Here is a 121556-nt window from a genome sequence, read left to right on the forward strand (position 1 = left end):
TTGGCAGGTGATGAGATGGAGCAGCTGCACGTCTCCTCCGATAATGAGGACCTTGAAGGGGATGATGGTGTTGAGGTTGTGGAAACTGAGGATGCAGGCGAAGAGGCCATTGCATGGGCTAGAAGAGGCAGTCATGCTTAAGAGGGCCTCATTGCCAGCAGATTTCAGGAGGAGGAAGACGAGATGCACTGAGGATCCTCTTGGACAACTCTCCTCCATCATGAGCCAGCATGACCACCAGCATAGCTACTCCTCTAATTTCACCCATGAGCTTCCAGATGACAGCGCATCGTTGCACAGCACACTCACATTGCCCTGATGCTGTGAAGGATGAACAAGTCTTGAGGGTATGTGTCCGTGCTGAGATGAAGTGCTATCTGAAGGAGGGCATTCTGGCATCAGACATCAGAAAGTGCTGCCTCTTCACGTGTCCATCCAGCCTCCCAGTCACTACAGCACATACAAGATGCAGGGGCACTTGCACGATCCTCAGTGGCCCAGAGCCTGCATGCCTTCAATCTGACAAGGCTCCTCTTGGAAATCCATCAGAACCAATGCAGCCACACACCACATGTTACATCGACGGTGATTCAGAAACATTACACTTGGGACAAGGCTGATGACTCAGCTGGCCGTGATACATTCCCCGAAATGACACTGACATCCAGCAGTTAAAGTTAGGAACATTGAGCTGCATTTCTCCTAACCCTACGATGGAGGCAGAGCACCTCAGTATGACAAGGTTAGATACTTGGCTGCTTGATATTGAAATGCCTCCTCCTACACACAGCTAGTGTGCCCTCATGGCCAGCCCTGGCCCTAGCAAAGTCCAACATGATCAGAGAGCATGAAGCCCTCAAGGGCACGTGCCATTGCTAATGAGGAGCACTGTTCTGCTTCACATACTCACTCCTATCCCTTTACACCCCTTCATCTTGTCTGGAGCAATGATGTGCATCTCCAGAGCATGCTCAATGACTGTTTTGGCCTCCAAAAATTACCATTTGGAAGTAGCATCAGTAACCTGTTTGAGTGTCAAGGTGATGGGGCACACACAGCACTGTCTACCAACTTTGTGACCAGACCCTTCTCCCCGCAATAGTCACAACTCCAGGGTGAGAGACCCCCCAGCATCTGCACACAAGTGTGCTATTGCTTTATCACCTTGAGGTGGCAAGATTATCCCAGTTTTTGCTAAGCTTAGCAGATTGACACTGGGAATGTTGGAAACCTGTCTGGCTGAGGGTGGCACATGTAGTTCCAAGTATAGGCTCAGGTCAGGTCATTATAACCCTGCTGAGAGACAGCGGGCACATGGAGTTGGATGGTACATGAGCCTTCTCCATGCATGAGCACATCTCTCCTTAAACACCACACCGTCACCTGTCAAGAATGCAGATGAGATAGGGGCACACCCCTGCCTCAATCGTTCAGAGCCAAGAATGCACATGAATGCACAAGGCATGGAAACAAGGTTCATTCCACAAGCACACAACATTAATGTGCAGACATTATTGACATGGAGCATTATATTGTAACGGGACACTCACTGTGGTGAGATGGTCGTGCATTGCACAGGAGAGAGGCCCAGGATAGAGACAGTTGCCATAAGTGGGTGCAGGAACCAAGTTATCACACATGTCTGACAGTAACACAGCTCATCATAGAAGGAGGCATAAACAAGAGGACATATGAAATGATTGTGAGTCTATTTACATTTATGAACATTATATGCTCGTGGTTAACACCAGTGCCAATGTTGTGCAACTACATCTTCTTCACTTTCCTTGCCCTGATGCTACATCTTGGCGTTCCCCCAACATCCACATGGAGCTGGAGGCAGCCTGCTGACTGCTGTCTGCGATGACCTTGGCAGGCATCCTCTGGAGGGCCGAGACCTGAAGGCCCACAGCTTGTTTTGGGTGTCCTGTTGTGGGGCACGTGTGCCCTCCTCGGCCTGTGGAGCTGGAGCTAATGGGGTCACAGGAACAGGGGACTTGGATCAGCCAGACACTCTCCAAGTCACCTGGGTACATGGCCCCAGGGTGTCAACCTGTTAATCCTCCTCCATATGGGTGGCTGAGGACCCCTGGCTGACTCCTTGAGGAGAAGGGACAGCTGGAGTGAGATCAAGGTGCCCTGCAGCCCTCTCGCATTGACACTGATGGAGGCCACCAATGGCTACAGCGATGGAGTGCAGCTCCTGCAGCAGTGCAGGACCGATGTTGTGGACCAAGGTCCCCAAGGCAGCTACCAACCTGCCAGTATTGACCTCGGGGCGTTGGCATGCCAGCGCTATCAGCTCAGTCTGAAGGCGGACAGACTCCTCCATCATGCATTGCAATCTGAGGAGTACAGCGAACATCCCTTCCTGATGTTCCCGTGCTTGTCTTTGCAGCTCCAGCAATTGATTTAGGACCAAGTCCAGAGGCTCATCACCATACTTGGACTCAGCAGAATCGTGGCCTCCAGCAGTCCTCTGAGTGGCGGCGACCTCTGATGTCCCTACTTCCCACTGCTGTGGAGCAGATTGTGCACTGTGCTCACCAGATTATAACCCCGAGGCTATTCTAGAACTAGCTCCCACCAAGGTGTATGTCTCTGATCTTGTGCAGGGTGTGGATGAGCGCTGTGATGGGTCTTCAAAAATAATATCCATAGGTTCCTCATCCTAGGTGTCATCGGGGCTGGCGTTGAGGACCTGGCTCGTGGATGCCTCGGCAGTTTCCCAGAGGTGCCTATGAAAGAAAGGAGAGACAATTAGTGCATGGCAGGGGACTCTGAAACAGGAGAAATCACTCACAGTATGGTTGTCTACTGCAGAATCCTCACTTGGGTGTGCGCGGCCAACCTCACCGTCAGTGCAGGTACAGTCTACATCCTCTGCAGGCAGCTCCATAGCTCTGTTCTTGAAGTCCGTGAGAACCTTGATCTCAGGAACTCCACCCCCAGCATGGGACCTCTCCTTATTGTGAGCCAGCTTGTCCCGCATAAAGACAGATGGAGACAGTGAGAGAAAGACCCATTTGAGGGCAGATGGTAAGGATATCTGGCATGTGTGGGTGGTGAGTGGAGGCCTGGACAGGATTAGGATGCAAACTCTAGAGGAGATGAGGCCAGATGGAAGTGTCAGGGTGAGAGTAAGTGGTGATTTCCCTTGAGGTGGCAACGAGTAAGATCCTTGAGAGTGTGCGAGTTGAGAGTGATGAGACAATTGACTTAACCTGGCAGAATGGATGAGGTCATTCATCCTCTTCCTGACCTCTTCTGCAGGGTGTTTGTACTGACCACCGCTGCGGCTGCATCCCAAGCCAGATTGGTCACCATAGTGGAAGGCCTGCAGCCAGAGTGGGGGTAAAGGACATCGCACAGGCCTCGACTGCACCCAACAGGCGCACCAGTAAGGTGTTGAATTTGGGCACAGCATGCTTTCTGCCTTTGGGAGCCATGTCTTCATTGGAGCTGCTGCAGAGAGAGCAAATGCTGTATAGGGGCGTCAGTTAAATATGGCGACTGGAGTTAGGGACCGCTAAGGTCACAGCAGGGTGGGTGTATCAGATGCCACCTGACAGCAGAACAGCGTGGTCCCCATGGGTGAATAATTAATCAGTTGCGATGCGTAAGATTCACTGGAAAAAGCCATCATTACTGCCAACAAACGGAATGCTGTTTTTCCCACCTGCTAACCAAATTTGCGCATTTCAGGGAAAATTCCAGCCTAGGTGACAACACTTAGTCCCTAATTTCTGTCGCGTGCAGCTGTCTGCCTGGATCACACCTACAAATTTATAATCGTTTTAAGTTTTATGGTCTTAATGTGAAAAAATAATAATGGGGCATTACCAAAGAAACTTGGAAATGTGATATTAAACAGGATAATGTAACATACAAATATAATAATGCTTGGAGAAAAGCGTTACTGAAATTGGCATTTGCTTTGGCACTTCATCAATAAACAGTTCTTGCAAAGGAGAGAATGTCCTTGGCCTTCACATTATGTTTTTACAAAGTTCTGGCACAGACACAAAGGCCAGAACATCTATTGCCCTGTCTGAGCCTAACCTTCGCCAGTAATTAAAACAATCAGTGTCTGATTAGTCTGGAGGAATTGTAGTCAATGGACTTTATCTTACACTTTACTAGTTTCCACAGCATGGGCTGGCACATGGAATCCTTCAGCGACGCAAAAGATGATTTTCATCAATTACCAGCTAATCCAAGTTTGGAAAATGTTTGGACATAAATTGCTATTTGGTGGGCAAGAATTTTGCATTAATAGAATAAACTTAATTTTCCACAGGTCAAACACCCAAAGAACAACTTACAATAGGCCAGAAGATGCCAGTGATAAGATTCTGGAAAAGGCTAATGATGGAGGGAAAGATAGGGGAAGTGGTGTTGGTCACAAAACATGCTTTTTGGTTGCCAAACGAGATTAATAACTTAATCTGAGTGGATTAGAAAGTGGAAACCTCCAGTACTGAATTCCCAATTAAAGTTGTGGAGTTAGATCATCCTATGAGAAGCTAGGTTTTTTCTTATTGCGTACCAGAACTCCGTACTTTCAATCCTGTGGAAGTAAGCTTTGTAGGTAAGGCCTCTCACATCTTTAGGTTGAGATCAAACAATTAAAGGGAATGATCACATCCAAGAAAAGATAGAAACTTAAAAACTGAAGACCAAAAGTAAATAATTTACATCTGGTGGACCTGATCAGTAACTGAGTTTTCAGTTATAATGAATATGAAAGAATATAGAGCAAGCTGCTGTAGGAACAAGACAGTTTTTCTTTCTAGCAAAAGAGCAATTAGAACTCAACAAGCTATCATTCTCATTCTGTAGACATGCTCCATTTTGCCGGTCTGAGAAAATAAATCTTTGTTTTACATTGGTTGTAATAATTTTCAAAGCGGAGGCCTTGTGGTGCAGTAGTGGCGTCCCTACCTCTGGGTGGTGTCTCTACCTCTGGGCCAGAAGCTCCAGGGGCTTGATGGCAATGGAAGGTGTGTTCATAATCTGGCCAAACAAGTTGATTATCAGGCTGTAAATCCTTCCAATATGGCAGATGGTAAAGAGCAGGAGAGTTTCCTGGTCAGCCATACTGCAGAATGCAATGACAAGCTATTGCAGTACTTTGCCAAGCATAATCATAGACCAATCCAATGGAAGTCCGTGGTCACCAATGGCCCCTTAGGGCATGGTACCTGGAGGAGGAGGAGGAAAGTGTTTCTTCACACAATTCATTATTTATGATCATGTGTGGGGGTGATAACTTCTGTGGCCTGCAAAACTATCAGAACTTAAATTTACACATCTTTTCATCTTAATTTGCACACAGTTATATCAAAGAATGAATTATAACATGGTTAAGTGATTTCTGATCATGGAGAAGATTCAGCAGTATTTTATTAGCGTGTGAATTACAACAAGGTTCACAAAATGCAAACAGAAAGACATGGCATGAACAGATATTATACTGTACAGAGTCTGCAGTTCCAGAAATGTAACAAACAATACTATCAATTAAATATAACACAGTATATCAATGTTCGCAGGCCACCCATGCTTCATTTTCAGAAGGTCAATTGACAAGGTAAAGGCTTATTTTAATACAGAATTACAAATAAGATCAAAAACATTAACACAATGAGTGCATTTTTCAAATCATGTTTTGTATGTATTTTTGTGTTTTTCCTCCATCTGAAAGCAAGAGGTTAAAACTGTCCAGTGTGTGTCTGGTGGTAAATCCTGATGTTAACACTGGACTGAAGTTTGATAACATGCAAAATGTATCACAAAAATCAGACACTATAAAGGGTGTTTCTCTTTTTATGATTACATTTTATTCATCATGGAGATGTATAAAGTGCTGCTTGCTGCACTTGCTCATCGCTTTAGTTTTTTCAACTTTTTTTCATTACACATTCCCAGTAACAATAACTTGTTAGCCATGGGTCCGGACTTAGAATATGTCCAACATTTTACTTCCTTATTATTTCCATATTGACAATGCATAAATGGATCATTAACTGGATATGGTCTTTGTCTGAAATGCCCACTTTGTGCTATGGAAATAGAAAGGCTAGTTTTTCCCTATAGTGCGAAAGATCTGTTTGGCCAGACCAGCTGACTCCTCTCAGTTAGCCAACTGCCTCAACAACATGTGTGGCTTTACCAATTCCTGATGTAGTTACGATTTGATATAAAATAAAAGCCAGGGGTATCAGACACTTTGCTGGTTACTGAGAAATTATTTCAGATTTATCAACACAATTCATATTTCAGAAACAATATAAAAATATATAAAATAAAGAACTACATATTTTGTTATGTATCTCATTGTAAACAGAATCCTTTATATTTTAACTTGTGCTTTTATCAGACATACTGCTAAAAAAGTGAGAAGTCCTGCAAACACTTGTAAACACCTTACTCAGGCTTGCATGTCATAAGAATGGCTATAACAATACTGACATAGGAATAACATTTGAAAGCTGAAGGCATAATTTCTAAGCTGCCTGGGACTTAGAGGCATCAACTTCTCAATGAAGTATTGGCTAAGCCCTTCATATCAATTATTAAAAACCTGCCAAAGATATGTATTATTAGGCCACTGATGTTATATCAACAAAAATGGCACTTGATTTGTTCCCTTTAGAACAATAGTTTGCCAATCTCTTAAATGTTGAATGTGCCTCTTTAAATATAGGTGCAGTCATTCCCATGACAAGCCATTTAAACCCGAGTTGTATGGTGAGTTTTATAGATACCATTCAAAATATTTTTTTCAAATGTAGAATTCAGATATATTATTTTGTCAGAACAATATTACTGATAGCTATCATTATAGTTTTAGTGACAACAACTACATAGCTATAAGCTGAATAAGAGCAAGGCTGGCAAGTGCTAGGAAACAGCTGTGTGCTAATAACCAAAAACGTTTTAGCACCAACAGGTTGACTTTATATTAACCCAAAAGATTATTTTCTTAATGTGCACCATGTTCATAATTTGGTCACTTCCCAGCAGTTGATAAATCAGCTGCTTAAATCATCACATTGTGTTAATACAATGCATTGGAGTGTCCAAATCTCTTCCTGAGAGCAGATTTGTTCAAATGAACGAGACCCAAGATAACTGGAGGCCATCAGTCAAAAGATTTGCATGGGACAAATTCAGCTCAGAAAATTCCACAGTTCACATTACTGGAAGTCTGTGAAATGGGAGCAAGGTGCACTTTGAACAACTACAACAAAATCGAGTTGCATTATTCACCTAATTTGTACCAGTTCATTTTTACAATATACAGGAATTACAAAAATGATGTTCAATCTAAATAATTATACATAATCCAGAGTATTTCACATAAACAATTGAACTTAAAATGAGGAACAATATGCAACTCAGTCATTGGGTCCTAGACCATTAATTTGCGTATACAGAGATTGTTTTATAACAAAAGAATTGCCACTTTGTTTCTTTTTTTATGTAATGCGCTCACCATCTGCAAGCTCAGCAGTTTGTAATTGGCAGATGTATGACATCAAAAGTGGTAAACTACTGTCTCAGGTCACTGTTGAACGTATTCTGACATAGAATGTGCAAAATGCAAGGGATTTCTCCTACATAAAATACAGTGGATGCAAAGTCCCTGCACACGGAGTATACCAAACAATCAATTAAAACTCACTTCACAAATAGTATTGATATCCTTTTCATGTTGAAGCATTCCCTTTTAAAGCATGGAAAAATCACATGCCGCGCATGGAAATACCAAAATGGACAGTTATTAGCCGAAACAATATTCATGCACTTTCCACTCATTAATGCACTCCAGAATAATAATTGGTAGAATATTTTCTGCCTGGCTAATCATGGTCCGGTTTGGACATTTAATGCCACATGGCACACTTCTTTCAAATGCAATGCTTCTCTATACTTCTTGTTTTATGTGGAACCAGGGGCTTGTTAAAAAAATGATTAAAGAAAACAACTATTTTTAATGAGTGTCTTTTTTAAAATTTACACTTTTCATCGTTAGGGTATAATATTGGAACAAAATCAATTTTGGGAGCAATTTTTGGTATGCACTAAGCTGTGGAGCATTTGTGATTTAAGCATTAGTTCCTCATATTTTGTCTTAGTCTTTCCATGCCTTCAGTAATCATTAATATCAGTTTTAAGAATCATTTACCCTTGCCACAGCAGCCTCCATCTACATCCATTATATCACCAAACAGAATAAAAGAGGAAAATCTTTGCTATTTCCTAGATTGTTCAAAGTAATCTCACTCTTGGTACTGTAGCTTCTTTAAAATATTGCATGGTAAAAGCACCCAGAGATAGAAACCACAATTATTTGTGGGTTACTGCAATAATATGACTGCACATCAGTCAACTGTAGCATCAACGGAAACAGGTGAAACAGATTCAAATCGGCAACTAGCAATCATAAAAGGAAGGAAACGTTTCAATGCAGAATACTCCCTCTATTTAGTTTACCCACATTTTGTAATGTTTTTCTTTCTAAACTTTGTAAGCTGTTAGGAGAAATTAGTTTCAATCTGGTATCCCTGAGGAACTTCAGCTGGTATCTTAAATATAGAATATTTAATAGCTCTTAAACAAAATCCAAGGAAAGGATGCCAGTGCCAGTCAGTGGTTAATGGGCAATTATTGACTGAATCCATGGTTGATAGTAGTTGAGCACATCTCAGGCCTGAAATGGCAAGCCCCTTCAGAGTTACAGCACTGATGCAATTAAAAAATGTTCGTAACATTTCAGGTGATTTTCTTTTAAAATATGAAGTACAGTTATAGGTCGCAAATATAAGAAGAGTGATAAAGTGTTTCCCAATGCAACCCCTTTCCCTTTAACAGTCTATCTTATTCATAATTACATAATAAATCTCAATGTTGCTATTTGTCCTGTAAGTTAACAGAAAAGCTGGCTATCAACTCAGCCGTACTGCAATTATTGCTTCTATTTTCTATTCAATATGCCTTATCTTTCTTCATAAGCACCATCCTCTAATTAGAAAGCTGTTAGTTAGGGCCTTAATCTTCTTCAATTTGTAATTCAAGGAGGATGGGTTGTCCACTTCCATCTTCCCTATTCAAGTTGGAATACATTACCATTATGGGTAACTTGCCACTGGAGCACCAGTTCAGCCACAAACTGAAAGCAAGCAGTGCCACTCAGAAAAACAGGCTTGAATAGGATGTACTTATTGAGCACAATTTGCAGCCTTCAGTTTTTCAAGAAGTCAAATATTTCAACTGTAAAAGTTTGCTGATGGGGCCGAAAAATTGGAAATAATTGGTACTTTAGTAATAGGAGTGTTTCACAACTATTAGGCAAGATATTTTAAGATATGAATCTGCAGAGGTGCCTTATGTCAAATATATGACACCACAATACCTTCCTGAATCCCCTGGCCCACTTTGCTCACTTAATATCCATTGGATGTTTTATTTTCCCTTAGGTATTTGATCACATAGATTGTGTACAGCAATGCCACACCAGCACATAACAACATAACTAGTAGTCATGGCCCAGAGTACATGGACCCTACATGACCTGGTCCCTTGTTGCTTTCTTCTAGAAAAGCAGCTCACTCTTGGTCAGCATTAACCTGTGTCTTACCTTCCTGCATGGTCACAAACTCTGAATTATCACTGATTTCTTTCAATAGATATTACCCTCAACATATAAGTTACTCAAGAAACTGCCATAGGTTTATACATGAATAAAAACAGAAAATGTTGGAAATACTCAGAAGGTCTGGCTGCATCTGTGGAGGGAGAAACAGTTCATGTCTTAGGTCAACAATGAAAGGCCATCGACCTCGAATGTTTCTCTCTTCACAAATGCTGCCAGGCTTGTTGAGGATTTCAAGCATTTTCTATTTTCCTTGCAGATTTTTGGACAGCACTGATCAATTGTAGAACATTTTATGAAATTTTAATGACTAGATTTGAACCAGATTTTTTCAGGGACCTAATGCGATTGAATTTTCCAGCAGAAGTCATTCTCTGTGCTTTTAAGTTGCACAAGGACCACGGACAGCAGCACTTATGTTTTATTAAATTGTGACATTTTGGTACTCAGTTTGTTACTTCCCCATAAATGATACCTGGCACCATAAAGCACACAATAAATTCAGAGTCTTGTTCATCATTTGTCTCTTTTAAAATGTAAATAACTTTTTTTTAAGCAAATAAATTAGGAAAATATTCACACTTTTAGAATCATATCTGCATTAATTTAAAATACTCAGTTTAACACTTCAAAGTCAAATATAGTTCAAATTCTACTTTCTCAGTTTTTTGATTATTTTCTGCAAACAGAATATCATTTGTTAGATCCAAAAATATTAGCTTCCATTGAAAGCACAGCACAATTTTTTAAATGTACAGTGGCCTAATCTGGGTGGGATCTGTTGCTTCATTGAATGTTCACTGTTTCAAGTGTACTTCAGCACACATTTTAATTCCATTAAGCGGTAGAGGCTCTGATCTGCCTTATGTCTAGCAAAGTTTTATTTAGCCTATAACCCATTTTCAAAAATCCGATCTGGTTGCACTGTAGATGAGCAGTAAGATTAATATATGCTAAGTTTAATGGCAATTCTGATTGGATATATTTTCCCTACATTTTAGACAGAAGACAATGTTAGAAAGAACACAACACTGTATTAGCAACTGTGAAAATAGACCATCATGTTACAAAAAAATCAATATCCTGATATTGCTAATCCTTTCGTCCACCGACATATCTGTCCCTTTAAAAGAGAAAGGGATGAACTTTTCAAATATTAAGAGCTGAAGTGAGAAGTACTTACTGGAGGAAGAGGGGGCAATCTATAACTAAAGTGCATAAAGGTTTTAAACATACTCAATATACACAGCAATGACTGATAACCATAGTGTCAGTCACGTCTGGAGAAAAGTTTCAAAAGGAACATTTGCTTAGCTATTTTGACCTTTGTTATCTACAATATCAAATAATTTTTCTAGTGATGTTTTATAGTTCCCTTTTCTCAGTCTGTAAGGCAGTTGCTTCATTTTCTGAGTACATTAAAATACAGAGCAGATCTTAATGTTTAAGAATCATTACCACCAATGGTTAAACAAAGGACTTTAGTTGACCAAAAACTCTGTTGAACCTCAAAATAAATGTAAGACGTTTTATTGCTTCCAAAAGACCATTTGATGGTGTGCATGCTTCTCTGGACAAACTAATAAATGAGAAAAATTCTAATAGCTACTAAGTCTATTGTATGATGCTATTAACTAGGTTTCTGATCTATGAGAATAAATAGATTTACAAGAAAACAACCCATGCTACCTTTTAAAAGGCACCCAATTAGTGTTGCTCATACTGGCCACTTGGTCCAGACATGAAAGTTGGTAATGTGCCCAGCATGGAGGGTAAAAAGCCAAATAGCTCATGAACGGCAGGACATACTGCTCAGAAAAATACTATAATAGTGGGTCATTTTGAGAAAGAAAATAAAAAAGCTTTGGAGATGTCAGGTGCCATTCAAGGGCAGCACATTCCAATGAAAATATTTGACTAGATTTTAAAATTATACTTCATAAAACCTCTATCACAGCAACATCAAAAGTGCAGCCTCGGTTTGTTTTAAATTTCATGCCTTCCAAATTGATATCAGACCAGAGATTTGAAGACGAGGAATTATATAAACTCCAACTGATCGCCAGGTATAAGGGAGAAACACAATGGAGAGCTTTCAATATGTAGCAACTATGGCCAGAATTTTCCCGTTGGCGATTTGGGGACGGGGCCCACTCACCGACGGGAAAATGATGTGGGATGACGTTGGGAGGAACCCCCAACGTCATCCCGGTCCCTTTAAATTTTCAGGAAGGTGGGCGGACAGCGAAATCAGCCGTCCGCCCGCTGACCTGTCAATAGCCAATTGAGGCCATTGACAGGGTAATTAAAGTAATTAAAGGCCCTGCCCGTCCAACCTTAAGGCTGGTGGGCAGACCAAGAGCCCCAGCGGGCTTCTGATAATACATGAAGCCTCATCCACTGGCGGGATGAGGTTTCATGTTCCTTTTTAAAAACTTTAATAAATGTAATGTGAGACTTATTAATATGTCCCATCTCATGTGACATCGTCACATGAGGGGGACATGTTAACAAATAGAAAAATAAAAATATTATTAAGTTTTGTGCACTGTCACTAATCTCCCTGAGACAGCACTTAGTCTCAGGAAGCAGTACGCTCTTTCGCGCACATGCACGAAAGAGCGCACTTTGACAGCTGGGGATTCCCCCCCCACCAACCGCACAGGAAGTGCATAGTGCATAGTGCTTCCTGTCGGGCAGGCCCGCCCACTCAAAATAGCGGCAGGCCCCATTTCGACGGCGGGGGTCGGCTGTCCGCCCGCCGCCAAGCCAGTGGGGCCCACACGCCCACCAAGGGCAAAAGTCTGCCCTATGAGTTAATACCATCAATTTTGCTAATAATTTTCTCCACTCAGTTATTATATCGTAAGAACTATAACCTTTACATTCTTGATTCAGTGCCAAAATCCACTGTAAAGACATACCCTTCTCATTTTCTGTTCTGCAATTAGATCATCAGTGACACACAAGGGATTAGTTATAACTTCAAGTAGCCAGGTATTGTTTTATCTATTTAAAAACAAACACCTTTATCCTTCCAAATGAGTTTACATGTTTTAGGATGCAATTGAACATTATTTCACCGAGCACCTTAAAATAATTTGAAATGGGCCTGGAAAAAAGCAATTGATTTTTCCAGAAAATTCGGATATTTGGTTTGATTTACTGGAAATCCCAGTCAGATGCCATTGGAACTATTTCCACAGTGTGAAAGGGGATTCATAAAATAAATGATTTAAGGCTGTTGAAAGGCAACATTTCAGTTCCCAAATAGGCAATTACTTATTTTCAAATCTTCTGTTTAAAAATGGTTACATCCTAAACATGCCCTACATCAATGCACTTGTTTAACTTTTAAGATCAGTAACATCAGCTACATTGATTTTTTGAAATTTGGCGTATAATATCCACTTTGGGTGCAATTGGCAATCCAAGTGATAATTGCACTCAAAATTGCACTAGTTTTTAAGGTTTTTTTTAGCTCAAATCTCCATGCATTTGCACATAACACAACATAGAATCTGACAGGAACCGCCACAATCAGGCAACATTTTGGAATGCACATTTTTTTGCATTAAAAGGTATTCCTTGATATATTTAAGAGTGGCAACTTGGTGCAGTTTAATTAATACAGTTGAAAATGAGTTTATTACAAAAGTTTTAACAAGACTGCCTAATAAACCACCTGTGAAAAGCCCAATTTTGAATAATTGAAACTGACATTAAAAAGCTCTAGAGAACCATTTACTGGTTTCATTGGAGCACAGTCAGTAGCTTCTTTGTGAATTGAAAGACAATTTAAAAGTTATTAAAAAGGTGCTTACTAGTGCCCTTGTGCCTAAACAAAATTAACCTCAAATTTAAGAGCTTCCTTGAAGGTCTGCAAATGGGCACAAACAACAGTAGTGATTAATTTGATCTGGGGCACAGCCAGTTTTGAGAACAGGGCCAGCTTCCAGTGTGATTTTTTTTAAACTAGTTGAAAAATTTCAGAAAGTTCATTTGCACTGGATGTAATTATAATTGAAATTCTTCAATCTTTTGTGCTGGTTTGGTCAATTTATAAGTCATAAATGGAATATTTTTAAAAAATAAATTAGGGAAGGAACATGATTTGAGGATTTTTTTTCTTTTTAATTAAAACTGCTGGTAGTTAATGGGGTTGAGGTGTAGTGGTAATGTCACTGGACTAATAATCCAGAGGATCAGGCTAATGCTCTGGGGACATGGGTTCAAATCCCACCATGGCAGCTGGTGGAATTTGAATTAAATTAATAACAAAATCTGGAATATAAAGCTAGTCTCAGTAAAATTAACTGTCACAACTATCATCAATTGTAAAAACCCATCTGGTTCACTAATGCCCTCTAGGGAAGGAAATCTGCCATCGTTACTCGGTCTGGCCTACATGTGACTCCAGATCCACAGTGATGTGGTTGACTCCTAACTGCCCCCTGAAATGGCCTCACGCGCCACTGAGTTCAAGGGCAATTAGGGATGAGCAAGAAATGCTGGTCTTGCCAGCAATGCCTGCATCCCAGAATTTTATGCAGCGAGTTGTTCTGATATGGAGCACACTACCCAAAAGGGCAGCAGAAGCAGATTCCATAGCAACTTCTCAAAACAGAATTTGAAAAGAAAAATATTGCAGCTCTATGGAGAAAGAGCCTCCTTTTCTGAGGTATAATTTTACCTTTTTTTTATTTGTTTTGCTAAGCGGGATGTAGAGTCAGCACTGTTGAGTTATACTCCCAGCTTCACATCACACTCTGGTCAGGCAAAGTGAAGCTCTAAATATGTAAACTGCCTCACTTACCAAGATCCAAATGGTGGTTATTTTTTAATTTAAAAATAAAGCTAATAATACAGGACATTCCCCTCTTTGGCAATGCTAAAAAGTTTAAAGATGAGCTTTTAAAAAATAAGTTGCCTTTATACGAGTCGCAGTCACACTGCATTGAGCATGAAGCCAACGTAATGTCAAAATAACTGTCAGATGTGATGTCCCACCACTTCCGTTAAACTAAATCCAGGCAAAAAATCTGGCAGTATACAAGCAATTCTCAGGTCTCATTGATATAAGAATGTGGAGGGTAACAGGATCAAACAGTGTAGGCAGTAAATAAAAGCATAAGTTTTAACAGAATCAGGAATGTAAGTAAAGAGGGCATTCTTTCAAAGAGGTCAGAGTTCAAAGATAATCTCTTGTACTGAATCAGTACTTAGCATAAACTAAAGTCCAGCATAGTAAATATCCCTCTGCTAAATCCAGAGGTAGGAATAACAAATTTTTGTTGCAGAATGGAAGATTAAGATTTGAGCAAGTCTGTGACGCATGGGACTAGTTCTAGAAATGGTTCATAGTATACTGTGGCTATTTATAACACATAAGCAAAAGACAGAACAGACTTTACAAGCTGAGTGACCTTTCCTTGTTCCATGGATTCTTAGGCGTCAGCAAGCCAATTAGGCAGCTGTTTTTCTAATCTACAGATACCAATACATTACTGGCATCTTTTCAATTGCAACAGCCAGCTGTTTCCTAATGTATAGTACCAGTGCATGACTGGCATCATTCCAATTGAACAAGGCAATGTAATGGCCCAAATATTTTAGTCAGCAGCAAAGGAATAGCGCTTGCCATTGACATCGAAGAAAGCAGCCTTCAAAGAATTACTGGGCTCTACAGGATTTATTTCCATGATTCTGATATGACTCCAAGCTGGTGCCATTTATAGCATCCAGGGACAGTGAAGGCATCAAGCTGGCTGAGCAGTTGATCAAACTAAAAAAATTGCACAAACCGCAGATCAGAAGTAAAAAGCAAGGGCTGTTATTTGCACCTAATCATTTTACAGAGAGCAAAATAAAGACAGGAACATACGCATAAGATTAAGGTAGAATCTGAAAATTCATATAAACTTTAAAAAAAAATTTAAATCTATGGAATTTTTAATCATGAAATGGAGGGAATGACACTCCACACTTACAAAATTAGATTCTCAGGGCCATAGGTGTTGTTCAGCACTAATCATAACTTAGTAAGCTGTTAAAATCTCAAGATTAACATTTTCAATGATTTTTACAGCGAGAATAGAGCATAAAAAGTTGAAGTCATGTCAAATCACTGATTGTGTGGTCTGCATCTGCGAAGTCTGCAACAGCGCATCCTGTGGGGGAACAGGACATAACTGACAGCAACTTCCGAACTTCCACATTTAGCTGAGAACATGCAGAAACCAGAAGTTGCGGTCAGTAATGATGGCGAGTGCTGACAGTTTCGCAACCATTACATTGACAAATTTCAGGCCAATCTGTTTTAGACAAAAGATTTGTTTTTGGGAAAAGTTTAATGCACAAATACTTTGTGCCCAGTTCTTTTTGGTTCATTTGCACATACACATAGTATATTCTCAAACATTAATTGAAGCTGGCTAGTTTGCCACATAAGTTCAAACATTAAACAAAAGGTTAAGTGGGGAATGCTCCCCCAACCCGTAGAGAGAGCCAAAATCTGCAAGTTCACAGGGACAGTCACAGTTTGCCAAACAACATCCAGCCACATTACCAACCTGTGAAAAGGAGAAAGCCCAAGTGCTTGCCCATATTGGAGCTTATGGGAGTCACTGTGGGGAGCACCAGGAGACAGTGTTCTAAATCAATCTCGATGGCTAGCTAAGCAATCCTTTTTTATCCCCAGTAGCAAATTTTGGCAGTTGGGCTGAAAGTGAGGGCACAACAATATTTAGTAACGATGCTCTCCTCGATGAGGTCCCTTAAGCACTTTCCTGGCAATACAGGGTTTCATCTTCTGACTCTTCCCATTCTTGCACATACAAAACACAAGAACCGCCAGATGCCAAACTATTCCCCAGATAATGCACACCAAGAATGCAAGTTGTATGCAATGTGTAATGTACCATGACAAGCTGTAACTGTCTAAAGAAATGTTGAACAAAAATCAAAAAGTTACCATAAAAACTTTGTGAAGACTAAATCGATTGTATTTACTAAGAAACTGTGAAATTTGCTTGTACATTAAATTAATCCAAATATAAAAAATGGCGGACAGTTTAATTCATTATCTATAGGATGTGTTGTAAGAGAGCACCAAATCTCATTCAATTGTTAACATGAAACAATTGAGCATTTCCTCAGTATAACACAAGTCCCCCTGACACTTATAGTCATTTTCTCTCCCCCACATTTTAGGAATGGTTATCTGTTGACTGACTTACAAATGAAAAGGGTACTCTAATAAATATTCCTTTAATCTAGTGGGTAAGGGAAGTTCTTGGATTGTCTTGGTACTTTTATTGATTATAATCCTACATAGATGTTGCAATGAAGGTGTTGCAACGTATAGAGGTTTGGTCAGTTTCAGGTGAATGACTGTATCTTTAGTCACTGGTGCAATTGACTGGTCATGTGTAGTTTGGGCACTTTTAGACAACAAGACATAATGCTGGATTAGATCAACCACATCTTCAAAATTCTTGAGCTTTGGTTTTGCCAAAACCACTGAATCGAAGCCGAACTTTCCCTCGTTGTACTCAATTCGAAGGTGTGCAGGTCCTGAGCTTGTTTTGACTGATAAAGTTAGAAGATATTCCGGGTTAGAGCTGTCCCGGATTAGAAATGTGCCTTCAGTGGTTTGATTCAGAATTTGTCGTGCTTGAATTGATGTGAGTGCTCCCCAATACCAGCCTGAATAGAGAAAGAACAATGGGGAGTAAATCAGATCTTTTATTTTATCACATTGTGTCTGAATCTAGAGAACAAATCAAAGCAGGAATCATTTGTTTATTCAATGTTTAATGCTCTCTAACTAAATATTAAGCAATACCTAATGCAGTGCAAGTAGTACAAAAACTATTCTAAAATCACTAAGAAGTAAGCCAAGTTCCACTCAGAAATTGAATTTATACAGTTCAATTTTTCTATTTTCTCCTTTATATTTCTTAATTATTTGGGAACTTTCTGCAATTGATTTTGAATCAATTGCATTCTATAGGAAAGTATACCAATTTCAATAAGTCTTTGGAGAAGAAAAAGTTTCTTCTAATCTCATTTTTGTATCTAGTACTTACTTTGAGGTCATGTACATTGTCTTCAATTTATTTCTAACAATGGAAATAACTATTTGTAAGCACTTTGTTGATTTCTGTTACCATTTAAACACCTCCATCAACCATATCCTACCCAATTTTCTAGTTAGGGAAAATTCAGCTCTAATCTTTTCTGAGACCCTCAGACCCCTTATACCAGGTATCATTATGGTAAATATCCTTTAATGCTTCTCCAAGGCTACTGCATCTCTCCTATAGTGAGCAGTACAAAATTGCATACAGCAGTTCAGATCTGGCCTATGATTTTGTACAAAGTCAATATGGCCTCTTTGTTCTTTTGGGCAGCATTTTCCACCCATCGAGGGGGTTGTGTGCAAGCGGGTGGGTTCCCGATCGGCGCCCTGGTCGGGGGGGCACATTGCCATTTTACGTGGGTGGGCCAATTAAGACCCGCCTGGTGTGACGTCTGCTCGGAAGCACTGACCACTCCCTGTGCGGGTGGGGGGGCGAGATTCCCTGAGCCGGGAATGCTCTCTTTCACACGCATAGCACACAGATCTCCCTGAGGCAAAGTGCCGCCTCAGGGAGATCGGTTGAAGTTATAAAAATTTTTCCTGACATGTGCCCTCATGTGACACTGTCACATGAGCTGGGACACGTCCGTTACTTTTATTTAAAAATATTCCGAAAATTTTAAATCCCTCATGAAACCTCATCCCGCCCATAGATGAGGTTTCATGCTTTTTCGGAAAGCCGCCTGGGCTCTTCGCCTGCCCGCCAACCTTAAGGTTGGATGAGCAGGTCCATTAATCATTTCAATTACTTGTTTAATGGCCTTAATAGGCCGTTGACAGGTCGGCAGGTGCACGCGCCTGCCGAACTGAAAATCTAAATGACGCGGAGAGATATCAGGACACACGCCCAACATCACCCCGCGTCATTTTACACGTCGGCAATCGGGCTCTGCCCCCGCTCACCGACCAGAAAAAGTTGCCCTTTGTTCAAATAAACTCCAAAATCCAATTTTCCTTCTTCCGGCTTTTTCTTTAACCTATCGACACACCATTAAGGATTTCTTTATCTAAACACTTAGGGCAGAATTTTGCTGTCGGCAAGCAGGGGGCGGGGCCCGCTCACCAACACGTAAAATGACGTGGGATGACGTTGAGCGGAACCCCCATCATCATCCCGCCCCATTTAAATTTTCAGGAAGGCGGGGGCACAGCAACATCAGCTGCGGGCCCACCGACCTGTCAATGGCCAATTGAGGCCATTGACAGGATCATTTAAACAATTAAAGGACCGGCCTGTCCAACCTTAAGGTTGGCGGGCAGGCCAGGAGCCCCAGTGGCAAATAAAGAAAACATGAAACCTCATCCACCGGCGGGATGAGGTTTCATGCAGGGTTTTAAAAATTTTAATAAAGTTATTCTGTAAATTATGAACATGTCCCATCTCATGTGACATTGTCACATGAGCGGGGACATGTTGGGGAATATGTTTTACCATTTTTAATATTTTCTAACGTGGAAGCGATCTCCCTGAGGCTGCACTTAGCCTCAGGGAGATGTGCGCTCTTTCATGCGCATGCGCGAAAGAGCACACTCTTACTTTTGAGGAATCCCCCCTGCCCGCACATGAAGCGCATAACGCTTCCCACCAGACATCACGCTGGGCGGGCCTTAATTGGCCTGCCCACGTAAAATGGCGGCGGGGCCCGCTTCTCCGGTGGGGATCGGCTCCCCGCCCACTGGAGATTGGGTCGGGCCTGCCCGCCCGGTAGGCAGAAAATTCTGCCCTTAGATTCTAAAGCACCTCTAGTGCACCGAAAACTTACTATTTACCTCTTAAATTTTTATTCATGTTCTCATAAAGTGTTTCCTCATATTTGTTCTGTATTAAACTTTACCTTCTATCTATTGGTCATTGTCTTGCCCTCCCTCTGTAATTTCCTGCATTCTCCCTTGCAGCTCAGATTTTCTTATTATACATGAAACATAAATGGTCACAATGCAACCCTTCTGGGCGTCCCGTTAACCAGCATCTGCCAGTCTTAGAAGAACCACATCTGGAAAAGATGATTTATAAACTTAAAGAGGTCAAAGTGATTAGAATCAAATTAAATGTTTGCAATTAAGTATTAATCTGTATAATTTACAAAATATAAATTATTTTTATGTCATTTTTATGTCATTAAAAAGAATCACAGAATGGTTACAACATAGAAGGAGGCCATTTGATCCATCATGTCCAAGCCAGCTCTCAGCAAGGGCAACTCAGCTCGTCTCATTCCCGGTCCTTTCCCTATGCTCCCACTAACTTTCTCACTTCAGGTGCACATCCATTTCCCTTTTGAAGGTAAAAATAAAAATACCTGGAAAAACTCAGCAGGTCTGGCAGCATCTGCGGAGAGGAACACAGTTAACGTTTCGAGTCCGTATGACTCTTCAACAGAACTAAGTAAAAATAGAAAAGAGGTGAAATATAAGCTGGTTTAAGGGGAGGGTGGGACAGGTAGAGCAGGATAGAGGGCCAGTGATAGGTGGAGATAACCAAAAGATGTCATAGTCAAAAGGACAAAGAGGTGTTGAAGGTGGTGATATTATCTAAGGAAAGTGCTAATAGGTGATATTAAGGGTAGAAACCAGGATGAGCAAGATACAGATAGCCCTAGTGGAGGTGGGGTGGGGGGGAAGGGATCGAAATAGGCTAAAAGGTAGTGATAAAACAATGGATGGAAATACATTTAAAAATAATGGAAATAGGTGGGAAAAGAAAAATCTATATAAATTATTGGAAAAAAGGGGGATCCGAAAGGGGGATCAGAAAGGGGGTGGGGTGGAGGAGAGAGTTCATGATCTAAAATTGTTGAACTCAATATTCAGTCCAGAAGGCTGTAAAGTGCCTAGTCGTAAGATGAGGTGCTGTTCCTCCAGTTTGCGTTGAGCTTCACTGGAACAATGCAACAGGCCAAGGACGGACATGTGGGCATGAGAGCAGGGTGGAGTGTTGAAATGGCAAGCGACAGGGAGGTCTGGGTCATGCTTGCGGACAGGCCGATGGTGTTCTGCAAAGCGGTCACCCAGTCTGCGTTTGGTCTCTCCAATGTAGAGGAAACCGCATTGGGAGCAACGAATGCAGTAGACTAAATTGAGGGAAGTGCAAGTGAAATGCTGCTTCACTTGAAAGGAGTGTTTGGGCTCTTGGACGATGAGGAGAGGGGAAGTAAAGGGGCAGGTGTTGCACCTTCTGCGGTTGCATGGGAAGGTGCCATGGGAGGGGGTTGAGGTGTAGGGGGTGATGGAGTGGACCAGGGTGTCCCGGAGGGAACGATCCCTGCGGAATGCCGCCACATTGTGACCATTCATGTATTATATATAATAGAAAAATCTGGACTGCCAGAGAGAATGTAAGAGATTACACATTACATGAGGAGTTAAAAATAGCAGCCTGAGCTCACCTGGCTATAAAGTATGAATGAACTTACTCCATGTTAAAATTTGTAGCTTTCTATTTCCTCCGTGTGGAGGGAGAATTTTACTGCAAATGTCTGTCTAAATAACCATCTGGTAAAAATGCCTGAAAATGAGCTGATGCAGACTATTACAGCATTCAGAAGTAGCAGAACCGCCAAGAAAAGCAGCCGTGCCTGGTTTGGGCTACAGATATGTTTCGTAGGCTATTAACTAAAATTAAAAGTTAACTAATTTAACGGATATTCTTCCCTTGCTTTTATTGGATTTCCACATTGGAAAATGAATCTTTGATGGAAAGTTCCTGGAAGGCTCTATGTGAAAACAGATGCTACATTGTAATTTACTGACATAGTACCAAAAAATTCAAACAAAAAACCCATAATTATTATTTCAAAGGTGTTATGAGTGACACACAAACAGCTAACAAATACATCCATTATATGTTTACATTCAATCACTGTTTCAACAACATGCTTTTAGGAGAAGGAAACAAAAACTGTGAACTTTCTATGGTTATTAAAACATGACTATGTGTGACCTCTTGCGTGAATCTGTGTTTCACAAACTTACAGGGACAGACTCTCAAAATAAAGACGACCAGATGCGTAATTAAGTTCCTAGACAAACAAGTATACATAATTACCAAATTAAGCGATGGCCTTTATTTGTAAAGGAAGAGACCGAACAGAGTGCAACTGTTTATGCGTCGGCTATCTGCCAATCTGTGGGTGGAAGTTGAGGGTGGAGGGACCGGGTGTGGAGGAAGGGAGAGAGAGAATGAGGAGGTAGACTGTTATGCAAATGCATCTGAGATGAAGAATGACGGTCCTGCAAGTCTTTGAAAATACATCCAATTATATCCAGGTGGATGGGAACATCAGGGGTATTTGCTTTAATGGTTAAAAGCAACAGCTCTACCTTCACTAGACATATTACCCAGGAACCCAACGCATTACAGAAGAACCCAGTGTCTCCACATCCCCCACACAGAAAAACCATGCGAAGTTCAAAACACAGGACAATTACCACACGACAGGAATGACATCATGCTAAAACATCTATGTTTAGCTAGACAACAACTCCATTCACAAATTACAGCAGCTGCCTGAAATGCTCCACAGCTGTTTATATATAAAAAATAAAAACACAAAATTGTCCACTAATTGAAGCCATCCATCCTGCAAAAGTATCTTTATTGTAAACCATAATGCAATCTCAATGAAGTTATTCCGTGGACAGGAAATTATGCAACTTTTAGGGTTCACTTCAATTTTTTCTATTTGATTTAATATTAATAAGGTAAGCTGGACAATACATACAACTTGAGCAACTGCACTGACTTGATGCATTTTAGGTGAATACTTTTAAATGGAGAGCATTCGAAAGCAAGTCTTACTTCACCTTTCAGTCCAAAGCCTAGGGCAGCTATGGCCATGCCAACCTCTAAATGGCTTGTCTCCATTAATAACACCAGGACCTTCTGGTCCAGGTACAGCCAGATACAGTAAAGCGTAGGGTGTTTTTTGCCCCTAAAACACACTTCAACTCCAACCTCATAAGACCAACCTTATCTCATGGGTGTTAACATTCACCTTCACCATACCAGACAGCCCAGTAACCAAACTGGTGCCAAATTATAAGTAGTATTTGTGCAATGGCCCATCTCCATAAGGAATAAAGTTAAGATTGCCCAAACCAGTTTCAAAGATAAAAATGAAATGTCATTGAATGGCAACATAAAACATACCAAAATAACAAATTGAGCAGTTCTGTGATGCCCTAAAGAATTGCTATTGGCAGCTGTTGGACGGTGTTGCTTCGGACATCCCTGCTTCAGCCATAGCCTACCAGATTAATATTAATACTGCAAAACCATAAAGCATCCAGATGATCAGCACCATCGTGCATTGTAATCCTTAGAGAGAGTCAAATCACAGTACATTTTACACTAAATATATAGTGACATAGCATGAACTTAGTTATTTAATTATTAGTGTGTCTAGTGCTAAATTAGGCTTTTTTTTAATAAAGAGCCAGGTGTAGTACAATATGCTCTTTCTGCTGTGTAACTGGGTTTATTGCATCCTAGAAAGATAGGCAGTTTGAGGATGTGATGTAATTTCTGTTGTATTATTGGCTTCCTATATTTTAGCATCAAACTTAGTTTGATGGTTTATGTTGTTTCCTCCTTGCCCTCTGGCTATTTTTCCTTTTCACTCAAAAGAGATGATTCAGTCTGTGAAACAGTTCCACAGCGACAGGCCATCTCCCAGTACCTCACCCACGTGGCCATTCTTTACATACGAACCTTGGCTGTAGGTCTCGAGAGGCTATTCAGCCACAGAGCGCGTTGCGGTGTACTTCCTAGCAGGAGTAACTGAACACTGGTTGGGGCAGGGAACACCAATTTTCTCCTCCCTAACCTAATGGCAGAGGCCAAATGTAGCACACAAACAAGAATGTGGTCACAAACCTACGTCGATAGATACTGTTTTTGTTGTTTGTTGGTCTATTGTGATGCTAAATGAACCACAAAAATCTGCTGTCTTTGAGTAATATGCAGAACACTAATATATTGCTTACAAGAGACGCTTGCATTTATTAGAAATTACTTCTAAATGAAGTATCATGAACCTTTGATTGAATGACTGTAAAAGCAATTTGCAAACCATCAACATGTTTTGGTCTCTGCCTGATTTTTTTTTTGGGAGGAGATATCTTTGTTTGCCTTTATTATATTATGAAGGGCAGAGGCAAGAGCTGGCTGATAGTAATCAGTGAGCTCAATGCAACATGTACACAGTTACTGCATATACACATGTGACTGCTAAGGTATCCAAGGCAAATAACTACTTTTGACAATTGTAACCACCTCTCAGCAATAGTTAAAAATACTGCCTTTGGAAAAAAGACAAATAATTCAATCAATTTAATTTATCATCATAGAATGACTCTAGGAAGAGTAATTGATCACATGATTAGCATGAGCCAATCACTTATAGAACACACAAAACAATAATTTTTGTTTTGTTTATTCTCTGCCCATGCTTCCCCATTATTGTTTTTAAAACACTAATTTGTGTTTTCCAAAAGTTCTATGATTTAGCTTTCTTTTTAAAACTATTTTAATTTGCCCCTGCACACACAAGTCCCAGTCTATTCAACATTTCCCCTTAGCTAAATGTAACCCATATATCATCCCTCCATTTTAAGCATAAAAAAAAAGATGAAAAGAGAGTGCAACAATCATACAGACTAAAAAAGAATAAGGAACATTTCAAGACACACACAAAGAAAGAAGAAAGTGGTGATGATAATCAGTAAAGACAGTATTGGGTCATTTATTGAATACACCCTAAGTATTATTGCTCAGTAAATTCAAAAAATACATTAAACAGGAACCTTGTGTAATGGGGTGCTTGCATAAGCATTAGAGTATTTTTGGCTCTGTATTGCTGATTACTTTCCCAGTAACTTTTTTTTGCCACTGTAAAAAAAAACAGCTTTATTATTTCATTCCTTTGCTGTAACTGAGCTGCTATGAACTTTGGACTGCTTTTCCTAGAAACAGCCTGAATTTGATGAAAAGGGAACGTACTTTTTAAATCAGGAATTAAAGGGCATTACAAACAGACCAACGGTCCTTTAGCACCAGAAAGTTATATCAGAGTTTGATTATTTGAAACGGTAATCGAACAAAAAAATCTCACACACCACTAGAGTTCATTTTTAAAGCAAAAAATCTGATTATTTTTCTCTCTCTAGTACTATAATGCATTTTGAAACACTGAAATTCCTAGACAAAAATGGACTATGTTCCTTCGAGTTTGCCTTCTGCTGTCATGGCTTCAACATGATAGAATGATATGGAGCTGCATTCACTAATCATAGCAATTCATTTTTATCAAATAGTCTATAATAGGCATAGATGAGATGTTAAAAACCTAACAACCAGTTGATGGAGGGTAAGGAGACCAGAAGCCAGTCTTTCCTCAATTATAGATTCATCCACAGAGCAAAATATTGCAAGTGTATAACTCAACTCCCACAACAGTGTCAGTGAGTGTCTCTTTATGTGTGTTTAAGTAATCATCCAATCAATGTCCTCCACCTGTATATACTCAACCTTAATTTATACAATTAACAGAGGTGATGAAAGCCCTATTGGTAGAAAGCTTTGGGAGCCATATTCCAAGGTTACCTGCTTCCCCCGTCATATGTCACATCTCAAATTATTCATCTATAATGTTAACAGGACCGAAGCCAGTTGGTGAAGCAGAAGCCAAGACACAGAGCTTTGCTTTGTTGGGAGAGTTTATTGACTTGCTCAGTCTCATAGCTCACCTCCCACACAACCCCATGTCCCAGCTATCCCCTATTTATATATGCGCTCAAAGACAATTAACACCCATCACCTGTTTCTCTTAACCTAACAATGTAATTGGCATTAACAAACCTTAACAATATAATTAATAAGACATTGACATATACTGTATCCAAAATGACTATTTTCTGAGAAATATCTAAGTTGCACTTGAGTGAATCAATACTTTCCACTTCCACTGTCTCCCTAGGGATCTTATTTCATAGATTTACTGAAATAATGCGCCATAATTGGCTGTCAAAATAATTATGAAGCTAATAGTACTTGCTGTTATTTATGCGCAAATGTGCAACAAATTCAAGTGAAAGGCAGGAGTGTGTTTAAACTCAAGTATCCAAAAGTTGCTGTCAGAATTGTGCCACTTATCATTGAATGGCGTGAAGCTGCTGTATTTTGCAGTAGATGCAAACTAAGCTCACCATAGAAAATCAAGTCTTGTCTATTTCAGTCTAAGTACACATTTAACAACATGATAAGTGTTAATATTACAACTGTACAGACTCATTATTTCAGGCTTTAATCATTGGAGACTTTTAATTAATGTAACATTTTTAAAAATGTTTTTAACTTTTACTTTCAGGCTTTTTTCCACTCTCAATTCAATCTTTCTTTCCCTCTCTTTATTTTTCTGTACCAGATTTGGCATTGTATTCACCCACTTTAAATTTACATTTCCCTCTCAGTCCTTGCACTGTTAATTTCACAGTCCTGCAACTGATTGGTTAAGGAGATACAGTTACTTGCCCCGTTTACTCAGATTCCCTTACTATGATGTTATCAGCTCGCACTTTCAGCAACTTGTTATGCAACAACTTTAGAAACCTAAGCACGCAAAGGCAAATCTGATGAACAGCAGACACCATTATTTTCACTCCTACAGAAAACTATGTTCCAATGTTTCTGCAGATTCATTTTAAACTTATACCCCTTCATGCACAGGCCTTATCATCTAGTTCTACTCCCTGGACAAGGTGAGACAGCTTGTCATGGTCTACATTATCTATTCCCTTTAGAATCCAAAACAAAGCAATCATCTTCTCTCTCAACCATCGCTTTTTCAGTGAGAACCTGCCCAATTCACATAATTGTTGCTCAAAATCCAATCCATCTATCCCCTCAACTTTTCAGATTGTGCTCGTCTGTATCCTTTCAATGGCGGCAATATTATTTTTGTACTACAGTGATCAGATCTGTAAACCAGTAATCCAAGTGCAGTCGCACCAAAGATTTATAAATTAGCAGGCTTACCTCACAATTTGACCCGTTAATACATCCCAGCCTCTTTTTTTGCTTTTCTCACAGCCACTAAGAATGTTGCGATAGCTTCAATTTATTGTCTTTAATTTTCTATGCACATTATTTTCTTCCCAGTTAAGTAATTGTCCCTCTCTGGATTCTTTGGCACCATCTAAAGCACTTTGCATTTCTCTACCACCTGTCTAATTTCCAAGTGTATCCAAAACCTCCTCTAGTTTATCCTGTTTGCCTTTGGAATCTACCACCCAAACTCACAAATGAGGAGCCAACAAGGTTACGGACAAAAAGCAGGTGTTTAGTACTAAGCATGACAGCTCTTCAATGAGCCAAATTGTTGCAATTCATGCTGCATGTTTCTATGATTCTGAGACATTAGCTTTGGATTATATACAAATATAACCATTGTGCTCTTAACTCCTAGCTGCAGATTGTTTATGAACATATTAAATAAAAGAGGACTAAAAAGATTCCCTGGACTTCATTAGTAATATTTTTCCAGGCCGATGACAACCCTGTACTACCATCATTTGGGTTTTATTAGTCAGCCAATTATGTAACAATTACAAAATATTTCCACTGATTCCTGCTTTATTTTCAGTGCTAGCCTTTCCAGAAAATCTGTATTAAAGGCCTTACTGAAATCAAAGTACACCACATCCATTGCCTCACCCCCATCAAGTTCCTTTGTCACAACAAAAGGAAACCAGTAAGTTTGATTGGCAAGATCTTCTCATATTGTCTATGTTTTATTTCTATCCATATGCACCATCTTTCATAAGTTTCCATAACTTTAACCACAATTGCTTTCAAACTCTCTGGTCTGTAGTTTCTTGGGTCAGTTTTGCTATTTAAAAAAATAGGAACAACATCTGCCTTTCTCCAGTCCCTAGGCATCTCTCCAGTATTCAGAGATTTTCGGGTGATATGTGCTAGAGTTCCTACAATGTCCTCCTTATTTAGTACTTTTGCGTTTTATGTAGCATCAGTTGTGTTGTGGTACCCCATTCCATTTCTTGTTTTATCTTTTCTTTTAACAAAACTAATAACATTTTCATTACTATACTACACTTCTCTTGACACATTCAATTCAAAATGTTTCTTTGTCATTTTCATTCCCTTTTCAAACTTCAGGTATTCAATCTATTTGGATGAACAATCAATATGGACATCATTGTCAGGCTGGGGGTCACAGTTTATGTGGAGTTACAAAGCCCAATTGTGTGAAGGAACTGAATTAAGTGCAGCCAAGATTTACATTTGTATGTCTACAGAAGGAGTGAGGACCAGTACTGTTCACAGAATACTTTTGAGAGTAGACCTACACAATTTCAGTTTATTTTCATTTACACAGGAATGGAAGGCGATTACGTACTTATAGAATTGTTAGTATCAAAGTGAGATGCTGTGGAACATTCTGATTGTTTGTCAAGAAATGTCCCCTTTATTCCCCATTTGCAAATCAAAGTTTGCTATTATAGCCAAGTCTTTTTTGTATATTTCTCATTAGAAAAAAAGAAATTCAACAATATTTCTGCTAGAGCTGGTAAATAAAACACTCAAAATACGATGGGCCTTTAACTCAAAGTAACACCAATTGTTTTCTGAGCCTCCTGTCATCCTGTTTGTACAGTTGTTTAAATTAATACTTTACACTTGATGTTTCATGTCCCCAATCAGAAATGTGCACTGACCTATTTAATAATTCCCTTCTAAACTATTTCAATATGTTTAGGTTTCTGTCATTTCTCACGATTTTAGGTTCTCAACTTGGGGAGGAAGTGGCATAGTGGTATTGTCACTTGACTGGTATTCCAGAGACCCAGGCTAATGCTCTGGGGAACCAGAGTTTGAATCCCACCATGGCAGATGGTGACATTTGAATTCAATAAAAATCTGGAATTAAAAGTCTGATGATGACCATGAAACCATTGTCGTTTCTAAAATTCCAACTGGCTCACTAGGGAAGGAAATCTGCCATCCTTACCTGGTCTGGCCTACATGTGACTCCAGACCCACAGCAATGTGGTTGCCCTCTGAAGGGCAATTAGGGATGGGCAATAAATGCTAGCCTAGCCAGCGACGCCCACATCCCGTGAACGAATAAAAAACTTATTGCCTTCTTCTTACAGTTTTTGCGACGTCCGGTCAAGTAAAAATGCACCTAAATAAATGCACCTCATTTTAAAAATATGTATCCTCTTTACATGTTCTTAAACAGTGACACGCAAAGCTCTCCTTTACTGACAAATTCATTTGAAGTCTGAATTAATCACTGTTCAAAATCAATAATGACATTTTGCATAATTTACAAAGCTAATGTGTTCTTTCTGAAATTATGAACCAGAATCCTTCCTAATTATTTCCCATTCTCTCACTACTCTAATAGAATGTATTAATGGAATATATATGAAAACTTTCAGATTTCTGTACATGCTGCCTACATTAATAGTTTCCAATACCAAACACTCAACGGGTAATACTACTCCTAAAAGAAGTTACAAGGATTTTAACCGAAATGGTATTTACAAGAAAATATTTACCGTTGGAATTAATCTGCTTTCCTGTATATCAAATTTTTTCACGAAGCTGTGAGTTGGAATTAAACTATTAAGCAAAACATTGTGACAAGACGTATCTGGGATAACACGTTGAATTTAGGAAGGGATTCTGGACATTTAAGAGGACTGAGAATTTACTTAAATACCAGGTATGTGGAGAAAGGAAAATAATCACTGGACACACTGCTACAATCACGTTTTACAGAGAGCGCCATTCACAAAGAGACATATATTCAAGATTAAAAATCCGTATATTCACGCACACTACCTGTGAGCTCCAAATGACTCATGGTGCAGGAAATACGGAACAAGTCAGAATGTCCTTCCCGGAGGTCAAGTGGGTCCTGAGGCGAGTTGCTGGTGGACGGCGGCGTTACTGCCTTCTCCTGACAGATCATAGGGGTGACGAATTGAGGTGACCGCTGATCGCTCTTCAATCTAAACGTCTACATCGGCCGGAAAGAGCTTTGCTTCCAGCGCCCTGGATCTGGACAAGGGGAAAGACGGTTCATGGTGAAACTGGCGCAAACTCTTCCCACGTTGAAGTTCTAATACAATGCGCTTCCTTCAAAATAAAATCTCCAGATACGAGCACCAACATCTTTGCCGGCCGTAAATCTGACTCTTGAAAACTCATTTACATTTTCTCCAGCATCTTTTCGGAATTCAGGTTAATTTTCTAACGACGATCAAAACAGCAGAGGCGTTTACTACAGCAGTCACATTAATCCATGCAGGCAGGAGCCGAAAAATGCTTTCGAGTAAAAATCAATCACTTCGATATAAAGAATCGCAACTGCCCAAAGACATGAACCAGTTACTGTACTCCCTGCTCGCTCAAAATGCTATTCCCACCACATTGCAACTAATTAATAAACAAATCATTTACATGAACTAATTGCTAGCTCTCCAACCTCCTTCCCCCCCACCCCCGCCGGCGTGTTACTGAGCACCGAACGAATAAATAACCCGTGTATGATGGTTGTAAAATATTAGCGCACACACCTTTCGTTAAACGGAGCGTTTCCCGTTTTGTGACCCGATTCACTGGCTTCCAAACATCGTGCCGAGCCTGGGAACAAGCTCAGTTACCCTCGTGTAACTCCACTATTACCAGCCAGCCACTAATTGAATAGACTCGGCCTAATTCAAACCTCTCGATCGCGACAGGCGAAGTCGAGGAACACGGGGCGCATACAAAAGGAAACGAAAATTGGTGGGGGGGGGGATGGGGGGAATCTTTCGTTCGTTTCCGATTCTGGGAATTAATTTAACCCTTTGAACAAAAGGGATTGTTCATCTCTAACTGCCCCAATGAACACCCTTAGCTCCAGTGATGCGCGGCACAGAATCAACTTGGAGCAACACACAGGCTGTTTAGCTTTCTTTCGGCTTCTCTCAATGAACATTTTCCAGCCAAAGGTAAGATTTACGAGGCGTATCTTCCAGTCATGGCGAACGAGGTTTCCCTTCAAAAACAACGAAAACAAAAGAGAGGAATTTAAAGCAAAAAAGGGGTCACGTGGCGATAGCACCGACTGGAAGCGGACTGAGTGTCTTGCACTCAAACAGCTCAAATGAAACCTCAGGTTTTCCCCCCTTCCAGAGCATCACCGAATATGTTAAAATCTGAGACACGCCTACGTGCTCCAACGCCTCCGGGTTCCCGATTAACTTTTTCTCTGCCCCACTTACAAATTCAAGCAGTGGTTTGGGGGTGTATTGAGAGAATGGTTGACAAACAAGGAGGGAGCATCATTGATAAGCACAAAGACTGGACTGTGCAGATCTGAATGCGTGTGTTTGCAGTGAGGGACGCTACTACTGTAAGTGTTTCCTTTATTTCTGTAGCCGGTTACTCAATGCAGCCACATTATTTTATACATATAAAGAAGGAAGTGCTGGTTCCCAACTTGCCAAGCTCCTTCTTCCCTAAGTTTTTTTTTAACCCACGGGTTTGAGGCGGCGGCGCACGCGCTGCTTTCCAGGAACTTTCCAAGAACTCGCGTCACCTACTGTTGTTGCCATTTCATCGCCGGCCAATCAGCGGCGGCGCTGCCTCCCCCACCCGCCTACCATCGTGACATCACAATAGTTTGCCCGCCCTCTAGGGGAGGGGGGCGGGAGAACGGGGTTCTGTGACGTCACTGGGCTGGGGTGAAATTGACGCGAGTGGCTTGGCGCTAACCCGGGATCAGGAATAAGCCTGTCCCTCTTTGACAATGCAAACGGGTGCAGAACTTCATTGACACTCCTTCCTGAGCGGCTTGTCATCAAGTGTTCTGAGGGCATTGTGGATGCTTCCTGCCAGCGCCGAACCCTTCACTGTTCCTGAGTGAACCTAGACGTAAATTGCAATCATTTGATTGGGCATCGCGAACCTCCACTCCGTCCAGTCATATTTTGTTTTTTGAACTCTCAGGTAATTTGTTTTTCTGTAAAGCGGCGCCGCTGAATTTTGTATCTGCTTTTTACTACAGACAATACTAAACTGCATCACGTGGCTGGAGATTTGTGCGTAAAGATGGGTCTGTAATTTGCATGTGAAAGTACAACAGACTTGCGATGCTGGCACTTGAGGGCGAGAACAATAAGCAAAGCGAATATTGCAGGGGCGATGGGGAGAGAGCCGAGGAATAAGACGAACTGAACTGCTCCTCGAAAGAGTGCGCGCTGACTCGATGGGCCGAATGATCTCCTTTGAATCATTTATTACACAAGTTTTGTTTACAAAACGAATTATTGGGCGGCACCACTGTGCACTGTGACTTCAGCCGTAGTTTCAAAGAATAACTCACTCCATGGTTGAATTTACTAATAAATCTGTACATCATAACTATTTATATTTCATGAATATACAGGTCACAGTTTATTTTATGTAATAAATACCGGTATTTGTAAAATTCAATTGTGTGACATCCGGCTTGATCACAAAGTAGTAACTCTAAACATTCAACATTTCCGACTGAGAAAACAAACCAGTAATACTATTAGACACATTGGTTGTTTTTCCATACATTTTGTATCTTGTTTAATCCGGATGTTGACTACGTTTAAGTATGTTAAATCTCGAATGTCAAAGAGCACAAAATAATAATTTGTTTCTGCAGGTATGTGTAATGGGAGAAGAGTTGCTAATGCTCCGACAGAATTCATAATTTTACATGACTGCTGGTGGCCCCTGGGAAAGTGCACGTTTTGTAGGATGTACTGGGGAAGGGGATTACCCTTTAATCATCGCAATGTACAGGGTATTATTTGCCCCCAAATGTTGATACTATTGAAATCGCGGTAACGGGCGGCGGGGGCAGATTTCCGGGATGTACTGACAGCGTTACATCTAAAAACAGCACGCTGACAGTGATAATATTGAAAACACCACCTTTTTTGATCAACGTAGGAAAGGGAAGGCAAATTTGATGTGTGGGAGAGAGAGAGTTAGTAACCGTGAGAAATGAGATGTGGACCAGCATGATAAAGAGGCAGTCAGGTCACAAATGGAGCTGCCAAAATCCTGATCGAGCAAAGCTAATAAGCAAACGTAAGCTAGCTGAACCACTGCAAAGATTTAATCAATGGGAAAGAGGTCGAGTCGACTCTCAGCAAGAGGGGAAAAAAGACAAGTGCAAAAGGAGACACTGGAAAACGTTTTGAGGAAGTTTGACAATGGCAACTACTTTTTAGGCATCAGCCAATTGGCAAGGATGCGGCATTGCCCGGCAATTCATAGAGAAGGGATTATTCAGTTTTGCGCAATGAATTCCGGTATAAATGTGTACTTCTTGTACAACACAACAGCCAGTTTAGTTCAAAGGTTGAAGAAGCATGACTGCTCTCCATTTCTCCAGTTCCGGTATTAGGCTACAGCGTCCTCCAGTGGAATTACACAGTATGTTAGGGTGAAATAAAGCTTTCATTTTTACAGTACACATTCACATCGTCACGGTTTTCCGAAGTACTTGGCGGCCCATGAATTACTTTAGAAGGGTAGTCACTGTGATAATGTAGACAAATGCCCAAATGCACACAGCTACTAAGACAAATTACCGTGTGATCGAAACAGAAAATGCTGGATAAACTCAGCAGGTCTGGCAGCATCTGTGGAGAGAGAAACAGGGTTAACGTTTCGAGTCCGTAAGACCATATAATCAGTTCAGTTAGAGATGTTATGCGGGACATTTCTCTTCAAGTAACGCACAAGGTACTTTTGCATTCAGCTGAACGAGACATAGGATCTCAGTTTTAATCCCTCCGCCAGCAACACAAAAATCCCCCAGTATAGCACAGGAACATCAACCTGCACCATGCAACTAAATCTTAAGAATGGGGAAAGCAAAATACTGCAGATTGCTGGAAATCTGAAATAAAATCCGAAAATGCTGGAAAAACTTAGCAAGTTTGGCAGCATCTGTGGGGAGGAACAGAGTTAACGTTTCACACTGATAACCCTTCATCAGAATGGCAAAGTTGTTACCATTGAGCTTGGTTGACATTTGCTTGGGTAGAAATTACCAACTCCTGGTGAAATATTTTAATGAATCTCAGCTCACCCAAATAGGAGAAACGTTTCTAATTGGATATAGAAATATTAAATAAAGGAAATACCAAGCTTACATGAAAATCTCCAGGCTGAAAAATTGTTCTGGTTGCTATCTTCTGAAATTCCAGTTAAGTTAGAGACTTGGTACATCAATCGTTCAAGCGAGTCCACCATCAGAAAAGTAGCGAATTAGGGAAGGTGAAGGTGGCTCTGGTATCTCCCCAAATTCCAAGCATAGAATTAGGGGTAGTCTTTGTGTGGCCCTGATGCTTTTCAGGATGCCTCTAAAATGAAGTGCCTGTCCTACCGCGGGCATAGACTAAAAGCAATGACATTAACGAGGAGCAAAGGAGTTAGCTTTATTTTACTCTTGCAGCATTAGTGGGTATCCATTTTGAAGGATGTCCATAACAACTGAGTCATCAGTCCTGTTCTCAGCCTCTCGGAGTGGAGAATCAGAGAGAGGAGGACATCCAAAAAAAAAACAATGGCAAGTCTCTCTCTTTGTACAGGGACGTGAATCAGTGCAGCAAGCTGTTAGAGGCTGACTTTTCTACTCTCCTTCCAGGAACTGAATTCCACCAGGAATTGCACCTGCATGGCAGCTGGCCTGGAAATAGAAGTATCTAAACCAATGCAGGCAGAGTGCAGTTTAAATGTCCTGCACCTGCCTGTCAATCAGGAAATCCACCAAATTCAAATCCACTCATTGTCTGAAATGGAGGGTTGATTTGGCAAAGAATGGTCCTTTTGGGACAGGAAGATTGCATGAAATGAGCATGAATACAGGAATTTCCAATTTCATGACATCATGGAATCTGCCAGATGATTGGTGAAAAGTAATTGGTATTACACACCAAATCCATTTGAAAGGGCACATGGTTCTGGAAGACGGAGTAACAAAGATGGCTAACAGTATCCATCCCAAGGCTGCTTTAGTGCCCCTGATTTTTTTTCTTCTTTATAAACTTGATGTTTGGGGAATTGAGCAATGACCCCAAACTTCACTAGAATGGAAGTCTGCACTATTGATATCTTAGTTAGCTGAATTACCAGAGTTTGTGCTGATAGCCCAGTCATTAATAACAAGCATATTTGCATGTATACATATCAAAGACATGGGTTATGGCAAAATGGGGAACAAATGTGCACACACATTGGTTTGGCGTTTACAAGTGAAAATACATTTTTAGTGGCATTCCCTGATAGGTGATATCTTTTACATAGATGGTTTTAAGGCCCTTCCATAAAAGATCTATATCATCTTGGTTAATGTGACTTTCGTTACTCTTTTGCTTTAATTTTCCCATCTTATGGGGGGGGGGGGGGGGGGAGAGACGTTTTTTTTGTGTTCTTTATGGTAGCACAGCTAAGATCAGCAACTCATCACACAGGATCAAATCTACACTGCAATAATTTCCTATATATATATACACACATAAGGTAGATGGTAACATGAATCAATTTTTAATGGTATGCCACATTAGGACTCACCCTTTAAGTTTCAAAGCTTTGTGTACTGCTAGGGTTTCTGACAAAGGTATCTGCTCATGAGGAGAAGCTACTGTATCCTATCTGTGGTATATGAACTAGAACTAAATTCAGTTCAACTAGACATTTAGGTACATCTACTAACTTTTATTGCTAACTGCTATTTAAGGTTCTCCACCTGCTGCAAAAGAAAGACAGCTAGCATGATTATTTCTGACTCTAATCATGCATTTTTAAAAATCACATCTTCACACTCTTCTTTTGAAGAATAATGTGAGATAATGGGAGGATTTGCAATGATTAATTGTCCGATAGCCCTGGTATTAATGCTCCTTCCATTGCTGTAATCATATTCACATCAGCTAATAGTGTGGTTCAACCTATATGGCAGCAAATTTTTATACATGCCCACAATCCATTTAATGACAGATGGTAGACACACCAAACACAAAATATTTCATTGGAGCCAACCCAGAACTTCAATCTCTTCATGGGGACTGTCCAAAACAGGATTTAAGCCCTGCACCTTCTGACTCAGAGACAGAAATACTCCACAAAAGCAACTCTCACTGGTGAGAGGTTGTAACTCTTTCGAGTTATCAACAGATCGCATGTAACTCTTTCGAGTACATTCACAGTTCTTGGTTTCCGGGAGTGGGTCATGAACCCACAACCTTCTGATTCAAAGGCGAGGGTGCTATGAACTGAGCCACAGCTGACACCTCGTGAGAGGTTGTATCAGAACAAAGTTAAGCAGGAATAAGATTGTAGCATTTACAAGAATGTAATTGATAATTGAGTTAATATGCAATATCAATTGTTTCTATAGCTGGTAGTACTGGTCCGGATTTTGCTTAAAATGTTATGAACAATCTAAGCTGTTATTAATGCATAAATTGGCCTGAAACTTGCAATATGATAGCTACCATATGAAATGCAAATTGCCACCAGTTGCTGATCAATTTATGCTGCTCCCTTATTAGCTTCACAAAACAGCATCTCTTTCTTAACTTCTCCAAGGTGGTAATGAAGTAGCTGTACCTGCACATTAATTGTCCATTATTAAACTTCGCAGAACTTAAGTATCTTCTGAACAATGTTAGAATTGTTAATGACTGTCAAGCTTTCTTGTGCAGAAAGCAAACAATTATAAAAGCATGGAGCCTCATTGCTGCAGGCTGTGAATTGTTTATTTTTAAAATGTCAATATTTAAATGTAAATTTATCTTACTTTTCCTTTTTCTTAATCCAACTTATATTTATTTCTGTACCCAATTTGATATTGGATTCACTCAAATTCACCCTCCTCCTCAGTCCTTCCTGTTCATTTCTGAATCCTTGTATCTTGTTGAATAAGGATGCACCTTTCATCCTGTTCACAAAGGGTCCTGTTGTTCACACCCCACCATTATCAGCTTGCATTTCCAGCAACTTTCTAAGCAAAATTGTTTAAAATTGAAATGTGTAATTGAGAGATTAACAAATGAGGAGGCATGCAAGCAGATGGCATGTTCAGGCGAAATCTGACCCAACATTTACATTTCATTTCATCAAACTATACCAAAACTGTTAATTTCTGCATGGATAGATACTAGTAAATGCACAATGAGCCAACTAGCCTCCTATACTATAAAAGATTTTATTGATATGTAAAAACAAATTAATTTTGTTGTAAAGTGCAGAAATGTGGGAGGATAAAATTCAATAGAGAAGTGTGATGGTTAATTTTGGTAGGAAGAATGAGAGGCAACATGAACTAAATGGTACAATTTTAATGGAAATGCAGGGACAGAAACCTGGGTGTGTATGTACATTAATCTTTGAAGGCATCAGGACGAGTTGAGAAACAGCTTTCGGAATCATTGTCTTTAATAGTAGAGGCATAAAATATGAAAGCAAGCAAGTTATGCTAAACACTAATAAAATGCTGCTTAGGCCCCCAGCTGAAGTATTAAGGCCAACTCTGGGCACCACACATTAGGAAGGATGCAAGGCCTTGGAGAGAATGATGAGATTTACTCAAATATTACCACGGCTGAGGGAACCTCTTATGGGCAGGGACAGGAGAAGCTGGGCATGTTCTCCATGGAACAGAGAAAGGCAAGAGGGGATTGGATAAAGGTATTCAAAAATCATGAATAGTTTTGGTAGAGTAAATAAGGTGAAATATTCCCAGTGACAGAGGGGGCACTAACCGGAGGTGCCTGATTTATGGTGACAGGCAAAAGAACCGGAACATAAGGAAACAGTAAAAAGTGAGCTATATCTGGGATGTACTGCCTGAAAAGGTGGTGGAAACAGATTCATTAGTAACATTCAAAATGAAATTGGATATTTGAAGGGGAAAAATATGGGGCTAGAGAGAGATAGAAGAGTGAGATCAACTGGAGAGCTCTACTAGAGAGCCACAATGGGCTGAATGGCCTCCTTCCATGCTGTATTATTCTAGAGTGGGCATTGAGAGGAAGAAAAATGGTCACCTAGAGCAGTTGGAAGTATTTCTTCCCCCTGGCACTTGATTGGGTGGTGCTGGTGCTAGTTCTTGATCAGTGGCAGCTTTTCTCATCCTTTTACAATAATGGTATGTTTGATGAACATGGTTAAGAGTAACAGGAATTTATTCAAATCACTGAGGCAAGACACATTTTCAAGTGTGGGAATTTGATAATACCCTATAGCAATGACATATGCAAGATCTTGTTTTAAATCATGAAATCTGACTATCTAAATTTCAGATGTCTGATTTTAATATGTAAAAAAAGGATAGTGAAAAAATTGAGACATTAATACACACCTTTTCTTCAGCGGCATAAATTAAATAAAACTGCACTTCATAAATAATGTGACAAAGAAAAAAAGTCAGCACTTGGTTTCTGAAATACTGGTGAGTTTTTATTTGTTGGCACAGGTTTATTACAATCTTCAATCTCTTGTCTCACATGTGCATCACACTCAAGTCAGGTAAAATAAGACTTCCTCCAGTGACTGAATCTCTTGAAATGATGTATAACAGTTGCGTTAAAATGTGAAGGGCAGGATAACATGCCTCATATTCTTACCAATACTGACCATTGTAAAAACTAGCACTTATCCCTTCCATCTAAGGCTTTACACAGGAAAGCACCAAAAATGACATGTATATACAGTGCATTAATTGCAGGTAAAAGCTGAAAGCATTAAGTGGTCATAATCAACTGATTCCATTTGTTTCACTTTTTACATATCAACAAGATTTTCATGTCTGCTGTCCAGAAATACAAAGCAGTCTTGCGATTCAGTACTCAATTTTACTTTGACTGAAACTTCATTAATTACATTAGCACATTTTCAGGTATGTACTTAAACATAGGTAAACAATTAATAATAGTTGTCATTTTTTAAACATCACTAGAGAATAGGGCAATGCTTTAGCGAGAACTGTTTTCTGATGCTGCTCCAGTTTGTTTTAAACCCTCACCACTGAGCCAGGGGATTAGAGAGTTATTTCTTCACCTGTGTAAAGCAATAGTTCTACACTTCCAAATCTTCCAACATCTTAAAAAATGTGATTGGGAAAAAATTGCAAAAAATAATTTGTACAATGATGTTAGTATTCCTCAGTTCTATAATAGTGAACATTTATTTACACTGCTTTTAAACTGACTGAACTGAATGAAAGGATATCTGTCTAGATATGAGTTTAAAAAAAATCAGCTCATTCTTAGGTTGATAAAAGGGTGTTTTCTCCAGCAATGTTCCTTTCTCTATTGACACTATGAGGTACAATCTGTTGTTAGCTGGCAGACTGTACAAGTTTTGAGGCCAATATTCTATGGCAAACTCAGATTTCTGGACTTCCGTATTAATTAAAAATAAAACAAATTAAATCATTTAAATAGGTTGAAATTATTTTGGTGATCAATAACACTCATTTCAAAAGAAACAGTGCTATATTTTGTCTCAGTAAAAAAGCAAACCAAGAATTTTTTTTAAAAAAGGAAAATGTACTGTACAGGGTAATCTTTGTTCCACGTTTTACTAATCCAGAGTTGGAATTTAAAAACCAGGTTACACAGTTTAAATGCTTAAGCAGTATACAGTGTCCTTTTTAAATTGCAAGAACAAAAACACAATCAGAAAATTCAAAACACCAAATTCTCAGCTCTGTTAAGACCTTGAATTGCCTGCAAAGAACATCCTTAAACTCCAGTGTAGAACGAAAGAGGGGGAATAGCAGAGATCAGGAAAATGAAGCCGTGACACAGAAATGTGTACTGCTAAACGGAATATAATCCAAAGCTCCACAGAAGGTAAGACCCAATATGCATGGCTTGAACTCGTCTTACATAAGGTAAAATGCTTTAAAGGCCTTATTCAGCAGTTTGTGTACAAGCTAACAGAAGTACTGTGATGAAGTGTGTGTCATGAATGTTATTCCACAAAGTAGTACAGGTCAGTGATCGATAGTTCCATAGCTTCCTTTTTTTGACGTAAACAGCAGTAGTGCAGGTGATAAAGCCAGCAAAAAATTTACAAAAGCTATATATAAAAAGTTGCAGAGAACTAAAATCGATACCCACTTGGCACCCAAACAATATCCCTAGGTTGAAATCCAAGTCACCTGACAATTAGGAATTCTATAGGATAATACCTGGGAGACAACTGGATGTAACACCGGTACCTTAATTTCACAATCCTATCAAAAATATACAATATCTAACAAAAAAAACTTACTAGTTATGGCTTTGATCTTCAGCACTATATTTTACATCACAATATAAAGTATCGTTATCAACATTGCGCAGGTCTCCATGCAAAATTTATTTATACATGTACAATGTATAGAAGCAATCAAACTAGATCAAACATTCTTTCACAGAACACTTTTCAAGTCCATGCCTTTGGGACTCGATGTATGATGAGTCAATTACTGTGGAGCTCCTCTCAGTCATCTAATACTGGATACTGAACTCTGATTGGCGTATGTTGAGGCCTTCTCTTCAGATAATGTTGCAACAACTGGAGTTCCATTATTTGCCAAATAGCCTTGTTTGAAGGTTTCAAAATACGAGGCCTGTACAGGTTTATGACACTGAAGAACTTTAATGGCATCATCTATTTTAAACCATTCCCTTTTTCTCCCTAGATAAAATGAGAAAGGTTATACATACATGATTGAGTACTTTTTTTTTTACCCCATCCATTGGAAGTAAGCGGGGAAAGTGGAGGGGTGGTAGGTGAGCGAAGGTTGGGTTGGTGGGGGGGGGGGGGGGTAGGGAAGAGATAGAAAACCTTTTAGAGGAGTTATAACTGGTGCACAGATTCTGTAGCCCTTGTCCATTTTTTAATCAATGCAATCTATTCCTTAGGCACAACTTTGAAGGATTAACCTATAGTATAAATACTTGTAATTTCTGACAACTGCAAACAGATAAACTGCAGAAAGATCCCTTTGAGCTCCAATAGCTCAGTTGTTAAATGTACATGCACAAAATATTATACCTAAATATAATTAGCAATAACGTGAAAGGAAATGGGAAAAAACTAACTGAAAAAGCTAATCATGCAGAAAAAGCCTAACCTCCATTCAAGTCATGTTGCTATGACTCTGAATTTGAGCAATAAGTGGGACCCGCAGCTGCTAAGCAACAACAAAAAAACTAAGGTACAAGACTATGAAGATTTTATAAAGTTGAATTTATTTTCTCTCCTTTTTAGGTTGCCCACTTGAGGCATTACGACTTAACAGAGGAGAATGGGGAAGACATTCAGAGGAGCACGGTAAACAAGACTGTTTCCAGAAGGCCAGCTAAGAGAAGTTTTTTGTTGTTGCAAAAGATAGAGGTACACTCTGTGATAACCTAAACACAACTGCCAAAGGTACAGTAGCCCAATTATTCTGGTCAACCTTGGGCTCAACAGTTTTACAGATCCATAAAGTCATTCTGGCCACAAGGGGGGGACACCTATATAAAAAAAATAACTGCATATTCACAACCAATGATACCGGAACTATCCCACAACACAAACAGAGCAAATTAAATACTACTGAGCCCTTGGATAATACAGTAGAACCTGTACCACAATATGAGCCATAAAATTAATGTATTATTTTAATTCAGGGCCTGATATAGGCAAAGATAATTCAGATAGTAAAGTATCATCTTACCAATATTAACTGAATCCTCCCAGTCTTCTAACACCTCTGTTATTACCAGAACGTACACATATGTTCTATGCTTCCTGTCTTGATTCTGAAAAACAATACTATTATCTTATGACTTCACAAACAACAGGCATTGATTCCAAAATATACAGAATATAAAATAAGCTGTGGAAACACAAATTTTCACTTTTAGAAACTAATAGCAACCATAGTAAAAGGAAGGTTCACAAAAAAGATTCCCAAAAGATGTAGGGAATTTCTGGTCAAAAGGTTTTGTTTGCCAGCCGACACTAGAATATAGTATTGCAGTAAGAAAGCAGCACCTAGATCAGGTTAGATGTGTTACTTGGGAGATACAGCTTTAAATCTGATCCTCTCCCAACAACTGTGTTGATCATTTCTAGCTTCTATGATTCACAAACAGGATATTGTTTTAAATTTGCTTCTGTCACTTTTTTTAAAATTTGTTCATGCGGACATCACTGGCTAGGCCAGTATTTATTGCCCATCCCTAACTGCCCTTGAGAACTGAGTGGCTTGCTAGGCCATTTCAGAGGATATTTAAGAGTCAGACCAGGTAAGGATGGCAGATTTCCTTCCGAGATAGGTTTTTACAACAATCCACAAATGGACATTTAATTCCAGATTTTTTATTGAATTCAAATTTCACCATCTGCCGTGATGGATTCGGACCTCTGGATTACTAGTCCAGTGACAACACCATTATGTCACCGCCTCCCCCAATTCCCCACTCAATAAAACCCTGATCTCACTGGCATCCAAAGCATTAATTTTGTGTCCTAAGTTTCCTTTTCACCATGAATGCACATCACCTCTACAGCTCCATTCCATATTGAGTTGATATCTAGGCTATCCATTTCTTATTAAGATGTACCCCATTCACCTACTACCACCACGTTCTATTTGGCTGAAATTGTTCAATCCTCAAACATCTTTCTTAACTCCACACATCTTCAAATTTAGGGTGTTACAATGGGAGCCCTAGGTGTGCCACCTTTGTGATACCAAACATTCCAAGGCCCATTCCCTAATCTCTGCTATTACACTGATGATAGTGTTGGTACTGCTTCCTGTTAGAGGTCCATTCTGCAGAAGTTCATGATTACAGCCTAGATTTTGCTGGATGGAGGCATCTCGCAGCATGCCCTGTTAGACTTATTTTTACATGTTTAGGCTTTAAATAATTTTATTCACAAAGTTGCTGGAAGTGCAAACTAAAAGGTGGAGTGATGGCAACAGGGAATCTGGAACCTTGGTGAGCAATGGGAAAAACAATGAGATTTAAGGATTGAGAAATAAACAGAAGGAGGACCAAGGAGGAAAGTGAATTACAGTGAGTGAATTCGATGTCAAATCAGGTACAGAAAGAGAAACGATGAGGGAAAAAGGATTGGATTAAAAGGAAGGACACAGAAAAAGAAAAAACATTTTCAAATCAAAATGACATTTTTAAAACGCCTCCAAAAATTCACAACCTGAAGGAATAAGTGTCTACATTTTTAATTGCTCACATTCTGGGCAAGAGAAGTTGATTAACAGTTATTAATAGGAAGGTTATGGGCAAGTTGCTGCTTTAGCAAAGTTAATAACAGAGCAGCACAAATCAGCTTACAATTCACAAGGTATCTCTTCCTCGCCACAGTTGCTGGCTGTACATTAATACTGGGTGTGAAGCATTTGCATGCCATTATTTTGTCAGCAAATTCTATGCTTTTATCTTTCACCCATTCTTCACCTTTGGTTGAGCCATTTGACTCATTCCCTACCATCATCATTGGCAATGGGTTTTCCACAGGTACATACTTTAAATACACAGATGGCCACAATTCTTTTGGATTATTTTTCTTCCCAATCATATTCCTGGAATGATTCTATCTTTTTTCTCCGTTTCTCCATCAGTTGCACCTGCTTTGATATGACTTTCCACTAAAACTTCTGGAATATGTGCCCATTTATTCTGAGTTTTTCCTTTGTACAGGATTGAAAATACACTGTCTTTTCCCGTGGTTCTGCTCTCATTCTTTTTCCTTCTCTCACAACTGAAGCTTTCACCTTTACTCCCATCCTACTGGTTTTCAGATTGCTATGCACTACACAATTCCAACGCCCAGCATATCTTCCCGTCTCCTCTGTGCTTTCTGGAGAGGCTGCTGCCTTTCAGTTTCACAAGTTTTTATATATTTATCTTAATGGATTCAAAGCATATAAGATCAAAATTGATAAATGCCGTTAGCAAGATGGCATGGTGCGAGAGTTAACAAGTACTTTTCCTAAATTAAATGAGATTTTATTCTGAGCTATCACATGCGCTGCAATTGGAGGATATTAATTACAATTCTATTAGTTATAACTAAAATTAAAAACCTAGGAAACACAAAATATTTGCAAATTGCCAGTACTAAATTGCAAAAAATCTATAAACACTATATAAATAAAATGCTGAGAGTTTAAAGGCAAAGCTTTGTTTATTGGCAAGACAAATTCAATCAGTTTATGTTTTTTTTCTTTAAAATATGATTTTCAATTTCAGCACATCATTTACTTTAAGCAGGGGTTATAATTGAGGCTTCCAACGTGATCCAATACCAGGGCAAGATTTTTAATACTTTTACAACAACTTGCTTTTAAGCCAATGTTGTTGATAATAAATGTTTCTATAAACCATCACTACTGAATTTTCACAAGCGATATCAAAGAATGACCTGCTTACCAAAGGGACTCTGTATTGGCTCACGCAAAACATATACATATTCAAAAGGGGCAGGACATTCAAATTCGAACATTCCCATCACAAACATCCCTTTCAGTTACAAATATTCACCCAATATACATGATGCCAGACATTCATAAAATATAAACTGGTCATTCAGTTGACAAGGAATCGCTGAAATTTACATTGATGCACCCGTTCACAATTTAAATTAGTAAACTAACCCAAGATCAAAGGATTTCTTTGCGAATTCTCAATCATAAACTGTTGTCTGAACTCCATAAAAAGTAAAAGAAACTCCAGGGTTGAAACACTTCTTTCACTCTTCCATCGCATCCACATCATTGGTTACTCTTTCTTAAAACTTCATCATGGAAACCTACCAAATGTAACAACTGTTTATGTGTTTACTCACATACCAGTGCCTGAGTTTCCAGAAATGCTCCATGTGAGACATCAATTTAACTGTACTTGCTCCATTTTTAGTGGACTGTATTCACTGCTCATAGTAAGGAGTAGGCAAACCAAACACAGATTGGGCAAGTGCTTTGCTGAAAATAGTTGTTCTATCTGCAATCATAGTCTTCAGCTCTCTGTCAAAGATCACTTTGACTTCAATTTCTATTCTAACTCGGACCTTTGTCTTTTGATTCAAGCACTGTTCCAATCAACCACAATACAAACTTCAGAATAATATCTCACAACTTTTCATGGACACACAGTAGCCCTCAGTCTGAAAGCTCAAGTTAGCAATATCAGATTTTAGCTGTCACCTCAAATTTCCTGCCTGGCAGATTTCCTCATTCAAGTTCCACCACCACATTTTAAAGGTATTTTACTGAGCTTCGTCTTTCGAATGTCTGTTTAAAGCTAGATTTACATAAGATTTGCATATCATCCAATATTTTTCACCTCTTTTCAGAGATTTGTTTCTTGATTACAAGGCAGTAGCTAACTGATTTAGTAATCAGCAGACCTACATTGAACATTTGTTTTCCCCTCCCACATGTTTTTTGGTCATCTGATGAATGGTCCCTCCTGAAATAACCACCTTTCCTCCCTTCATAAACTGAGGTGTCTGCTGCATTTTTCAACACCGTTTGTTTTAATTCAAGCTATTTCAGCATCCAGCCTCTCTTTTCAATCACAGCATTATGTTATAAAACTAGAAGACACAAAAAAGTAAGCAATTCTGCTCATCCAATAGTCTTCCTTGCTTCCCCTCCATTATCCATTTGGAGGTGAGAACATATTTAGCAAAACTTGTTAAAATTACTTTCTTCCCTGAATTTTGTGCTCACAACGGTGAGAGGGGATAATACTAGAGACTGATTTTTGGCGTTCAATGCATCAGGATACACTACAGGTCAGGTACAGGAGTTCACTGCAGAGTGAAGCTGCCTCTTATCCAAGCTTTAAAACAGCAATCCCAACCAAACTATTGTGACTTTTTAAAAAATTGAGCACAACAGTCATCCTGCAGTCTCTAAAAGAGACTGCCAATTTAAGACTGTACTGTTTTATGAGTTTATGCACAGTGGATAATCTCAACCAAGCTCTACAATTCATTTTACATAGAAGCTTGTCAATCAGAAATTATTTATCCCAGAGATGAAATGTCAGCGTTTAACCCAGTGAGTTCCACTAAGTTCCCTAAAAATTGACTTTTATTGGCTAAAAATATTTTAAAGATTGTTTTTCCATTCAACTCAAAATACACACTTAGAAATATGACCTGATTAATCTTTGATATATTTTCTTTGTTAAGTTAGAAAGAGGGCTTCAGAAGAGCATGTGCCTGATGACCGTCAGCTCTGCATAGATTAATGTGTCATGAGAGTGAATAGAAATGATAAGTTGAACTATAAACTTAAGATTGGATTATTATTTATCTGTACTTCACTGCAAAATAAAGTAAATATAAATAATGTACTCTAAAACAAATTCAAAAGAACACAACAATGGTAAATATTGGCAATTATGTTGAAAGATTCACAATTTATGCAATAATTATGGCAGTACCAATCTGTTCATTGTTCTATATATCTGTTTACTTAATGGACATCAGCAGGTTTGGCTTCATTACAAGGTATTGGCAGCCAAGATGTTTCTGGAGCTTTTTCCAGCTTCTCCACTATCTATAGTGCTCTGCTATGGTTTAATCTTTAAGAATTAAGAAGAACCCCATTTATTTCCATGTCTTGAATGATCCTCATCTTCAGGACTGAAGGTTTCCATTTTTTGGGAGGATGTGGTGGGATGTGATAAAGCCTGGAACATATTTTAATGGTTGGTTCAGCTGCTCTCTGTATTATGCAAAATAAACTTCTACATTTGATTTATAAAGCATTAAATGCCTAATGATTGCTGTGTCATTTAATTCATGTATATGTTGAAACACATGCCTGTGAAAAAGCCTACATCACATTTTAAGAACAAATTCAAGATACCTAACTGGATCTTCAGTTTACACAATATCCTCAATGCTGGACAAAACCTAAATTGGTTGTTCCTCTTTTGGAAAGCAAATAATTTTTACAACATGTCAGTCAGCTTTACACACAATGCTACTCTACAACTTATACCTATTCAAGTGATAGCCAAAGCTTTGAAGGTGGAAAGACAGGTTCACAAAGCAGCTGAAAAAAGCTGTTAGGATCTTGGGCTTTATAAATAGGGCTACTGCGTACAAAATCAGGAAGCTATGCTAAATGTACTGCGACTACAGCTGGAGTGGTGTGTCCAATTCTGGGCACCCCACTTTAGAAAGGACGCAAACTTTGGAGAGTTACAGAATGGTTCCGGGAATGGAGGATTGGAGTGGTGTGAATAGGCTGGAGAACCTGGGATTGTTCTCCTTTGAGCAGAGAAGCCCAGGAGTGGATTTGATAGAGATGTTTAAAATCACCAAGGGTTTAGATAGAGTAAATAAAAACAATTTCCAGTGGCTGAAGAGTTGATACTAAGGGGGCACAGGTTTAAGGCAACTGGCAAAAGAACCAGAGGTGACAGGAGGAAGTTTTTTTTAATGCAACAAGTAGTTGGGATTTGGAATGCACTGCCTAATAGGGTGTTGGATATAGATTTAATAGTAGCTTTCAACGGGAAATTGGATATATATTTTGAAAGAGAAAAAATTGCAGCAATTGAGGAAAGAGCTGGGGAGTGGATTGCTCTTTGAAAGAGCCAGTGCTGACACCGTGGACTTAATGGGCTTCCTCAGTGGTTTACTCTTATTTTGATTCTAAGGATTTTGCTCCATTCTGTGAAGACTAGTCTAATCTAGATTGTGCTTGGTAGCATCCCACAGCTTCTGGAGTGAAACTTGCAGGTAGAACTCCTATGGTGCTCTTGGGAAAGTGTGTGTATTAGATCCAGTCCCTCTTTCACCCTTCTGAAGGAGCAACGGAATTTATGGATCTTCCTGTGGACAAGATGGAACAGCTTGAATTTGCCATTGTGCTACACAATCCAAATCTATACCCACTTCTCACTTTATCCACCCATACCTCTTTCATGGATAAGCCTTCAGAGATTCTACCACATGAATGTTCAAGTCAAAGTCAGTAGATGCTTCAAATCTGATACGAAGTGATCCTGTGTTTGCCTCTCACTTAAAGGTGTCTAAATCAGCATTTTTAGCCTGTAGACGCTCCTTCCACAGGATTCCATTGTGGATTGTGATGTGGTCACAAGAATATCAAAACTATAGGTGACATCATTTTCAACTTGCATATGTATTAAGATTGCATCATGTTAAGGCTGGACATGAATAATGGCTTGTCACCAATTCAAAAAATTGAGCTCGAGTTCAAATGGGTGGTGGACACCCTGGTAAGGGTGCATCACATATTGCCCATATCATTCAGTTATGAAATGGCTACTTATAATTCTACATCAAACAGATCCGCCTATATTTAGGCACTTGTTTCAGTTTATATGGCCTTGATCATTTTTCAGTGATCCTTGATCAGTTTCCTGCCGACTGTGAGCTGTGTCATTGGAATAAATTTACCATCAATCTAGTATAGAGTATCCATTAAATAATCCAACTGTTTACTGAAACAACATCAATTGTTTACTTTAAAAAAGGAACTTACCTCAAATATTCCTACTAATTTTCCTAATGTCCCTTTGACTCCAGCCTGCAAAATAAATAAATGTATTTTACATTTTGGAAGATCCATGTCTACTTAGTTTACAACAGACTTCAAGGCCTTTCTGATCTATTACCTAAAACCATTTTTTTCTCTGTACAGTCATACAAAGGGATCTCTGCCACATTGTCAGAACTATAATTTACACAGTATAAATTATACCAGGGATACAGACTCGAAACGTTAACTCTATCTTTCTCTCCACCCATGCTGCCAGACTTGCTGAGTTTTTCCAGCAATTTTTGTTTTTGTGATTTAAATTCTATTTTTGCCTTCAGCTAGTTAGGATTACATTTGACACAAATACATCATAAATTCACTGATGTCGCCGAGAAATAGCCAAACAATGACACCGACTTGGACCAAAAAACCCCTCAAGGTTCTATTTCTATACAGAAACTCAAGACGACAGCAGGATTCAAACTTATCCTGGGCTTGAGGGTATTTTACTCATTATACTGCATTATATGAAGTTGGAGGTGAGAATTCAGGCAGTGTAGCAGGCAATCAGGAGCTCAAGATTCACTCAATCAAAATGGCATAACAATGTCTTATAGAATCATAGAAATTCACTGCACAGAAAGAGGCCACTTAGTCCATCATGTCCATGCTCACTGATGTAGTGCTATTCAGCCTAATTCCACTTTCTAGCTTCTGGTTTGTAGCCTTGTGGGTAACGGCACTTCAAGTCTCTCAAGTGCTTTTGTTCTATTCATAACGGCATGTTCCATTGTATACTTAAATGAAGAATACCTAGTGCACAACATTACAGTACAGAAGGCTGCAAAAAAACTGGAACACATCCATAATAAACCTGGTTATAATTCAGTAGCAAAAAAATCTATATACATGCTGAAAAACATGGAAAAGCTAAATTCTCTGGCAATCCACCATCTCCCAATGTGAATATTATTTATACACCACTGATCCTATATTCCAAAGTTCAGCAGCAGTGTGGAGCTGGCATTGGTTGGGGTGGAGGGGGCAGGAGTAGCGGGCAGAAAGTCAGGTTGCAATCAGATCTACTCTTCTGAGGTTTTGAAAAGTTTGAAGAGTGTGTACTCTACGGGCAAGCAAAGGTCAGGATGATTCCATGTAAAACATGTTCGATGGTTTCATGGTGAGTTGAGGTTGGCCAAGTCTCAACACACCACAGTTGGGTTGAATAAACTACTTCTGAGCTATCTCCATGGAATCATGCATATCACCCACATAAAATGGGCATATCAGAAATTCTGGGATCTAGCCTGCTCAAATGTATGCTAGTTAAAGGGAGATCAATTAAACTGCTGTTAAGTGTTTTGATTTGCTTTGTATTTACAATTGTATTTTGCTGCATGCTTGGTTAATTAAGCCATACATAATTTTTTCCATTTTCAATCCAACATGCAAGTACAAAGTAAAGAGATGGGAATTTATTGAGGGTGGCCATAATTCTGCAGACAAGTTCATGAAGAAATAAATACAAATGCAGTGACAAGGTCTGTTCACAACCATTGCTTCTGCTTGCAAACCCCTCCCCTAAGTCAGTAGACTTGTCTATGTCACCTGTTTCTCAAGAGGCTGTCACATGTTGCTGCACGACAAACATGCTGACAATAGGGCCAATTCTACCTATTCAAGGGGAAGTTAACAAATACACAGCTTTCATGGGAATGCATCCTTTCAAGCCATTCCAGGAGACATCTTTCCCAACAGGCAGTCTGCAGTGGACATGTTCATTATGTGTAAAGTGCTACATTTGCTAGGCTGGAGTTATTTTCTTTGGAACAGAGGAGACTAAAGGGCGATTTAATTGAGATGCATAAAATTGAGGGGCCTAGATACAGTGGACAGATAAGGCCTATTTCCGTTAGCAAAGAGGTCAATAACTAGGGGGGCATAAATTGAAAGTAAACGATGGAAGAATTAGAGGGGGTTGAGGAGGATTTTTTCTTACCCAGAAGGTGATGGGGGTCTGTGACTCTGCCTGAAAGGGTGATAGAGGCAGAAACCTTCTTTGCAGTTAAAAAACTTGGATATGTAACTGAAATACCGAGGGCTATGGACCAAGAGCTGGAAGGTGGGATTAGGTTGGGTAGCATTTATTGGTCTGCATAGAAACGATGGGCTGAATGACCTCCATCTGTGCCATAAATCATTTTATTATTCTATGGTAAAACACATCTGTAGAGAACACAGTATTAGGGCTCCTCAAATCAACTGGCCTATGTTAACATATTAATCTACAGATGCATCAGACTCCAGAAACACCATGATTCGTGTCAACAGTCATTATTCATAAAACACTCATGGCACCCTCATTCAATCAATGTCTGAAGAGAAAGAACAATGCTGGAGTGGGGTGATTCTTAGGAGCCGAGGCCCAACTTCTTCCATAGCTGCTGACTCAACTGAAATTCATAGCAGCAGAGGAAATGGAAGCCCGAGCACCTCTCGTCTGGTCCTCCGCGCCAGCTGCAGGAATTGTGCTGACCAACATTGGCATACTAAATAAGAGTATGTAACAGGGAAATAGTTGTGTATAATGCTCGAAGGTGCCACAATTACCACCTTAGGTTTCTGTCATACATGTTGGGCTCTGTAAGAAATGTGCACAAATACAGAGGAGTACAATTAATTTCATCTTCTTAATAGCAGCAAACTACATCTTCATTTACAATCAAATATAAGGGGCTACAGTGGCTGCATTGGTGGCAAATTGTTTGCAACTGTGCTTCTACTGGCACCAATAGGGCCACCACCATCCTGGTGAAACTCTCACAGTAAAATTTCCAATTCAACATTAGACGTACTATTCATCAGTCTCCACTGTGCCACTGTATACAATCAGTCCATTTTCTGTCTCTCAGCCTCTCCTTTACTGGCGAGTTGCAGTGCTTCAGGAGCTGGTATACTAGATTTTAAGCTTCCCAGCCAAGTGTGGTACAGGCAAGGTTGCTCTCGTACCATCATCCTATTCAAATGAGAGGAGAGTCTTCCGACATCAAATTAAGTACGACCTGCTCTTTGAGCTGCCTGTGCAAGCGTGCCTACACCAGGAGCCAATGCACCTCAATTTTGCCATTCAGCAAAATCATGCCTTATTGTTCTGGCTGCATTACAAGCCAAGAAAGAGATGGAAGTGGTCTTACAGGGCCAAGTTTTGCTAGCTACAATATTCTTGTTTGCTTTTCTATATACAATTTTTGCACATCACCAGTCACAGCTCAAGGCATTTTCCATTAAATTCTCCAATCTTCAGATCCTCAGATCCTGTGTTAATGCATTTTGCTAGAGTTCATATGGACTTCCAACTTACAGTCCAAAACATAAAGCAAATTTTCTGATGCCCACCTAAACTACTTGCTCAATTGTGTACCCATTCTGCGGGTTTCAATTTTCACCATCAGTCTCTAAAAGTAATTTCCTTCATTTCACATTTTCACTCAAAGAAGGGAGGATCGCCACTGTTAAAAATTCTACTACCAAAATGAAAATACAAATATACTTATACAGCTACATTAATTTAAGAGGTTACAGGGCTCCAATCATTTCAGCTGGTGCTCCATTCGTGTGCACCCTGTCCAGTTTCCTTGGCAGCATATTTGCATCACTTACAGGTATGTGGGAAGATGAGGGGCATGATTCAAGACAGAACACTTTATTCAAAAGACTGAGATTTTAAGGAGATACAAGAGTGCATGAAGGTTTAGCTTCTTTTTTTTTGCAACTTGCATGTGGCAAGGTGTCATGTGTATACTGTTAAAAATAAAATGTTTTGTTGTAGTACCTGATTCCAGGCACTGGGTGGCATGCAATAACTAACTATAAATTTTAACATTTAAGCTCATTTTTTTTTACATTAGTCTGAAAGTAAGATGGGAACTCAAGAACCATTCTGCAGGTCATCAAGGTTGATGAGAGACTACAGTGTAAGCTAAGAATCAATGATTAACTGATATCATGCTTGAGTTTTAGAAGTCCCACTATTGTAGCAAGGTGAGACTGAGTGAAAGGATGGAATTTTCACCATGACAGAGTGACACCGGAGGCCTGAATTCAGAAGCCCTGTCCCGAGCCAAGCTCCCACCATTTTTGGTGGGACGGTTGTACTTTGCCCTTCATGGTTCATGGAGGCAGCTGCACATGTTAAAAATGCAGCTGCCTTCAATCAGATCCAATTTTTGCTAGTGTGATGCCCAAAGCACAACCTGTGGGCTTTAGACCTTTCAGGTGAAGTTCGAAAGCAGCCGGAGAAGTCGGGTACCCTTTTGGTCCAGGGACACCTTTGGGAGAGGTCAAGTGCCCTTTGGGATTGTCAAAAGCAGACATGCATGTGTGTAAAAAGCTGGGTAAACTCATTGGAATTGTCAAGCAATTTAAATCTCCTGGCCTTTAAATTCTAGAGAAAAAAAAATCAGTGCTTACTATTTCATTCTGTCTGTTGACATAAGCCAGAGAGCCATCATTATAGGATTCATTCTGCACAACTGATTTCACAACCTGACATTATCACAGTGGGGTGCCTGACGGTTCACAGTTTGATTGGCAGCTTTAAGGGTATAAATAGAGCCCTGGAATCTGAACATAGCCTTTCCTACCTGGGAGCTGAACAGAAGCAGTCAGGAGTTGGGAGTGGCACCACAGCTGCTAAGGAACTGAGTTAAAAAAAAAAGCAACTGTGCCATCACAGGAAACAAGTTGGTTGGCCGGTAAGTGCTTGGTGTAAGGGACAGTGTAGTGTGTTAATAGCCAAGATGGGACACAGGAGTTAAGGTAGATCTATAAATAAAGGAACTAAAACTAAAATAAAAAATATATAATAGTTAAAATAGAATAATTACCAAAAACACAAACCAGTGCAATTAAGAATCGTAGAACCTTTAGTTTTATTTGTAGGTGGCACTAGCACTTAATAAGCACAGAAAATTGCAGTATACATAGGAATTATTCTAAATTAATTAAGAAAGTAATTAAATTAACTAAATGACATATGTAACAATGGCAGTGCGGGTGTTATGTTGCAGGTGTGAAATATGGATGCTTTTGGACGCCAAGGTGATCCAGGACAAACAAGTCTTCAGAAAGTAAGCAGCTAGAAGAATTCCAGATCGGGGTTATTGATCTACAGACACTGCGCAACATAAGGGAGGGGGAGAAATACCATGACACTTTGTTCCAGAAGACGGTCACACCTTTGAGAATAGGATTGCCTGTTTTGGTCAACAGTGAGGGACAGGAGGATGTGTCCGTGGGTGAGGCAGGTAAAGGGGCCAAGCAGACAGGAGTGGAGGAGCCTCAGAAAAAGCAGGAGAATGGCAACAAGTCATGATGCTCATTTGGATAGCTGGTGCAGACACGACGGGCCAAATGAACACCTTCTGCGCCCTAACAATTCTGAGATTCTGTGACTTTGCAATTGTCAAACAGGTTTGAGGTGCTCAAACCTTGTGTGGTCGAAGGCAACAATGAGAAGGTTGATGAGAAGGTTGGCCATGACACCAAGGAACAGGAAGCGGTTCAAGCGGGGGAACAAATACGAATGTAGTTATAGTAGGGGACAGTATAGTAAGGGGATCAACACTGTTCTCTGCAGCAAAGAGTGAGAGTCCAGATGGCCATCTTGCCTGACCAATGTCAGGGTTCGTGACATCTGCTCAGGGCTGGAGAGGAACTTGGAGCGGGAGGGGGAGACTATAAGACATCGGCGCAGCAGTAGGCCATTCGGCCCATCGTGCCTGCTCTGCCATTCAATGAGATCATGGCTGATCTGATAATCCTCAATTCCACTTTCCTGCCTTTTCCCCATAACCCTTGATTCCCTTACTGATTAAAAATCTGTCTATCTCCGCCTTGAATATACTTAGCGACTCAGCCTCTACAACTCTCTGCAGTAAAGAATTCCACAGATTAACTACCCTCAGGGAGGAAATTCCTCCTCATCTCGGTTTTAAATGGGCAACTCCTTACTCAGATTATGCCCTCTGGTCCTAGACTCTCCCACAAGGGGAAACAACCTCTCAGCATCTACCCTGTCAAGCCCCCTAAGAATCTTATGTCTCAATAAGGTCGCCTCTCATTCTTCTAAACTCCAATGAGTATAAGCCCAACCTACTCAATCTCTCTTTATAAGAAAATCCCTCTAAACCCAGAATCAACCTAGTGAACTTTCTCTGGACTGCCACCAATGCCAGTATATCTTTCCTTAGATAAGGGGACCAAAATTATTCACAGTATTCTAGGTGTGGTCTAACTAGTGCCTTGTATAGTTTTATCAAGATTTCCCTATTTTTATACTCCATTCCCTTTGAAATAAAGGCCAACATTCTATTTGCCTTCCCTATTACCTGTTGAACTTGTATTTAGCTTTTTGGGACTCATGCACAAGGACTCCCAAATCCCTGTGCTGCAGCCTTCTGCAGTCTTGCTCCATTTAAATAAAATTCAGCTCCTCTATTCTTCCTGCCAAAGTGCATAACCTCACATTTTCCCACATTATATTCCATCTGCTACTTTCTTGCCTACTCACTTAACCTGTCTATATCACTCTAGACTCCTTGCGTCATCCTCACCACTTGCCTTCCCACCTATTTTTGTATCATCCACAAACTTGGCAATAGTACATTCACTTCCCTCATCCAAGTCATTAACATATATAATAATGAACTGTGGCCCCAACAGTGATCCCTGTGGCACTCCACTAGTTACAGGTTGCCAATCCTGAAAATACCCGCTTAATCCCAACTCTGTCATCTATCTATCAGTTAGCCAATCCTCTATCCATTCTAATATACTACCCCCAACGCCATGGGCTCTTATCTTATTAAGTAGCCTTATGTACGGTACCTTATCGAACGCCTTTTGGAAATTCCAATATATTAAGTCTACAGATTCCCCTTTATCTATCCTGCTTATTACCTCCTCAAAGAATTCTAATAAATTTGTCAGGTACGATTTCTCCTTCATGAAGCCATGCTTGATTAGATTATGTAATTCTAAATGCGCTGCTATTACATCCCTGACAATAGACTAACATTTTCCCAATGACAGATGTTAAGCTAACTGGCCTATAGGTACCTGTTTTTTGTCTCCCTCCCTTTTTGAATAAGGGTGTTACATTGGCAGTTTTCCAATCCTCTGGGACTCTTCCAGAATCTAAGGATTCTTAGAAGATTCCTACTAGTGCGTCCACTATCTCTAGCTACTTCCTTTAATATCCTAGGATGGAACCTATCAGGACCAGTTGTCGTGTCCATGTAGGTACCAATCACGTGGGTAGAACTAGGAAAGAGGCTCTGCATAGTCAGAACAAGGAGCTAGGCACCAAATTAAGTACACCCTCATAGGTAATAATCTCTGGATTATCTGAGCCACGTGCAAATTGGCATAGGGTGAATAAGATGCATAGCTCAAAGGCTGGTGTGTGGGAAGTGGGTTCCAGTTCATGGGGCACTGGCATCAATACTGGGGAAAGTAAGGGCTGTACCATTGGGACAGTCTACACATGAACTGTGCTGGGACCAGTATGCTAGCGAGCCGCATAACTAAGGAGTAGAGAGGGCTTTAAACTAAACAAGGGCAGGTGAGGGATCAAGCTTGGGTAGATGTTGCAAATCATGGGAGAGTCAAAGCAGGAGAGCAAAGTAGTAATATAGGAAATGAGGGTCAGAGAATGGCAGGAAGAGAAAGAGAGAAAAAACTTAATGCATCAACAGTAAAGACTAGATGTTACAAAGATAATAAAAAGGCAAAATTAAAGGCTTTGTATCTGAATGCACATAGCATTCATAAAGTAAATTAATTGATAGTGCACATTGAAGTAAATAAATATGATCTGATAGCTATTACGGAAATGTGGCTGCAGGATGACAAGGATTGGGTCCTGAATATTGAGGGTATGCAACATTCAAGAAGAATAGGAAGCTAGGTAAAGGTGGAACGACAGCACTATTAATCAAAGATGGCATTGTGCAATAGTTTGAGATGGCCTTGGTTCAGATTAGGATGTAGAATCGGTTTGGGTGGAGATGATAAATAGTATTGGAAAGAAGTCACTAGCTAGAGTGGTTTACAGAGTCCCTACCAGTAACCATAATGTAGGACAAAGTATGCAAGAAGAAATATTGGGTGCTTGTGATAAAGGGATGGCGATAATAATGGGTGATTTTAATCTACATATAAACTGGAAAAATCAGATTGGCAGAAATATCCTGGATGAGGAGTTTATAGCAACTATCTCAAAAGCATTCTTAGAGCAGCATGTTCTGGAACCAACCAGAAAGCAGGATATATTAGACTTGGTATTGTGTGATGTGCCAGGATTAAGAAATGACCTCAGACTGAAGGCACCCCAGATGGCAGCAACCACAATAGGATAGAATTCTCCATCCAGTTTTAAAAAAAGAGAAGAGTTGGGTCTAAGACTAGTATGTTAAACTTAAAGGTAACTATGTGGGCATGAGAGCTGAGCTAAAGTGAATTGGGGTACTAGGCAACAGAACAGATCAATAGAGGAGCAGTGGCGGACATTTAAGGAGTTATTTCAAAATATTCAAATTAAGTATATTCCTACTATAAAGAAATATTTCTTTATATTAGGAACATACTAGAGGACCCACCACCCATCGTTAACTAAAGGAGTTAAGGAAAGCATCAAACTTAAGGAAAAATCATAACTGCGCAAAGATGAGTGGCAGGTCAGGTGACTGGTCAGAATTTGAAGTACAGCAGAGAATGACTAAAAGGTTAATCAGGAGAAAGAAATTAGAGTATGAAACGAAGCTGGTTAGAAATGTAACAATGGATAGCCAAGAACTCTTTCAGGTATTTAAATAGGAAAAGAGTAAGTAAAGTGAGTGTTGGGCCTCTAGAGAGAGAGAATGGGGAGTTAATAGATAATAAAGAAATGGCAGATGAAATGAACAAATATTTTGCTTCTGTCTTCACTACAGAGGGTACAAAAACATTCCAGCAATAGCTGTGAATCAAGAGATGGAAGGGGGAGGGGAACTTAGTGAAATTACAATCACCCGGGAGTCCTTACTGAGCAAACTGTTGGGAGCTGCAGGCTGACAAGTCTCCAGGTCCTGATGGCTTCATCCTAGGGTCTTTAAGAGGTGGCTAATGAGTAAATAGATGCGTTGGTGTTGTTTTTCCAAAATTCACTAGATTCTGGAAAGGTTCTATCAAACTGGAAAAAACAAATATAACCCCTCTGTTCAAGAAGGGAGGCTGGCAGAAAAAAGGAAACTATAGGCCAGTTAGCTTGACATCTGTTGCGGGGAAGATGCTAGAATCAATCATTAAGGAGATTATAGCTAGGCACTTAGAAAATCTAAGGTAATTGGGAAGTGTCAGTATGGTTTTGTGAAAGGGAAGTCATGCTTAACCAATTTACTGGAGTTCTCTGAAGGAATAACCTGCACCATGGATAAAAGGGGAGCCTGTAGGCATACTGTACTTGGATTTGTAGAAGGCATTTGATAAGGTGCTACATCAAAAGCTATTACGAAAAATAAAAACTCATGGTGTAGGGTGTAACATATTAGCATGGATAGAAGATTGGCTGCAAAAACAGAATTACCTGGAAAAACTCCGCAGGTCTGGCAGCATCGGCGGAGAAGAAAAGAGTTGACGTTTCGAGTCCTCATGACCCTTCAACAGAACTCAGTTGAAGGGTCAAGAGGACTCGAAACGTCAACTCTTTTCTTCTCTGCCGATGCTGCCAGACCTGCTGAGTTTTTCCAGGTAATTCTGTTTTTGTTTTGGATTTCCAGCATCCGCAGTTTTTTGTTTTTATTATTATAGAAGATTGGCTGGCTGGCAGAAAACAGAGTGTACATAAAACATACATTTATGTTCTGATGAAGAGTCATACAAACTCGAAACATCAACTCTGTCTTTCTCTTCACAGATGCTGTCAGGCCTGCTGAGTTTTTCCAGCTATTTTTGTTTTTGTTTCAGATTTCCAGCATCTGCAGTATTTTGCTTTTATGAAAGTAAGGAAGTTATGCTTCAGTTATACAGGGCATTGGTGAGACCACATCTCGAATACTGGGTGCAATTTTGGTCTCCTTATTTAAGGAAGGATGTAAATGCATTGGAAGTAGTTCAGAGGTTTACTAGATTGATACCTGGAATGAGTGGATTGTCTTACGAGGATAGGTTAGATAGGCTGGGCTTGTTTCCACAGGAGTTTAGAAGAGTGAGGGGTGACTTGATTGTATAAGATCCTGAACGTCTTGACCCGGAAATCACGTTTCCTCTTGTGGGTGAGTCCAGAACTGGAGGGCACAGTTTTAAAATTAGGGGCTGCCCTTTTAGGGCAGAGATGAGGAGAAATTTTTTCTGAGGGTTGTACGACTTTGGAACTCTTTGCCTCAGAAGGCGGTGGAGGCAGGGTCATTGAATACCTTTAAGGCAGAGGTAGATAGATTCTTGTTAGGTGTCATGAAGAGGTATTAATGTCTATAATGTTATTGGGAATTATTTTTCAAATGGAATTGTAGTGGTGCGTGCACGCGCACGTACCTGCGCATTTGTGTGCACGCGCACGTCTTAATTGGATTAAAGCCAGCTAGTCTGGGTGCTTTGGTGTATAGTAGTTTTGAGATGTTAATTAGATAAACGTAAGGAGGATAGAAGGTAAAGTATAAATTTGAATTTGTTGAACAAAGCATTTAAGAGTGGGGGCTGGGAAACACCAAGCATTGTGTTTATGTTTTTTCAGCTTACTAATACAATTGGTGGGATGAAAGGATATTGTTAGGAGGGGTAAAATTAAAAATCTTGTAATACAATGTAAAATTTACATTAAAAGAAAAGGCTAGGCATAAATAGAAAGGAGTTTGTGTGTGTAAGGCAGAAGCATTTAAAATCTAACCAGCTTGTAGGCCTACAACTGTGTCTGCAAAGGAACCAAATTGCAAGGAGCCTCATTTTGAATTCGTAAGGTCAAATGTGCTTTGCCTGATGTCTGTTTAAAGTCTATGGGTCACTGTTGCTTTGGTGGAGATTTACCTAGGAGTGATTAATTTGGGGGTTTGTTTAAAAATTATGCTAGTAATTTGTAGGCACGTGTATGTGTTCAATTTGTTGCTAAATTAATATACGTTTAATTTAGTTTTATATGAAAACCCTCTTGAGGCTCAGTGGTCTTATTACTGAATTCAGAGCTGCATCTCAAACACACCATTTGAAAATATAGGTTATGACAGTTGTTCACGTTTCCCTCTGGGGTTTAAACAGCTCAGCCTTTACCAACTGCTGTATCATAACATTACGCAAGGGATTCAAAGGTTATCGGGGATAGATGAGAACGTGGGATTAGAAATACAAACAGATCAGGCATGATCTTATTGAATGGTGGAGCAGGCTCGAGGGGCTGAATAGTCTACCTCTGCTCCTATTTTGTATGTTAGTATGCTTTGAAGTGGGGCTAGGAATACAAAAGCTTGTTGTCATAAGTGATTATGTATTTGAAGGAAGCTAAATGCAATGAGTAGGTTTTTATTAATGAGGGTAGTTTTAAAAAATAGTTAATTCATCAATAGACACTTAAGAACTTTATTTTATTTCACCTCAGTACGGGTCCAAGTCTGCCTATGGTGGATACTGAGTGAATTGGCATGGAGCGTTTAAGTGCAAAGGGCCATGGGGTAGGTAGGGAGGGGCCATGGAATAACATGAGCTGGCACTAAATTCACATAGGGGCTATAAAGGGCCATGGGGTAAGTAGAGGGGCATAGGTTGGCATGGGGAATGCAGGTCATGGGTGGTGGGTGGGCTATGAGGTAGCATGGGGAGTGTGTATGGGTTGAAGGGGTGTGAGGGGTGAGGGCTGGAAGGTCATTTTCTGTTTTTTTTTAAAACAACTGCAACAAAGTCCCTGAGTACCAAGGCGGGCCTTTCACACAGCCTGCCTCTGCACCCGGCTACCCCCAAACTGTTTCTGGCTCCACCCACCATCCCAACAAACCAAAATCAGATTATCTGGTGCACTGTCTCCACAAACAGGCTTGTGGAGCTGGAGCTGGGAATTCTTGACTCTGTGCTCCCACCTCAAGGGTGAAAATTCAGGCTTAATTGTTTCCATTGTTCTGAGTTCCTGAGAATGAATTAGAGTGGCAGGCTATATGGGTAAGTTTCAATTTCAATATGGTGGCCAAATTAAGCAAGTGCGAAGAGCATTCATACAGGGTAAAAGAAACAACAGAAAGTTCTGAGGAGTACTGGCCATAGCAGTATCACTGAACATGGAGTCAAAAATGGTTGCGCCAGGTTTAAATTCTGAAGTGATCCCTTTTGCCAGATCATTTTCACTTTGTGGAAGGACAGCAATTCCTATTTCATATGGAGGTTAAACTACATTCAAACAGTGACTATATTTTGTAGACAAACAGAAAGCAGCACAGGTCTCAGAGCTGATCTCAGTGGAACCAAAACTCCTTGCACCTCCCTTAGTCTACCTATCACAAATACTTGCTGGATGAAAGGCACAAATCATAGCCCTTAATTCTAAGCCTCCTTTTTTAAGATTGATAACATAAAACAAACTTTACCTAATGTGGTAAAAACAAAAAACTACTGCGGATGCTGGAAATCCAAAACAAAAACAAAATTACCTGGAAAAACTCAGCAGGTCTGGCAGCATTGGCGGAGAAGAAAAGAGTTGACGTTTCGAGTCCTCATGACCCTTCAGCAGAACTGAGTAAAGTTTACTCAGTTCTGCTGAAGGGTCATGAGGACTCGAAATGTCAACTCTTTTCTTCTCCGCCAATGCTGCCAGACCTGCTGAGTTTTTCCAGGTAATTCTGTTTTTGTTTTACCTAATGTGGAACTGACACAGCTGAAAAAAAAACCACTATGGATGTGTTGAGAATCAGATCTTGCATACAACAATGGAAGTGCAGATCACAACCAAGGGGGCAACATAGCGCCACAGAATTGTGAACGCCATTTTCTCCTTTGCAATTATAGAGTCATAGAAGAGTACAGCATAGCAGGCTGCCATTCAGCCCATCAGGCCTATGCCTGCTCTTTCACTCCTGCGCTCTTCTACCATCTCCCACAATTTTTCATTTCATAAACAAAATGCTGTTTTGTGAAATAACCCAAAGGCTAAATTAAAATGGAAGAATTGTAAATTAGCAACTTTATCAATGATATTGTCTGTTAAGTTTGCTACAATAATGTGTGAAAACAAGCTTAGCATGTCATCTTGTGATCAGATAAGTTTCAAATGGCATTTAATATTGATAACTTGAGTAAGTGCGCATCGGTACTTAATAATAATAAACACTTTTGATGAGTAAAATTAATAGATAATACCACTATAGTTCAAGACAACAACAACGGGAAATAACTGCTGTTTTGCGCAGTTCACAAAATGGCATGGTGCAATCTCCACCTGTTATACTACTTTAGGTGATGAGTGTTCAATCAGCAGTCTCTGGAGACCACTATAGGACATTACAACCTGGACCCAGCAAAAATAAAAATGTGGGCTTTTTCTAACCTGTCTGAGTCTTGTAACTGCCTCCCAAGATTGCCTGCTCCTTACCTCACCCAAGACCCAGCTTTCACAGGCTCAATATGGGAGTTTTGCAGGAACATCCAGGCTTATCATCATTAACATGAAAAAGCAGCAATGTAATGTGAGTGCAGGGTATTAATTGGAGATCCACATTAATGCAAAATTAATATTGTCCCACACAATGTAAGTGAGGACTTCCTGTAAAAGGGTTATGTTGTGTAATGATGGAAATTCTCCGTTGGCTGCAACGTTCCCATTTGAATAGAGTTTCAACAGTCTCAACTTCCAGTTTTCTAGTAGACATAGCATTGCGGCACCAACTTGACAGAATGCAATCATCCGGGAGAGGTCACAAAGATGGGTGGTGTGGGAAAAAATGATGAAATCTTAAACTTTTGCAGTTGAGGGAAGTTTCTGAGAATGAACAGGAATATTGTTGGAACAAAGCAGAGATGTCTTTCCTCTGCATCTGTGCATACTGATTCTAACTTGGAAATTCTCAATTTTAAGACTGGGTGCCAAAATAATAAAACTTGTCATTTCTCAACAGTTGATCAGCCCGTAACAAAAAAAAACAAACACTAATTAACGGAGTACTTTGCTTCTCCTAGGAGTGCCAACATGGCTATTTTAAGCAGCTTCTCCCTTTCCTCTCCACTTTCCAAATTGAGCTTACTTGTCATGTGAAAGTTCAAGCAGTATTACACTAGCTCTTTTAAAAAGAAAACGCTGCAATCTGTTTTTCATTCCTGTGTTTGATCTTAACTATCTGGTTACTAACATTTTAAAGCACAAATTAGCCAAATTTACCATGCTGTGTATCTCATGAGTCAGAAATGTAGTAGTTCATTTGATGCCCAGAACATAGAATTTAACAGGAGTTAAATTCAACTATTCTGGAGTTTTCAATACAATATGGGATCTCTACAGAGTAGCAGGCGTGAGGCAAGCTTCAGCAATTGCAGGACTTGATGTACAGTTTTGTCAAGGATGCAAGCACTTCATAGTAAAACAAGAATTTTTCTTATTGCCATACTTAGTCAGAAACACCACCCCCTCAAAGGAGGCACATCACTACTGATTTGAATGGTATCATTAAAAAAAACCTGTTTTAATTCAGACAGCAAAAATTCCCCAATATTAACTCTCCGTTTTAAAGATAAATGGTGGCCAAATTAATAGAGGCAAAGAAATTGCACTTAAATAGCGCCTTATTGCTTAGATGTTGCAATACTGCAACTGAAAGTAATTCAATGTACAGCAAGTCACTTTTGTAGGTAGACACACTGGGCAGATTGCAGATAAGTGTTGTGTCACTTTTAACAAAAACATCAAGTTTATAATCATTACAAATGATTGCCAGACTGACAACGACACCCACACCAATACTGCCTACGCCCACCCGGGTAACAGCACTCATCTCTAACCCTACCTTAGCACAGCTGGTGGTGAAAGCAACATCCATGCTTTTGCTAACTCTTAAGACTTGGTTATTCAAATGATCTCCTGGTTAGCCTCTGATCTTCCACCCTCCATCCTAAACTGCTACACATATCCTAACTCTCACCAAGTCCCGCTCACCCTTCACTCAAGTGCTCAATGACCTACATTTGGCTTTCAGTCTGGCAACACCTATTTTTAAAAATTCTCATCCTTGTTTTCAAATCCTTCCAAAGATTGTCCCCTCACCATCTCTGTAACCTCATTCAGCCTTAAAATCCTCCAAACCATATGGGCTCATCCAATTCCAATCTCTTGTGTATCCCCAATTAAAATTGCTACACAACTGGCTGCTATGCTTTTAGGTGCCCCAATGTTAAAGGTGCTATATACATGCAAGTTCTTATTGCAGCAGTCATATTTCTCAACTAAATACAATCTAAAGTTATGTAGGCCAGCATATTTGATTCAAGTTCATTCCATGCCACAGTCCACACTTTATAACAACAACTTGGCTGCCAGATTATGGCCAAAGCATCAAAAAAATGTGCCAAGAGAATAGCTTTTGCATATCCAAGTCAACATTCTGCATTATTCTAAAAGATTTACACAGCAGGCCAGCAACATTGTATCATTTTGCAATTTATCATTTTTATAAGGGTCTCAAATGTATCAACTGTTGAATCAGTTGAACTGCTGAAATATGCACCAGTTTATGGAAAATGTGTGCCTTACACACTGATTCCAGTGTGGTTTTTCAGTCATGTGCTGCTAGTAACCACCCTTCAAATTTAGGACTCATCTGTTCTTAGTTATCTCCAGCTGTACTTCATTATGCCTATACCAGTCGCAGTAATATGAAAAATGGTAGTTGAGAAAGTGAAATGTTCTTGCATAAATTTATGCTACAATTAATTATGTATCTGACCTAGTTTATTAGCTGTAGAAGAAACGCCAGCTATATAGAGCAAGAAGCTTCAAAAACCATGTACTAAAACGGATTAGTGTCTTTTCATTTGGTTGCCAAACAACTAAGGATTTACAATGCACAGCTTCAACACTATAGATAGCAAAGTGTATCTATTTTACAGATCTGTGATAATAGATCTGAAATTGAAGCTGCACAGGAAACTGATAACGCTAATAGATGTAACAAAAATTTGCGTACAGGCTGAATAACAAACAAGGGAATATGATGGGCCCAAACCTTCCACGGAGTTGGATTGCTATTCTCTCATTTTTTTTAAACTTTGAAATTGTGCCGATCCTTTCTAGCCCGATATTCCGATTCAGGCCGGGTGAGAACTATGCAGGGGAGCATGCTTCTGAGGCCTTCTATCGAGGGCTTCAGAGTCAGATGCAAGAACGTCACGTCCCCTTTTTTACGGCATTGGCTGCCTTTAATCAGATAGATTTGAAGCTCCAGCCACTTACAAGCCAGGGAGAATGCAGGTTTGTCAGCTAAGTTGCTAGAGTTTTTGGAGGATGGGAAGAGGTTGGGCACTCGGGGAGTCCCATGGGGCAAGGTAGTCTGGACGGACTTGGGGGGAGAGCACTGGGAATTCCGGCATGTTTGGGGGGGCAGGGGCCGGGGGGTCGGTGTTGCTCTATACAATACTTACCCAGAAGCTAGAAAAGTGGTTTTAATTCTAACTTTTTCTGGGTAACTATTGATGTAGCACGGACGGAACCATCTGAAGCTTGCGATTTAAATCGTCTTTTCGGACGGTTTTCCAAGCGTATCTTTGGGTCCCACCTCCCCCTCCAGTTACACTGCTCTAGAGCTTGGTAGTAACAGCCCAATACCTATAAATATCTGGAAGTGGGCATTTCATTCCAGTTAAGTTGCTTTACAAAAATTTCAAATAAAAAAAAACATGAGTGATGTGTAGAAAATTTCATTCTACTCCAAAACTGTGGATCAAATTAATGCTGCTGCCTCTTGTTCCCAAGTGAGGCGGAATTAGAGATTACATTTCTTACCGTTTATAGTTGGCGCATTCATGTGGTTTGCCCATTATATCAATGGCTGATTAAGGTGGTAGCGATATATACATGAGCAAACCTCCTTATTGACGAACCCTAGAGCTGGCCAAGGAGCTAGAACTCAACATCACCCACATGAAAATGATTAGATGCTAGCCTACTGCAAATGCCTTTCATTTAGGATCCAAGAGAAGGCATTCTCTGTTGTTCATGACCTTGAAAATGTATGCAACTTATAAGAATGTAACAATGTTATAGATCAAGTCTATGAGGTGAAAGTCAGTGACGAAGCATAACTGTTACTTCCTGAATTAGGATGTAACTTTGAAATTGACATTAATTAAAGCAACTAATGGATATCCTTTCTGGCCAAAAATGGAGACTTCCTGTTTTAAATGTGGGTGTTTTAAGAATTGGGGACTGTACTTATAAGTATGGCTAACCTAATGATCATCTTCAAGCTGATCTATGAAAAATGTTTCCAGTTCTCATTTCTACATCATTTTTTAAATTCCCACTGTCTTTCAGTTATTTTTTAAGTTTTGTTGAAGAACGGTCAATTTTTCTCTGTTGTGCAGAACTTTGGGAATCTGCATCACCCTAAGACACTAAAAACCCAGAGCACAAAGTTCTGGGGCAGGGTGGAATTTTAACAGGGGTTCTCCCACTTGTCTGGAAGAGCCAGGCAAATCGCATAAATGAAAGAATCCCCACAGGAATTCACCTCCACTAACCTGGTTGAAGCATTCTTTAATCTTATTTCAACTTAAAGCTAAGCTCAGGGGCACAGAATTTGCAGGCAATGTTGATAATTAAGCTGTCAATGACTTGGAAAGATATATCAGATTATGTAAATAGCAAAATCCATAATTTGCTATGGACTACAATTTTGGCGCAGTACAAAAATGAACTCAATTCTCCATTGGATTAAAGTCAAATATCACACTGTGTCATATGGTAGTATTTTGCCATTCAAATTCCCTGCTCATATCAATTGCTGGTTTACCAAACACTAACACCAATGTAAACAAAAGAAAGCAGTTCTAAAATTCCAGTGCAAAGCCTCTATTATCTGGGTGGGTTGGAATCCAGGGTAGGAACTGGCTGCACCAAATCTTCATCCTTTTTTGCACACACTTAATTTCTACTGCCTCCCACTCCACCCACAACCAGATAGAAACTAGGAGAATGACCACAAGACTAAGAATTACATAATCTGCTGGAATTCCCAACAACTGATCCTCTGTAAACCCCAACGCTTAGGGTGCCCATATAACATCAGGTCAGGATTAGGTCCCGGCATAAGTGGGACACAAGAGAGTCTAAGGGGTCTGGGGTCTGTTACCCAATGTGCGCCTTTGAGAAAATGGGAAGCTTCAATTGAGAAAACTTAATTTTGGGGGTACTTTCAGTTGGCATACAGTGACAGCTCCCTTATAGTTGTGGCAAAATTCCACTCCTATATTCCCCCACCCACACAGCAGCAAATACAAATGCCTGACACTGAAGTTTGAAATAGGGTCTTCTCAACTGGTGGTCAAAATTCCTGCTTTATCAAGGATCTACTATGAATTGCTGAAGAGACATGCTATCAAAGCTTTTTGTCTTGCACTCATCAGGATAGCTTGCATAAATTTTCCAAAAGCAACAACGAACAATTTATATGGCATGAGAAGAGTGTGATTGGTTGGCAAGTGGACTCTGATTGGTGGAGGCAATGCCATGGAGAATGCAACATGGAACATGCCCAGCTTTGTTCAAACTCAAACTGGGCAGGTTGACTCTGAATGGTCATGGTATTGCTCTGGGGAATGACTGTTCCCTAAACTTGCGACAATGTCATTGCAGGATGGAAATGCCCACCCCAGTTACTTCAATCTATGGAATATCATTCTATGTCAAAAATAAAAGTAATGATATGATCCCCAGCTGAAATTACCCCTGGACAAGCCTGAATAAACATTTATTCAGCATGAACTATATTACAATATTCCTACACCCACAACTGTACCTTTACAAGTATAGAGAGATTTGTAAGGATAACACAAGTTACAATAGCTATTTTATATTCTAATGTCCACTGTAAGTACACACAGTCCATGTAACAATAAGCACCATGGTCAGACACACCCCACTCTGAAACCAAGTGACAGATGCCACCTCAACCAGATGCTATGGGTCTCTCAACTCCCCCCAGGCACTTGTCACCCTGTGAGCCAACACGTCTCATTGAACTCCATCTTTCACACAGGGTTTCCAATCTCCACTCTCTAAGACCTCACCATTGGAATCTTCTCCAAACCAACACTATCTCTCAGACGCCTTCCGCAAGGGTTCACCTCCAGGGTTTCAAACTCTCCTTCCGATGTTCCCCTTTCCTGGGTCACCACATGCATTCAAGCCGTCTTCCACGCACACTCTCTCAGACTCAGCCACCAACAGTGCCACTGCTTCACATGCCCATAGCGAAGAGTTACAGACCTTCAGTTGTCTCCTTGGACTTTCTTGCCTCCTGGAAGCTGTTCTCACTTTATTTCTGCTTACTACAGCTTTTGTCTCCTTAAATTTGAAGCTTGGAGCCTTTCTCTCTGCCCTTCACGCTTAACTTCATTAACAGGACCTTTTCAGATTCATGTCCTTCCTTTGACTAGGTGGTATTCTTGAGACTTTCTCCTGCTCCACTCCCCTGGATTTTGGGTCTTTGCTTTAGCTTGGGACTGGCTATCTATCCCCTTTGCTCCAGTCTCTCCTGGCAGCTACTTTAAAAACCAACTGAACTCAAACAGCTTCCAAAACAAAACTGCTGTTTCTCTACTTGTGTGTCTGTGGGAGGGACCTGATATTCTGGACCCATGTTGCTAGGTAACAGCACTGTTTTTTCCTACTCTTGTTTGCTTAACTTAGCTTACAATCGTAAAACTCTTATTAGAAATGCAGGCACCTTTAAAAGTGAAACTAAAACTCAATTTGATCTTTAACACAGATACAGAAATACAAATCAAACTTAAAAACTTTAAATCTAAAACTCATTCCTAACACCCACAAATACCAATATAACAAACTATCTCCTAACAATAATTACTGAACTTGTCACAATATTTAGGTTTAAACCATCAATTTTCAGCAACTGACATTGGTTACAATAAATTAAGGCATTTGATGGAAATGAGTTTCATGATCATAATCAAGGATTCCAGTTAAAATGTCAACTTTGACTCAGTGGTAACACCTTGGAGTCAGGTGATCATGGGCTCATGACCAATTCAGAGACTGAAACACTTAATCTAGACTGACATTTCAGTGCATTATCGAGGGACTGCTTTATTGTTAAAGATGCTGCCTCTAATGCAGCATTAAACCATCCAACAGTCATTGGACCAATACTTCATGGCACTATGTGACAAGCAGGGGAGCTTTCACCTTGTCTTGGCCAACATTTCTCCCTCAACCAACAGAATCAAAAACAAAAGATCTTGTCATTTAGCTCATTAGCCTTTGTGGGATATTGCTATAAACAAATTGGTTGCTACATCTCCCTGCATTGCAACAGTGATTGCACTTCAAAATACTTCATTGGGACATCCCAAAGTGCATCAAAGCCAAAGGCACTATATAAATGCAAGCTACCTTTATACACAGCACCTTTAACACCAAGTTCATGGAATAATGGCACAAAAAGATCAGTTGATACCCATTACACTATTGAAGACTTATAAATCTGTACAATTCATGTTATTTCCCACAAAGTTTTCCAACATGTTCATGGCTGTTCAGTGCCTTTATGGAATCAGCGATTGAGTAAATCCACAACACAAAGCTTGTTTAGCATTAAACAGAATAGATATGGCAGATATAATCCTGCTAGTTTATAAAATTGCCAACTATACTATAGTGGCTCCAAAAGTGCAGATGTGGTCTCTGATGCTGGCAAGTCATCTGTCCTCCGACAGTCTACTTTGATTGCCATGTAGCAACCAGTTGATCAAATCTCAACAGATATGCATTAAAAATTTAACTTACATATATTTTGTGCATGCATAATCTTTATTTTTCATCTTTTGCTTGTATCTACATTTTTTTCATGCTTTTACAATACTGTTAAGTCAGTAGCTGTACAGAGCTCTATAATTCCATCAGCCTTTTATGTTTACGCAAAAGCTCTCCAACCCATTATACAGAGGCAGTACTCAAAGAGCTTCAATTCATGAAAATCTGATGGTCAGCAGAGGGTGGGTAAGGTCAAAAACCTCTTTACAATAACTCATTCTGTTTATACATTAATCCTTGAGCTGTAAGCTTATTCTATTGGCTTTATATTTTCAAATCATATGTGCAAAATGTCAGGGATCTTAGACAAATTGTACCAGGTCAACCAAATCAGATTAATGTCAAAGAATTTTCAAGTTTCTGCTCGTGAATGGGTTAAATAATGGTAGAAAAAAACAAACCGTGAGTGCAAAGTTTAATGGTTTAGAGTACCTTAGTTTTCTACAGAAACTGCAAGCAACATTCTTTTACACCAATCAACAACATGCTTTGCACTGACAACCAAGCTGCATATAAACTGGTTTAGGCCAGACCGGATTACATTCTGGCATCTGCTTGGCTGCAGAGGAATAATGCTGAGATATCTGACCTATTGAACACTGTTGTGGTTTTCTTTGTTTGTGTTAGCAACCAAAATTCAACGATTGTACCTCAGAGTGAGTACCTCTTATAAACAAGGCCCAAAATGTTTTGCACTCCCATCATCCTTTCTCTCCACATTCTTTTTCAAAAAAGACATAAAATCTACTCATCTCCATAGCTTAATTTTATTTTCTTGGCAGTGATCCTCCTCAATTTTAGTGCCCCAGATTCTGTCAATGCCACAAAATACCAACAGGAAGAAGTTCATAATGCATCTAGTTTCCACAAGTAATTGGAGCAACAGTGAAAATAGTGTTATTTTAAAATTATTTAAAAAGTACAACCAAAGGCCATCACAAACTTTGTTGGTGTCATCATTAGTCTGACTGAATTTGTAGTTTTCCTGTCTCCCGGTCTCAAAAGTTCCAAAACTTCATAATACTTCTCTCAAAAAAATTCCTACTTTTAAAAAAAACAACCAAACACTTTTCCCTTCAATATTTTAACTGCAAAGGTGAAGCTTATTGAAAATGCTCCAATAACTAGAGAAATTTTCTAACACCTATTGTTGGATAGGGAATCACACTTTTTTTTCTCTCTTTCCCCATTATCTCTATTTTATCAAAATTCTATCATCAGCACTGCTCTTATTTATGCTTTCCCCCAAGTATGCCATCCTACAGTTGTCTTCCTACCTGCCTGAACTCACGACTATCTCCTGCTCTAACTTATTCTTCTCTGAACTTCAAAAATGGAATTTATCTCTCTCCCGTCCTCTTATGACAGCCTTTTAAAAACGCAGGTTTGGAGGCGGCTGATCAACACTTTTTGATTTATCTCATCGTCTTTCCCATTCTTTTCAGCTTGATGCAATCCTACGCTATGGATCTTGACCCTTCCCAAACAAACAATTGTTTGTAAGCCATACCAAAATAGCACCCTGGTGTATATTGTCATTTTCTGTAGTTAAAATATTTAAAATATTCAGTCACCATGTTAAAGCATTTTGACGTTACACCGACAGCCTGCAAGCTAATTGTTTTAAGATGGAAAAATACTTGAACATATTAGTATAACAACTTCTATACAGTGCCTTTAACATAGTAAAATGTCCTAAGGCGCTTCACAGGAGTAATTATTAAACAAAATTGACATGACAAATAAGGAAATGCTAGTACAGCAACATTTCAAAAGTTAGGTTTTAAGGAACATGTTAAAATAAGAGGGAAGTAGGTGCAGAGAGGTCTAGAGAAGAAATTTCAGAGTTAAGGGCCTTGACAGCTGGAGAAGCAGTCATCAGTGGTAGAGCAAAGAAACCAGGGTGCATAAAGGCCAGGTTTGGAGGAGTGCAGAGATCTCAGAGCTGTAGGAGCCCTGAAGGGATTTTAAAAACAAGGATGAGAATTTTAGAAATTGAGGTGTAGCTGGACCAGTAACCAATGTAGGTCAATGACCACGTCTTGATGCAAGTTACCGATAGATCGTTGGGGTGCTCCAGAGAAAAGGTGATGTGGGAGCAGGAAGAAAAACAGGTGGTGATTCGCTAGCTCTGACTAGGTAGATAGGAATGGAACCAAGAACAGGCCCACCCAGCTGGACACTGGAAGAGCAGTATCGGAAAAGGATGTGGTCAGCCATGTCAAAGGCTGCAGACAGGTCTAGAAGGGCAAGGAGAAATAGTTTATCACAATGACTATCACATAGGATTTACAGGTTAGACAGGGCTGTTTCTGTGCCTTGGCAGAAGCAAAGCCCAATTGGAATGATTCCAACTTGGAGTTGTACGGAAAATTAATATGGATTTAGCAGGAAACACATTCAAGGGCTTGAGAAGAAAGGGCATAGACAATAACAAGCCCATTAAGACTTACAGCTTTCCCTTTAAAAAGCTGTGAAAAAAAGTCTATATTGCACTAGTCAACAGATATAGTTTGTGAAAAAATAAGGATTTAATCGTATTATGGAACTGACAAATTGTTATTAAAGACTTTATTTACTATGCTAGGGGACAGACAATAGAACAAATATATCAGATTTACACAAGTAATAAGTTTCATGGTATACAATGAACAATGTCCATGACCTTGGTGAGTAGTTACAGAACCTTTAAGACAACAGCTGAAGTAGTGTGCGCAATTTTGGATCCCATATTATAGAAAAGATGTTTAAGTGATAACAACAGCTTGTAGTTATATAGCATCTTTAATGTAGTAAAAGGTGTTTCAAAGCAGAGTTATCAAACAAATTTGCCACCAAGCCACGTAAGGACATAATAGGGCAGAGGTAGGTTTTTAAGGAGCATCTTAAAACAAGACAGGAAAATAGGAAGGGAGTCAGGCAGAGAGGTTTAGGGAAGGAAATCCAGATTTTCAGGACCTTGCGAGCTGAAGGCACGGTCAATCAATTGATGGGGTGCAGATATTGCAGAAGGTTATAGGGCTGGAGGAGATTACTGAGTTCAGAGAATACAACAGAGATTCACTAGCATGCCAGATGATAAGGAATGAATATAAATAAAGGCTTGGAAAATTGGGTCATTTTCATTAGAACAGAGGAGATTACACTGATTTGAGATAGGTATCATGAAGCAATGAGGCAGATATTTTTTTATTCGTTCTTGGAATGAGAGAGTCACCAACAAGGCCAGCATTTGTTGCCCATCCCTAACTGCCCTTCAGAACATGGTGGTGAGCCATCTTCTTGAACTGCTGCAGTCCCAAGTGGTGTAGGTACACCAATGGTGCTGTTAGGGAGGGAGTTCCAGGATTTTGACCCAGCCACAATGAAGTAACAGCAATATAGTTCCAAGTCAGGGTGGTGGGGAACTTGCAGGCGGCAGTGTTCCCTGCATCTGCTGCCCTTGCCCTTCGAGGTGGTAGAAGTCACGGACTTGGAAGACGCTGTCGAAGGATCCTTGGTGAGTTGCTGCAGTGCATCTTGCATATAATACATGCTACTGCCACTGTTCAGAGGTTCAGGGGGTGAATGTTTAAGATGGTGGATGGGCTGTTAATCAAGTGGGCTACTTTGTCCTGGATGGTGTCAAGCTTCGTCAGTTTCACTCATCCAGACAGTCACATGCCACTTACCAGCCCAAGACTGAATGCTGTCCAGGTCTTGCTGCATGTGGGTGTGGACTCATTCATTATCTGAGAAGTTGCAAATGGTACTAAACACTGTAAATATCAGCGAACATCCCTACTTCTGACCTTATGTTGGAGGGAAGGTCATTGATGAAGGGGCTGAAGATGATTGGGCCGAGGACACTGCCCCAAGAAATTCTTCCAGCAATGTCCTGGGGATGTGATCACTGGCCTCCAACAACCAAAACCATCTTCCTTTGCACTAGGTATGAGTCCAACCTGTGGAGAGTTTTCCCTCTAATTCCCATTTACTTCAGTTTTGCTAGGGCTCCTCAATGCTATACTCGGGTCAAATGCTGCCTCAATGTCAAGGACAGTCACTCTCACCTCACCTCTGGAATTCAGCTCTTTTGTCCATGTTTGGACCAAGGCTGTAATGAGGTCTGGAGTTGAGTAGCCCTGTAGATAGAGAGAGATTTCCAGTAATTCAAGGGTACAGAATGAGGGGGAAATTGAGAATAATTGCAAGAAATTCATGACAGAGAACACACAAACAATCTTTTTTTCTGAAGTGAGGGTTTTGAAGCTGTGGAATGTATTGTTACAGTTAGTGACTGAAGCAGAGACCATGTTAACACTTAAGACTAGGCTAAGTTGATGGTTGCAGAAAAGGGAATAAAGGAATATAGTAACAGGACAGCAATATTGGATTAGAGCTGATGTTCATAATCAGCATGAACTCAGATCAGCTGGATGAGGAGTTCAAACTTCTTTAGCAAATTAGAATCCTCTGAAGATTCTTCAGCTCAAGATGGTATGTTTAAGTTAACTGAATTACTGAAATTGGTTTCTAACCCAAAGTTTAGGTGCTGGTATTAGTCCTCATATTTGGCAGGACTGTTTCAGCATCAAATATTTTCCATGTAGTGCTATATGCTGGTTAGAAATGGCTTTCTTGTTAAATGAGAGCATTAACTTAACACTAAAGATAGATTTTTCCCCATTAATTGTAAAGATTCAAGGTAGTCAGAACAATGGCAAATTTGGCCATGAGTTAACAAATTAGGTCCTTTGCGTGTACTAGTAAGATTAGATAGGGATTGACATATGAAGAATGTCTGAAAACCAAACTTACTTTGTTCAAATGTTGAAATACTAGGATGGCATGATGTGTGACTTGCACTGTCAATGTGAGAGTTTTGGAAATGAGGACATTTTGGATGAAGACGTGCATCTGGGAGACCAGCTGCTGTCGACTTTATGAAATAGGTGACATGAAGGGAAGCGGTCAAAGTTCTAAGCACCAGCAAGCCTGTGGAAGCTGATGATCCCATCTCTACTATACATGTTGTATTTAATGAAGTGGATATTCTGAGGAAGAGGAATCAATCACCTGTTGAATGCAGGTCCTCACAGCACCTTGGTTAACGTTACAGCCTTACTGGCAGGTACCAGGACCACAAAAATAGAGGCCCATCACCTTCATTGCAACTGACATGACCCTTCAGGTCTTCATGGGAGTTTTGTTTTGCAGAACTGGCCGATTGTTTCCTTGGTAAAGTGCAGTCTCCACATGCAGGCTCCTCCAATAGAGCCTCAAGTTTCATTGGCTCCCTGTACACACTAGTAGCAACTTTGGTTCAGTTTGCAGACATGGTCCTCAAGGTCTGTACCTTCTGATTGTCTTTCAGGTCATCCATTATAATCAAAAACAGAATGAACCCAGTGAATTAGGCATTTTTTAATGTTTCCTCTTTTTGTGTAGTAAGAATTAGCTGGGAGCCCTAAAACTAATTGCCCTCAACATTAACAGCACTCTGTTTGGAAAAAAACTGTCAAGAAAAGATGCCCATGCTAAAGAGAAATAGAAGAAAATCTCAAGGTTGCACAGCTTTCTTGGTACCTTTGTTGGCTTCCCAGGCCAAGAATCACACAAAGCCCATAAATTATTTCAATACCAGGTCGTGCATGCCATTATTTTTCAATTTAAGCCACTGCATCATAAATACTGATGCAAATCCAGCAAAATGTGATCAGCGTTGATCGTAATGAAGGGATGAACAATAAGAGCAAATGTTTACCTGTCGAATGGTGTCGTCCTCTTGTTCAGTGCACCAACAGATAGTTGCGAACTAATGAGGGATTTTTCTTACCAAGCATCTGCTCAGGATTTCTCCAGATTTAATGAAAGTTCCGACTCTCTAACATCTTTAAATTCACCCAAGGTGTTAAGCCTTAAGGTGACAAGGAGGTCTTGTGGCGCATTGGGTAGTGTCCCTACCTCTGGGCCAGGAGCTCCGGTTGAAGTCCCACTTCAGGATTTCATGGCCATGGAAGGTGAGTACATAACGTGACAAAAAAATCATCAGCCTGTGAATCCTTCCAATATGCCTGATGGCAGGTGGTAAAGAGTGAAGAGTTTCCTGGTCAGCCATACTGCAGAAGGCAATGGAAAACCACTACTTTGCCAAGCATAATCATGGACCAATTCAATGGAAGTCCATGGTCTCCAAACCCTCTTAGGGCCTAGTACATGAAGGAGGAGGAAGCCTTAATGAAGCAGCAATCACAAACACACTTAGTCAAATTCCTGAATGCACTAATAGATTTTCTGCTGAATACGACACCTGAGAAAATTTCTGTGCTATGAGCGAACAGATAAGGAAATGATTTTCCTCAAGGTCAAGAGGGGCTAAATAGATAACATACAATGCAGTGACCATTCACAATTTATACTTTCAAAAACTGAAAAAATTACCAAAGCAGATGCTGGGGCCACAAATCTCTCAAAAGGGGCATAAAATGGCAAATTGGCCCAAAAGACTTGCCTTGCCACCAGAATTAAGCTCTTTGCATGAACGGAGCAGATTTTTACACCAGAATTGAGAAAATTCAACTAGAAGTTTAATAGATAGTCCAGTTGGACAGTTACTTCAAAGCAAGCACTTGTATTGTTACAACTGTACTGCTTTCTAGAATGTATCTTCTGCCTCAAAGTCCAACCATTTTAATTCCTTGCTTTCTTCTGAGAAATAAGCCTGCCATGCAATTATCCAAACTTGTCTGGAACTTAGTAGACAACAGAAGACTTGGCTAATGGAATTGCAGTCAACACTCCTATACATACAGCATGTCAGCAGATACCATGTCAAAATACTTGAGCAAAGGTCACTCCACCAGACTGTTTTGTCGGTGAGCTGCCCATGTGCTGACACAAAAGGATACTGCACACGTGTTACTCTGGTTATCCAACAAAGTCTTCTTCGGCAAGAGGAAACATACATGGCAGCGTAACCTCACAGCCCAAGCTGAACTGCACCTGAGGGAATCTGAAATGTGTAGAGAAAGGCCAAGAAAAATGTGTGACATCCACACTGAACTAGAACTTCAGCAGAATTGGTCTTAACTTGAGTTAATTTCATAAGACATCTTGCTGCAATGACTCATTATTATTCTCAGTATCAGGGATGAAAACTGTGGAGGAAAGTCTGGAGCAAATTTAAGTCCTTGCCTGAAGCCTGTACCCCATCAAGTTTGTGCTTAGTCTAACTCAGCTGATTTACCAGCAGACCATACTAGCAGTGCATAGCATCACACTTCAGCAGTGGAAGCCCAATGAGCCAGCAGGATTTTGACAGAGCAATGCTTTTTCAAGTGACTGTTGTGACTTTTGAGTTACAATTTGAATGCCGACATTTGGAACACCTGGTTAAGAATGCAGATGCTATTATGACGAACATAAAATCAGTGAAGAATAAAACATGACAAATTTTTAATGTACAAGAAGAATTACAAGAACAGTTGAGGCTTTAGCAATGTGAAATGAACCATCAGGACTGCCCCTGATACATGGAGATGGGGATATTACACAAGGTTATAACTATTCTTGCAATTCTCCCGCCTGGGTACTTGGAACTGATTTATTGATATGCAAAAAAAAAGTTGCAATTAAGAATTAAATGTTTTTGTCAATAGCTGTATTTAGAAATAAGTATCTTGCAACTATCAGCCAAAGGTAGTAGAGATTGGAAATTGCTATACTTCAGCCAGGTCTACACAAAGTCACTTCAATTAAAAAGATAGAGACTGAAAAAGAAGCCAGCTGACTGGCACAAGTTAACTAACTCCAACAGACGTCTGATTAACAATTAAATAGTTTTTAAAATTAGTTGACAGTGAATTTTAAGAACACAGAACAAATGAGTGCTCTGTACATACTTCTTCACAGACTTCTCGGACAGCTGCCACACTTGGTTCCTCGTCAGGCTCCATGCCACCGCCTGGCACAATCCATCTGTCTGGGTATCGACTGCTGCTGACCAACAGAACCTAGGATAAAAGAGTATTTAACTTAGGAAAAAGGGTACTGTCATTTTCTTCTATCGTCTGCAGTCACATTTGAAATGAATCAATTAAGCCCTCATGAAGAACATACATTTTCCAAAAAATGTACCACACTGTGAAAGTAGGACACCAGAAAATACAGAACCCGTTTGTTACAGGCAATGCTCAAATAAACAAGGTTAGATCATTTATATTTTGTTTAGCACAGAACAAACTACTCAAACTATTAGCTACCTATCTTAATTAAATTTTTAGCTCTAATATGTACAAAGAAAGATGTGCAAAAATTCAATAAATTAGGAAATTACAGTTTAATGTCAACTTTCCTTACTAACTAGGACCAATAGGTTTTCTGTCTTTTATGCCATGCAATTTAGTGCCCATATCAATATTTATCATTATTAATACCAATATGTTAAGCAACGTGGTGACTTTCTTGTAGGGTAGAACAATATCGTCAATCATAGAAGTTTCAGCAAATGAATCCATTTGGTCCACTGTGTCTGTCAATGTTCATTTCAGGCATTCAAATGTCTGCTCAAATCCCATTTTCCAGCTTTTCTCTGTAACCTTTAAATATTGTGATTGCCAGAAGTGGTACAATATCTGAATGATGTTTTGTTGGGAGAAAATGCTTCCCATCTCTTAATTTACATTTTCAGTACATAACCTGAATAAATGTCTCCTTACAACCAAGTCTGATCCTCATCTCCTACCAGACCCTCATACTGTACAATATTCTTTTTCAAGAAAAAGGGCCTTGCCCTTAATAGTTTAAAATTGTTAGCTCATAACTCATGTAAATGATAATTTAAATTAAAACAACAGTATAAATAAACACAAGTTACTTCAGTTGCTACAAATATTTTCTGAATGTTTCATAATGTACAACTTTTCCCAGAAATATCTTGTAGACACTCCAAAGATTTATATTTCTGCTGCTTATTTGATTAATCAGCAGCCTTTTGATATTTTATTGTACAATCTCCTAATTCACAATATTGCATGCAATCTACAATAATATTCTTTTTTTCCTCCGGACTGTTTTGATCAGTTTAAGGGGTGGCAACTATTGGCGGGCGGTACCTGATGCACGCAGAGTACGTAGGCACACCGAGGTCTGGAGTGCACGGTGAACATGCGGCTGCTGACAGGTAGCCGCAGTAGCAGGGTGAGGGTTTGGCGGAGGACAAAAGCTGCACAATTTAAGGGGAGCCCAAAAACGTTACCCTGGTTGCAGAGTGTGTTTCTGGAAGGGACGGGATTGATGGGAGGGACGAGATAAGATGACGGAATTAGTTAAGTGTGGCGAAGTGCAGGGACAATTGTTTGAAACAAATTATTCAAAGGGTATTCAAAAGCTAGGATTCATTAGATTTGAATTAAAAAGAGTTATATGAAAGCTATCAGGTGGATTTGAATACATCAGCATTGATTCTATAGACAGAGAAGATGATGACAATCTATATCTTCTACAGTCTAACACCAATTCCTACCATGCACACTTGGACTCAAGGAAGGTGCAGATACAATGTTGCTACAAAACTTGAAAGCTAAACAAAGCCTGTGTAGCTAGAAAACTCTCTTCTTTGATGTTAGATGCTGAAATTGTAACTAGCAGATTTCAAGGAAAGCGTGTTTATTCCTGGAATAATATTGAACCCATCAGATGTAAACCTGCCTTTTCAACTCAGGAGAAAACAAGTTCCCAATTAGACTTACATATTCTATGAGTATAAGCAAGTCATAAGGGCAGATTCTTGACAGAATTTGTACTTATATTCCTACGCCTGTTTTTACACTGACAGTTTTGTTTCTATTCCCCCCAGATTGAGAAGTTTTGATTCTTCAAAGTCCTTGGCAAAGAATAACTGTAAATCCTGTATTAACAAGAACTGTTGCAATAAGGATACTAATTTGACTGCAAATATTTTACAGGTCTCTGCTAGCTTGTCTACAATCTCCATGATTTCTGTACAGTAGCCACTAAGATTAAACTGAGACGACATTATCAACAGAAAAATCAGGCACTAAACAGCACACTCAACTATGTTACCACATCTATAGATGACATTATGGAAACTGAATTATGCAGAGCAGAATTGGCCCCTTCCTTATTTGTGGTATGTAGCAGCTTAAATTACTGAAAGGACACAAGCAGTTAATAATACAGCTGTAAGAATCTATAGAATGTCATTAACAACAAAGAGCAACATTTCCTGTGCAGAAACCCTCCAACCAGGGAGATCCATACAATCCTGTGGCAATACCAAAAAAACTGAACACCTGCACATCTATGCCCTTGAAATCTCTCAACAGCTCCACTTGGAACTTTTCCAGAAACTAAGTTCTTTCAGGTTTACAAAAGATAATTACTTGAAATAGGACTCGGGCAACCATTAAGACACTAGTAAATATTGTTGCAACTCTAAGTCTTTACAACCAGGTGATGGCCATTACCTATGAAAAACAACTGTAAAAATATTGTCAGCAGAAATGAGGCCAAAGAGGACTTCCGCATCTAAAATGCCCTTTAGATACAACAATGGCTGGTCCAAAAGCTCTAAAAGTGTGCATCATTAAGGTCTACAGCAGTCTCGAGCATTTTACCTGAAAATATATGACAATATTTGCCTCCTACCTTTCTTCGTTTAACACCATCAGCGTATCCTTCTATTTCTTTCTCCCTCATGTGTGAGAAACTTTAAAGGGAAAGCTAGATATATGTTATTCATTTCAATTACTCCATGTGGTAGTGGGTTCTACATTCTAACCATTCTCTAGTAGTTTCACCCTAATTTCTTACTAGTGACAATTTTATGTTTATGACACAAGAAGTTTTCTTAACCACCTCATGTCTAAGGCAAACTAAAATCATTACACCTCATAAGGGAAGAGGATGATGTTATTTCTTTTACTGCGACAGGAACATCACTGTTGTATAAGATTGTGAAATATGACATTTACATTCCCTGGTGACAACAAGAAGGGGGACAAAATGTCATAATTGACGGGTCAGCTTTGGGAAACCATTTCAATATTCAGCAGCAAATATTTAACATTGGGATGTCATACATGGGAGATTGCCATGAACAAAAAAAGCAGCAGCCTACGTCTAAGCATTTGGAACATGGAGGTCAATAAATGAGAACCAAATCAACAGGTCAGGATTTGCTGTGTCAAGGCATCTAATAGTGTCTGCCATTAGTTAGATTTTCCCTTATATGCTTTAGGTTGTAATTTTTTTGTGTGTAGCAGGTTGCTGAAAGTGCCAGCTGATAATACGGCAGCAAGGGACCGAACAAAACAAGCAACTGTGTATCTCCTCAGCCAATCAGATTGAAGGACTGCAAAATTAACAGTTTAAATGATAGTGAAGAAAGTGGGTGAATCCAATGTTAAATCACAGAGAGAGAAAAAGAGACACACAAACAAAAAGTAGTTTCCAATGCTTTACAGCAAATTTATGAAATTTCTCCCTTCTGATCTGGAATCACCATTTTAAATGTGCTGGTGCTTGAGTCTCTGTCAGCATTTTCTTTACTTGTTATTCAAAACTGTCATCTCAAGTGAACTGTATGCATAACATATTAGTATTTAAATATGCAATCCTCTCCCATGTGACAACTTCTTAAAACACAGTTTGCAGTTCTCCGAATAGACAGAGAATGGGTGGCGTAGAGAGTGGAAAAAAATGGTTGGAAGCCTGGAATTTGATACCAAGCTGACCTTCCAAAGTAAATTGTCTTTGTGCTAATTAGACAATACTATATACTGGGCTAGGTACTTAAATACTATATAAAATATAACAGGGCTGAATAGTGTCATACATTACAAATAATATTTTACAACATAATTTATTCTTTAACAGGAGAAAACTACATAAAGGAAACTTGCCAAACTTTGCTGTTAACCATTCCCAAATAGAGCATTGCTCTAAATTCCTAATTTTTGCACAGAAAAATGAAAATTTAAACATTGTTATAAATCACATTAGATTTTTTTGGGCAATTTTTTAATAAACCCATCAGCAGAGAGACTCCTACAGTGGCTCAGTTAAACATATTCTTCTGCATCCTACTGTACAATACAAAACAGAAATATAATCATGTTCCTGTTTGTGTCAACTTGCCCAAGTTCATTCAAGGCATAGTACGAGAATTATAGCTAGCTTGGGCAAGGAAAGAAGGAATCCACTTGGGTTCGGGCTCCTGGGCACTAACAAGCGGCCTCCTGCTAGAGGTGTCATTCAAGAGTGCTGGACTTAGTCAGAATCAGGCTTGGCTGCAATCTGCTGGAAGTTGGTGATAAATCAGTCTAGCCTCACATAAGATTAGTGGACATTAGGGAAGTAGCTGAGCCAACTCACGTGAACATCAGGAATCAGCTTCAGGATAGGAGGTAAAATAGTTGAGTGGGGAGGGAGTATAAATGAAAAGTATAGGGAAGCTACCAGCAACAATTAAATTCATTGAGAATAATTATACTAAACATCAGCTGTGTTTTTAATACACGCTTTTGTATAACTACTGAACTGCCATTTGACATTTTCTGGCATTTTTAATACAAGGTTTTTTTTAATGACAGTCTCACAGGAAAGTATTGCAATGGTTATAATTTTGTTTTGTTTTTGTTGAAACATAACTTGCAGCTACAATTTTAATTAGGCAATAAAACTCACTCATGGTGTAGCATGTCTGCTTGAAGTGGTCACACGGAATTCTGAGGGGTGGTGTTGTGGCACAATGGTAGTGCCCCTGCCCCTCGGCCAGAAGCTCTGGGGTACAAGCTCCATGCCAAGGCTTGTTGGCCATGGAATGAGCATTCTTGACGCGGTTCAACAGGCTGATAACCAGCCCGGGGATCCTTCCACCACTTCTCCACTATTTCCCAAAGGGAAAAAAGTGTGTGTGTGTGTGTGTGTGAAGAGACACTAAAGAAAGCTGAATTGAGAAATGCAAACTTTAGCAAGAATTAAGTCACATCAAAATCAAATTTCTAACTACTTCATTTACATCATTTATAATCTTCAGGTCAATAGTCCTCACAAACGTATTCAGGTTGTTCACTCAAATGGACCTGTGTTTTTTTTTTGTAATCTCTGTCAAAACCATTTTCCTTTGCTCCCAACGATCCACTTTTCAAATATTTTCTAATGTGGTTTCATAACTTTTAATGATGGTTTCCAAGGTAAAACTCTCTTTTTCAGGGAAAAAAAATCAACAAGCTAAATAAAAGTTTTCAATTTTGCTCTCTCCCTCTCACCCATGATTAGTTAACTGCAGGACACAATTTCAGGACTTTTCCTTAATTAATTGGGTTTTTTGAAGAAATGTGTTACTTTTTATGATCCGTTTAAAGTTACCTAATGGAAAATAAAAATACTTTATCTGCGCTGCACTTATTTTGGATATGGAACTACCTTCATGGATTTTATTTATTGGAATCAGTGGGGTGCTTGCTGCAGCTCTTGCATAGTTAACTAAAACCCAATGTAAAACTGCTAGATTCACTAAATCTGGACACTGGGTCTTTCTAACGAATGGATTTAATGAACCTGGCAAGCTCTCAGAGTTTATCTGCACTGCTGCACCAGCCTGGATCTCACACAAAGAAAGATAAATTTTAATTAGCACCAATGATGATTTGCATTACCAGTTCCCAAGGTGCAGGTCTCATGCAGCTGAAATGTAAACCTACTGGATTTGCGAAACCCAGCTGCCAGGAATACCAGATTTATTTTTTCCAACTGCGTCTTTCACATGGTTGCATTTAGCAAGTGCAGCAAATTTATTTTGGGTCTGCTACTGGTTACATGAGACCTAAACTTTTGGAACTAACATTTCTTAAACCCCACTGTCAGTAATATTAAATCAGCAATTCATAAAATAGATGCAGTGCTGAGAAAATATGCCCATCACTTTGTGCATTACTTCATTGTCAACTACTTTCAATGCTAACTGGAGCATTGGCTGACTGTTTTGGGGGCCAAAATACCTATTATGCCTACGCACAGACAACACACAAAAGTTGATTGATAGCCAACAGGAAACTATTCACCATTTGCAGAACAAATCACCACTTAAATCCAATATAAAAAGCGCACAAGATGACATCACCAGGGATATTCAGTTCAACAGCAGGAGAAAACTCATTAACTCACTTCCCACATCAACTTGCATGTTAATTTAGTGCTCCCACTCTGTCAGGTTCAATATCTCTTCAAAGCCAGTGTTATAAATGCTAGATATTATGTTTAAGTATTTAAAGAATGCAAGAAAAAGGGCAATTAAGCTGCAAATTATCATCTGATTATTAAAAAGGGCTCAAATAGAATGGTAACAGGTAACTTCAATCACATATACAATGAACACCTACACGATTCGACAACATCCTTCCGTCACTCCCTACTTTTGTGATGGATCATTAACTTTGCAACACACTTTACTGTCAACCATATTTCCAGTCACCTTTGTCCATCTCCGACACTTCCCTTCCCTTCCTTGACCTCTCAGTCTCATTTTCTGGTGATAGACTGTCCACCAACATTCATTACAAGCCTACCAATTCCCACAGCTACCTCACCTACAACTCCTCACACCCCGCTTCCTGTAAGGGCTCCATCCTATTCTCTCAATTCCTTCGCCTCTGGCGCATCTGTTCTGATGATGCCACTTTCCAAAACAGTTCCTCTGACATGCCTTACTTCTTCCTTAACTGAGGTTTTCCACCCCCGGTGGTTGACAGGGCCCTCAACCGTGTCCGGCCCATCTCCCGCGCATCCGCCCTCACACCTTCATCTCCCTCCCAGAACCATGATAGGGTTCCCCTGGTCCTCACTTATCATCCCACCAGCCTTCACGTTCAAAGGATCATGCTCCACCATTTCCACCAACTCCAGCATGATGCCACCACCAAACACAACTTCCCTTCAGCACCCCCTGGGGGCTTTCCGCAGGGATCGTTCCCTTAGGGACACCCTGGTCCACTCCTCCATTGCCCCCTCCACCTCAACCCCCTCCCATGCAACCGCAGAAGGTACAACACCTACCCCTTTACTTGCGCTTCCCTCAATTTAGTCTGCTGCATTCACTGCTCCCAATGTGGTCTCCTCTACACTGGATTGAACAAACGCAGACTGGGTGACCACTTTGCGGAACACCTTCGGTCTGTCCACAAGCATGACCCAGACCTCCCTGTCGCTAGCCATTTCAACACACCACCCTGCTCTCATGCCCACATGTCCGTCCTTGGCCTGCTGCAATGTTCCAGTGAAGCTCAACGCAAACTGGAGGAACAGCACCTCATCTTCCGACTAGGCACTTTACAGTCTTCTGGACTTAATATTGAGTTCAACAATTTCAGATCATGAACTCTCTCCTCCATCCCCAACCCCTTTCCGATACCCCCTTTTCCAATAATTTATCATTTTTTACAAATATATTTTTATTTTCCCACCTATTTTAAAATTTATTTCGATCTATTGTTTCATCTCCACTGTTTAGTCCATTTTGATCCCTTTCCCCCACCCCACCCCCACTAGGACCATCTGCCACTAATTTGTCCTGCTTGCTACCTTTAATGTCCCCATTAGCACATCCTTTAGATAATATTACCACCATCAACACCCCTTTGTCCTTTTGCCTATGACATCTTTGGCAGTCTCTTGGCCTCCACGTATCGAGCTCTACCTGTCCCACCCCCTCTACCAGCTTATATTTCTTCTCATTTCTATATTTTTTAGTTCTGATGAAGGGTCATACGGACTCGAAACGTCAACTGTATCCATCCCCGCAGATGTTGTCAGACCTGAGTTTTTCCAGGTATTTTTGTTTCTGTTCTACATTTCCCCAGTACCTTCCTGTGCAACCATGGCAAAATACATCACTTGGCCATTTCCCTCCCCTCATACCAGGGTCCAGGGCTTCAAAGACACCTGTGACACAGCAATTTTTGTATTCCCATTAATCGAGTGTACCACACTTGCTGCTAACAATACAGTATCTTTGAAGATGGGGAGGCCAAATGATGATGATCAGGTGTCCATTTTGCCCGACACCTCCATTTTATCTGCATGTATGACCCTGAGTTTTCTGTGATTCATCATTTTAATTCCTTTTCCCACTCTGACCTTTCAGTTTTTGACTTCTTATAATGTTCCAATGAACCTCCATTTTTGCAGGCACATTGCAGTCTTTTATGAAAACTGACTTCAAACCTTTCCTATTTACTCTGATATTCTTTACAGCAGATGGGAAGTAGGGATTGGAGCCCAGGGCTTGAGGTGCTAATATTTTGGGGGGTGGTAATCCTTTTAACCAGAACACACTATCGGAACAGAGGGGAGGGAAGCACCTGTTGCAGACACTTTCCTCTCTTTTTGAGACTGGCAGACCTACTGTTCTGGCACACATCGTTGATGTAAATCAGATATAGATACTGTACTGGGAAAATATGCCCACTTTGTACACTACTTCATTGTCTCTGGGCCATGGGTGATAGGAGCGGAATTGGCAAGTAATGCATTTACAGCAAAGTGCCAGAAGAAAGGTAGCTGGAAATAGGGTTGGCAATAAACTGTATTGCAAAGTTAATGATCCATCACAAAAGTGGGAAGTGACGGAAACCCCATCACAGAATTTTTAAAATCTTCACAATTGATGAAGTGTGCAAGCTTTTCCAATGCACACTGGGTTGGAGAACTCAGCATGTGATGGGCAGAAATTCTCACACAGGTGTTTTGCCTACATCTTGTTTTAATTTCAAACCTGAACTGCAATTATGTTTTCAATCTATTCAATTTTATCAACTAATACATGCTGAACAAATTACACGTTTTTATGTTTGTCTGTAAATTCTTAAATGCTTCTCCCATCATCTAATGGTCACTGCTTCTACCACCACTTCTCTCATGTTGTTTCTTTCCTTCATTTTTTTGTCCTGATTGACTAAAACAGTTTATCCTTCACTTTTCAGTTCTGAAAGGTCAAGCCCAGATCTGCCTATTTTCTCCACATACTAGCTTGTTACACTTGCAACACTTTTTGTTTATGTTTGAACAAATGATAATATTGCTTAGGGACAGCATTCTTTTCTGACATGGAAATTATACATAATGATCTGCATCAAAATGGGTAGCTTTGAAAATTCTAGTTCAATATTTGGTAAAATGTGCTGTCCATTTCTAAACCTTGCAATAGGATTAAAAATAAGAGTTACCTCAGTTCCAGCAAATTCACTAAAGGACAGCAGTTTATTATAGTTATTTAATAAAATAGAAATGAAAATTTAAAAAGAAAATCAGAAGCTCAATTCTAATATTTCATGGTCAACAGAATAAACCCAAAATCTAAACTGAAAGAGTTTCCACAGGATTATCTGGAGAAAACTCACTTTACATTGATTGGGACAACTTAATAAATGTTATGCATGCACAAGGTTCTGAAGACAGATTCAGGAATCAGTCTACAAAGCAAAGAAATTCAAATTACCAGAGACAAAAATATCAACTTAAAAAGCAATTACGCAAAAACTCCTGCAGCAATCTAACAGGTTTCAAGGAACATTAAGCTTTAAAGGAGCTAACCTCAACTGACCAATAATGAACATGTAATATTAGAGAGGCAATCATAATACATTGACTGGGCCTGCAGAGCTTTCCAACATATATTGCAATGTAACTAAAAGAAAGAATAATCACTCATTACTGAATGGATGGATGGATATTACAGATCACCCGAGTTATGCTCCTGGCACATTGTTTGACCCTTAGAGGGCTGCCATAAAATGCTGCAAATTCAAACAATACGATTATCATTCTGCAGTGTGTGCCCAAAATAGATACAAAAATGCTCCACATTTAATTCCATCTCATAAGAATTTGTTACGAACATAGAAAAGTTCAGAGAGAAATGAAAAAAATAAGGGCAGCAAAGATAGTGAGAGAGAAGAGAATAGTCAATATAAAAGGGAATCCAAAAGAAGTCTTCTATAAGCATGTAGATGGTAAAAAGCATGGTAAAAGGATAGGGTAGAGCTGATTAGTAATCAAAAAGGGGATTTACACATGGAGGCAGAGCGCATGGCTGAGGTACTAAATGAGTACTTAACATTTTTTCTTTACCAAGGAAGAAGCTGCCAAAATAAGTTAAAGCGAATAAGTTGGCAGGGCCAGATGGGATGCAACTGAGGATACTGAGGGAAGTAAGGGTGGAAATTGCAGAGGTACTGACCATAATCTTCCTATCCTTCTTAAATACAGGGGTGACTCCAAAGGATTGGAGAATTGCAAATGTTACACCCATGCTTAATAAAAGGCATGAAGATGAACCCAGCGACTACAGGCAGTCAGTTTAACTCAGTGGTTGGGAAGCTTTCAGAAACAATATTCCAGGGCAAAATTAACGGTCACTTAGTTAAATTTGGATTAAAGGAAAGCCAGCACATATTTGTTAAGGGCAAATCACTTTTAACTAATTTGATTGAGATTTTTTGATGAGGTAAGAGGGTTGATGAGGGTAATGCAGTTGATGAGGTGTACATGGACTTCCAAAAGACATTTGATAAAGTGCCATGTAACAGGAGCTCTGAGGAAGTCATATGGACTCAAAACATTAACCCTGTTTCTCTCTCTCTCCACAGATATGCCAGACCTGAGCTTTCTACAGCATTTTCTGTTTTTATTTCTGATTTGCAGCATCGCAGTATTTTGCTTTTATTATAGAACAGGTTTGTCAGCCATATTGAAGCCTATGGCATAAACTGGACAGTAGCAGCATGAATATGAAGTTTGTTCAGTAACAGGAAAGAGACAGTAGTGGCGAACGGTTGTTTTTTGGACTGAAGGTAGAATAGAATGGGTTCCCTGGGGGGCAGTATTTAGGACTACTGCTTTCCTTCATCTATATTGTATAGGGCACCATTTCAAAATTTGCAGAATGCACAAAACTTGCAAGTATTGTGAATAATGAGGAGGATAGTGATAGCTTTCAAGAGTACATACACAGGCTGGTGGAACGGCAGACACACTGCAGATGAAATTTAATGCAGAAAGTGTGAACTGTTGCCTTCCCTTGGTCTCCCTACCAAAATATAATATAAAGGATACAATTCTAAAACGGGTGCAGGAGTAGAGGGACCTGGAGGTATGTGTGTACAAATCATTCAAGATGTCAGGGCAAGTTGAGAAAGTGGTCCATAAGCGATCAGGATCTGGGCTTTATAAATAGACTACAAAAGCAAGGAAGTTATGGTGAACTTTATAAAGCACTGGTTTAACCTCAACTGGAGTATTGTGTCCAATTCTGGGCACTATTCTTTAGGATATAAAGACATTGGAGAGGATGCAAAAAAGATTGACAGCAATGGTTCCAGGTATGAGAGGCTTCAGTTCTGTGGATAAATTGGCAATGTTGTCCTTAGCAGAAAACAAAGTTGCAAGGCGGTTTGATGGAGGGGGCATCAGGGGTCTTGACAGGTTAGATAGGGAGAAACTGTTCCCATTGGCAGAGGATCAAGCTTACATCTATTTAAGGTGATTGGCAGAAGAACCAGAGGCAGTGCGAGGAAATTTTTTTCTGTTTTAAGCAGCGGGTGGCTAGGATCTATAATGCCATTCCTAAGAGTGTGGTGATGGCAGATTCAGCCATGGCTTTCAAAGGGAATTGAGTAATTATCCGAAGAGAAAAGAAATTGAAGAGCTACAGGAAAAAGGCATGGGGAGTGGAACTTGGCAAGTTGCTCTTAGAGACCTGGCATGGACTTGTCGGACCAAGTGGCTTCCTTCTGTGCTGTAGCCACTCTATGATTCTAATTTTTTTAGACTGAGATGCTTCAATGTTGAGAGCTTTTAAATAGAGAAGCATTAACACTGAAGGCACAAAGATTCATTCTTTGTTTTATTGTTGGACACTACAGACGTTATTTGCCCCAACCTCCATCTGACGAGATTATGCAAATTGCTCCAAATTAAGAAATAAGGAGCCATGGAACAGATCAGTGGAACTTATTGAGCGAGACAATTTAAATAAAATTCAAAATTTAAGACAGGCAGATCAATATCTGGATAAATTTGATTGAGCCAAGTGAAAGTATTTATTCTTCATTTCCTTATTTATTGCAGCAATTGTTTGAAACCTGTTTTCCTCCTTTAATAAACCTCAAGAATATTAAGTATAGTTCAAGATAGAAAAAAAGTATAGCACAGGTTTAGATAACATGTTTGGCGCCTCAATTAGTCAAATCCTTAAGCAGAAACTAAGACTGGCTGATGCTGTCAACACATCATTATATTTCAGCCGTGGAACAGATGAACACAACATGAACTAGTTAAGCATTACATGAGTAGTGTGTTGCTGGACTATGTCCAGGAAGTCACAAGGCAAAACAAGAGTCTTTCCATATCTTCCCAACAGCTCACTTAAAAGCTTTTCATCTGGTTCAGAAAGTTGCTTATGCAAATTCTGCTTTTCTATGACAGGGCAAACCATCTAAGGATACATTTGACTATACTGTAAAGGTTACAAGCAAATACAACAGCAGTACTGCAATTGCTGGAATTCAAATTTTACTTTAAATAAAGCAACCATTATTAAGTGTGCCACTAAAACACAGCCTTTTAAGATACATCAGCACTATACCAACAGTGGAAGCAAAATTCAATGCTCCAAATTATAAAACTGAATCACTACAGTGAAAGACTCATTAACATTTTGCAAAATTCAAGATTATTCAATTGTTAAGTGACCTGAAAAAGATGAAAGGTCTGATGGATTACATGATCTCAGTAGTGTCCCGGGACAGAGGGGTTCCCATGTGTGAGCATTCTAAAATCCTCCACAATAAAACAGCACGTCAACACTGAGCCCATATGAAGAATGTCCAATGGGAAATGGCACCAAAAGCCACATAGTGGCCTGTGGATCTGCATTTCACAAAGAAGTGATGTCTTGATGGAATGTGAACAATGAAAGGAAAAAGGTTAAGACTTTGGAGGGGAAACATGGAAATTTAAGTTTTACTCAAATTGATAAGCATCATTCACTCGGTAGATGTAGCTTGCTGGGCACTGTAAATCAAAGATACTGCCGCTTTACATGGTGCTATTGACTCTCTTTAACCGTTATCTACTTCATTTCACAGAGGCAGAAATAATAATTTTCTATTTTTTTTTCTTTGAATAGACATTGTTATTTATACCCATCTACTTATACAAAAGTTTTAAGAGTTTCTGTAACACAAGATATCTCTCAGAAAGGTGCATTGAAATCAATTTCACAGCCAGAGCTGTATTCACACCATTAATGTATTATGGATGTGTCTTGGAAAATGATGAACAATCTCCCATAAATGTCACATTCCCAGCTGAACAAATAAATATACACACTATTATATTGTATACATAAAATGAGACATTAGTAAACATTATACTGCCAAGTTCCTTAAGGGGCCAACTTTTCTGTTTTTGAGTTGACATTTCTCTGCGAGTATACTTTCAAAGAAAATTGTGGAATCAGACCTGTTAGGTTCGGAGCAGATGAGTGTGTTGACTGACAGACACATTAATAAAGCAAATATTTTAGATGCCATCAACTTTCTATGGATTTGAGCACCCTTTACCAACACTTCAAATTGTACAATAATTAAGATTTAAGATCCCAGTCATTGCTATAATAAAGCCTGCTAGATTTGTAATGGCAAAGAAGCTATGTTGTTACACATACACAGAACGAAGATAAGAACACAAGAAGAATTTGATGGTCAAATGCTAAGAAGAATGTATATGTTCATTGTAATCCAATCAATTTTAGATGACAAATCAAAAATAACTTGTATAATATGAAGAAACACAAACTTACCTTAGTTTGAAGTTTGGAGGTTGGGAACTTTAATTCCCAATAAACCTTAGGCCTCCTGCACATGCGCCGACGGGAACTGGCCACACGTGCAGAGTTTGTTTTTTTTTCCCGCTCTTCAGGCCGGGGGCTGGCCCTGTGCACCTGCAGAGAAAAGAAACAGAACGGCCCAAAAAGGTAGGGCAGGTGACCAGCTATGGGACGCCATATCTTGTAGATGTCCCAGGGAGCTGACACGGAGGTGGGGGGGAGACAGGGAGAGGCCCCAAAAGGTAAGCCCAGATAAGGGGTGAAGATAGGGTACAGGAATAGGTCCCTTTAAGTGAAGTTAAAGAAAGGAGCAGAGTATTCGCTCCAAATTCAAGAAAGAGTTGCAGGGAGCAAACTTTAAGCGAAATGGGAATGAGAGGAGCCTTGAAGGTCCAAGAAGGCAGCCAAAGGTTGGTGACTCCGTGCCGTGGTCCAATGGGGCAATGGTACCCCTTTGGAGCAGTGGTGTTCTGCTTGGCACAGCTAAAGATCTAAAATTGTGCTTGGAAGGCGAAGTTCAAGTGTATTCGGAGATCCAGGGGAATGTTGGAAGGCAAGACTGAAACCCTGCGAGGTGGGGTTGTTGAAGCCATCTGATTTGGAGTGACTTTTGGAGAGAATTCCAAGGCGAGATCTTCAAATGTGGAGATTGGAAACCCTTGTCAGAAAGATGAAGTTTCAGAGAGATTGGCTGGCTAACAATGTGACAAACATCTGGGTAGGTTGTTGAGAAATCCATGGAATTGGGTTTGGTCACATCTGTCATCCACTGTGTAGTGTGGTGTGTCCTGAGCACAATTCATCTGTTAATTCACATATACCTCATAGTTACCCTGAATGCTAGAGTATAAGATAGATATTGTAAATTGTTTTATCTTTCTGAACTTGTAAAGCTTATTTCTGTTTGTTCAAAGCCCATGGAATCTTGTGGTTGATTCACTTAGTAAGTATCTTGCATGTAAAACTTAATCTACTTTAAACAAAGCATTATTGGTCCCTAACCAGATCTTCCCCCAACTCCCCCCTCCCCGGTCTGGCTAAGGATCGTTAACAATATAATATTTTCTCAACAATAGCTGCACAAATACTGAATGACTACATAATCTTCACTGCAATACATCTGCAAGCCTGTGAGGTACTTTTAAACTGACCTCAAAATATATCAGAAATAAGTAATACCAGAAAGATCACTGCCACTTATTAACTTTCAGAAGGGTTGGCCAGTGCAGTACAAGAATAAGCACTTGGACTCCTCAATCACTAGTAATTTGTACAAGTCATTTCCATCAGCAGACTAAGAAAGCTAGACATAATGCTCTGGTGTGATACTATTTCCTTCTTTTAGAAAGTAGACCAATCATAAAGGTCTGAGAACACTTCAAAAGCTAGCTTACCTTATACAACACGTCATGCATCATTTCCTGCTTTGGGTCCCGATAAGACTTAAAGCAACTGATCAAGTTAATGGCGAAAAGAGGGCCACCAATATTGACAAGGATTTCTTCTTGAACAAGCCTTAACCATCTTTATTTTAACTGCCAATTGATTTGAAAACCTGTCCTCAGGTTTGATAATATGCTATCCTCATCACCACTGACCCCTGTGGGAAAGTCTAACAACTCAAGTTCAGTTGTCTGCACTAATGATCACCTTGAACAAGACTGGCATTTTAAGCATCCAAGACATTACCAGATTGGGGATTATGAAGATTAGTCAGGTTACAATGGAGCTATACAATCCTATCAGGCAAGAACAGGGTCCTGTACATTAATTGCCTGGCAGTTAACTGCCAGTCACCAAAGATCAAAGCAGAAGTTAAAAAGGCAAACTGAAAGACATGCTTTGTAGAGTAGTTATGACTTAAAGCAAATGTCAATTTGTGGCACTTTGAAATAATGTGTGCTTTTTCATAGAACATAAACCAAGTGCATACTGGCTTAACTTTAGCATTCTAAAAGAATACTACTGTATGAACAAAGGGTTACATTTCATGGACACTTGTTAGGGCTACATTTCATAGACGCTTGTTAAAAAGAAATAGAACTTAAAGGCTATAATTTTCAAACATGGTGCACTCAACTATCCCTTGTGTGCCAGCATATTATAATGTAATATATTATAACATAATGTGGGTCAATGAGATCAGCCAAAATGTATTGGTTCCTACCACTTTATATTTCCATTAAAAGCTGCAAGTCTGACACTTACCAAATAAAAGTCTGCAGGACAACCAAAGAGATTGTTTTAGAGCAATGATGGAAAAAAACACTATGAAATCAACTGAAAACTGTGGAAATACACAAATAGATCCAAAGGTGCCCAAAAAGAGAAAGATTGGTTAATGTTTAATAGATCATTCACAAAATGTTGCTTTATAAAAAAGTGTTTATGAGTACTAAACGAGTAAGAATCTTATTGGACAAAGTCAACATAGATTCATGAAAAAGAAATTGCATCTGACAAATCAATGAGTTTTTTGAGGATGTAACTGGCAGGGTAGATAAAGGGGAACCAGTGAATGTATTATATATCTGGATTTTCAAAGGCATTCAATAAGGTGCCATATGAAAAGGTTGTTGCACAAGATAAGGGTTCAACAGGTTGGAGTAATGTGTTGGCATTGACAAAAGATTAGTTAATGGACAGAAAACAAATAGGAATAAATGCATCATTTTCAGGGTGGCAGGCTGCTAATAGTGGGGTGCCACAAGGATCAATGCTGGGATCTCAGCTATTTATAAACTATATAATTATTTAGATGAAGGGACTGAGTCTAATGCATCCAAGCTTACTAGCAATATAAAGCTAGGTAGGAAAGTAAGGTCTGAGGAGAACAGAGAGCCTGCAAAGGAATATAGACAGTAAGTGGGCAAGAAGGTGACAGATGGAGAGTAACATGGGGAATGCGAGGTTACTCGCTTTCATAGAAAGGATAGAAAAATGAAGCTTTTTTTAAAAAAAATGGTGAGAAGCCATTAACTGTTATTGTTCAGAGGGATGTGGGTGTCCTTGTACAAGGAACACAAAGATTAACATGCAGGTATAGCACGCAATTAGGGAGACAAATGTTATGTTGGCTTTTACTGCAAGGGGGTTTGAATACAAGAGTAAGGAAGTCTTACTGCATGCATTTGTACAGGTTCTGGTTAAGACCGCACCTGGAGTACTATGTGCAGCTTTGAACCTAAGAAAGGATATCCATACTTTAGAGGGTGAGACAAAGGTTCACTATATTGATTCCTGGGGTGGGACAGTTCTCCTATGTGGCAATTGTGGAGATGAATTAGAATTGACTTATACTCCCTGATGCTTAGAAGAATGAGAGGTGATCTCATTGAAATATATAAATTCTGAGAGGATGGATATTGAGAGGTAGGCTTCCCAGCTCCAGAGTCTAGAATTAGGGCACACAGACTCAGGGTAAGGTGATGGCCATTTCAGGCTGAAAAAAATAGAATTTTTTTCACTCGGAGGGCTGTGAATCTTTGGAACTCTCCAACCTAGAGGGCTGTGGCTGGTCAGTTGTTAAGTGTTTAAGGCTGTGATCAATAGGTTTTTGGAGTCATGGGGAACCAAGTATTTTGCTTTTGCACCATGTTCTCTGCTGGTCAGAAGAATGAGGGGTGATCTCATTGTAATACAAATTCTTAAGGGGATTTACAGAGTAAATGCTCCGAGGGTGTTTCCATTGGTTCAGGAGTTAGAGCTGGGGCCAAAGCTTCTGAATAAGGAATGAGCATTTAGGATTGAGATGAGGAGAAATTTCTTTGGGACTGATAGATTTCTGAGTAAGGGAATCAATGGGTTATGAAGATAGTATGGAAAAGTGCAGTTGAAGTAGATCAACCATGATCTTATTGAATGACAGGGATGGCTCAAATTACCATATGGCCTACTAATGCTCCTCTTTCATGTAAAAAAACACAAACTAGATATGAAACTTTGAAGATCAAAAGTTAACTTGGTTGCTGAAGTACTTGTAGTGCTTGGTGAAAGTTAATTTGTTTTAGGTAACCATGCTGAAGGTACTCTGAACAAAAGCATGAATTTTAAAATATTTTTATTCTCAGAATGAAGGCAATAATCAAAAGGCCATTTTTTGTCAATTCATAGTAACAATCAAGATTGCAGTGGTTCTTTTAGCAATTGTTTCACAGTTGAGTGATTTGCTAGATTTTTTTCTGAGCAACCACAGTGTAGTGAGACTAGTCACATGTCAGCATGGAAAGTCAACTCTGGTTGGCCGTTACCATGGAGAAAGTTTCCCAACCAGTCATCACCCTTTTCTCCTGTAGCATAAATTGTTGATGGTTTGAAATTTGCGTTCTTGCATTTGTCCTGATGAGTGCAAGACAAAACGCTTCAGCAACATGTCTCTTTTTTCAGCATTTTCAAGTTCTGCACTACCAAGAGACAGTTAGCATTCTTTAATTGTTGAAATTGGTACACAAAGCAGGAGATGAATGGGGCAGAGGTGTGGGATACATTATCAGTTAAAGAGCAGAGTAGCAGGGGAGACATGGCACAATTATTTGAAGGGGTGACTATAGAAAAGGACCCAATTTGGTCCTCAACAAAAGACAAGAACCTGTCTCAGCCATTTGCGAATGCTATTCAGAAAAAAGCTAAGAGAGAGACACAAGAGCAGTCCATCTGATTTTTCCCCACATTCAAGAAAAATACTTTGCAGCTTTCCAGGACTTCACTCTGGAAGATTATGGACATTATAGATACTTAAATTTACAAAAGCTCTTTGAAACAGCTGGATGGAGTTGCACTGTTTCATCATTGTTTGCCTTGAATACTGTCTAATCATGATGCTCCTATCCCATTACCGACAGGTACTAATCTAAGTGATTCCAACATATGTCCAGGAGCCAAGTATCGTTGTGAATATTCAATTTACTTACCCCAATTACTCCATATCCAAAACAAACTTTTATTTAAAAAGCACATGATAATATAAATCAACAAAAATGATATCCCATTGACATTTGTAAACTGCTCAAAATTAGCTCTCATGATTCAGGATCGCACAATTATCACCTCGAAATCATCAGAATCATTGCTTATTTTGACTTTTAGCCTGACCATATTTCTTACAACTTAGCTAGATGTAAAAAAGGTACTCTGTTAAACAGCACCACCAGCAGTAACTTCTGCCACCGGTTTGGTCAACTCAGCCAGAAGAGCAGAGATGAATATAATGAGCTACACAAAGAAAGTAATACATAACTAACAAAATAATGACATGAACTTAATAAACACACATTGCACCAACCATCTATAAGTGCATTTCACTCTGAAATAAAAATCTTTAAAAGGAATACTGATAAAACTTCATTCTTAAAATGCCTCAGTTTCTGTTCAATGCACAGAGAATACAAAAAGAAAACAGATTTTGACAGCCATATGAATAAATTTAGTGATGTGCATGTTTCAGTTGCTGAGTTTCAGGTTCATAAACTTCACCAAAGTATTGTGGAGTACATGTGCTTCTTGTAGTAATCCAACTCCAACATCAATACTTTTGGAATGAAACAAGACATACAATAATCAGACCTGAAGTACAGCATCTGATGAAATGCGATTTTGTCAAAAGTAAAACCAGAGACAATGTCATTTTGCTGGCCACTGAAGAATCATTGACTCAGATTTACCTCAAGTAATCTGAATCATCAATAATCCTTGCTCTCCAAATGATCAAATTTACGCAGCTTTCTACTCAATACAGAAGCATCACAGAATTTCCACCAAAATGACTGCTTTCTCTTGCGCTGGTAAAATACTTTCCCTTCATTTCATATTCCTCAATATTACTGATATGTCCCCTTGATCCCACAATCCAAAAAAAAAAATCAGGATTGATCGTCATAAGCAATCTACTTGTGAATTCAAAGTCATTGCTTGAAAAAACGAAATCATCCAGTAATTTGAATTAATTTAATTACAACAGTACAGTAAGTGGCTTTGTTAGCTCAAAAAGAAATCAGATCAACAGTTGACTCAAGTTAATACATGTATTATTAAAGCTTAACCCTCATAGCCATGTAATAAAACTTCACAAAAAATAATTTAGCTCATTCAAAGTAGCAGTAAGCCTATACGCAAATCTCATATTGCTACAACATTGAGCTCCAAATGGGTTAATGCTGCAAAGATAGCTCTTCGAGATAAGGATACCAAAGAGAATTGTAAACACAGGTGTCCAGCTGTACCAGAGACTTAAATATTAGAGGTTAAATGCCTCCACTTACTAATTCACATCAACTTACAATTGATGGCTTTCTGGAAGAAGAAATGACATCCATTACATATTGTGATAACTGAAGATCATCCCAGACTTCATCGTGCAACCCCATATGAACTTTCCATATCATCAAGAGTAACTTGGAGAGCAGAGGCTGAAGAATTCATCCAGATCTTCCTGCATAGCGTGTTCAGAGATACAAGTACCATTTATCCAAATTGGCCTGAGACCCAGGACCTGCAAAAAAAATCAGTAAAGGCCGGACCATTGGAATAAATTGAAATCCTATATGAACTGCTTTTTACCGCAAGGGAAAAACTAGAAAACAAATGATGTCATTTCTATTTCATTGGGATGCCACAAAAAACAGACTGCACTATTTGGGGACTGATTTCAGGGTTTTGTGGAGAGTGGCAGTAGGGAAGAATTGAAGAAATTCAATAAGAATTACTCCACAAATTGATTTATTGACAAAGTCGCTATTTTAAAAATACAAATTTTTATCCAATAATTTGATAATCTAAAGTATGGTCTAAACAGAATCTTAGATCATGATCCATGGCATATTATATCCCCCACATAGAACTGATCATAATTCATAAGGAAGCATGTCAGACTACTTGTGAGGCCCAAATACACAGTGCACTTAACTTACTGTGTGCCTCCAGTAACATGAACCTAGTAATGCAGCAAACTATTGCTGAATGCCAGTGGGCCTGAGCAGCAGCACAATGCTGTTGTGGACCAAAATTCCTACAAAAGTAATTTTCTACTCCATTCTTGCAAGTTCAAAGAGGCCACATAAGGAATTGTGTTCTCAAGGTCGTAAACACAGCTACTGGTGACTAATACCAGAGAGAAAAAAATTTTGTTTGGTTTGCTAGGTTAGTTTGTTCAAAGGAAGACAAGCTTAAAATGTTAATTGAATACTAGTCACAGGCTTTATGACAGACTGCTTTTTGTTATGCCAGTTGAAAGCAGCAGTCAGTAACTTGCTCAGATCAAACATGTAACTTTAATATATTTCCTTGAACAACAACAGGAATAGCACAGCACATAGCTATTTCTTTAAAGCAACCAACATTGTCTGAATTGATAACTATACTTTCCAAAACTGATATATTTGTAAATCTTGACCACTATTACATAGGAGCATAGGATTTAGGAGGAGGAGGAGGCCATTCAGCCTTCTAAGCCTGCTCCACCATTTAATAAGATCATGCCTCATCTGGCTGTGGTCTCAACTCCACTTTCCCATCTGCTCCCCTAACCCTTGTTGATCAAATATCTCTCTCAATCAGCACTGACTAACTTCAATAACCCTGCCTCCACTAAATTCTGGAGAATTCCACAGACGGAGGTCCCCACAGGAAAAAAAATTCTCACTGTCTTAGAAGGGAAACGGTGTCCGCTAGCTCTAGTCTCCCTTACAAGAGGAAACTTCATACTAGTATCCACCCTACCAAGTCCTCTCAGGAGCTTATATTTCAATAAGATCTTTCATTCTTCTAAACTCCAATGGGTTAAGGCCCAATCTGTTTAACTTTTCTTCATAAGATGAGATAATGAGTTGACAGAACTTTCTCTGAATTGCTTATAACGCAATGATTTCCTTTTTTTTCAAAAAAGATCAAAACTGTACACAATACTCCAGATGTGGATTTATTTACAGCCTGTGAAGCTGCAGTAAAACTTTTCTACTTTATATTCCACTCCCCTTGCAATAAAGGCCAACATTCTATTTGCCTTCCTAATCACTTGCTGTACCTGCATACTAAGTTTTTGTGATTCATGTACCAGGACACTCAGATCCCTTTGTACTTGTAATCTCCCTCTATTTGATGTACTGCTCTCTTATTCTTCCTGCCAAAGTGGACGAACTCACATGTTCTCACATTATACTCCACCTGCTAAATTTTTGCTCACTCATTTAACCTATCAATATCCCTTTCTAGACTATTTACCTTCTCTTGTCAACTTACTTTCCTACTTTAGTGTCATTGGCAAATTTAACTACCAAACATTTGGTCCTTCATCCAAGTCATTGATATAGATTGTAAACAGTTGAGGTCCTAGTGCTGATCCCTGTCGCACTCTTGCCAACCTGAAAATTACCCAATTATCCCTACTCTTTGCTTTGTTATCTAACCAATCCTTTATCCATACTAATATATGTTACCCCACTCCCCCCACACCATGAGCTCTTAGTTTGTTTGTAACCTTGTATGTAGCACCTTATCAAATGCCTTTTGGAAATCCAATTACACCATATCTACATGCCCCCCTTCATCCACCTCACTTGTTACTTCCTCAAAGAACTCTAATAAATTAGTTGAACACAATTTCCCCTTCACAAAACCAGAAAGGGAAATTTACAGGAAATCAGATTTGTCTGCCAAGCTCCCTAAAGATCAAGGTCTTTCTTGCAATGCTGACTCTACCCAAAAATATAAGTTGTGTTCTACTGTCCACTGCAGGCTTACTTAAAGATGATCAATTACAAAAGCAAGAATTGGGCCTGTATCCAAAATCTAATCAATTATTTTGACTAGTAAATGATTGCAGGTATGAGCACCAACTGAACTATTTTTATGGATTTTTAGTATTTGCCTCATGAGATATACAAGGTGACAATGCAATCTTTCAAAATAATCTTTCAAGTTTTGAGCAGCCTGGTTTGGATACTCAACTGAAATTCTGATGCATAGAAATGAAACCTCACTACAGAGGAACAACAAATTCATCAAAACGACATTAGGATGATTGAATACTTAAATGAAAAATTCAATCTAGACACAAATCCTGATAAGACCATTGAAACAGATTTCCACAATTCTGCTCAAAACTTTTATTCATATGGTCCATAAATAGCAATTCTCGCCTGAAAAACACCTCCTAGAAGTTGCAATAAGGAAAATTATCTTCAGAAGTCCCTATATTCTCTACCTAGGATTATGCAGCTTGACAGACTTAAGCAAATAAAAATTACATGGAATACATGTGTACACAGAGCTGGACAGTTTATACAGATTCCATGAAAGCCTTAATAAAATTCTAAGCTTTAGGTAAGTCACCTGTGGCTCATGTGCTAGCACTCACATCTGAGTCACAAGGTTATGAAATCTAGTTCCACTGGAGCACTTCAGCACAAAAAAAGGCTGGCACTCTAGTGCAGTACTGAAGGAATGCTGCACGGTTTGCAGTGCCGACTGAGGCCCCGTCTGCTTTCTCATGGGATGCAAAAGAACCCTGTCGGTTCTCTCGCAGAGCAAAGAGTCCCAGAATCCTGGTCAATATTTACACCTCAATCATCACACAAAAGCAGATTATCTGGTCTACACTGCTGATTGTGGAAGCTTGTTGCATGAAAACTGGCTGCAATAACTGACTACACTTTAAAAGCATGGCATTATCTGTAAAGTGCCCTGGGACAACCTGTGGTCGTGAAAGGCACTATATATATTTCTTTAATTGTTCATAGAATAGGGGCATCGCTGGCTCAGCCAGCATTTTGCCCATCCCTAACTGTCCTTGAGAATTGAGTGGTTTGCAAGGCCATTTCAGAGGCCAGTTAAGTGTCAATCACATTGCTGAGTCTGGAATCACATGTAGGCCAGACCAGGTAAGGACGGCAGATTTCCTTCCCTAAAGGGCATTAGTGAACCAGATGGGTTTTTACGACAATCAACAATTCATGGTCATCATTAGACTTTTAATTCCAGATTTTTTTGTTGAATTCAAATTTCACCATATGCCATGGTGGGATTTGAATGCAAATCCCCAAAGCATTATCTTGGGTGTCTGGATTATTAGTCCAGTGACAGTACCACTACGCCATCACCTCCTCATAATATCTATAAATACAAGACTTACTTTCCTTTATAAAGAAAAGGTTTCTGAAAGCAATTGATTATATTGCAACCACACTCATTTTCACGCTGCTCCAAATGGTTCATTAGCATGTTATCATTTTCTGGCATGACCTTAAATCAACGTATTTTTTACACTTTTTTATGCACCTCCTGAATTGAGCACCCTCCTTTTACTTCTCACCATTCTAAAGTTAAGTAGTTAAATCTTTAGTCAATTGTGGTTTAATCACTAAACAATACAGGTAAATGGCACAGATTAGCCAGTTTGACAACTGCCTTATTGATTGCTTAAATAAATAAGACTTACAAGAAAATGAAACTGGTGCTACCTAAATTTAACAGATAGCCAGGTGCTACAATGAAAAAAATGCAAACAAACTTGATTTGCAAGGGTAAAAGCAAAATACTGCAGATGCTGGGAATCTGAAACAAAAACAGAAATGCTGGAAAAACTCAGGTCTAACAGCATCTGTGGAGAGTTAACGTTTCGAGTCCGTATGAGAGTTGTAGAGTCATAGAGTCATACGGACTCAAAACGTTAACTATCTTTCTCTCCACAGATGCTGTTAGACCTGCTGGGTTTTTCCTGCATTTTCTCGATTTGCAAGGGGCTTAGTTGCTTAGATTTTGTTTTTAAAACTTCCATGGGCATTAATCAGTACCAAAAAGTGTGTTAAATGTTTATTACAGACTTATGTTAGCCTAGAGATTTCACTATGCATTTATAAATGTCCTCCGGACTTGCATCTGCTAAACTGCAAGTGAACAAGTGTTCACTGATTTTGGTGTCAAATAATTGTTGTCACTTCTCAGTGTGCAGATGCAGTTTAGAAAGCAGGCTTCTGTGACCGAATTACAGCAAACAAGATGTTGCAAATTTCAAGAGCACAACTGTACTTACGATCTGGGCTATAAACACACTTCCAAGAGTTTGCCTGGGGAAACTTCAGGCCACACTCTGCTCACACTCAAGAGCAGGAGCTCTTCATTAGTTTTTAAAAAAAATCTGTCAAGCTCAGATTTCAGGGGGAAAAAAAACTCAGCAAACGTGAAATTATGAATCGGCTCATGTAGCTGCAAAGTCTCTCCAAATGCCAGGTGCCTATATTTACTGTACACAGAAACTTGTTGCAGTTTCCTGGTTAATTTTAAAATGGCAACCTGAGCTCAAAGTAAGAACCTGCACAAACCTGCAGCATCCAACAGCGTTGGCCCATAATTTGCAGTCCAACAGCATTGCTTTTGCACAAATTCTACAGCAATTTCAGGCAAACACTGCACTACTCTGCCAACAGCTTTGGCTAAAGAAGGATCTCACTTTCGGGCTCAGCACTGAAATGTATTAAACAGCATGACGTTGCTGCACTTGTCTAGTAGGTACAAACTACACTCACCACAGAAAGTTAAACTTGTCCACTTCAGTCCAAGTATCCTGAAAACAATGCGATTTGGGTTAATTACTGCCAAAGAACATTTTTGGCACTAAAAATTAACTATCAATACAAGTGTGGAGTCTCATTGTTTCATGTTATAGTTGTTAATGGAAATTCTACTTTTTTTTTTACTTTATCCTGTTGCTTTTCCATTCACTTTCTTTCCCTCTCTATTTATTATTCAATGCTTGCTTTGACATTGGATTCATCCACTATAAATTTTACAACATTTCATATTCCAATTAGTTAAAGAGATACATGGTTGTTTGCCCTGTTTTTAAATGCTCCACCATTGGCAGCCATGCCATCAGTTGTCAAGGCCCCAAGCTCTGGAATTCCATGCCTAAACCTCTCCACCTCTCTTTCTTTTCCTTTAAAATATCCCCAGAACCTATTTCTTTGACCAAGTTGCTTGTCATCTGTCCTAATATCTCCTCTTTTGGTCCTGTGTCAAATATTGCTCGATAATGCTCCTGTGAAGCACTTTGGGATGTTTCCCAATGTCAAAAGTGCTATATAAATACAAGCTGTTGTTGTTCATGCAGGTCCCAGCTACCCAGTTTCCTTGCTGCAACATTACCTGCTTGGCCTTTCAGCAACTTGGCATGCAAAAAACCGAAATACGCATGGGCAAGTCTAACAAATAGCAGGCACCATTATATTCACTGCTATATAAAATAATGGCCCAACTTCAGTTTATTTACAAAAACACATTTTTGATTGTATGTACAGCAGCTGTCTACTTATTTTAGATAAAATCCAGCCAAGTTATTCAACAATTATTTACCCAAATGCCAATGCATTTTTTAAAATGATTTTTGTTAAGTATCATATCAAACGATATAGAGCAATGTTGATTAAATGGAGCTCAGCTCCCTTTCACCCATCATCTAATTAAATGATGGGTCAGAGAACATTAAAAGCAGGCCATTGACAGTGCTGCCTTGTCCGCACTGGAGTGCTGCATTACAGTGCTAAAGTTGAAGTTGGGTGAGAAAGGGAAGGAGGTGATCCTTTCATTTGCTACCTTTCCTCAAAGAAGTGCGGCAGCCTTGGTAAGTAGGGCCTGGTGGGTATTTCTTCTGTCCTTAATATTCTTCAAACTAGAGAAAGTGGAATGCTCCTCCTGTGGGATGTGGGAAGTCAGGGACATTTCCAATATCCAGGGTGACCATATGTGCAGGAAGTGTCTTCAGGTGCAGCTACTCAAAATTGTGTTTCAGAGGCGGCCCTGCGGCTGGAATCACCGTGGAGCATCTGCAAGGATGAGATCTTCGTGAATAGCACGTACAGTGAGGTGGTCACACCGCAGGTAAAGAGTGCACAGGCAGAAAGGGAATAGGTGACCACCAGACAGAGTAAAAACACTAGGCACATAGTGCAGGAGTCCCTTGGGTCCATCTCCCTCTCTAACAGACTTTCCATTTTGGAAATTGCTGGGGGAGATGGCTTCTCCAGGGAATGCAGCAAGATCCGAGTCCATGGCACCACGATTTGCTCAGATGCACGGGGGTGCAGGGTAGAAAAAGAGTGGGAGAGCAATAGTGATGGGGGATTCTATCGTAAGGAGAACAGATAGACATTTCTGCAGCCAGAGTGTAACACCAGGATGGTATGTTACCTCCCTGGTGCCAGGGTCAAGGGTGTCACTGAGCAGCTACAGGACATTCTGAAGGGGAGGATGAACAGCCAGTGGTCGTGGTCCATATTGGTACCAACGACATAGGTAAAAAAAAGAGGAAATGAGGTCCTGAAAGCAGAATGTAGGGAGCTAGGAAATAAATTAAAAAGCCGGGCCTTAAAAGGTAGTAATCTCAGAATTACTCCCAGTGCCACGTGCTAGCAAGATCAGGAATAGGAGAATAGACCAGGTGAATGCGTGGCTAGAGAGATGGTATGGGGGGAGGGATTTAGATTCCTGAGATATTGGGACCAATTTCAGGGAATATGGGACCTGTACAAGCTGGACAGGTTGCACCCCAGCTGAACCAGAACCAATATCCTCCCAGAGGTATTCAATAGTATTGTTGGGGAGGGTTTAAACTAGAGTGGTAGGGGGATGGGAGCCTGAGCGGGGAGACACAAGAGAGGGAAGCAAAGATAGGAACAAAAGGTAGTATAGTAGAAAGAAAAAATGGAAAGCAGAAGAAACAAGGGCTAGCAGCAAATAGGGCCATAGTACAAAAAATGTGTAAAAATGTTACAAAGGAAAGTCTAACGGCACTGTATCTGAATGCATGGAGCATTCGCAATAATGCGCCAATTAACAGTGCAAATAGATATTAACGGGCACAATATGATTGCAATTACAGAGACATGGCTGCAAGGTGGCCAAGGCTTGGCACTGAATATCCCAGGACACTCTATATTTAGGAAGGACAGGTAAAAGGAAAAGGAGGGGGGGCTAGCGTTGTTAAGGATGAAATCAGTGCAATAGTGAGAGAGGATATTGACTCAGAAAATCTACATGTAGAATCAGTCTGAGTGGAGCTAAAAAGCAACAAGGGGTGAAAAACATTAGTGGGAGTTAAATATAGGCCTCCAAACAGTAGTCATAAGGTAGGGGATGGCATGAAACAGGAAATTAGAGATGCATGTAACAAGGGTGTTATAATAATCATGGGTGACTTGAATCTACATAAAGATGGGCAAACCAAATTAACAGTAATACTGTGGTGGATAAACTCCTGGAATGAGAGAGAAATGGTTTTTTTAAAAACCAACTAGGGAACAGGCTATCCAAGGATTTGGTACTGTGCAATGAAAAGGGGTTAATTAATAATCTTGTTGTGCAAGGTCCTTTAGGGAACAGTGACCCTAACATGATAGAATTCTTCATCAGGATGGAACGTGAAGGAAACTATGAAGGCATAAAGTGTGAGTTGGCTAAAATAGTTTGAGGAACTTCATTAAAAGGTGGATAGGAAATGGCTAATATTTAAGGAACGAACATATGCATTGCCACAGTTATACATTCCTTTCTGGCACAAAAACACAACAGGAAAAGCAGCCCAACCATAGCTCATGAAAGAAATTAAGGATAGTATCAGATCCAAAGAGGAGTCATATAAAGTTGCTAGAAAAAGCAGCAAGCCTGAGGACTGGGGGCAGTTTCGAGTTCAGCAATGGAGCACCAAGGGATTGATTAAGAGGTGAAAAACAGTATGGGAGTAAACTGCAAGGAACATAAGTAGGCTGTAATAGCTTCTATAAGTACGTAAAAAGAAAAAGGTTAGTGAAAACAAATGTACGTCCCTTACAGTCTGAAATGGGAGAATTATAATCGAGAACAAGGAAATGGCAGAGCAATTGAACAACTACTTTAGCTCTGTCTTCATTTGCGTCTGGCAAATAACTTCCCAGAAACACTAGGGAACAAAGGGTCTAGTGAGGAGGAGGAGGAGGAAGAGGAGGAGGATTTGAAGGAAACTAACATTACTACAAAAAAAAAGTGGAGAAATTAATAAGACTGAAAGCTGATAAATCCCTAGGGCCTAATAATCAACATCCCCGGGTACTAAAGGAGATAGTCATGGAAATAGTGGATGCATTGGTTGTCATCTTCCAAAATTCTATGGATTCTGGAAAAGTCCTGGCAGATTGAAAGGTGGCAAATGTAACCCCACTATTTAAAGAAGGGAGGGAGAAAACAGGGAATTACAGGCCAGTTAGCCTAACCTCAGTAATAGGGAAAATGTCTATTATAAAGGATGAGATAACAGGGCACCTAGAAACATCAAAGGGATTAGAAAAAGTCAACATGGATTTATGAAAGGGAAATAACGTTTGACAAACCTATTTCAGTTTTTTGAGGATGTAACTAGCAGAATAGATAAGGGAGAACCAGTGGATGTGGTGTATTTGGAACTTCAGAAAGCTTTTGATAAAGTCCCACATAAGAGGTTAGTCTGCAAAATTAAAGCACATGGAATTGGAAGTAATATAATTGGCATGGATTGAGAATTGGTTGACAGACAGGAAACAAAGAGTAGGAATAAATGGGTCTTTTTCAGAGTGGCAGGCAGTGACTAGTGGGGTACCACAGGGATCAGTGCTTGGGCCCCAGCTATTCACAATATATATCAATGATTGGGATGAGGGAATGAAATGTAATATGTAAGTTTGTTGACAATACAAAACTTGGTGGGAACGTGAGTGGTGAGGAGGATGTTAAGAGGCTTCAAGGCAATTTAGGCAAGTCAAGTGAGTGGGCAAACACATGGCAATGCATTATAACGTAGATAAGCATGAAGTTATCCGCTTCGGTAGGAAAAGAGAATGGCAGGGTATTATCTAAATGGTGATAGATTGGGAAATATTGATGTACGAAGGAACCTGGATGCCCTTGTACAACAATCATTGAAAGCAAGCATGCAGGTGCAGCAAGCAATTAAGAAGGCAAATTGTATGTTGGCCTTCATTGCAAGAGGACTTGAGTACAGGAGCAAGGTTGCCTTACTGCAGCTGTGCAGGGCCTTGGTAAGGCCATAACTGGAGTATTGCGTGCAGTTTTGGTCTCCTCACTTAAGGATATACTTGCCATGAAGGGAATGCAACGAAGGTTCACCAGACTGATTCCTGGGATGGCAGGATTGCCTTATGAGGAGAGGTTGGGCCAACTAGGCCTATATTCACTGGAGTTTAGAAGAATGAGAGGGGATCTCATTGAAATGTATAAAATTCTGACAGGGATGGACAGGCTGAATACAGGGATGATGTTTCCTCTGGCTGGTGGGTGGGTGGGGGTGGGAATCTCAGAGAAGGGGTCACAGTTTCAGAGTATGGGGTAGGCCATTTAGGACTGAGATGAGGAGAAGCTACTTCAGCCAGAGTGTGGGGAACCTGTGGAATTCTATACCAAAGGAGGCTGTGGAGGCCAAGTCACTGAATATATCTAAGAAGGAAATAGATGGATTTCTAGATTTTTTAAAAATCCTTTACATTTATTGCCCATCCCTAATTGCCCTTGAGGTGGTGCTGGCGAGCTGCTGCAGTTCATATGGTGCAGGTACACCAACAGTGCTGTTGGGGAGGAAATTCCAGGATTTTGACCCAGCAACAGTGAAGGAACAGCAATATATTTCCAAGTCATGATGGCGAGTGGCTTGGAGGGGAGCTTCCAGGTGGTGGTGTTCCTGCTGCCCTTGTCCTACTAGATGGTAGCAGTCGTGAGTTTGGAAGCTGTTGCCGAAGGAGCCTTGGCGAGTTTCTGCAGTGCATCTTGAAGATGGTACACACTGCTGCCACTATTCGGTGGTGGAGGGAGTGAATGCACGCGCATGGGGTGCCAAGCAAGCGATTGCCATGACCTTCTTGAGTGTCGCTGGAGCTGCACTCATCCAGGCATGTGGCAAGTATTTCATCACACTCCAGAATTGTGCCTGGTATATGGTGGACAGTCTTTGGGGAGTCAGGAGGCGAGTTACCCGTTGCAGGATTCCTAGCCTTTGAGCTGCTCTTGTAGCCACAGTATTTATGTGGCTATTCCAGCTCAGTTTCTGGTCAACGGTAACCCTCAGGATCTTGATAGTGGGGGTTTCAGCAATGGTCATGCCATTGACTGTCAAGGGACGATGGTCAGAATCTCTCGTTGGAGATAGTATTTACCTGGCATTTGTGTGGTGCGAATGTTACTTTCCACTTGTCAGCCCAAGCCTGGATATTGCCTAGGTCCTGCTGCATTTGGACATGGGCTGCTTCAGTATGAGGATAATAGCAAAAAACTGCAGATGCTGGAAATCCAAAACAAAAATAAAAAATATCTAGAAAAACTCAGCAGGTCTGGCAGCATCTGCGGAGAGGAACACAGTTAATGTTTCGAGTCCGCATGACCCTTCAACAGAACTAAGTAAAAATAGAAAAGAGGTGAAATATAAGCTGGTTTAAAGGGGGGGGGGGGGGAGACAGGTAGAGCCGGATAGAGGGCCAGTGATAGGTGGAGATGGCCAAAAGATGTCAGACAAAAGGACAAAGGTGTCGAAGGTGGTGATATTATCTAAGGAATGTGCTAATTAAGGGTAGAAAGCAGGACAAGCAAGATACAGATAGCCCTAGTGGGAGTGGGGTGGGGTGAAGGGAAGGGATTGAAATAGGCTAAAAGGTAGAGATAAAACAATGGATGGAAATACATTTAAAAATAATGGAAATAGATGGGAAAAGAAAAATATATATAAATTATTGGAAAAAAAAGGGGGGGATCGGAAAGGGGGTGGGGATGGAGGAGAGAGTTCATGATCTGAAATTGTTGAACTCAATATGAAGTCCGGAAGACTGTAAAGTGCCTAGTCGGAAGATGAGGGGCTGTTCCTCCAGTTTGTGTTGAGCTTCACTGGAACGTTGCAGCAGGCCAAGGACGGACATGTGGGCATGAGAGCAGGGTGGAGTGTCGAAATGGCAAGCGACAGGGAGGTCTGGGTCATGCTTGCAGAACCCTACTGCATTGTTCCAATGAAGCTCAACGCAAACTGGAGGAACAGCACCTCTTCTTCCGACTAGGCACTTTACAGCCTTCCGGACTGAATATTGAGTTCAACAATCCCTTCCCTTCACCCCACCCCACCCCCACTAGGGCTATCTGTACCTTGCTTGTCCTGCTTTCTACCCTTAATTAGCACGTTCCTTAGATAATATCACCACCTTCAACACCTCTTTGTCCTTTTGTCTACGACTCATGCTTATATTTCACCTCTTCTCTATTTTTACTTAGTTCCGTTGAAGGGTCATGCGGACTCAAAACTTTAACTGTGTTCTTCTCTGCAGATGCTGCCAGACCTTTTGAGTTTTTCCAGATATTTTGTTTCAGTATGAGAGCTGTGAATGCTAAACATTGTACAATCATCAGTGAACCTTCCTTCTTCTGACCTTATGATGGAAGGTCATTGATGAATGAAGCAGCAACTGAAGATGGCTGGGCCTAGGACACTACCCTGAGGAACACCTGCAGTGATGTCTAGGAACTGAGAAATGATTGACCTCCAAAACAACCATCTTCCTTTGTGCTAGGTATGACTCCAAGCAGTGGAGAGGCCCCCTCCCCTCCCGGCCCCCGATTCCTATTGACTCGTTTTGCTAGGTCTCCTCGATGCCACACTCGGTCAAGGGCAGTCACTCTCTCCTTATCTCTGGAGTTCAGCTCTTTTCTCCATGTTTGAACCAAGGCTATAATGAGGTCAGAAGCTGTGTGCCCCGGCAGAACCCAGGCTGAGTGTCAGTGAGGTTATTGTTGAGCAAGTGCCACTCGATACCACTGTGGATGACTCCTTCCATCACTTTACTGGTGATCAAGAGTATACGCTCCATTGGGCATGAATTGGCTGGATTGGATTTGTCCTGCTTTTTGTATACACGACATACCTGGGCAATTTTCCACGTAGCCGGGTAGATGCCAGTATTGTAGCTGTACTGGAACAGCTTGGCTAGGGGCGCAAGTTCTGGAGCACAAGTCTTCAGTACTATTGCCGGATTGTTGGCAGGACCCATAGCCTTTGCAGTATCCAGTGCCTTTTTTTGTGTGATAGCCAATTCGATTCACTCCAGGGGTTCAAGACTGGCATCTGTGATGCTGGGGGCCTCCGGAGGAGGCCAAGATGGATCAGTTAGCACTTTTGGCTGAAGATTGTTGCAAATGCTTCAGCCTTATCTTTTGCACTGATGTGCTGGGCTCCTCCATCATTGAGGATGGGGATATTTGTGGTGCGTCCTCCTCCAGTGAGTTGTTTAATTGTCCACCACCATTCACGACTGGATGTCGCAAGACTGCAGAGCTTAGATCTGATCTGTTGGTTGTGGGATCGCTTAGCTCTATCATTCGCTGCTTAGTCTGTTTGGCATGCAAATAGACCTGCACTGTAGCTTCACCAGGTTGACACATTTTCAGGTATGCCTGGTGCTGCTCCTGGAATGCCCTCCTGCACTCTTCATTGAACCAGGCTTGATCCCCTAGTTTGGTGGTAATGATAGAGTGGGGGATATGCCGGGCCATGAGATTACAGATTGTAATTGAGTACAATGCTACTGCTGTTGACGGCTAACAGAGCCTCATGAATGCCCAGACTTGAGTTGCTAGCCCTGTTCGAAGTCTATCCCATTTAGCACGGTGGTAGTGCCACAGAATACGATGGAGGATGAAGGGTATCCTCAATGTGAAGATGGGACTTCATCTCCACAACGACTGTGCGGTGGTCACTCCTTACTGATGCTGTCATGGGCAGATGCATCTGCGGCAGGCAGGTTGATGAGGATGAGGTCAAGTATGTTTTCCCCACCACCTGCCGCAGACCCAATTTAGCAGCTATGTCCTTTAGGACTTGGCCAGCTTGGTCTGTGGTGCTACCGAGCCGCTCTTGGCGATGGATATTGAAGTCCCCCACCCAGAGTACATTCTGTACCCTTGCCACCCTCAGTGCTTCCACTTGGAGGAGCACTGATTCATCAACTGATTTGGGACGATACATGGTAATCAGCAGGTGGTTTCCATGTCCATGTTTGACCTGATGCCATGAGACTTCATGGGCTCTGGAGCTGATGTTGAGGACTCCCAGGGCAACTCCTTCCTAACTGTATACTACTCTGCTGCCACCTCTGCTGGGTCTGTCCCCGCCAGTGGGACAGAACATACCAGGGATGGTGATGGTTATGTCTGGGACATGATCTGTAAGGTATGATTCCGTGAGTATGACTGGGTCAGGGTGTTGAGACAGTTCTCCCAATTTTGGCACAAACCCCCAGGTGTTAGTATGGAGGATTTTGCAGGGTTGACAGTCTGACTTTGCCGTTGTCGTTTCCAGTGCCTAGGTCAATGCCAGGTGGGCCATCCGGTTTCATTCCTTTTTGTCGACTTTTTAGCGGTTTGATACAACTGAGTGGCTTGCTAGTTCATTTTAGAGTCAACCATATTGCTGCAGATCTGGAGTCACATGTAGATCAGACCAGGTGAGGGCGACAGATTTTGTTCCCTAAAGGACATTCGACAATGGTTTCATGGTCATCATGAGACTTTTAATTCCATATTTTTATTGAATCTTATTGGGATTTGAACCAGGGTCCCCAGAGCATTACCCTGGGTTTCTAGATTACCAGCCAATGACAATACCACTACACCATCACGTCCACACAAGAGGTATGGAGAGAGAACAGAACTATGGTGCTGACATAGAGGATCAGTCATGATCATACTGAATGACGCAGCAGGCTTGAAGGGCTTAACGACCTATTCCTGATCCTATTTTTGAGGTTTCTATGTTTGTACGACATGTCTGAGGAGTTGAATGGCCTAATTCAGGTGTACTGAGTGGAATTCACAGCAGGGGGCACAAATATTAATTTTGGTCTACCCAATGCCGTGCTGGAAGTCATGACTCATCCAGGATGGGCTATCAAACCTACAGTCTGATAGGTAGAGGCAGTTGAGAAGTTTAGGATAGCAGGTCTGAGGTGGGATTGGGTAGTATTACAAACATATGGAAGTGGACCTTGCCCTATGAATGACAACTCCAAAGGGCAACATTTGGCTTAGGAAAAGGAAGGGATCAAGGACAGATCCTGGGGATCTCAAGAGGCCATGACGCAACATGGAGACAAAGTGGTTGCTGCAATTAGGCTTGCTACATTTAGATAGGTATATTAAAAAAAACCATGAAAGGGTAGTCCCATGAGGTGAACAGTTGAGGAAAAGCACTGGAGGAGGATGGTGTGGCAAACATTCCAAACACTAGACAGATTGAGGAAAGATAAAACATTGCAGTAACAAGGCGTTTTCTTCCAACTTTAGTTAAGGCTAATTCAAGTACTGAGAAAGGAGGATTTGCAAACTCCAGGAAGTAAAGTAAGGAATTTGCAATCAGAGAAATTATATCCTTGAACCAAGCAGAGAATTCAATTAAAACTACCAGAAGGACCAGGGAGGAGGATAGTATCAATTGAGAATAGGTGGAATTGAAACACTGAACAAAAGCCTCAAACACAAATTCTGATCTTTCAGTTACCAACACAAGGCACCTCATTCACTTCACTCCTCCCCCCAAAAGCCAGTAAAACTAGGTTCTGTAGTATGCCAACTGATACTTATAAAAGAAACCTTTTCCCTATTTTTCTATTCCTTCTTTAGCACCATATCATAAAACAGGGCAATGATGGATTGTATATATTCTTCACCAATTTTTACCAATGATTAACATTACAAAATTGGGGTTCATAAATGCACCATTTAGTCCCTATAGCATTCTAAGTATATGAATTACATTCACTTCAACCAGTCATTGACTTTAGGCCTTTTCAAATCAGTGGCTTTTTAATATATTGAAATATATAGTTCAAATATTGCAATAGTCACTGCAACATAGACTTTACAATACTCAGCATGTCTGAATTTCATTACATTAAAAGATATCTTGGATTTTCTAAATAGGCAAATAAAATGTCACAGCAAATGCAACTTTTAAGTTTGATTTTTTTTTAAACTCAATCATCTACAATTGCTAACCAATGTAGCCTGGCACAAGGGCTAAGGATCATTCATTAAAAGGAAGTGAATATTTAGAGTTTATTTCTTCGAAATTTTATACAAGTGGTTACAATTGTTAATTAAATCATATCCTGATCCAGCCTCATTCGTACAAATCAGGAAGGTGATATCCTTTGTTTCAAGGCCACAATTTTGAATATCTGGATTTTTTGTGGCCACTATTAAGCATACTACATGCATGTATCGCATACTATTTATTTTACCATTATTGAAATCCACTCCAAAATAATTTCTCCCCATTTCCTCTGCAAGCTAACCATCCTCTTTGTTCTCCTTACATGATCTAAAATTTCTCAACTTCCTCTTGCTGGCTAAACAGCATTTATTCACATATGAAACAAATGATTTTCCCAACAATCTTGAATTTCATTCTACTTATTATGTTATCTGAGTCTTTTCCATGAACTTAATTTTTCCAAAGTCAGCTTGAAATCACTTTCTCACTTGGCTCACTATAATCGCGCTCTCATTGGAGTAGCATCAAATACAAAAATAATATAACAAATAGTGGCAACACAATTTTCAACCCGTAGGGCACTTTTCCTTTATTCCAAGTCATTTGACTTCTAAAAATCAGGTCTTAGCAAAAATAAACTTACAATCTTCCACAGGGCAGCCAGCAAGAGACCCTTTCTCCTGGATCTCCCAAGCTACTGCCAGAAGAACCTGTTGACATGGTAAATGTGCTCACCTGACTCAGTGAGCCATGTGCTTGCAGCATTAAATAAAATATACTATGTTTAACTCCACGAATGATGCGCTGGGCCAACTCAGAATTTGTTCCAGGTCTACAATCCAATTTTTTTTTTTTAAATCATCTGCATTATTCTTTATGTCCTTTCACCCAAAACCCATGGGGCAGCTACAACTAAACTATTTTGCTTATTAATATAATCATGCATCATATCTTACAAAAAGCCAAATGTTTGGCTTACGTCTTCCACCTCTATTAGTATTTGAGTATAACTTGGAGAACGTTTCCAACAAAAAGTAAATGGAAGAGCTTCTGAGGGTGCATAAGGGAAAAAGTTTAACAGTAAAATCAATACCAATGTTGTAATTAATGGGCATTTAGTTGAATGATTAATGCTTGACTTGCTGAAAAATATGCAGCCAAAATTTGTCAAACACGAATGCATCTTCTGTAGCATTGCTCATGATTAGTCAGATTATTACAGAAATTCAGAGCTCTTAACTCCTTTCCCCCTCAGCATCACTTGAAGGGAGAGGAAACAGATGAAAAACTACAAAATTATTTACTTCACTCAACACCATGATCAGTACCCCCTATAGATTCTTCTAAAGTAAAATGGAGCAAGGTAAAACTTCTTCTGTCTTTATAAAGTATTAACACACCAGTCATGATGCTGCACACCAGATATGAGCCACATACAGGAGCGAAGTTATTAAATATTTGCTCAGCATTGTCAGCTATACTGACAATGGATAGGCTGAAAGAAAAATCATGCAACTCTTCACAACCATGAGATACTCAACCACAACAGCATGGGACATTCAGTTGAATGATTTAATGTTTTACTTGCTGAAAAATATGCAGTTTAAAACAGTTGTATTCCACTTTAATAAAGACATTAAGCACTCAGGAGCTTCACTTCCAAACGCTACATAAAATGGCAGCCAAACAAATACAACAGCCCAACACCACTGTCTCATTTATTTACACTGTAACAAAACATATGCAATGATTCCCATCTCCAAATAAAGTGGATTTTAGAGACTAATGATGATGGGTCTGTTCAAATTCATTCCAATTACTTACTAGTGCTTTCATTACATGCTGAAAACTATAAGGGAGGTCTGTTGCACTTGATTTTGCAACTGGCTATAAAGATGGCACTCCATTATCGTCATCTATTCCTTTATGCATCCATTTTAAAATACTTCTTGTTGTGTTAATGTTGCAAGTTCATAGACAACATTCAATGCGATACAAGTGCTGGGATTCTTGTGATTTTCTTGTAATGGACAGTCAGCTCTGCACAAAGTATAAGCTTCTATATTATGTTTCTCTATATACTTCTGGAATTTTCTGTAATGCATCTCGGAATTTGAGTACAGTATTGTCATTCTATTAACTACAATTCTACAGCTGCCGCTGTTAAACAGCATTGTAATACATTAGTTTCTGGGTTGCCTGGGAAACAAGGTCACGCTGAAGATGAGAATGAGAATGCTCAGTTGCAGAATACTCAATCCAGGGAAATAAAAATGGCATTGAAGGAGAGGGGTGTGGAGAGCTAAGAGTTCATAGGCCTTTTAATTTCAGGTATTGAGAATCACAACAGTAGTCATATGAGTCAATAAGAATTTGTAGGCCTTAAACTTAATTGACAATTACTGTATTAACTTGTTACCAGGTTGCACTGTCAAATGCTTTCTGCACTGTGGATACAGGAGCACTGCCTTGAAGCCTTCTGTTTCTCAATAGCTCTACTGTTATCACTGAGACATTATACTGTATTGCAAGTTTACTGCCAATGGCTGAGACAGTTGAGTAAAATGGGTCACTCATTTAAAAAAAACCGCTTTGTAAATTTAACCAGCTCATTTTGGTCATTACTGTTTCAGTTTAGGCTTTCACCCAATATTTAATTCATCATTGCAGTAAAAAGATAGCTTCTATAAGTAAACTAAGTCTCATATGAACTGAAACTTGCTATATGCATGTTGTGAATGGGGTAGCATGCTATGATCATACCATGGGTTTGCCCACCATTCTTCCTTGTCCAATTTGAAAGATTAAAGTGTAATATGCTATCAAGAACTCAAGCTCAAACTAACATTTATTTACAAGTCAATTATAGAGTCAGAGCAAGTAACTAGCAATACAGTACTTGATTTGCACAGTATTTAAACAAGAATGCCCGAAATCTGAGCAGTTCTTTTCAGAGTCAGTCACTGACAATTACAGGGATAAATGACTTCACAAAACTCTCAATAGGTAGCCAGAAGCAGGGAACAAGATTATAAAAACAACTCAGCCATACAGTGATCAGGCATGGAATAGATTCCGTCTGAAGATCAAAAAGATTTTTCTCGAATTAGAAAGTTAACATTGTTACAGAAATTAAACTTGGGTCATTCAAATTTTCCAATAGGCCAGATTAGGTATAATGAATTTTCCAAATTCCTACAGTGTGCAAATTGTCACACTGCCTGCCAAACAAGGAGTAATTTTCCGACACAAGCACCTTCTGAATACAGACATTAAATGATGCAAGCCAACTAGGAAGAATGAAATACTTCAAATACTGAAATACAGTTGAAATGGGTTTCATGTATTAGTTACCATTTAGGCCAGGTAAAAAGAACTCGGGTCAGGTACAGTTATATGCAGTTAACTTTAATCTATGTTATTTTACATACAAAAAACAGATTTCAATCTTTACTATCTGATGCATGACAAAGCTCTGTTTCTGAACATTTATTTATAGATCAAATGCAAAAGTTCTAATGGAAACCAGATAGGTTTATTATGCAACTATAACATATTTGCATTAACTCTCAAATTAAGTGAAACTCAAGCAATTTGTCATTCAAATGCCTGCACATTCCCGGGCCATATTTTATTCCTTGTGAATCAGGAGGGGTCCAGCGACCATTTATTTCTCTGCTCAGCTGGAGTTGCAAGCAAGAACTTTCTCACTGCTCACAATCTTGGACGATCAGGGAGACTGTAGCAACCATGATGCATCCACACACATATCCACAAGCCAGGACTAATTGAAATGAGTTGGAAAATGTGACATTTCAAGAATACAGATCAAAAACAACCAAGATTTGTTTCTGATCAACTTAAGTTCTCACCACTTCAAAACAAAATGTACACAAAGGCGGACTGCTTTCACAAATGTTTCCAGTCCTCAGACTCAATTTAAATCTCACCAATATTTAAATTTTAAGTTATTTAAAGCATTTAAAGCAAGGGATTACTGATATACTTTCAAAATGGTGAACTGTGGCGTTTTTATAAAACCTTTGCTGGTATAGAACAATGATCTTTCCCTTTTCTTCCTCCTATTTGTAAAGCTGCCAGCCCACCTGCCGTTTAGAAAACTCAACCTTTACTGCCATGGACAACTTGCAGCACGAAGACACCCCATTGTGCTCTACGCTGTATGCAAGCAGCAAATTGCTATTCAACAAGAGTGCACCGTTTTTTAAAAATGCACGAGTTGTATTTAAAACTAGTTAGGACTGCAGGGAAACGAAGGCATTTTTCCACCTACGTGTACGATGACAAATGCAAAGGTTTTTCGATCAGAAATTGAGAGCTATGCAGCCTCATGACACCGAAAAGTCTTATTAAGCCAGACAAAATGTAATTCTCAAGAGCCCACGGTCCTCTGACTGGCTCAAGTTTTGTGTGAGAAATTGCTTTCATTCTGAACCCAATTCATTAGGCGTAGATCAATCCTACCAATGGTGTCACTGTTAATTTTAGCACAAAGCAAAGTGCATGTGGCATCACTCCAAGAGATCCCACCCCCTCGACGTGATCGATTATTGAATGTAAAATAAAATGCAGGATTAAAACAGAAGCATTCCAGGAGTACAATATGCGAGGCCTGTCCAGCAGAAATTCCCCCAACCAACCCCCACCCCACGACTGAGGCCGAGGTGGAGAGCAGACGTGTGGGCCCCGGCTCCCAGGGGAGAGTCTCCCTCTCCCCACCTCAGCAACGCCGCACAAACCAGGTCCCACAGCCTCTTACCTCCTCTTCGCTCTCGTTTTTGAAGCACAAACAGGCCGCTCGCTTCTTATACCCGTCCCCATCATAAGTCCGAGTCTGGTTCTGCTTTAATTTCATCATTTATGTAAACTGTCCTGTTTCAATTATTATTATTTTTTTCAATCTCTCCCTCAAAGAAAAACTTCGCAGAAAAAAAAACAAAGGCGAACAGAAGCAGAAAAGGTTCCTCGTTCGGAGATATGAACGACAAAAGGAAGCCGGATGCTCAGCCGCCAGGACAGTTATCCGCCCCGTCTCTTCATATTCCCACAGCCATTCGCTCGGACACCAACATCAGCGCCGCCGCCGCCATCTTACCCGCACCACGCCACAACCGAACCTGCTGCACAAAGGGCGCGCGAGGGGCCCGGGGCGGGGCTTGTGTCCAGGCGCAGCCACTCAGCGGCCAACCTGGAGCCAGGAGGCGCCCCATTCACCAATCCCGTTCACGCCACGGTAGAGCCCCGCCCCTCCCTCGCCCCCTCCCTCCACAACCAAGTTTGGTGGACACCGCCTCGGCTCTGATTCCATCAACGAACGCTCAAAGCCTGTAGGGGGCGCCGCGGATTTCCCCCCCCCCTCCTTTCACTTCACTGTAAGACCAATGTGTGAAGACAAAGAGCAGAGCTGTTTTTGTGTGTAATTGTGAGCCTTTAAAATTTAATTATCACGTGTTTTCTTGATTTTTATCTGAAAGGTCTTGTTTCCCGCTATTCTGTTCGTTTATGGTGGAAACACTTTGCGCCTGTAAATTAATTTTGCAAAAGATTTTGGACCATTTCTATTGATAAACTAAAATTAAACAGAGCATTGTCTGGGTTTTGATTATCAAGCACAGCTCCATGTCTTACGTTTATTATATGTAAAATTAGTCACTTTGAATTCATCGTGTCTCCTGGCCAGTCTCCCACCTTCCATAAGCGTATGGTAGTCCAAAACTCTGCTGCTCGTGTCCTAACTCGCACCATGCTCCATTCACCCAGCACTAATGTTCCCTCTACTATTTTATTGTTGTGCACAACTGGTGTACTTAAATATGCCTCACCTTTATTTCTCTTTGTAGGGTGGTGCAGTTGTGAGCAGCATGCATAGCACTTTTTGGGTTGCTGTGTTGCACCCACATCCAACTTTCAAGGACCATGGCCCATCACCTGTGTATTCACTGACCTACTCCTGGTTGGGCAACACCTCAATTTAAAATTCTCATCCTTGTTTTCAAATCTCTCCATGGCCTTGCACCCCCCTCCCCCCATAACCTCCTCTAGCCATACAACCCTTTGAGATATCTGTGCTCCTCTGATTCTAGCTTCTTGTGCAACCTCGATTTTTATTGCTCCACTATTGGAGACCTTATTTTCAGTAGCCAAGGCTGTAAACCATGGAATTCCCTCCCTATACCCTCTGCCTCACCACCTTTCTCTCCTCCTTTAAGACACTTATTAAAACTCTGTGATCGAGTTTGGGCCTTCTGTCGTAATATCTCCTTATGTGGTTGAATGTTCATTTTTGTTTGATAATACTCCTACGAAGTGCCTTGTGGTGTTTGGTTACCTTGAAGGCGCTATATAAACTCACGTTTTTGATTGTTGGTAGCTATTTTACTGAAAGCTCATGTGACAAAATTGACAAGGCAGTTATCAATTTTACGAAAGGATTTATTCTTTTCTTTATACACTTCTAAAATGTGGCTCACCTGTTCTTCATTCAGATTTTATGGGTCTTGCATTTTTCCGTTTTGTTTGTTTTATCTAGTCGAAACGGAGCCCAACGCAATCACCAGAAATATATCTCTAAATAACGATGCTGCACAACCAGGGGGATTGAACTATTCCTTCAATTACTTATAAAGTTGGTCTCCAAGCGCTGGCGTTCTCTCCTATCACTGGGTTCTAGAATATGACCTTGTCCCCCAACTGTTCATCGAATCTTGCAAACTCCGGGCACCAACTGTCAGCGAATACTATTTCAATTCAAATCGGTACTTGCGATTGATAAAATGTTTCAGATCTTCCCCATTGTCTTTCACAACCTCAACAAACGGAAATATTTACTGTCAAACGAAGAGGGGAGGTATTCGGAGATGCAAGACCTAGCCTTGGAAAACTGGCAAGACCTGACAATGTCGAGATCTGTGCCAGATTCATCACCATCATCAGGCGTAAGGTCATTGAGTCAAGGAGAAGGCCTCCTGTTGGAAGACGTGAAAGATCTCCAGATGTTGCCTGAAGGGCCGTGTGTGGTGAGTGGATCCAGTATGAGGCCCAAACAGTCAAATGCGCCAATTATGTTCGCAAACATGCATCCTTCTTCCAAGGGAATGACTAAGGGAATGGAAGAACCTGGGATAGAAGCGCCTCCCACGCCAGCGAGCCCTTCCAAAGAATTGCAGATCCAATCCCCAACAAACACAGGCTCAAGATGGCACACGTGTAGTCCAGAGAGGAAAAGCAAGTAAGTAACGATTTTTAAAAAATACCGCGTTTTGCATCCTCGCATTTAAAAGAAATGTTTCCAGTGACTTTGTGAGCTCGACACACTCCCTTTTCACCTTGGGTTCACATCCAAGCCAGGTTTAAAAGGGACCAAAGCCTCCATTTCAATCTGTCAGCTCTCAGGGCCTTGCATTTAAAGTCGTTTTGGGGTTTCGAAAATCAATTCTTAATAGGAATATACACTTCAAAATTGTCAACAGTTTGACTATTTTGTTTCCAAGAAAAAAGTCATGAAGACAGCTGGGTGAGGAAATGTCACCGTCAAATTTGTGCCACAGAGAGGTCAGGACTTTAGGCAGCAAATTCAGAATTGTGCACCTTACCATGCCTGTCCCTACAGGAGAACCAGGAGCCTGCATCCCCAGAAAATGTTTGCATCAAGAATGGTACATGTTGCTTTAAATTTAAACACATTTTCCCTTCATTGATGGAGTTTCATTCTAAAACAATCATAAGAAAGTATGATATTTCGGTCCAACCCATTGTCAGCCAACCCGCCTAATCGTTGCTTCTGCAAAATTCTCTTAACACACGCTGCCCCCTGCACAGAGGCGCTCTGCCCCTCCAGCCTCCCTCGCTCTCCCCTTCTGATCCCACTTCAGTTCAGAAAAACACTCTCCCCTCAAATTCACCTTCCCTTGGAGATATCAGTTCTGGGTCAAAGGCAGAATTAACCTTTTCTATTCCAGACCCCGCAGTTCACAAATAGTTCCCCCCACCCCCAAACTGTTCTCCCTTCCAGTTCACACAGGCTCGATCCCTCATTGACCTTCTCTCAACTTCTTAACTATTGCTGCTGCTCGACTTTAGGGGCGGAATTTAACTGGTAGGCGTGACTTCTTAATCCGTGACGAGACCAAGAATCTCCCCACTTGTGGTTTTC

At 40.0% G+C, this 121556-nt stretch overlaps 2 protein-coding genes and 1 long non-coding RNA gene across 4 annotated transcripts; 1 reads left to right on the forward strand and 2 right to left on the reverse strand.

The window, feature by feature from the left end:
• Positions 1 to 15471: 15471 nt before the first annotated feature.
• Positions 15472 to 31316, reverse strand: LOC144683543 (suppressor of cytokine signaling 2-like). Its single transcript, XM_078546655.1, has 3 exons — positions 30411 to 31316; positions 29674 to 29892; positions 15472 to 17368 (listed from the first exon to the last, which is right to left on the reverse strand). Exons 2-3 carry the CDS (start codon positions 29801 to 29803, stop codon positions 16896 to 16898), a joined length of 603 nt encoding a protein of 200 aa, XP_078402781.1. The 5' UTR covers positions 29804 to 29892; positions 30411 to 31316; the 3' UTR covers positions 15472 to 16895.
• Positions 31317 to 31526: 210 nt separating this feature from the next.
• Positions 31527 to 46666, forward strand: LOC144683545 (uncharacterized). The gene is made up of 3 exons (XR_013577288.1): positions 31527 to 31827; positions 41134 to 41295; positions 46384 to 46666. It is a non-coding gene; the product is annotated as an uncharacterized LOC144683545 (long non-coding RNA).
• LOC144683544 (diphosphoinositol polyphosphate phosphohydrolase 1) lies at positions 38303 to 118699 on the reverse strand. 2 transcript variants are annotated; one of them, XM_078546657.1, is made up of 6 exons: positions 118164 to 118538; positions 97626 to 97837; positions 77342 to 77452; positions 48413 to 48457; positions 41585 to 41669; positions 38303 to 40557 (listed from the first exon to the last, which is right to left on the reverse strand). In XM_078546657.1, exons 2-6 carry the CDS (start codon positions 97728 to 97730, stop codon positions 40364 to 40366), a joined length of 540 nt encoding a protein of 179 aa, XP_078402783.1. In that variant the 5' UTR covers positions 97731 to 97837; positions 118164 to 118538; the 3' UTR covers positions 38303 to 40363. The 2 variants fall into 2 exon arrangements, with proteins under 2 accessions (XP_078402783.1, XP_078402784.1); XM_078546658.1 differs by lacking the exon at positions 97626 to 97837 and having other exon boundaries at positions 118164 to 118699.
• Positions 118700 to 121556: the final 2857 nt, after the last annotated feature.

Source organism: Cetorhinus maximus, chromosome 8, assembly GCF_964194155.1.
Source record: "Cetorhinus maximus chromosome 8, sCetMax3.hap1.1, whole genome shotgun sequence".
In the NCBI taxonomy this organism is placed as follows: Eukaryota; Metazoa; Chordata; class Chondrichthyes; order Lamniformes; family Cetorhinidae; genus Cetorhinus; species Cetorhinus maximus.

Coding starts and splice junctions, on each gene's coding strand:
- LOC144683543 (XM_078546655.1), bottom strand. CDS start 29,803: ATGATCTGTCAGGAGAAGGCAGTAACGCCGCCGTCCACCAGCAACTCG. Junction 17,369..29,673: donor GAGTCATTTGGAGCTCACAG/GTAGTGTGCGTG, acceptor TTCTCTATTCAG/GCTGGTATTGGGGAGCACTC.
- LOC144683544 (XM_078546657.1), bottom strand. CDS start 97,730: ATGATATGGAAAGTTCATATGGGGTTGCACGATGAAGTCTGGGATGAT. Junction 48,458..77,341: donor TCCGAGAAGTCTGTGAAGAA/GTATGTACAGAG, acceptor TTTATTTTGCAG/GCTGGAGTCAAAGGGACATT. Junction 41,670..48,412: donor AATTAGTAGGAATATTTGAG/GTAAGTTCCTTT, acceptor ATTGTTTTTCAG/AATCAAGACAGGAAGCATAG.